Here is a 144,179-nt window from a genome sequence, read left to right on the forward strand (position 1 = left end):
TTGGGCTACTTGTGCGGACTCTAGCACGGTAGATTTCCTCGAGATTGATGCCAGACTGAGACGCATAAAACTTCTCGACCAATGCCATCCCGGAGCAGTTTCCATATTAAAAACTAGAATTCATTCTTCAGAGAACACATGGGATTTGCATACATTTGGCAGCTGAATTTGACTTGACTTCATTTCCCATCTCCCCACGAGGCTCTTTGTGCGTGTGTGTTTGGTTGAGGAGGTTTTGACTTAAAACTGAAAATATTCTAAGTGACAAGTAAGTAGCCCCTTCTCAAATAAGACCTGCAATAACATGCCTGGATTACATTAAGGAATGCTGGAGGGGATCCCAAAAACCAGTGTTTGAACAGTCAACCTGACAGATTCCGGAGAGACCATTGAAAGGGCTCCAGTTACCGAGCTGACTTAAAGCTAATCAGCGTAATCCGCATGACAGTACATTGTCTGATGGCAGGAACGGGCTGCACCCGCACGGCAGGAACAGGAAGCTGGGCAACCTAGGCAGGCGGTGCCCCAGCTAGCCGAGGAAGAAAGCAACCTCTCGAAAGCCCTGCCTCTGCCGTGAAGGGCCCTACGAGGGCCGAGCGGACTAAGATTTATGGGAGGGAGAATGAGGGTACAAAACGGAGAGGGAAATCGAGCCGGAGATCCATTAGCTCACCTCCAGGTTCCAAGCGGTCTCGGTGTGGGTTTCGGGGCGAGAGAATAAGAAGGGTCTAGCAAAGTGTTTGAACAAACATCTGAACGAAGAATGGGCTTTTCCAGACGATCCATTTCACTGTTCTCCCGTGTACAACCTGAAAAACCAAAGGAGGAAATTGCTATGCCTTTGGGTTGGAGTCCTAAGCCTTCCTTCCTGTGGCTTTTGAGCTTGTCCAATTCTAACAGCTCATTGGAACCCTCTTTAGGTGGCTAAGCAGAAGCACTAAGGCTAGGGAGAAACATGGGAATTAGAGCTGGAAGAGATTTTCAAGATAATCTTGTCCAGGAATTTTTTACCCAGGGCCCAGGGACTTGCATTTCCCCCCAATATTTTGATAACCAGATTGCCATGTAACTTGTTTCCTTTGTAAAACTATCTATTTTATTTTATTACTTAAAAATCTTATTCTGAGAAGAGTTCCAAAGGCTTCAACAGAAAACCCAGTTTCCATGATACAAAAAAGATTAAGAATCCTTGATCAATTTCCTTATTTTTATCCTGAGAAAACTTGCCCAGGATTACAAAGGGATAATAGCCAAACCAGGATTTAAATCCAGTCTTCCAAGTCCAGATCCAGTCCTTATTCCTCACTACCATACAAGGTATTGGTTTGCTAGTTTTCTCCAGAATGAATCTGTCTAGACCTTGGTCCCTTCCCAAATTTGTTCTGAACTAAATGCTTAGCTGCTTGCTGTCTCTTCTCCTCTCTTCCCTTTCTTCTTCTTTTATGGAAATGATAACTCTCTTTTCCATTCTTTCTCCTTTCTACTCAGGAACATCCTTCTGATGTTTAAAATCCAGAGTTTTTGTTGGGTTTTGTTTCCAAACTAAAACCTATGTTTGGGAATTGTTCATGGAAATTATTTGTTCAGAAAAATGGGTCCATGCATCTACTCTGTCTCTGTTTTCTTTCAGGTCACTGTGACCATCAAAATGGAAGGAAAAGTCTTGGGACAGATAACACAATATATGCTGTGCTTGTATATATTTGTATCCTCGAGAGCACCAGAACATTGATCGTATTAAAGAGGAAGAGAGCAAAAAGTAGAAGACGGAGAGATTGAGAATTAGAAAGAAAATCTGGGTTTTCTCCATGATTTGGCTTTGGCTTTCATGTTTGCATGATACCAGATGGCAAACAATCTGCATTAGCTTAAGTAGCAAGATGGCCCTGCTGGCTATCAGTTTAGGCCCCAGTTAGATTACTCTTCCTTATCTCTTGTTCAAAGCCCTACTTCAAAGGAATACTTTCAGCTATTCAAGTGTGCAGCTGGAGTCCTGTAATGCCATGGAGAAACTCAAGGGTAGGGAAAACATGGAAGCATTCTTTCTTGCGGTGAAAGTTGAGTTGTTGCAAATTAAAGAGAAGAAAAGAGGGAGTGGTGGTGGCTGGCAGACAGAATACCAGAGTCCTGGGTGCTGTGGAGCTAATGAGTAAGTAGGGAATGAGAAATCCCTGGAGAAGATTGGGGATTTAAATAAAAATATGAGCTAAAGGTGGTGCTGTACTCTTGAAGCCAATAACTTCCTTTTTAGATGAACTGAACCCATAGCTATCTTTGGCAAAATGACAGACCTCACTGTAGCAAAAGTTCATTTTGCCCCAGTAAATCTTAGTGATCAGTTGATCAATCAACAAGTGATTATTAAGTATCTACTATGTGCCAGAAACTGTTCCAGGCATTGGGGTAGCAAAGACAATGAAACAAGCCTTCCAATTCTAATGTAATCCATTATGACACAGTCCCTACTAGAATGGTAAGCTTATAGTCATGGTCATCCATTCTGACCAGTTTTGTTTGCTCTATTGATATCCGTTTTGTTGGCTGCATGTAGACAATGTTTGGAAAATACACAATGCCAAAACATTTAGTCAGTTCAATGTAGTATTCAACAAATCCAGTGTAATAGAACTAGAGACTTGCTAGCAGTGCTCTAGATTTTCACTGGTCTAAATCCTGACTTTCATACTAATGTTAGGCAAATCTAAGTTTCTGTTTCTTCATCTCTAAAATGAGAGTGATTTAGTAGATGAGTCTCAATGTCCCGTCTAGGTTTAAATCCTGTGATACTAACAGTGTTCTTTAACCTTTTTTTGTATGTGTGTGATATTTCCCTCTGGCAACACAATAATGCCTATGGACTCTTGTGAAAATGATGTTTTTAAATGCATAAAATAAAGTACTATACATACAATTACAAAGGAAGCCATCATAATGAAATATAATTATCAAAATTTAAGAAAAAAAATTTCATAGACCCCTGGTTAAAGAAAAAAAATCTTAATAATAACTTTAAAGTTCATAAGAAATTTTTCTCCCAACAACCTTGTGAGTTAGGTCCCAGAGAAACCATTATCCCCTGATGAGGAAACTAAGTCCCAGAAAGATTAAAGTGACTTGCTCATGGTCACAGATCTAGCTGGGTCTTCCCAACTTCCTATATAACTACCACTCACTGTGTATCCACTGAGAATACAAATAGAAAAGTGAGAAAGTCCCTGATCTCAAGGAATTCACTCTCTAAATAGCAAAGACAACATATATCCAGGAGCTCAGCTTTGGTGAGAATGGAAAGGCCTGGTGGTCTTAGATCATTGTTGTTGTTAAGTTGTATCCAACTCTTCATGATCCCATTTGGGATTTCCTACAAAAAAAAAAAAAAAGACTGGAGTGGTTTACCATTTCCTTCTCTAAATCCTTTTACTGAGGAAACTGAGGCAATCAGGGTTCTGTGACTTGCCAAGGATCACAGAAGGCCATATTTGAACTCAGAAATATGAGTTCTTCCTGATTCCAAGCCCAGATCTTCATCTACTGCACCACGTAGCTGCCTGACTAATCTTAGGTTAGCTCTATCTATAATGCCATGCTGCTTCTTATATGCCATGAAAATGAAAGAAACAAAAACAAATAATATAACAAGCTATCTGGGAACAGGTAAATGTCCACCATAAAGTAGAAAAATAAGCATAATCATAATCATATAATGAACATATTAATATTATGTTAAGGGATAGCATAAAACAAGAGCTAGATAATTAGAAAGACCTAGATTCAAGTTATATCTTTAAAACCTAATAGTACTGGCCCTGGGCAAGTCTTCCCTGGACTTTAGGCAACTCTTGCACTATAGGTTACAGAGCAAGAGATGGTTTCCTATACCTAAGTACATTAGTTTCCTCACTGTAAACTATGTCTGTGAAATCACAAATTCATTAAAAAAAACCAAACTCCACCAATATGTTAGGTTCTAGGGAGCTAGGTTCCTAGGGTCTCACAGGGTTCAGCTTGGGCCATACCATCTAAATTTGAAACAGCAGAAAAAGGAAATTCCATTTTTCAACAAAGTATTATAATTTATCCCAATATAGCTACGCTTTGGTAGACTAATTAAATGACCCATGGGAAGATCTATGACTTCAAGGCTCTATATTTTCTAGCGCCCTGACAACCAGGAAGTTCTCTTTAGAAAAATGCCCATCTGTTTGAAGTAGTTTCTTTCATTCCTGCCTTAGCCTCATGTTGTGTTCTTCTCAGACCGGTGTCTTTGACAGTCAAGTGATATATTATTTTCCAACACACTCTCTTGATGTATCTGATAACCTTTGCCCAGTAATACACACAGCTTGAGGATGATGTCATCATACAAAATGTTTACTTTGTAGGTCAGTTTCTAAGAATCCATTCTTTACTCCCACACCCCTTTTTAAAACTCGTCTAATATTTCAAGCAACAGAAGTCATCGGCTACGCAGCAGGCAGATACCAAAGGAAGGGAGGAGACTTCTCCCAGAGTCAACCAGAAGAATTTCCCTAAAGTCAGGTAACATTTCAGGAAATTCCAACAAAACCCAATAGTTTATTTCAATTTTTAAAATCCAATTGATAAATTAAGATATATGAAGGCTGAGACAAAGAAGTTATTGGACGAAAAATTGTTCATTGAGTATGAAGGAAGGAAGGAAGGAAGGAAGGAAGGAAGGAAGGAAGGAAGGAAGGAAGGAAGGAAGGAAGGAAGGAAAAAAAGGCCTTTATTTAGCATTACCCACTGAAGTGAAAACAGAAAAATAAGATAGTCACTGCTTTCAAGGAGTTCACACTCCCACAGATGGAGGAGGAAGGTAGAACAGTATAGGAGGGTTCAGTTGTAAGGAGGATAGAAAAGCTTTGGTGGTTCTCAGGGTACTTTGACAGGTTGGATGGCAAAGCCTAAAGGTCTAGGCAACAAAATGGCAAAGCAAATGATCAGCTCAGGAGTGTCAAGCTTTTGATTTCAAAGAATTACCACCTTTCTCTTTATCATGAACTGTAAAGGAGCCTTCTATCCCATCAAGATTTTGATGAATTGGGTGATACAACACATTTCATAATCTTTCTTTTTTCCTCCCTCAGAATGATGCAATTTTTCCATCTCAGAGTGGGTAAAGGGGCATAAAATAAAAGGGGACTTTACAGTTTTCACAGTTAATTCACACTGCATAGTCAGTCATTGGATAAGTTGGGTCAAAATGCACTTAGTGCTTGAGTTACACAAGTTAACTTCATTTTTATTAAAGAAAATTGACAATTATCTTGGAAAGCTTCTGATTCATTTTGTGCTGGGTGCAGACATCTTATTTTAGAAGCAAGTTGCCTTTTCCTACATGTGACTCCATTCTGAACTTTGGTCAGGAGAGATATCAGGTTTTAATTGATTCTTCTTCCTAAAGAACAGTTCTAGGGATTCTTAAAATAAGTGATTAATAGGATACTATGACAGACTAAATCTCAATAATTGGGAATCAATTAGCTGAGGAGAGAAGAAAGATATATAATAAATGCCAATTAACACTGGAATGTTGGGAGAATCTAGGCAATTACTAGCATACAAATATATAAACATTTATTTCAACAAGCTAAAGACATAATTCTTAACAGTTCAATTGAATTCAATAAAATTTTCATTCTTATTGTACCTAAAATGTGGAAGGCACTTTCTTAGGTTGGGGGAATATAAAAACAAACATGAAAAATAATCCCAAGGAGGGGAGAATGAAATATAAACATATAAGTTCAATGCAAATCACTTCAAGAAAACCTTGAATGTGTTGGAGTAAGAGCTGATTATGAAATATTCAATATTATTTATACCTTAGGAATCAGCAAACACTACAAATCAAGTCTTGATATATGATTTTGTTGACTGTCAAGACTTAAGAAAGTAATGAAGAAAATATTAAGAATATAGATTAAACTTAAAATATATCCTTCATCCTTTTTTCTCCCCCAGAGACCCAGTCATTAAATATTTACCAGCAAAGCCCTGGAAGAGAACAAATAGTAGCATATAGAATGGATCAGGAGGAGAGGCTGCCCATGGTGGAGAAGGAAGGAAAAAGAGCAGAAGTGTTTGTGAAAAACTTAGTATAGACCAAGTGCTTTTATATTTATGTCACTTGATCTTCACTACAGTCCTAAGAAATAGATTATCCCCATTTTAAAGTTCATGAAAATGATACAAATAGAGGTTAAGGATCACATAGTAAGTGTCTAAAGATAGATTTGGCCTCAGGTCTTCCTGACTCCAGGTCTAGGGCCACTGTACCACCAGTTGTTTCTATCTCCTTAGAAAAGTAGTCTCCAGTTATTTTTAATCACATATTACTATCAGGGTGAATGATGGATGGATGTAAAAAGTTATCCACTGTCATAGAACAAACTAATAGAATATGAATGTAGATTGAAGCATGCTATTCTTCACCTTAATTCACCCATGATTTTTTCTATAGTGAAAGCAATCTTTTACAAACATGAAAAACTAAGAAATATGTATTATATGATAACACATGTACAAATGACTTGTCATCTTGGGGGAGGAGGGAGTAGGAAGAGAATATGGTTGAAAAATGGCAGAAGACAATATGTAACATAGTTTGCTGAGTAGGAAAGTGATATAGTCAGACCTGAGCTTTGGGTTTATCATTTCTGCAATTATATAAAGGATGGTTTAGGGAAGGGAAACATTTAAGACAAAGACAACAATTTGGAGGCTATTACAATAGCCCAGGCAAGTGATGATGAGGTCTAAGATAGAAGCTCTGTCCAAAGGGGGAAGGGGACAGTTGAGATAGACATCAGATTTGGCAATTGGTTGGCTATGTGGGGTGAGAGACAGTGGGACATTGAGGACAACATCATGGTGATGAACCTAGGTGCCTAGAAGCTTAGTGGTTCCCTCAACAGTAAAAGGGAAATCTGGAGTGTGTTAGAGGGAGGGGGAAATAATTTCCCTTAGGAGCTGATGGGCAGCCATGGAGGGTTGGTAATAAGAGAGGATAGAGTTGGGGTAAAGTTGAGTGATAGTAGAGAAAGAAAGTGGTAGAGTTTGGTTTGTGAAGATGAGATATGGCAACTGATTAGTTTGGGAGATGTGAAGAAGAGTAAAGAGTTGGAGTTGATTCCCAGAAAGATGATGGTATTGACAATAAAAATAAGAAAATCTAGAGGAAGGATAGGTTTAAGAGGAAAGATGATTTTCCACTGGACATGTTGAGTTTAAGGGGGGGAAATAAGATCTGGGTAGGAATATCAAACAGGTATTTGATTCTGGGAAACTAGAGCTCAGGGAAGAGATAAAAGCTTTATATTATAGATCTGAGAGCTGTGTGATAAGATGATTATTGAACCCAAGGGGGCTGGTGAGATGAAAAAGATATCAGTCTATTGATCCACACAGGAAAAAAAGGTAGATGAGCAAATGCAAATTATAAGCTGATTAGCCCACTGAATCAATTCAACACTATTTATAGTTTGGACAAGATCTAGAAATGGACAAGAACCTGGGCTTAGAGTTGAATAGAAAAAGGAGATTATTCTGGATTACATTTGGAAATCATATATTACTTTCATATATATATATATATATATAAATTGTACACTGTAGTTGTTTTATCCATTTTGTTTAATTTCTCCTTATTGCAATAATTCATGTCTTTAATATAATTATTTTCCCAATGATACTTTATGGCTAATTATGATGGAACACCAGGATCCTAAAAGAATCAAGGGAGCAAGTAATTTAAAGTTCAATTGAAAGCCATGTGATGGGTTAAGTAGGATATAACATATTACAATGGTGATGACTTCTACTATCACCATTAGTAATGTGCTCTTTAATGACATATCATCACAATTAGTAATGGCGGCAATCATGTGGCCATAAAATATATCAGTGACATATATAACTAGAAAAAACAGTGAGCTATTCATATAATGAAAGTGAGAGGTTACAGAGAGCCTAAGTGGTGTGTTGGTATCTGTGAACTATTTAGAAGACAAGAAATCCTCTTATGGTGGATACCTCTGTTATTCTTCCTCTAATGTAGGATTTATGGAAGGACATAGAAAAAAATCACACAGGATATAATTGGAATGGATGGGTTACAATCGTTATAATCTGCACTAGTAGAAAGACTACAAATGTGCATCGATCCACAGAATTATCAGAATATTATTCTGACAGAAGCCAGTTGGGAAAGAGAAAGAGTATTACACCAAAATATTCTGAATATAAATATTATATATATATTTATCATACATGAATATAATAAAGAGGCAGAATAATAGAGCAGGTCCAGAATTAGGGGTTCAAATAATTTCTCCAATGCTTACTCACTACATTATATATATATATATGTATATATATATTTAAAATACTTACCTACTGTCTTAGAACCAATACTATGTGTTGATTCTAAAGCAGAAGAGTGGTAAGAGCTAGGAAATGGGGGTTAAGTGACTTCCCTAGGGTCGCACAGCCAGGAAGTCTGGCCATATGTTCTTAAGCACCCCCACCTAGACCTCAGTTTCCTAATCTGTAAAATGAAAAGTTAGAACCAGATGGCTGAAGTATCATTCAATAACTATAAAATTGCTTCAGATAGTTAAAAGGAAGATTTGTAATAATCTAATGTGTACATTTTTTTTGTAAAAACAACTGAATTTGAAATCTGGCTCTATCTAGTTGAAACTCTCTGATCATAACATGGCCAGCGTAGCCAGATGTCTTTTCAATGGAAAACCACTTCATTGAACCACAACTACCATCAATCATAAAGATGGTCAACAGCTCCTGCTGGTCATCCTTGGAATTTAGTTTAGTTGCCACCAAATGACACACATCTAAAAGTAATATTTCTTCAGTCTCCTTAGACCTTTCAATACTCAATGAAGATATTTTACAGTACTGATATACTCCATTTTAGGAAAATCAATATGCAAAAATTCAAACTTTACAAAATAGATCATTTAAAGGGTGGGAAGTGATATTACCAAAAAAATGCTTTTTTTGTTTTGTTTTGTTTTTTGAACCACATGCTCACTTAGGGGACTGAAAATACAATTTAATTTGCAAAGTACCAATTATAAATAGCATGTCTGAAGTATACTGTATAAAGCAATAAACATTTCTAATAAAAGTCCTTCATGAATACTCTAGGCCCACAAATTCTGCATGAAATACAGAAGCATAAAGAAGAGCAGCCCAGTAGCTTCTAAATGCTAGATCCTAAAGACATTGAACCCCTTACTATCTCCCTAGACATTCTCAGTAAAACTGCTGATTCTTACATTAAAAAAATCAAGTATTTAAACTCACTTTATTTTTATGAATATATAAAATACTAACTCTGACATATAAACAAATTGCTTAACAGTAAAAGTTCAAGTGTAGTATCCTACTTTTTTATCTAGAGAGAATTTCATTTTCAAGTATCCAAGAATATTAGAACCATTCCAAGTATTTCAAGAGAGCTTTTGGTCCATGCCACCCAACCTCAATAGCTAACAGTTGCTGCCACCTATAGGCCCAATCTGAAGGAAAGGAAGGAAGATCTGAGCCTTCCACCAAAGACTTGCTGATCTCAAAGCCTGGCTCAAGCTATTCAGAAAGATTTCTTTTCAGAGAAAAAGAAATAGTTAATATTCATAACTATAGTCATTGAATCAAGGTATGACATAATTATTGGATGAATTTTATCCATCTCAGTCTCATAAATCACAAATGATGCAAAACTTAAAACCTTTCCATTCCTAAAACCATCTTAATGAGACCTAGTTAATCAAAACAACCAAACTTTCTGTTACATCTAATTCTAAAAGAGTCAAAAAGATATGGGGAGCATCAATATAAGAGCTATAGAAATATCATCTCCTGAGTCTATGATTTTATATCACAAAGAAGAATGTCCACTTTATCCTTTTGAATTCATTAGATGTTCTGCATTTCAAAAAAAGTAGGAAATAGAAGTATAATCCTGGGTTCTCAAACATATTATTAACAAAATATGAAATTCAGTTGTCTCAACAGTCAAAAAAAACCCCTGGGTTATAGGATGTGAAGTACCACTATCACTTTATGCCCTTGGACAAGTCTTTGACACTTCGGAAGCCTTGGTTTCTTCATTTGTAAAGAGAGGAGGTGGGCTAGATAATCTCTAAAATTCCTTTTAGCTGTTAGTTTATTCTGAGCTATCCTTCATAGTATCCTTAACTCTCCACACTTCTATATTTGAACTAGACATGTGTCTGGGAAGGACAGGAAAACAGGTCAAAGGTGAGTGGTCACCCAGTGTTTTCCTAGCACACCCATTCCCTCCCCCCAAGGCATTTTGTAGACACAAAGATCAGTCAGCTCATTTTTTTCTGGTCTCTCGCTTTTCCTACAGTCCTGTCCAGCTCCCCCTATTGCCTCGGTGAGCCCTTGATCTATAGGAGATTCTCAAGCAAACTTATAATAGTTTTGAAAAGTTTGGAGTTAGATAAACAGTCCAAGTTCTACTCTAGATGTTTATTCAAAGATCATCTTGGAGTATTCACACCATCTGACCTTTAAAAATGCCCTTTGGAATAATTAAACAAAAAACTAAATTGTCCGTGTATTTTTCTTAATTCTTAGCTTCTTGCAAGAGCAAAACTAGAAAAACTAAAAGAAAAGGCCTTTTATAAGGCTAAAAGAGAAAAAAAGAATTTGGAACTGATTCTTACTTTAAGCCATTGTAATGCTGAAAAACTAAGTCCAAGTCTTTTACTTTCTCCAAGCCTCAATTTCCTCATCCATAAAATGGATAACATTTGAAGACTCATCCCATAGAATGGTTATGAAACGTATCCCTTATAAAACCCAAGTACTATAAAAGGATATTTTATCATTTGTCTTCTCTCTCACCCCTGCTATATTTCTATGTTATCTGCCCTTCATTTCCCTTTCTAAGAAACTTAGATTGCAGTGATTGAAGGTGTCCTTCTTGGCTCTTAATACTCTTTGAAAACTTATTCTTCATTAAGTATGCTAAGGATGCAGCTAACTAACAATGCTAAAAATAAGAATCCTACCTTTAACTAATAATAAAGACTTGAATTTTCACAAGAACATCTCACCTTTCCTAGTCATTTGGCAGGATTCCATCGTTCCCCCTTTCTCCCCTCCTTCCTGTTCCACTATTCTCAATCCCAAAGCAGAAACAGCCTAAAAGTCCATGAAAAGGGAAAAATAATGAAAACAAATGTTAACTAAACTTTCATAAACCTTGAAAAATGAGCTGTTCTGGTTCATTTCAAGTTTTTGGCAAAGACTCAGGATAAAAGCTCACACATCCAGTGAGAAGTCAGGCAGGTTGTAAGCAATATAAAATAAAATGAAGAGCTAGATAATTATCCAGATAATTAAGAGAAAATCAGGCATTTCTGACTTACTGAGAAATTAACGGAAAAGCAAGGAATTCTCAGGGATATGTGATTTTGTCATTGCCTTTAATCTGAGTTACCAAAGTAAATCAACCAGAGACTTCATGCATACTAGTGCTACAGAAGTGAACAGTAGAATCAACATAACTCTTTCCCCCCTCCCATCGAATGTTTCATATCCTAGTTTTGGATTGTGGTTATATAACCTATAATTCAGAGACCCACAAATACTCTGGACCCACTTGATTTGTTCCCATCCTGGGAGTTTGGCCCCAAAGGGTCAGTTTCTCTGACTTTGGCTTATTGCCCTCACCTTGATTAAATACAGAAAGATTTCCAAAATAAGACTTAGGTATAGTTCACACCTAGGGTGCCCCAAAATGCAGTTGGCAGGGTTACCTCTAGCAAAAATCCTGAAATATATAATATGAGTGAGTAGCAGGCATAAGGCAGAAGTATATTCTTCCTCTGCCACAAATATGTTTAAAATCAAGAGAATTCATCAGCACTTTTGATGATCAAAGAGAGAAAACATAAAATATACTAAATATTTTAGCATATTCTAAAACTTTACCCCCCCCAGAAAAGAAATACTATTTGTGAAACTACTAAACATACATTTCTCATTTATTTGAAACTATCACTAACACTTTATGAGGTCTTAATCTCTTAGTTAGACAAGGTATGGTTATTGTTAGTCATTATACTATAGGATGGCCATTATAGATGGTCATCATCTTCCCAAGAAGTATATTGCTAAGGAAATTCTCTTCTTTCTGGTTAGTTAACACCTGACTCAGAAAATTTTGAACTTAAAAGGTAGCCACCAAGACTGAAAAATATCCATTTCTCAGAACCACTTAGGAATGGAAACATAAAGACAGCAGAAGGCAACCAGAGACTTGAGGTCTCATTTCAGATTTACCTCAACAAATACATGCTCCCATTTCCGAGGCTTGCACTGCAATCTACCATTGCTGCTGAACCAGAGGCCATTAAATTCCTTTTTCTACCCACATTTGAAGTCCAAGGGAGAGAAATTTGTACAAACGGAGAAGAATCTAAAGGTCAGAGGCAGAGTAATTTCTAAAGCTTATTCTATGAGAGAAAAGGAAGGTTCCCCCACAAGAACCTGATAGTTCTTTTTCACCTTCCACAAAATCTCCCTTGTTGCTAGAAATCAATCAAGAGTTACTGTGTCTTCAGCAAATCTATGTCACTCAAAACAATCAGAACAAAAGTATATGTTCACCTTCATTAGAGGTGCTCCAAGCCAGAAAATCCAGATTTTCCCTGATGATACCTATTCCAGGTATTTATAGATTAATATATAGTTGCTCAGACCCCTCCAGAATCATTACCTTGTCATGGTCAAAGGGCTTGTATAGTTCAATGAAACTAGTCGCTATGCCAAGTAGGGTAACTAAAGACAGGTAGGTTATAGTAGAGTTCAGACCAAAGATGATCCACTAGAGAAGGAAATGATGAACCACTCTAGTATCTTTGCTATGAAAAAAATAGGCAGTGTTAAAATGATAAAAGATATGACATCATAAGATGAGCCCATCAAGTCAACATATTATTAGGGAATAATGGAGGAAACTAAAAGTAGTTTCTAAAAGAATGAAGAGGTTCTGCCAAATCCAAAAGGAAGTTCACATAGTGGATGTGTCCAGTGTTGAAAGGAAAGGATAACACTACAAGATCAGTACTGTATAGGAACCCAGAATGTAAGCTCTGTGAACCAAGGTAAGCTTGAGGTGGCCAAACAGAAGATGGAAAGTTTAAACATCAAAATCTTGAGTGTCAGTGAACTTAAATGAATAAAAATGATTTTAATTAATTTAGATTACCATTATATATACAGTCAATAAAGAAGTGAGGAAAGCAGTACTGGGGTATAATCTCAAAGATGACAGAATTCATATCTGTTCAAATACAAGGCAATCTACTCAAAATCACATAATTCAAGTCTATGCTCCAATCACTGATGCTGAAGAAGCCCAAGATCTTCAGTTTTGTGAAGACTACATTTTCTAGAAATAACACCAACAGGGAATTAGACTGCTAAAGTGAAAACTCAAATTTTATTTGGAATAATATGCAAGTTTGGCCTGGTATTACAACATGAAATAGGTAGAGAGTAATAGAGTTTTGTCAAAAATAACCTGCTGGTCATAGCAAACATTTTTTTCAACAACCCAAAAGGCAACTCATGGACATTACCAGATGGCCAATATCAAAATCAGATTGATTTTATACTTTGCCATCAAAGGTAGAAAAGCTCTATATAGTCAGGTAAAACAGCACCTGGGGCTGATTGAGGCTCAGATTATGAGCTTCATTTTGCAAAATTTAGACTTATATCTGACTTAGGGAAAACAATTAAAATATATATATATATATGTGTGTGTGTATATATATAAAACCTAAATAACATCTTTTATGAATATTAAGTGGAGGTGATGAATAAATTAAAATGATTAGATCTGATAGATAGAATGCTTGAAGAACTTAGGGTAAAAGGTTCACAATATTGTATAGGAGGCAACAACAAAAAACATCTTAAGGAATAAGAAGATCAAGAAAACAAAATGACTGGCTGATGACTGTGTGAGGGAAGCTGAGGGAAGGAGAAATGGAAAAATATATACTCAAATAAAGGCAGAATTCCAAAAAGTAGTGAGGAGAGAGAACGAGGTTTTCTTAAATGAGCAAAGGAAAGAAAAAGAAGAAAACAATAGAATGGGAAAGACAAGCAATAACTCCAAGAAAATTAGAGATAGTAAGGGAACATTCAAGAAAAACTGGGTATTACAAAAGACAAAAAGGTAGATACTCAACAGAGGTAGAAGAGATTAAGATGACTTGGCAAGAAGAACCATTCACAAAAGATGTTAACATCACTGATAACCAGGAGAGTGTGGTTACTGATCTAGACCAACATACATCCTGGAGAATTAAGTCAAGTAGACTTTAGGAAGCATTGTTAATAAGGCAAGAAGAGGCGACAGAATTCCAGCTAAGCCATTTAAAATCCTAAAAGATAATGCTTTTAAAGTACTGCATTCAATATGTCAGCAAATTTGGAGAACTCAACAGTAGCCACTGGATGGGAAAATATGGGAAAATATCCCTTTATGCCCCAAACCTGAAGAAGGGCATGTCAAAGAATGTTCAAATTGCTGAACAATTTCACAAATTTCATACACCAACAAGGCTATATTTAAGATTCTACAAGGTAGACTTCAGCAATATGATAACTGAGAATTACCAGATTTACAGGCTGGTTTTTGAAGAGGCAGAGGAACTAGAAACCAAATTGCCAACATTTGCCAGATTATAAAGAAAGCAAGGGAATTCCAGAAATCATCTCCTTTATTAACTATCTTAAAACCTTTAGTGTGGAACACAACAAAAAGTGGCAAGTTCTCAAAAAGATTGGAGTACCATATCATCTACTTGTCTCCTAGGGATCCTATATGTGGGTCAAGGACCAACAGTAAGAACTGAAGGTAGAACAACTGATTGGTTTAAACTTGGGAAAGAAGTACAGCATGACTATATATTGTCACTTTATTTATCTAACTTTTATGAAGAGTACATCATGTGAAATGCCAGGCTAGAAAAATCAAAACCTGGATTCAGGCTGCCAAGAAAAATACCAACAATCTCAGATATGCTGATTACCAATCTGATGGCAGAAAGTGAAGAATTAAGAAAGTAGAGAGTATAAAAGTTGGCTTGAAGCTTAATATTTTAAAAAATGAAGATCAAGGCAGCTCATGATCCCATTTCTTCTGGTAATTGGTGGGAGAAGAAAGAAAAGCATTGCCAAGTGGTATAGTCTTGGGCTTAAAGCTCAAGGCAGATATTGACTGCAATCATAAAATTAAAAGGCACTTGCTCCTTGAAAGGAAGGCTATAGCAAATCTGTACAGCATACTAAAAGCAGAGACATTACTTTGCCAACAAAGGTCCATATAGTCAAAGTCATGTTTTTTCCAGGAGCAATTTATGGCTGTGAGAGTTGGACTATGAAGAAAGATGAGCACTGCAGAACTGATATTTTCAAATTATGGTGCTGGAGAAGACTTTTTAGTGTTCCTTGGACAGCAAGGAAATCAAATCAGTCCATATTTAAAGAAATTAATTCAGACTATTCATTGAAAAGACAAATACCAAAACTGAAGCTTTGACATGTTGACTATATAATGAAAAGGCAGAACTCATTGGGAAAACTCTAATGTTGGGAAATACTGAAATCAAAAGGAAAAGGGAATGGCAGAGGATGGGTGAATAGAGTCCTGGAAGCAACAAACATGAACTTGGACAGACTTCAGGAGACAGTGAAAGATAGAAGAGGCTGCTATTCTATGTGTCATGATGAGTTGGCCATGACTGAATGACTGAACAAGAAATTGCCTAGTCACAGACTGAAAGCTCTAAGCAGGTGAGAACTATGTTGTTGTTTTTTTTAATTTGGATGTCTTGTTGCACCAGCACAGTGACTCACATATGTAGGGAGCAATACTAACCAACATTTTATTTAAGTACATATTTTCTAAATAAGTAAATAGAACCTTTAGATTGTATTTTAGCCATAAAGGCAAATTACGAAAAGGAAAACATTTTCTGAACTAAGATTGACTAACAATTCTATATAAACTCTATCATGAATGAATCTTCCCAGAAAAAAAAATATGGCCCCATTAATGTTTGATTTCTCTTATGTTACAACTGAACAGTGAGTGGTGTTTATTTTGGGCAATACATAATATTTGAAAGGTGCTTGAGTTACAAAGAGGATAAGTAACTTTGTTCATGACTATATAGTTAATATGTGTCAGAGGCAGAACTTATACTCAGGCTATCTGACTCCAAGGTCTGTCTTCTATCTATTATGCCAGCACAGCTTCTTGCTTGCATTTCCTGTGAACCAGGAAAGTATATTACGTAGTAAGTCTTTCCTGTTTCTAGTTCTTAGGATTCTGACAAGTGGTAGGACTTACAGAATTATTTCAGGCCATGAAGAAGATGGAAACAGCAACATCTCAGGGAAAATTAAGGCTTTGGGACAACCATTCTTTTATATAGCAAGCATCAGGCATACAACCAAGACAATTAGCTGTCAAAGTCTTGGAATCATAATGGGACAGAACTGAAAAGACTTTGTGATCATCTTGGACAAGAAAAAAATTGTTAATAAACAAATAACATTCTTTTCACCTTCCTTTGCATCTCCAAAAATGCTAAAAGTACAAAAAAACGGTTCCAGTATCAAGGTTTAATTTAATTTAATCTTTTAATCCAGTACCAAGGTTAATCTCCTTGGTACTGGAAAGGACAAAATAAAAATACCTATTATACAGTTAATATCCAAAGTAAGTAAAGTGATAATAAGAGAGTAATTAACTGTCCCTGAATTCAAGTCACCTGTCCAGATGGGTCCTGAAAAGAACTAATGGACATGATTGCTAAACCAGTGATTTCTGAAATTGTGGAGAATATAGAGGGATCACAGGACTGGAAAGAGCAAATGTTATACTGGTTTTCAAAAATAAAAAGGTGAAGGGGAGAGGATGGAATTTGCAAACAATGGGTTGATGAGCTTGATTTGCATTCCTGTGGAAATTGAAGATGTTTTATTAAAAGCATCATTAGGGAACATTTTTAAAAAGGAAATGGTAATGTCAAAGAAACAGCATGGCTTCATCTAGAACAAGTCATGCGAAACTAACCCGATTTATACTGCCAAAGATAGGAGGCATAACTAACACATTGAATGACAAAGTCAAGATCTACAAAGATTGTGACAGATTAGAAAACTGAACAGAATCTAACAAGGTGGAGTTTAATAGAGATAAATGTAAACATCTTACATTCCAGTTTAACAAATTGGTTTCAAAAATATGAGGTGGGGGGTGTGATATTCACCCCAGAAAGCAGTTAGTTGGACAAAGAACTGGATTATTCTGTGGACTGCAAGATTGATGTGAGTTAGTGTGATATGGAAGCCCCAAAAGCTAAGGTGAGGCAGCTAGGTGGTACAGTGGAGAAAGCACTGCCCTTGGTATCAGGAAGACTCATTTCCATGAGTTCAAATCTGGCCTTAGACACTTACTACCTGTGTTGTCCTGTACAAGTCACTTAGCCCTGTTGAAAACCCAAAATGGGGTCACAAAGAATTGAAAAACTGAGAAACAACAAAAGCTAAGGTAATTTGGAACTGAACTAATTGTGAGTATAAGCTTTTGAGTATAAGCAGCTAATGATCCTGCTGTACTTTGCTTTGGTCAAACCACATCTAGAATACTGAGGTCACTTCTGGGCATCAGATTTTAGGAAAAACATCCAGAGGAAGTTAGCCAGAGGAGGGGAGTGCCTCAAGTACATGCCATATAAAAATCAGTCAAGTAATTATAGATGTTTACTTTGGAGAAGGGATGACTTAGGGGGTATGTGATAGCTATCTTCAATACTAAAAAGACATTTGAAGGTAGAAAAGGAATTAGATTAGTTTCATTTGTCTCCAAAATGTAGAACCAGGAGCAATGAGTAGAGGTTGCCAAGAGGCAGGTTTATTTGTGATATCAAGGAAACTTCTTAATGGTTAGAATTACCCAAAGGTAGAATGGGATTCCTTAAGAGGCAGTGGTTTCTCAAGGTGTTCAAGAAAAAGCTAGATAGTAGAACTATAGTTCTAAATCAGGAAGGGGGAATCAGAGAGGTCATATAGTTCAAGCTCTTTATTTTACAGAAGGGGAAACTGCAATCTTGGGAGTTTGAACAATTTGTCCAAAATTGAAGAGGTTGTAAATATCAAATATTTGAACTCAAGTCCTCTATTATTAGGTCTGTGGGGAAAATGGCAAAAACACATTTGTTGGGAAATCTATTGCCACTTTTCTCAAATTTGTTCAACACCCTATAGGAATGAAGCACTAGTGAACTAATAAGCATCTCACCAGAGACTGTTTTATTTACATTGAAATGAGGTATCATTTCAGGGAAAGTTCTATCACTTTGTAACTTGAAGATGGCCATTCCTATCTTAACATCTCTCCTCTCCTACTTTCTGCCTTTCTCACACTTGTTCTGCCCCAAATTTGCCTAGAGTCAGTAATAAAAATAGTCATCATCACTCTGAGTTAGAGTTTTGAACACAAACAGGTATCGCCAATCTCCCTCAACTAGTTGAATGACAACAGAGCTGCAAGGAGATGTCCTAAGTGCTTGCAAACTTTCCTTGGCTTCACATTCGGACACCTGCCAGTGCCTGTTAACTGTACTGGGAGCCCAGATGCTGTCTGAAGAGCTGTCAGCTGTGCCTCAGAAGGTCAGGGCAGGGTGAGGACCCTGGTTAGCCCCTCTGAACTTACACACACCAGTAGTTATTTAGGGTGAGAGTAGGGGAACTGGAACAGCTGACAGATGCTCATAGTTATAACCTAAGCCTGGTGCATTTCTTACCACTCTCTCATCCCTCTACCATCTCACTTCCTAAACTAACTTAAGGAATTTTGTTGGTCCCCCCCCAATTGATAAATGAGTAAAAGATCTGAACAGATAATTTTCAGATGAAAAAACCAAAGCCATACATATACAGGTATATTTTTTTAATGCTCTAAATTAATACTGATTAGAGAAATGCAAATCATAACAACTCTGAGATATTGCCCCACACCCATCATTCTGGATAAAATGAGGAAATGGCAAAGTGACAGATGTTGGAAGGGATGTGGAAAAATAATGTCCTATTGGTGGAACTATGAACTGATCCAACCATTATGGAAAGCAATTTGGTATTGCAATTTGGAATACCGTGTATACCCTTAGACAGGACCATTACTGGGTCTGTTTCCCAAGAAGACCAGGGAAAAAGGAAAAGAACTGATTATATTCCAAAATGTGTATAGCAGTTCTTTTTATGGTGGCAAAGAATTGGAAACTGAAAGTGTTGCCCATCAATTGAGGAATGACTGAATAAGTTGTGGTATGTGATTGAGATGGAATACTACTGCGCCATAAAAAATCATAAAGACTGATTTTGTAAAAACTTGGAAAAAACTACAAAAGATAATGTACGGTAAGATGAGTAGACCCAGGAAAGCATACACAGTCACAGAATTTAAACTCTGAAAAACTATTAAAGGTCATTTCAACTTTGAGCAATAATGCTTTGAATTGGTGACCACAATTATTACTTATACTTTTCATATATTTTAGTCAAACCATTAATTTAATTCTTTACAAAGAGTAAGAATATTCCTTTTCTTTGTTTACCCACAATGAGGGTAATGCTATTTATAATATGGAAGGGATTAAGCCAACCCAGGACTGAATAAGAATCCCCATTATAACTTACCTAATTGTAAAGACAACAAACTCAACAATACAGAGATAAAAGTATGGACATTGTTAGAGGACCTGGGTTCAAACCTCCGAAATTTACTACCTCTGTGATTTTTGACAAGTTATTAAAACTCTTAGGCCTCATTTTCCTCATCCATGAAATAACAGAGTTGGACTACATGATGTCTGAGGTTCTTCTCAACCTTAGATTTATGATTCTCTGGCAACAAATCCTACATTATCTGGTACATTAGCAAAAGTTATGGATAAAAGAAATATGGCAGAATAGAAAGAATGCTGGATTTAGAATCAGAAGACTCGGTTCAAATCTCATTTCTGATGCTTATGAACCTCTGGTTCACAAAGCTGAAGCCCTCTGGACTTTAGATTCCGTATTGCTAAAATATGGAGGTTGGCCAAAATACCATTTAACTACTCTTTTGCCCAAAGCACTAAAATGCTACGAACTCTCTTAGAACTGCTGCTGTTGATCTATACAAGGTGTGCTATAAAGGTAAAATAAATAACAAAGGGAACTTCTTTGTTCAATGAATTGAAATAGTACTCCACCTCATCTCTCAGAGCAAAGGGGAAAAAACTTTCCTGCTCCATCACAGTGGTGTTGACTCCTTTAGTGGTCAATATGAGAGAAAGTCTGAGGAGGGGTAGTTTCAAGGCACAAGAGATATTGTAGATGTGGATATGTTCTCTCCAATTATCATACCTCTCCCTTACTCCATTCTGAGGTTCTTAAGCTGGGTCACTGAAGTCAGATGACTGAAAAAGAGGAAAAAATAGAAATATAAGCCATCTTATAGGAGATTCTTTACCACAAAATAGTTCTGGCAGGCACCATGGTGGCTCTTATCAAAAGCAGACTTATGAGAGTTATGCTGTGAGCTAAACTTATACATACAGTTGTCCTCCATTTACAATGGTGAATGGGTGCCTATGACATTTTTCCCGTATTTCTGACCTACTCCCAACTCCACCTTAAACACACCAACATTCTGAACCACAACTAAAATGACAATTCCATGGTGGACTTCCATAACTGATGATAGACTCAAGTGAGATCATCTATTCAAGTAGCCTACATCATCTCTAATTCCTTGCCTCATATTCCATCTGCTTGCCTTTGACCTTGGTTATCTCCCATAGCTCCTACTCTAGCCGGCCATCTGTTTTCTTTGTTGATTCTTGGAAGTAATGTCATATTTTTAGATTCAGAGATGGGTAGTCATTCCACATTCCATGAGTGTATGGTTTGGAGGATAATTGGGCAATCAGTAGAGAATCAAAAGTCTTCATGACTTTCAAGTGCAGTTTTAATTCAATAGTTGTACATCTCTTTAATTTATACATCAATAGATTTTTAATTTTTCTCTTAGTTACACGTAGAAAAAATTTTTGACAAACATTTTCTGGTATTTTAGAATTCAGATTGAGATTCCTCTCCCAGTTCAAATCCTTCCTTATATACCTGAGCTTCAACTCTCCTGGCACAAGGCACCTCCTGACAGGCTCAGTTCATTCTCTGTTCTAATCAGGTAACTGTTTATCATCTTGTTTTCCATATCGCTGTGCAAATTATCATTACAAGATGAGTGTTTTGAAGGGTTAGCAGGAGGAAAAATAATCTTTCTATGTTGGGTTGAAAACATGCAGAATGGTTGTCTACTAAAACTATCAATTCACTTTAAAGTTTATGATGAATCACTTTTATATATCATGCTCTCCAATTACCTGTGTTTTATTAATATAAGTATTCATTATGGTGTTGAGTTTACTGGCTCAACAAAGAGAAAGTACAAATCCGAAATCTTTTGAATTGAACATACAGAAAAGATTATTTATTACTTTTATGTATTTACTATGACTCCATCTCTCTTACTATTTTTGGTCTGCTTTGGGTGCCAAGTTGTCTTATATAGCAGATATTTTGGTTTTAATCTCAAAATTTTAAAATGAAACTGTCAGTCCCTAAAAATAAATTTCTTTGCCCCATATAAATTTAACAAGGTGGCACTACTTTGACCACACTAAAATTCCCTCAGCTGCCTAACTAAACCTAACCAGAGTTCCTATTGAGATATTAAAATAAAGGAAAATTGAAAGGTGAACAGGTCCAGCTGAATAGATTGGGGTCTCACGTATGTTGTCCTCAAACAGGGTCCACAGGAATCCAGTTGATTACAGCCAATAAAATCCAATTAGGAGAGAGAGTAAGGACATTGACACACGTGTCCACCACTTTGTGTCTCACCTATAACTCGACCAAACTCCAATCAAAGATCTCTAGATGGTTGTTGATTTCTCCAAAGCAGGATATACAGAGAAAACAGCTAACCCCATCCAAGGGAAAGTCCAGGGAGTAACTGACACTTTGCCAGACACCCACCAAAGTTCTGGAATCTTTTTTCCCCCTCTAGTTGTCAATCACCTTCACTTTGCTAATCTAATTTCCTATAACAATGCCTACTTGTAAGAATGGGATTTGTGCAAGGTGGATGGGACAGGAGGAGCCAGAGAAGGAGTGGCTGACAGTTGGTGACAGTTAAGACCAGAGGGGATTCTGGGAAAGATTCCAGAGGATGAAGGGGAAAAAAAGGACTTCTTGCAGAGGTCTGAGAGAGGGAAGAGGAGAACATCTCAGCCCAATTCCAGTCCTGTGGCTTCCTGAGGATCTTTCTTTGGACATTGATACCCTGAATTCCCTGGTCAAAGGCATCCCATTGCTTCTCACCCAGCAATACTTTAACCATAGATTGAAGTAAGTTTTGGGGACTCCATTTTTGGAGGGATCTCTTAGACTCCTTCACCTATTACCCAACCTTGCTGAAAGACCTTTTCCAGTTTGACTTGCAATTATAGAAAAGGAGAGAAATAGGAAATAGAAATAGAAACTGAAGGAGAAGAGGCAATGGGAGACTCTTAGGAGTGGGAACCCCAAAGGTTCCCACCCAAGTGATGGACCCCATAGAAATAGAGAAGAGGGCACCCCAAAATCCCTCGGTCCTTCACCCCTTTCCCCAATCTCTGTATTGATATTAATGAAAGCCATTCATTAGTCAGATAGCATTCCAGAGTACCTGAGAGACAAGAGAGAGGGGAACCACAGCTTGGTCTGGCTACCTCCATCTTGAAGCCAGACCACTCACTGTAAAGTTGGCTGACCTCGGGGGAGATTTGTGTGAACCCCACCCTCATTCAGAATCAGATTGGGGTCCCCTATACCTCATCTTATAGGGAAGCCTTGCCCCCAACTCCTGTGGGGTGGCACAAGCATCCAGGTCACTGAGTTTCGTGGTGACACCCCCTCAAAGTCTCCTCAGAGTATATTCAGTTGTAGGGGAGAGCTAGAAGAGAGTCTCACCGCACATAGATTCTCTCTATCTCCCCCTCTATCATAACATTAACAACTAGCTCCGTTTATTCTTACAATTTTGGCAGAGCCAGATTAGGTAAAGTACCTAAATAATTCTGAAAAAAAAGCCTCTGTTTGAAACAGACAGCAGCCATTTTTCTCCTATCTACAGCATAGCAAAGGGGACAAACTTAGCAAAGAAAATTTAAAGGCACAGTACCATAGAAATTTTATATTCAAACTGGTAATGGATCCATCAATGGGGAAAATAATTTGTACCATGATGGGAATACAACTTTTTGACTATGATTTATAATTTCTGGATTGTAGTGATCTCAGGCTATATAATGGGAATCCTAGAAATACATGATTCCTGCCAATGGCTAAAGCTAGAAATAGGTTGGGTCTTTGCTTTCATACCAACCACAATTGCAGTTATGATCTCATGCCTCCACTTCTATTGGTCCTTAAAGAATTTAGTACACAAATTGTCAGGACACAAGGAAGATAGCACTGTATTGATAATGACATATAAGGGAAAGGAAATAGCAAAGTTACTTGAAGAGAATGCTCAATTGAAAGAGGGGAAAGGGATCACAGCAGGAGACAAAATAGAAATAACAATGCAAACAACTGAGGCACATACAGACACAACAAAGAAAATAGAGGAAGGGGCAATAGCACCAGCAGTACCAATATTACCAATTAGTGATCACACAATTTTGCAGCCTGATTCTGGATTTCTCCATATAAAAAGACATAAGCCATTCACTACTTCAGGTCTAGATACCCTGAAACAATGAATGCCTGCCTTTTATTTAAATCCCTTCAAGGTCATAAAAGAATTTAAGAGAGCATTAAGACTTTTTGATCCCACATTTTCAGACATTGAAATTCTTCTTTCTGAATTATTTATACCAGCAGAGACAGCACAATTTATTGAAGAGACCCATAGAAACACAAACTTAACATCTTGGCCACAATATTATGAAGATCTAGAATTAAATAGTCATCAAAACTTAGTATACCTAAGAAGAGCTAGGGAAGATCTTGTAGAAGCTATGAAATCCTTTGCTAAGCATCCTGATTCCTGGGGAAAATTCAAAAAATTAAGACATGAAATAAATGAGCACCCCTCAACATATTTAGATAGGCTTGTTGAAGCTGGGGAAACAATTTTGGGGTTCTAAGGCTTAAATGAACCCAACTTGCAGCACATAAGGAAACAGTTTATTAAGGGCAGTTCCCTACCAATTAGAACATATTTTAATTTTCATTGTCCAGGATGGGAATCATTAAGTTTGGAAGACCTATGTAAAACTGCTGCATATGTTCACTTGGGAAATCAGGAAGCCAAAGAATGCAAAGAATCCATTAGAAAAAAAAGATGATATAAAAGATTTAAAGGAGCAATTAAAAGAGGCTAAATCTACCATCAAACAAAAAGAATTAGAGGAAATCAAAAACCTAGCAGCCCTGAACACATATAAAGTAAGGCCTCAGTGCCAACAACTCAGACAAACTAGCAATAACTTTAATAATAATATAAGGTGTTTTCTTTGAGGGAAATTAGGGCATATAGTGAAAAATTGTCACCTCAAAGCCCAACTTAACAGCAACAACAACAAAAGAAGCAATTACAATAATACATACACAAAATCTAGATACAACACTCACAAGAGAGAAAACAAATGTGATCATAATTGTGCATCATCTAGTCAGCATGCTCCTGACCTGCAGACTATGCAAAAATACATAGATCAGGGTGAAAAACCACTTTATTCCCCAGTACTGATGGGAAAACAAGATACCTTATGATGCCAGGAAACAGCCCAAACACATAAGGGAAAGCCCAATGGGTGTGACAATGGGAAAAGACATAAAAACCATAATATCAGAGATTTTGGCATGTAAGTACACTATGGACATGGAAAAGCAAAGATTAAATCTAGAGATCAAATAGAAGAAGAGAACCAAATGATTAGGGATGCAATAGAAATCAAAAACAGAATTTATGGGATAAAAGACAATGATTCAGAGAGAAAGGACGAAAATACAAATGCATGTACACCAGACTTTAAACCAAACATAATGACTATAGCACTAACTAATGATAAGGAAATTGCATCATGTGAAATACCGGTAACAACAGATTTAAACTTAAAATCCTCAACACTTAATGACAAGAAGGTTCCAGATATACAAGAACATAGCATAAAGATAGAACATACACGAAAAGATCAACTAATGACAAATCTAAATGCAACAGTTCAAGAGATAAGCTTAAATGGGCGTTCTGAGCAGTTTCACACACAGACAGACAATGATATGAAAGAAACTGCAAAACAACTTACAATCAAGACCATTGGGAAGGAAAGAACATTATCCTTAAGCACTGACACGAGCAAACCTCCAAGAGTCTTGGCACATGAAAAGGTTAACAGAGAAAAGAATTGCATTGACATATTAGGACATTCAAACTTAAACCCAACAGTAAAAGACTTTAAGCCAAAAACATCTCTGAGAAAAACCTTGATTCAAAAACATCAAAACTTACAAGCTTCTGTTACTTCAGGAATGCCTCCACCTAGAGAGAACTCTAAATGCTTAAGAGATAACCAAATAGAGGAATCACTCACACAGAACAATGAATCAATCCATAAAATAATACAGCCAAGCCAGGGTAACAATCAAGATAACAACATGTTAATGCCATACAGAAACAACAATGTAGAGGAAGCAAATGCATTGCAAGACCAAAATGCATTGCAATCTGAGGGTCTAAAGCCAGAACAAAGAGTGGTCACCTTACAACAGGAAGTGGAACTGGGGTATACAGAGATAGAGGCTCCAAAGATTCAAGTGAATCAAAAAACAGAAACAGCTGAACCCATGAGCCAAGTTAACCAAGAAACAGAAAGCAAAGAACCACACATGACTAGCATGCTACCAGAAAATGACTTAGCAGATATGGACATAGAAGTAATTTTAGCATTAAATGTAATTAATACCAAGCCATCACAACCATATACAGACTCTGATGACATGAATTCTGATGATGAAGAGGAAATGAAAAGACTATATCGAGAAGCAAATGTACCAGTAATCACAGTACCAGACATAGGTATTAAGGAAAGACGTGAGTGGCTATGCTTCATACATGTACTGGATGACTAATCAATCAAAAGTACAGAACACCTAAAGTAAAGTCTAAATACAGAAGGATTACAAGCAAAATGTGGAGTAGACTATAGCAATGAAAACATTATATATACATGGAATCAAAGCAATATTGGATTGCTAGTTCCACAATAGAGAACATTATCCATCCAAAAGGAAAGCATATGTAAGTGGATATTGATCCACAAAACCTAGCAAAATCATTGCAAAACACAAAATCATTGAAAAACATCTGAAAGTACATAAAACATACACATACAAACAATCGATTGACATTACTGACAAAGCATCACAATCCACACTGTTCCTGTATCCAGACCAGAGAGCCTGTCTGACAACATGTATGATGACAGACAACACGTGATAGAGAAACAGAGAAGGGGAAAAGCATCAAGAGAAGAAAAGAAAATCGAGAAAATCACCAAGAAGAAAAATGCAAGAGGACTTGAAAAGACATTGTGAAAAAACTTTTGAACTTTGAACTTTGCAAAAATGGACAACTACACAAAGAAGAAGACAGAAGGAAACGATTTCTGTAAGACTGGTACGGTGATAGCACAAAAAACGCAAATTAACCTCACACTTTAGGGATAATGCAACCACAGTACATAGCATCAAGATACAAGAGAAATTTACAGGCAACTTGAAGAAAATTGACAACTTTGAAAACAAGAGTGAGTGTTTTGCATGCACAGTACATAAAGAGAACACAAAACACAACACAAAACTGATATTTAGTCGAGACCTTGTGTAAATAAGGGAGTGTCTTAAGATTGTGAAAATGCAAAATGTGTATATATATATATGCATATATATATATGTGTTTACGTATATATATATGTATATATTATAAATAGATGCAAGTTCCATAAGATTTTAACCACATAAGAAAATCAAGTCATTTTCTTGTCTGGTTAACATTGATATGCAGAACTAATGCTTGTGCAAATGTATAGTAGTGTAAATAATGTAAATTTTATATATATATGTAATACAGGTTGGAAAAGTAGAGTAGAATTGTAAATAATAGTACCTAACCATGTAGGTACTAAAGTATACTAACAATTTAGCAGATTATTAAAACAATAGACATAGGGAAAGTGAAGAAAGGGTTAGGGAAGTTTAAAAAAAAATTTTTAGTGAGCTAGTGCAGGGAAAACATAAGAATAAAATATTTAATTGTTGTTGGATAGAGATCTAAGAATACTAACATGCTAAAAGAGATTCTCAATATAAAAACTAACATTGCATTTAAAACATAGGTAGTTTAAACATAATTTGATAACAGCTAAGAATAATAAGATAGTTGTATTGAATTACTTGATAGATACATATTAAAAGTAGAAACAAATTAAAACTCTGTTAAAATCATAGATGGAATCTTTTTTTCCTTTGGCTGTCAATCACCTTCACTTTGCTAATCTAATTTCCTATAACAATGCCTACTACATTCTGGACATGTTTCAGGCAGTGGATATGCAAAGAAAAAAAATGAACCAATCCCCCTACAGTGAGCAATCTATAGGGAGAAGCAACATGTACTTAAATACATGTTTATACAAAACAGGATTACAGAAAATAAATATAGAAAAAATACAAGGTAATTGGGGAGGGTAAATGCACAAAGAGCAAGTAATATCAAGAAAAGTCTCACATTGGTAGAGCATTTTACTTTGGGGCACACTGGGAACTTTCTTCAAGGAGTCTAAAATTCCCTCTGACCTCAATTCCTCATCTATAAAAATAAAGAGTTTAGATTATATGACCTCTATGATCTTTTCCAGCTCAAAATTTATGATCTCCACCCTAACAAGACCTTTAGTATCCAACCATCACCTTATTTAGAGACTGATAATGCCACAGATCCCATTCTCTGGTGGTACTACCATATTATCGGTATCATTATCACTGTGAGCTTTGTAGGGTTCCCTCTTGATTTTATTGTTATTTAGTCGTATTCAGACTAACTCCTTGTGACTTCATTTTGGATTTTCTTGGCAGAGATACTGTAGTGATTTGTTATTTCCTTCTCCAGCTTATTTACAGATGAGGAAACTGAAAAAAAGAAGGTTAGGTGACTTGCCCAGGATCACACAGTGAGCAAGTATCTAAGGCAGGAGTTCAATTCAGATCTTCCTAATTTTAGATCGGGAGCTTGATCCACTGTGCCTCCTAGTTACACTCTTGATTTTGTAATGTCTCTAACATTCTCTACTATGTGTTAAGGGCTCTGACCTTACCTGTTTTTATCATTTTTCTCATTTATTTCTATTTTATTGAGGAGAGTATTTCAAACCTAAATCAATATTAATTTATTAATTGCCACCTATCTCATCTTTAACAGTTTTTTCTCTTTTATGTAATTAATCAATATAGCAAGGGAAGAAAATAACTTGAGTCAAAGTAGAGTAGGACTGCAGACAGAGTCCAGATGGGTTAAGGATAAATACACCTGGAGATAAGTGTAAGGAGATTATCATTTTTGTTGCTTGTCAGGAATGTAGTACAAAAATCACCAGCCCTAAACGGGTCTCTTCTCAATCTTGCTCCTGAGCTAATTTACATGCCAATCAGTGGGCATGATAGGATTGAAGCAGATCCTTTCACCAATGCCCTAGCTAGGGTATTGGTATTTTTGCTAAATGGAGTCTCTGAGATGATTTGAAGAAAAAGTCAGTGTTCCAGGGACAAGATATGAATTAAAAGGAATTCTAGATAGCTAGGTGGCACGGTGGATAGAGCAAGTGGGCTAGAGTCAGGAAAATTCACTTATTAACTGTGTAATTCTGGGAAACTCACTTAACCCTGTTTGCATCAGTTTCCTCATCTGAAAATAAAACGGAGAAAGAAATGGCAAACCAGTCCTGTATCTTTGCCAAGAAAAGCCCAAATGGGGTCACAAAGAGTTAAACACAACTGAAAATGACACAACAAAAGGAAATTTGGACCCTGATTCAGATTAGCATTTAGACTGAGGTACCCAAGAAAAAGAATTGAAAAGATGGACTTAAAATTATTTTTTTCCAGATTGCATTTTGATATAATTTTTTATACTCACTTTCTGACATTTTATAATCCATGTTCTCTCACTCTCTCACACCCTTCTCCCCTCCCCCAGGAAGATGTTATTATATAATACATATTTCCATGTTCATCATTTTATGAAACATGATACATATTGCTTTCAGCAGAGGAAAATTAATGGAAGAAACAAAATGAAGAATGGTATATTTCAAACTGCATTCAGATGCCATCTGTTCATTTTATGATGTTGGATATCCTTTTTTATCATGAGTCCCTAGAAGTTGTCCTGGATCCTTGCCTTGTTGAAAATAGTTAAGTCATTTGCAGTTGATCATCATATTATTGTTGTTACCATGTATAACGTTCTCTTAGTTCTTCACTTTGCATCACTTCACATAATCTTTTCAGATTTTGGGGGGATCATCCTAGTTGTCATTTCTTATGGAACAATGCTATTTCATTACAATCATATACCATAACTTGTTTAGCTATTCCCCAGCTGATGGACATTCTTCAGTTTCCAGTCCTTTGCCAACACACAAAGAACTGCTATAAATATTTTTGTACAAATAAGTTCATTTCTCCTATATTTAATCTCTTTAGGATACAGACCCAGTAGCAGTAGACTTTAAAATAGATATAGCTTTTTCTGTTAAGCTGACTAGATGTGATTGTCTCGGAATTATTCCTAATCATATTGTTACTTTGTTTTCGTATCATGAAAGAGCTTTCAACTATCAAGTTAAAGGGCTAGCAGATAAAAGATTCCTCCCCTGGAAGATAGTAGCCAAAAAGGGAATGGTAAAAAAAAAATTCTGCCATAGCAGCAGCATCAGTGGTACCCATCAAAGATTAGATGCCCAAGCAGTATAATCATCCAATGAGGATCAGAACCAACAGCAAAAAAACAAAACAAACAAACAGAAAACTCCAAAAGCAACAGAAGCATTTAGCAAAGAAAAACACAGCAGACAGAACAGAAAGGCAGAGAACCCCAACTCAATAGAAAATGTCATTCAACCAATGACATCACTGGAGAACCCTGGGAACCCTGAAGTGTGAGAAGTGTGAATAACCTCAGATAGATGCCCCAGACACATGTATCTTGCCCTTATATGCTTGTCCTTCCATCCATGCGAGACATGTTCCCTACATGGGACATTTTTTCCCTTCTTCCTCAATGGTGATGTGGTGTTATTATTTTTTCCCTCTTCCCCAATGGTAATGAAGTATTATTATTGTTTGTTCTTTGTTTTGAGGATCAACAGCATCACAAAGTTTTGACTTGAGCTTAAATTGGATTTAAATGAGGCAAAGCTGCCCAAAGTCATCAGCTTCATTCTTTCTCCCAGAGTCAACAAAGTCCAGTGGCAAGACAAAAATCAGGATGACTAGCCACAGCCTGGGATGCAGTAGATGACTGTAGCATCTTCAGTATTTGACCAAGCTCTAAGCACTCTACTTGACCTGCTTTAGCCATTTTCATAGCTGTTGGAACAAATTGTTCTTATCTGTTCATTCCATCAGAAGAAGTCTTCACATGCTTGGGGCCACTAAGTCACTGATGGGTTTGCCTGTCAGCTACCCTCAACCTGGTTTAGGTTATCTACTGGGACAGTTTCACCTTTATGTGGCTGCTGTGCATGTACATAGTACTCCTTTGCTGGAAACTATAAAGAACAATTCACAGACATCAAAGAGAATCTTTGCCCTTTAAGAATTTGAAAGACGATGTCATCATAGACAGATGTAAGCATAGATGTGCAGATGTGCATACAACTTCCATTGGAAATTGATCATTAAAGACAGAAATTGATCATTAAAGACATCTCCAGATTAATATTGTTATTCGACCTTAGTCTCCAGTAAACTGAAATGTAAGCCCAGCATCTATTATTTTAAATATATGGTGATGCTTTCCCCAAAATATACTTTTTTAGTGAAATTCTTATTCAAATGGAAAAATTAACTTAAAGCCCCATAGAGCACATCATAGGTTTGTTCCACATAAAACAGCCAAGTAGGAGGCATTAGTTTAATTCCTATGCTAATTATAATCTCATAGCATTGTTACTTGGGATCAAACTCTTGATTAAGATTTGTTTAAATAAATATGAAGAAATCAAAAGTGTTTGTAGCACATTTGGAATTCCTGGGACATGCCAATCAGGGATCCTCATCACCTCAGTGAATCTGGCTAAGCAAAATCTCTTCTTAGAAGGGAAATACATATGTAAAGGCAGTGGCCAACAATTAAGTTCCAAAGGAGGGTGAAAAGATAAGAGTAAGAACCAAGAAAAATTATTAAATGGAACAGGCCAAGGAGTACTCCAAAGGAAGGAAGAAAGAGAGAAAGAGATTCTAAAAGTAGCTAGCATTTACATGGTACTTTTAGGTCTGCAAAGCATTTTACAAATATTATTTCATTTTATACTCACAACAAGTAGGTGCTATTATTATCCCCATTGTAGGTGAGGAAACTGATGCAGACAGTGATTCAGTGACTTGCTGGTACAATATCATTTATGTCACTTAACTAGATTGTTTAATAAAGGTGTTCAATAAATGCTGAATGAATAAATGGTTGGATCAGTAAATGAATGAATGAAAGGAGTGAAGCTAAAATCATGCAATGTTAAAACAAGCACACAATTCATCATGGCCTAAGATTTAGAGTTGACAGTGATATGTGAGCTCACCTAATCCAATCTGGCAATTCTTAAAAATGGAAACTGAGGCAAGGATACTTTCCCAAGTATGACAAGAGAATAGATGAACAGAAATAGGAAGTTGCAAAGTCAGAGTTCATATCTAAGGTTTCTAAATTGCATGCCTTTCACTATTCAGTTTGGGGTAGGGGTAGCAGCAAGACCAAGAGGTGATCATCAGTCAAACTGGTTTTATGGTTAAATGGACAAAATCTACCTCCAAACTAATTACTGGTGGAGGAGGAAGAGATAAAGAGGAGGGAGAGAGGGAAATTGTAAGAGAGATGAATTATGGCTATGTGTAAGGAAGAGAGGACTTGGCCATCAGAACAACATTAAGCCAGAACAGAAAACCACATTGTGCAATAATTCATTTTCTTTAATACCAGCTGCTTACTTCTTCAAGACAATGTCACTGTTTTTTTTTAAAGAATGTTTCCTGATGCCATATAAAATATTTTACTAGACAAAGAGTTGGGGAAACAGGAAGCAAAGTTTACTGTTTTTCCAACACTGGAAAATCCTTATATTATGAACAAGCATTTATCTTTGCCATTTGCTAAATTCCGTAGTTGAATATATCTCAAATAATTCTTCTATTCAAAATCCATGACTGTAAAATGGAAATAAAATAATTTCAAAAGTTTTTAAAGATCACATAAGAAGTATTTATGAGCAGTGAAATGTGTGTTTTTTTGTTTTTCAAAAAAAATAACTTCAAGATTTTGTTCTTAGCTTTGGCTCTAAATTGATCAAATTGTGTGAAGTAAGATTTGCTATTTCTCTAAAGCATTAGACAAAACCTTACATTGGAAATCTCTCAAAGTTCACAAGTTTGTTCGGCGCCAATCCAGCTTACATGTATTATTGGATGTCAGTAAAAGTGTGATAAATGGACACCTAAATGAATGGCATCCAGCTATAAGGAGGCTACCATTAACCTGACTCAGACCCCAAAGTGACTTACCTGTGTTGTTTCCAAGCTGTTTACATTAAGAAAATTGAAGTAATTTTGCTCTTTCATGTCAATTACTAGTACTTTTGCATACTTTATAAAAATTCCAGGGGAAAAAAATGTACTTGGCATTTTTTCATACTAAGTTAATGAGGACTTTATGTAAATTAGCTTTCCTTCGTATTTTCACAAAGCAAATGTATGAAACAAACATTTGACTTGTTCTATGGTTTAAGAAAAGTTATGTTAACTTTATAGATTGTTGCAGTGTCTATGTGGTCATATGCTGAAGAATTAATTTAGCTTTTAAGTTCAGGCAGAACTCTAAATGAGCTCTAAAGTTACCGAAGTCATGAGCATATAAAACATAACACCAGGAAAATCTTGGTGTTGTATACCAAATTTTATCTGCAGGGAAAAAAATTCGCAGAGATGGGGAGGTACATTGATCTATATGTATTACAGTTTTTAATCTAGTACTAGCATTCCAAGAGAGATGTCCAAGTTCTGATACTAAATAAGAGGTCAGAAATTTCTTTCCAAAACTGTAAGAGAAACTACTGCCTTCCTACAAATTCATTCTGGAGAGAAATCACTGAATACATAATGAATATAAAATGTCATTCCCCCAAGGGCAGTGACTGTCTCACTTTTATATTGATGTATTCCACATTTTGCCCAACAGTCCTTGGCACATGTTTATTGAACACTTAAATACTTAATTGTTTGTTAATTGGCTGATCTATAATATCAAAAGGACAACATCAGAATTTCCAGATTTCAAATAAAGGGAAGAAAGGACCTGTAATTGGTACCAAGAAATATTATTCAAATCCTTGCTTTAATACTGAATCCAAAGGAATCTTCTTTGTCCTCATTCTTGACATATCTGCTGCATTTAACTATATTAACAACCTTCTGCTCCTGGATATTCCCTCTTGCCATGGTTTTACTGATAATGCTCTCTCCTGGTTCCCCTCCTATCTTTCTGACAGCTTTTCTGTTTCCTTTGTTGGAATCATCCTATGTGTAAATGAACTTCTGGGTTTTCTTCTTTCTATACACTTTCAATTGATAACTAAATCCTCCCAACTTTCTGATCTATCGAGGGTACTACCAGATTTCCTGTAATGCATGTCCATAATCTTATTATCATGTCTATCTCTTAGGTGCCAGGACTTATTGGTTCTATCTCCAAATCTCTCATCTACATCCTCTTTTCTCCACTCATACACAGGGTTGTGACAAGGACCAAATAAGGCAGTATATGTGCAATGCAACATAAGTTTCAACTACTTTTACCATCTCATTATAAAAAAAGAAAGAAACAATGAATTTATAGTCCAAGGACATGGATTCAAATCCCATCTTTGTGAATTCAACAAACATTGTTGAAAGCCTAGTATATATAAGGCATTGGGGATATAACTATAAAAAAATGACAAAATATCTGCCCTCAAAGAGCTTATATTTTATTTTCTGTTTGCTTTGTTTCTTAACTGTGTGACTATGGGAAACCTCTGAACTTTAATTTGGTTTTTTTAATTGAAGGGATTAGACCAAATTATTTTTATGAGGCCCCTTCTAGTTCTAAACAATTTATCTTATACATTAGAACTGAAAAAATAGTTCATTGGGGAACTGGTCAGTGAGAACCTAGTCAGAGCAAATTAATATTCCCTGCCTACTTTGGGCCTTTATGGACCTTTTGGGAATCATCTTCTAACCATAATAGACTAAGGGGCTAGTGATATATGATGATGAATTTTGTGAAAATTTGTCTATGAGATGGTATATTAAAGAAAGTTAAAAAGTCTGACTACTCTCCCATTTACTAAGATCCATAATTCCATCTTAAAGTATAATTCATTTGGCAGAGTGGAATGTGTTGGTAGGCATCTTGAGGAGAATAGTTTCATTTCCAGATTTATATCCCCAGCATAGTGTTTAAAATATTGTTGTTCGGCCATTCAGTCATAATCTATTTTTCATGATCTCATGGACCATTGCACACATGGCCCTTCTATACTCCACCATCTCTTGAAGTTTGACAAAGTTCATATTTAATGTTTCCATGACCCTCTGCCACTTCCTTTTCTTCTTTTGCTTTCAATCTTTTCCAACATTAGAGACTTTTCCAACAAGTCCTATCTTCTCATTACATGGCCAAAGAATTTAAGCTCCAGCTTCAGGGTTTGTCCTTTCACTGAATAGTCTGAATTAAATTTTTTAAGTGGCATTAACTAATTTGATCTCCTTACTGTTCAAGGGACTCTCAAAAGTCTCCAGCACTCACCTCTACCACACACTAGTTGGTGACTTTGGGCGAGTAGCTTGATAAACTCTGTAGTTCATATTTTTGCCCCCTGTGATAGGAAAAACAATACTTATATTACATATCTCACAAGAATATTGTGACAATGAAAATGAGATAAAGAATTAAAGAAAGTGTTCATTGTAAAATGCAACATAAATATAAACTATTGTTATTTACACTCTAGCTGAGTTTGGGAACAGTTCTTTAGATTTGGTATTGCTAGGTATAGGAAAAGAAAGCCAGAGGGTATAGAATGCCTGGCAGGAAGAAAGATGCGCCTCCCAGGAGATAAAGGGCATCAAAAGAGGAGGATGGATTATTGGAGACAAACTTTGCCTACTTCAAATTTTGCCTAGGGCTGGTCTCGCCTGTAATCATCACCTGAAATAGTACACAGAGGGTTTCAGGTGACAGCTGGTTTCAGTTGGGAATCTGGGATGGAGGAAGAGAGATGGAATTTTTTTTGTTCTTCTGGAGTACATGAAGGTGAATTGTTATACTCCCTCCTCTGCTTCCCACCTCCTGCCTGTACAGGGAAAAAAATATGTTATAGGCTCCAATTAGCCTTCAAAACAGATGTCTTTTAAAATCCAATATTTTATAGCAGAGAAGATGGCAGTTAAACTTTTTAAAAAGCAACAAGATTTGCTATTCTTAATCTAAGTAAATCAGTAGGGAATATTTTTAAGATAAGGAAATTAATTAAGTCAGAATTTATTCTGGATTGGCTTCAACAGGGCCCTCTAAAAGTTAAAAGATAACACTAAAAGGAGCAGAAGAAAACAATTAATTTTAAGTGATATAATTTTTGTTGATACTTTTTGTTTTTATATCACTTTTATTTCTAAATATATCCCTTCCCCTTCTCTACCTAGTAAATTTTTCTTTTAATAAAAATTTTAAAAGAAAGAGGAAATAAGCATTTTATAAAACTAACCAAGACACCCCAAAATAATACAATATTACTTCACCATCAGCAATAATAAATATGAAGGATATGGAGGAGTATAGGAAGACTTATATGAACTGATGCAAAAAGAAGTAAAGCCAACAATGTAAAGAAATATAATAATTACAACATTGCATATGGAACATCAATAGCCCTAAATAATGGCTAATTATAGTGGCCAACTTTGACCTTAAGAGCTTCCTTAAGAAGAGGGGAAAAAATGAAACTCTTTTCTTTGCAGAGAGAGGTTCAGACTCAGCAGATGTGTTAGTTTTGCTGAACTACTCCCTCACATCCATCTTTCCTTCTTTGTATTCTGTTAGATATATTTGGAATTGACAATAAGTTAAAAACAAAAGAGATCACTAATTTTTTTAAATCAACCACCATATCAACTGAGTCCTCTAAGTATGTATTATTCTCTTTTTGGAATGAAGGAATAAAAGCATATTTTCTTATTTCAACTCTTCTCTGAGACCAAGTTTGATAACTATAATTATACTATGAAACCCATTAATTTTAGAAACAACACCTGATGTTCTTATTGCATATATCTTGGCTTTCTGAGACAATGTTTGCATTTCCCATTTACGATCCCATTAATAGTTTTAATATCCTCAGGAGAACTGTAAATGAAGCCATTCTTTTGTAAGATGTGAAAGCTAAGATATATAGTAATTAGATCACATTAAAGAACATTAAGACTAGAAGAAAACTTAGAGGACATAGGATTATGAAATCCTAGAGTTAAAGTTGGCAGGGACCTTAGATATTATCTAGTCTTCATTTTACAAATGAGGAAATTGAGGCATGAGGAGAAGGGAAGAGTTTTACCCAAGGTATCATAGATAGAAAACATCATAGTTGCAACATAATGCAGATCTAGTACTTTTATTTTACTAACAAAGAAGTCAAAGACAGAAGGATGAAGGAATTTACTTGTTAATTTTAAAAATAAATGTTGTTGATATCTCTTGTTTTTACATCACCCTTATTTCCCAATGTATCTCTCTCCAATCTATCCCTTCCCCCTTTTTTTTTCTACTCCTCCTCTCAGGGATCCCAAACCAAAAAACCAGCAAATCCTTTCCCAAGGGTTTTTGGTGTTGAGAGGAAAATAGTTTCCCCAAGAAAGGAGAAGCTCCTTTAAAACTCTTCTGTTGCAACTCTCAACTTGTCTCCTTTGAAATTTAATCTACTCTGTTCTTCAATAACCACCCAATTCAAAGATCTTCCACCTAGTATTCCCTTTGCTCCTTCTCTTCAACTTAGCAACTCTACCTCTTTGGCTCTCTTCCATCCCCTCCTGGGGTCTCATTCAGAATGATATTTTTAACTGATTGGCTCACAGCTCAGTGTTTCTTATTGCTTCTTGAAAGGTGAGATCAGAGTAAAGGCAATTTTCATGGACTGGGAGGAGACCAGTCCAAAGCTAGATTAACTCAATAGAAAACAGTGTACGAGCTTTGTGTGTGGCATGTCTGTATATTCTAAAAACAAAGTCTATGAAAATTGTCAAAAGAGTGCATCAAGGGCATAAGAAACTCATTCTTTCTAAAATGTAAGGAAAAAATAAAATCTCCATCCCTGCTACCTCAAAAAATCTCCTAGTCAATGAGCAATTATTAAATGTTCACTATGTCAATACTATTATGAGTACTGTGGATATAAAGGTTTTACCTTTTAATATCCCTGTTTTCAACGACATTTTCACATTTTAATCAGGAGATACTGCAAGTAACTATGTACGTGTAAAATATATTAAGTATAAATGGAAGGCATTGGGGATGGGGAGAACTAGGAAAATGAGCAGGTAGAAGGTGAGATTTGAGCTGTCTAGAAGGAAGATAGGGAATCTTGGGGCCATAGGTAAGGAGAAAAAGAGTTCCAATGACAGGCAACAACCAGTGCAAACATAGAATCTGGAAATGGAGTCCTCTGTGCTAAAAACAGCAAGGAGAATATTATATAGCTGGATTGTAGAATATATTTAAATGTAAGAAGACTGGAAAGGTAGAAGAGGTCTAAACAAACAAACAAGAACAACAAAATGTGTGTGTGTGTGTATATATATATGTATATATATACATATATATTATACATAAATATTATATCCTGGAGATCTCTAATCACCAAAATAAATAGTTAGGCACTTGACTTTAAAAGGAAATTTATGTTATTGGTAAATTCTGAATCTCAGACTGATTTCTCCAGTCCAATTATTTTTCAGAGATCACAAAAGCTTGAATCAAACTTGAAAGTCATAAAGTCTGAAATCCTCATTTAAACCACACTCCATAAAGGTGAAGTCATTTGTCCAAAGTCATATCCTTAGTAAGTATCTAAGGCAGAATTTAAATGTGGGTCTTCTTAGTTCGAATTTAGCTCTCTCTAAACTATGCCATCCTGGCCCCCATTCCAATACTATTTTCACACAAAGTACAGAAACACTACAAAATCTCACAGAAACTAACAGTGATGGGAAAGAGATTGGCCTAATGTACACATTAGAAAAACAAATCATATGACAAATGAATGCTGCCTGAATTATGACATACAGTTGGATGGCAATTCCATTGAGTTAATCCATCAATGTATTTATCTTGGATAGATGGTGTGAATAGGTAATAAGATAGAAATGAATTGAATAAAATGAGCAGATTGAGGCTAGTGACATTTGAGAAACTCTATATTATTATCCTGAGGTCAGGGGTAGGGAAGGGAGGTTAGTAAAGTCTAATTAGGCAATTATTAATTAATAATTAATTATTAAAAATATTAACCCTCCAGGATGTCACTGCAAGGACAAACCCCCTCATTTGGAACATTCAACAGAATAAATGTTTATCTCATATATGCTTGTGATTATATGCTAAGATTCTAGAAGGGCTCATGTTGACTGCCTGTCATTATAACATGACTATGTATATAACACTATTGATCTATGCTATAATTTCTGATGTTTATAATGCTATTGAAATATGTTCAAATGTTTGTGTTTTCCATGTAATTTTTTTCAAGAACTAATTTTTTTAAATCAGCAGAAATTGTGGTGGGATTTGGAAAAGATCACTCTGATTTGTTGCTTGAGAAATGGGACAAAGATAACCAATCATTGCAACCTTCTCCAACTAGTCTGGCCATTGCTGTTTGCATAAAACAAAGAAGCAGAATAGGGAGATATTAAAATAATTATCTCAAAAGAGTTATTATTTTTTAGGTCCTTTTCTATTTGAAAAAAAAAAGAGATCCCTGGGGATATTTGGGAGGGAGGGGAGTGATGAGAAGGGAAGAGAATAATTAACAAGAATGAAACTTATCTCTGAATATAATTTTAGATGACAATTGAAACTGAGGGGCTCTGGAGAAATAATAAAAATATTTAATAGGAGAGTTAAGAGAATAGTCAGATAATTTCCAATAAGCATAGTTCCATTACCTTTTAGAACAGTCAGATTAAGGAGAGAAGCTCCCAAATCATTGATTGAGAAGGCTAATATATGTAATAAAAATTTTGTGGAAATACTTGTTTGGATTTGTATACATATGGTATAATAAAAAAAAGTCTATCATCTACTTTAAATTCAGTCCTTGGCTGGGAAAGAGGCTAACCCAATTCATATTTAATTTAATTTTTATCTTTTGTTTTAACTTTCTGGGAACATTCTGAGAATAAGTCAATCTCTAGATTTTTTTTGAAGTCAGGAAGTCTCAAATTTGAATCCTGCCTAAGACACAAACTAACTTTGACCCTGGCAAGTCATTTAATCTTTTCTACTTCAATTCCCTTACCTGTAAAATGGGAATAGTATTAATACCTATCTCACAAGTTTCTATGAGGATCAAATGAATTAATATTTTAAAGTCTTCATCTTTTTGCTACTTCTAACCTTGCCATTCTTCTTATTCTTTACTTCTCTACATGAATACTCTGTGATCCAGTGATACTGGCCTCCTTGCTATTTCTTAAACATGACATACTATCTCCTGACTCAGAGCATTTTCTCTGGCTATTCTCCATGTCTTGCACTATGCCCCTTCTTATTTGTTACCTCTAAACTTCCACCTTCTACTAGAAGCCTTCCCCAGTCCTTCTTAATTTCATTGCCTTCTTCCTAAGATTCCCCTCAATTTATCCAGTATATAGCTTGTTCATACATAGTTGCTCATATATTGTCTCCAAAATTAAACTGTTAGCTTCTTGAGAGATGGCACATTTTTAAATTTATTTTTGTTTGTTTTTACCTTTCATTAATATCCCCTATGCTTAGAATAGTGTCATATACATAGTTGGCATTTAATAAATGCTCTCTCTCTGTGTCTCTCTCTCTATCTCTCTCTGTCTCTCTTCCTCTCTCTCTCTCTCTCTCGTTCTCTCTTTACATATATATATATATATATATATATATATATATATATATATGGTCTTTTGTAAAACTTAAAGAAGCATATAATGTAATAGCTAATGCTATTATACTAGGCAGAAACTTTTAAATGTTTCTCCCAGGAAAACTATAGACAACTAGTAAATCTGCCTTTGAAAAAACAGCTAATGAATTCTAAGAATGGTTTGAGATTTTGATGGGGAGGGAAAGAGAAAAGAACCCACCTGTGTATGGAACTCTTCACTAATGGATCACAATCATTGCCAGAGGACAAGGCGATTGACTTGTTCAAGATCATGAAGTTAGCACCCAACAGCAAGCAGGACTTGGAACCAGGTTTCCTGATTTCCTAGTCTGGTCTTCAATGAGTAAACCACTTTCCAGAAACATTCTGAAAGAATATGTTGACATTAAGCATATTCAAACATTTCCATTGAATAGCCCACATGAGATTCTCACTTGATTAAAAGAACAGTTACAATAAGCACCTTCATCTAGCAGGAAACTTCCTCCAAATGTAGCCTCACACTCTAAAACTGGAGAAAATCCTGTGTTTTGTAAATAGTGTCTCTAAAGTCTCTTCTGAAAGTGCTTTCTTCCTGATTCCCTCAATAAGGTTACTATGTGACTCTAAAAAATTCCACTACTCTAGGAAAACTGCTGTTTCCCCTTATGTCCAGATTTAGCAGGTTTTTCAAAGCCCTTCTTATTAAGAAAAGTTGCGGCTGGAAACATGGATAAGTAGCTGCGGTGATTCCAGAAAGCTATAAATAATTGTGGGTAGGGTATTTTAAAAATTATCCTCTCCTTTATTGTCTCCCAGGGCCCACCTACAATTGGGTATAGGCCTCCCAAAGTGAAGTGGATGGTCCTAAATGATCATAGGTGGGTTTTAAAAAATAAATACAAAATTAGTTTCACACCTACTTAGACAGCTTAGAATTTTAATGTGTGAAGTCTGCCAGGGCTGTACAGACAAATAAGGCTTTGCATTCAAGCTTCCTACAACCAATCAGAAGGCAGGGCTGAGCACTACCCATTTTACAATCAGGGAACTGATACACACCACATTCTGGACTTTACTCAGAAATGAATGAAGCATCACTTGACCTAGTTTTACCATTCACACATCAGAATTTTAAATTTTTTTAAGAAGGTGTTAAACACAACATGAAGGACCTGATTTATGCCCAGCAAATCCAGGAAAAGTCAAAGTTAATCCTCAGAACTGCTGGTGTCTAGGTTGTTTTTATAGGATGTCTTCTATAAAAGACCATGTTCTGTTCAGAAATATCTGTGATATCTCAGCTCAGAGACAGCATGCCTGATTTTTTTTCTCAGAAAAAATTATATTCATGTAATTTTTAATGTTTTCTGTCATTTATTATATTTCTTATCTTTAGTGGATAAATGTTAGTTTTCAGAGTCTCTAAAAAAAAAAAAAAGGAAGAAAATTTGACAGGACCAGCCTAAAGATGGCAGCCCTCCCAATGACTCTTGGAATTGTGATCCGTGGGTTTCAGGGGGATGAGACCAATTAGAGAATGCCTATTTGTCAACTTCTTCACCCTGACTGCTCTTTTATAGAACCAGAAGTGAAGAAAAGGTTGAACATGATTTTTTTCTAATTGGAGGCTAGGAATAAAATATACTAGAATTCTTGTTTCCTGCCCACCTCAATGTAATCTCCCTGTCCTCTCTTTCTATAAATCATTGAATGTCAGAGGTAAGAAGTACCTCTAACCCATACTTAACCAAAATTCTCCTCTACAATATGAATATATGAATCAATGAATTTCTAAAAAGTCATTTCTTAAGTACTTACTATATGCCACACAATGTGTTAAGAACTAGTGAAATAAAAATAAAAGCAAAGACATTCTTTACTTGTATAGTTTATATTCTAATGGGGAAACAACCCACATAGGAGAGTAGGGCCATGGAGGCAAATTTTGAGCTGGGAAGTTACAAGCCAATAAGGCCATAGAGGTCCCTATCCAGGTCAAATTGTAGAGTTGATTTGATAATAGTTCAGGCATGATTCAAGAACTAAAAGTGAGGAGGGGAAAGGAAGGGAACTCTCCCAGAGGCTAAAGAGTTGGTGCTAAGTTCTAGAGGAAGCAGTTGGAGAGGAAGGAGTATAATGAAACTTAACTGCAATGTCTATAAGTGGTCATCCAACAGTCATTAAAAGCCTTTTATTGGTAAAGCAGATCATTATATTTTGAGTAACCAGTTTCTAAGTTTTCTTCTGATATTACAGAAAAATCTGACTGTGATTTCTACACATTGATCCTAATTTTACACTCTGGAGGCAAGCAATACAAGAAGATGACAATCCATCAAAAACTTAGAGAGCTATCACTTTTCCCCTCTTCATTTCCTTTAACTAAGCTAACTATGCCCAGTTCCTTTAACCAATTCTCAGAATTTCTCAGGATTCACAGGAACCAGTTCTCTTCTCAAAGCTCTCCAAATTCTCAATGTCCATCCTAAAATGTGGCAATCAGAACAGAAATCATACTCTACATGTGATCCAAGGGCAGAGTAAAATCAAACTAGGGTCTTCTTTATTCTAGTGATGTGATTCAATGCAGATGAGGAAATGAAGTTTAGTGAGCCTTTCACCTAATATTATGTACTATGGATCATGTTAGATAGCAAATATCCTGCTCAACCTTCAAAGTTCAATTTAAATACTTCCTCCCCTCTGAAATCTTCCTGGGTGGACCCAGTTTCCCACTCACACCCTTTAGCTTCTATGACATATATTATCTGAGCCTCTTATTTAGCATTTAAAATTTATATCTCCATGATATTGTTTATCTTTTTTGTCTGTTTTATTTGAAAATTTTTTATCAGTCTTTGTTTTTGTTATCACTTTCATTTCTAAATATATTCCTTCCCCTTCCCTATCCATCCCTTGAAAGAAAAAAACAGTCAAGAAACCAATCAACACATTCACCAAATTGGATTAATAATATATGTCTCTTCTACCCATATTTCCCCAACTTTTCAAAGAACAATATTGTTTATCTTTTCATGTATTTATGTGATATCTTTCTCAAAGACAAAAAAGAAAAGCAGACCTTTTTCTTTGTATTACTCAGTGTTTAGAACAGTGCCTTCCATAAAGTGACCACTTAATAAATACATATGAGATGGGTTGTTCCAGCTCTTATAATATGTTACCTTGGGAAATTCATTTGACCACTCTCTCATTTTCTGCACTTAGAAAATGGAGCTATTAGTATTTACTCCAAACTACCACCATAAGCTATTGTAAATTTGTTTAGCACTTCACGTTATACATCCTTTTGAGCCTATGTAGGGTAAGGGTTGCACTCTCCCAATCTGATAGGGGCAAATTTAATGTCAGAGAGGTGATGTGATATGACTTTGCAGCTTGTGGGTAATACATCTGGGATGTAAAACAAGTTTTCTGATTCTGTGATTGGCATTCCCCCCCCACCCTGCATTATACATGCTCTACATGAGCTTGTGGGGAAAAAAAAAAAGCTTTATCATAAGCATCTCAAATTCAACATGACTGAAATTTTCTTCCCTTCCTCCCCATTAAAAAAAAAAACAAACAAACAAAACAAAAACAAAACAAAAACTCTCCTGCCATCTAACTTTCCATATTTCTCTCAAGAGTACCTTCCAACCACCAATTCGATCAACAATCTTCAGCTTCTTCCTCCCCCTCCCACAACACAACCAATTAGGTGGTTGGACTTCTCAATTCTACTTCCACCTTCTCAAAGATCTGAACTCTTCTATTTCCTCATAGGTTCAGCACCCTAGTGCAGAAACTCAACACTTCTAATCTTGGCTATTGCCATCACTTTCTTTTTCTTTTTTTCTTTAGAATATTTTTCCATGGTTCCATGATTCATGATTTCTACCCTTCCTTTCCTCCCCCTCCCGGAGCTGACAAGCAGTACCACTGGGTTATATGTGTATCATTGTTCAAAACCTATTTTCATGTTATTCATACTTGCAGAGAGTGATCTTTTAACATCAAAACCCTAATCATATCTCCATTGAACCATGTGATCAATCATATATTTTTCTGCTGTGTTTCTGTTCCCACAGTGCTTTCTCTGAATGTGGATAGTGTTCTTTTTCATAAGTTACTCTGGATTGTCCTGGGTCATTGCATTGCTGCCAGTAGAGAAGTCTATTATATTCGATTGTGCCATAATGTATCAGTCTCTGTGTACAATGTTCTCCTGGTTCTGCTCCATTCACTTTGCATCAATTCCTGGAGGTCTTTTCAGTTCACATGGAATTCTTCCAATTCATTATTCCTTTTAGCACAATAGTATTCTATCACCGTCAGAGACCACAATTTGTTCAGCCATTCCCCAATTGATGGGTACTCTTCCATTTTCCAATTTTTTGCCACCACAAAGAGCATGGCTATAAATATTTTTGTACAAGTCTTTTTCCTTATTATCTCTTTGGGGTACATACCAAGTGGTATGGTTGGATCAAAGCACAATTGCCATCACTTTCTAAAAGTTGTCCTTAATTCTAATCTTTCCCTCCTGCAATCAATCCTCCTATAACACAGGTCTATCTATGTACTACTATTATCATGCTCAAGAACATACAATGGCTCCCCATTTTCTCTCATATAAAATAAAAACTTCTCAGCCTGGCATTTAAAATCTTTTGCAATGTGACTTCAGTCTACCTTTTTAATATTTTTCCACATTCTTCTCTTCCATATATTCCATTTTCCAGATAAATCTTATTTCCCAAATGTGGCATTCCATCTTCCTCTTTTGTGCCTTTGCACAGCCTGCCCCTCATGCTTAATACACTCCCTTCTCACTGCTGCCTCAGAATCTGTGAAAGCAAAAGGAATACTGACTATAATAATTAGCTGGATTTGCTCAAGTCTCTATCTTTTCTAGGGATTTCTGATCTCTAACAATAATACTTTGTGACTATAAGCTAAGCTTGAGAAATGAGTTCTACCAGCTGAATTCTAACTGGACTTTTCCAACTGAACCTGAATGGGGAACAGCTTTAGTAACTTCTCCAGATAAATAATTGTTATCTTGACTAAGAAGGAGCTCAGATTTCCTAGATAAAACAACTAACATCAGCCTGTTTCCCCCCGAGTCTCCAGGCTCACTCCAGGAATTTACTGTCACACCCTTCCCCAGAGCTATGGTGGTCTTGAAGCAATAAAAAATTAGATAGCCCTGAGCCTTGTGGATGCCTTCTCCTTAGGAAAAGAAGTTTCCACATGCATGCCATTCTGCAGAGAAGAACATAATAAACAGAATGCCTATGCCTCTCCCTCTAGTTCTTGGTGTCTCTCTCACTAAGCTTGACTCAGGTCCATGGGGCCAGTCACTCAGGAAGGGAGTGGATTGACAAATCCATAGATTCTTTCAATTCTTTGTTTAGGTTGCATCTCCTAAGGAAAGCCTCACCTAACCCCTTAAGTTGTGAGTGTTTCCTCCTTCCTCAATTTTTTTTTTGTATTTACTCTTATACATGTTATATCCCATTGTAGAATATAATTTTCTTGAGAGCAAAGTCTACATTTCATTTTGACTTCATATTTCCAGCACGGAGCAAGCATATAATATTGTTGCTATACAGTCATTTTTCAATCATGTCTAACTGTTCATGACCTTATCTGGAGTTTTCTGGGTAAAGATCCTGCCATTTCCTTCTTCATCTCATTTTACAAATGAGGAAACTGAGGCTAACAGGGTGAAGTGATTTGCCCAGGGACAGATGACTAAATTAGTAAGTATCTGAGACCAGATTTGAACTCCAGAAGATCAGTTTCCTGATTACAGGCCTGGCACTCTATCCACTCCACCACCTAGCTGTCCCAGGCATATAAAAGACACTCCAAAAGTACTGAATTGAATTGAGCCAAGTAAATATTGTTATAAGGGATGTAGAAGGAATAGTAGAATAGTACTGCCTGGTTGGGCAGTAGAGATCTTCCATGCAAAAAGTATGCCCCATTATTACTCTCCCCACTCCCTATTTGCGTTAATTTGGGCTTTTAATAATTGTTTTTCAAAGAAAGTCAATAGGAGGAAACAAACAGGTATATGAAAAACTGGTAAGTGGCTTCGTAGGGGGCTCTAAGTGATGATGGCAAACCAATTTGCTTCTCTTTTCAGCTAAATGTTCACCTTCTCAGAGACTTTTTTATTTTGCTATTATTCTCAGGTATTCATTGCTTTATAGTTTATAAAACATTTCCTTACTGTAGCCTTGGAACTCAGTAACCTAAGTATTGCTATGTAAGGAGATAGTGATAGAAGGCATCTTAGTACTGAGAAGTGAAGGGAAGGGGAAGAAGACGTAAAACTTGGTAACTAGCTTCAATTTTTTCAGGAAAATAAGGGGCAATCGATGTTTTAGCTGAGAAAGTGGAGGCAGGGATAGTAATGGAGGTGGGAGGAGGGAACAAACATTTATTAAGCACCTACTACATGCTGACTTTATGCTAAGCACTTTATAATTATCTTATTTGATCCTTACAATAACCCTGGGTGGTAGGGTGCTATTATTACACCTCTTTTTAGATGAGAAAACAAGCCAAACAGTTGAAGTTACTTACCTTTGGGACACAGCTAGTAAATATCTGAAGCTGGATTTGAATTTAGGTCTTCCTCTCTCCAGTGCCCTATCTTCTGTGCCACCTAGCTGCCTCTTACAGTCTATGGTCTAGGAAAAGCATTTGACACATACTGGAGTACTTGAACATATATATTGTTAAATAAATTGTAAACAATGTTAAGTTTATGGTCTTGCACGTAATCTTTTTTAGGCATTTGATTATTTAAATGTTTTGGTGGTGGTGGTGGTGGTTACTAAAGTATATATTTTTAAAAATCTGAAATCTTATCTGAGCATAATCTATTGACTTTCCACTTCTATCCCTCTGCTTTCCTTTTGTCCACACTATGACTTCCAATCTTTAGACCCCTCGGGTTTGTCCAAGGACATCATGCCCTGCACTAGCCACTCTCCCCTCTTTTCTCCATATTGATCCTTTGGTGAACCAGTTAAATACTACACTGTCTACTTCTCTGTCCCTGACCCCCTTATCATATCACCGATTTACACCCTACAAAACCTCAGCCTTGGATCACTCCCATTATCCACTGACTTAGCTCCTACATGTGCTGCTGGAGTGGAGAAAATCATGTGATGGTTCTGACTGGGTCTATTAAAAATTTATGTTATACAGCCTCAGTTGGGCTCTCACTGCTACTAGGCAAAACCTCTATACCTCCCTTATTTACTCACTATCCCACTCTTCACAAGGGCTCTTCCAAATCTTTTCTTTCCTCTTCCAATCTACCATTGCTCCCTTCCCCAACCCTACCTCCTCCACTTTCGCTGAGATATTTTGCAGAGATACTTAATAAATGCTTACTGAATGGCTCATTGCATAGCAATAAAATACCTTTCAATTAGCTGTAGAATCAGAACTAAGTGTATATTCAAAAGGTTTAAACAGGCAAAATCTCCCTCTTTACCAGTAGCAAATAAGGAAAGAACTCCTGTAAGCCTCCAGGTGGGAGAAGAAAATGCAGCAGCAGAAATGGCAGCACCTGCCTCCTTTCCCCTGGGCTCTCTTATCTCCCCACTTACCTCTCATGTGGCCAGGGAGTGCCTTGTGTTTCTATTCCCTTTGTATTTATTCTTTCCTGGTTTTAAGTGAACAAGTAACAGAGATGGAATGGACCAAGATCTTGTAGGTTTGTTTTTTTATTTGAGTATTCATTTTTATTCATGGATAGTCACACATATGTATCTGTGCACATATATGTATACTTAGATATGTATGAATATAGGCAGGTCAAGAAAGCCATCAAACTTTAACCTCAGCAACCAGGTCTGGTATCTGAAGGATCCAGACCAAGTGAATGAACAGCTTTGAGAAACTATCTGCTTGACCTATCTCAGAAAGAAATAAATCTGACATCTGGGTGCTACAAGGAGAGATTAGATATCATCTATGCCCAAAGGGAATTTGAGAGGGTGAATGTTTTGTGGCAATTAAATTTAATTTGTGACCATTTTCTGCTGAGATGTTGGTGGTAGAAGAATATACTCTGAGAGAAATTCTGCCTCAGTTCTTGCTATCCATTCTTGATACATATCTTTTTTGTAAAAATCCAATTGATGTTCTTTCTTTAAATAATATTAAGAAAATATTAACTGGGCATAAATATTAGAGGAACATACTGGATGGGGGCTCATGAGTGACATTACTAGACAAACATGAAGGTCATAAAGAATTATGTAGTACTGAAGTTGAAGTAGCCAACCTCTGGCCTGATGTTCTAAGTGTGGGTTAAGAGAATGAATCCAGAGCCAAATGCTACATATATGTGTACATGTGTGTATAATTTTGTTAATGTAGATTATAGTGGCATGTGAAAAGTTATGTAATATCATATATAATATACATATATGTGTGTATTTCCCACTAAGTGGGAAATAAATAGAAAACTTACCTTGAATCCTAGAAAACATGAATTCAGATCCTATCTCTGACACATACTGGCTATGTAATTCTAAGCAAGTCATTTATTGTCTCTGTTCTAGTCAACTCTAAGACATAAACCAAACACAAAGTGATAATCTGTGCTGGACACAGGACATTTTTCACCTGGAAATTCCATATACAATTGAAATCTCAGGTTTAGTCATTAGTATGTTTACATATACAAATATATATATATACCCATATATAACAATGTGTAGATGTATACATACATGTGTGTTTATGTATGGTATGTTGAGAAAATTTGACATATACATATATATCCACATGAATTATCTAAAAATGACTTATGAGAGCATTGATAGATATCTCCGGAATCTTGCCTTCCCCCTCTCCAAAGGAGACTATGATTCCTCATTCAAAGAGAGTAATGGAAGAGTCACAAAGTTGGGCACTTAGTTTTCCAATCCCTGAGAAAGCACTGGACTATAATCATTATCTAATTGCTCCCCTTTAGGTTATTAGTTAAAGATTTGTGGTTCTTTTAACTTCCAAGTTGCTAGCCTTTAGCTCATACTCACTAGTTTGATTCCTTCCCACTAAATGATAGTTACACAAAAGACCACCACAAATAGTGAAGAGCAAGAGCTCATTAACCAAATAAATACAAACATAAAATGGAGAAGTTATATAGAACAGAATATACAAATAAAGACACAAAACTGAATGAACTCTTTAGATGAGAGCAAGACAAGATTTCAGCTCAACCATGAGAAAGGTTTCCATTTTTACCCAAGGGAAAACTCCTTGAAGTCTCCAGGGAGGCAATGCTAGAAATCAGGGACATGTTGAAAAGCTGACTTCTCTTACATGTCTGAAGTTTGCAAGGTCTTCTCATACTTTCCATGCGTCTGGAGTTAATCCCAAAGAGAATCTGGCACCATGTGTATCCTCTTAAAAAATGCTTCTCAAAGTTGTGGCTCAAAGATTCTCTGAAACGTATTCTACCATTCACACAGACACCCAGAATTCTATCAGCACCCTTTCTTCCTTCTTATACACAGCAGACTTGACCTGAAGTCCAGATTAAACATATGTGTGCACACATAAATGTACATAGATACATGTATATGGACACATGTCATATGCATGCATACATAAGTACACATAAATACATATGGATATAGATAGATAAAGTGAATAACCATTGATAAAGATAATCGAATAAAGAACAAGATATGGCATACTATATTCGCATTTAACATGGTAGAACCAAGCTAATTAGCAAATGGCAAAGAAAAATGCTTTAGTTCTATCTTCCTTCTCTAGACTCAGCCTTTTTATTAGACATTGCCACATTTCTCTCCAAAATATCTACATTTTCACCAGCAATGTAATATAGAGCTACTGTTTCCCAATGGCCATGTCCACAATGTCTTTTAGAATCTCAGGGCTGTCTTGATTTCCATTTTTCAGATATTTAGGGAATTTTAACATCTTTTCATATGATCATTAACAGTTTCTATTTCCTGAGAGTTTGTGAAGAGTCTGGCACTAGGCTTTCCAGAACAGAGTGCAAAATGTCCAGAAGCAAAGAGTACCTGAAATCCACGTACATTTTCAGGGGGAAATAGATCCCAGAGGTTCACTGTGAGGCAGAGTTTATTGGATAGAAAAGTGGAGAAGTAGAACCAGGTCTGCCTGTGGGACCAAGCAGAATAATTCCTCTTCTTACAACTTTCAAGTGGATGATAGCATAAGTCATATTCTTTATATATCTTTTTTCTTTAAACCAACTCACTTCCTTCAACTGATTCTTAGGTTATATGGTCTAAAAAATCCTTTCCCTATGCGGGTTATCATTCTCTAGGTATTCTCTTAATAGTATGTATTTCTGATACCATGTGGTCAGAGCCTAGAAATTAAGTCTATGGGGCTCTCCAGAGACTCTGTCAACATCTCAACTCTTCAAACCATCTCACTGTCAATCCTGGAACCTCTAATGGGTTTCTACCAACACAACTTTCCCCTAATTTTGATATACTCCATAGTACTCTACACTCCTGCCTTTGACTAACATCATGCCAACATCCTAGACAATTCAAAAAGGTACATTTTCCAACAGACTTCAAATGAATCAGATAACACGTCAAGGACACAGTAGCAGGTGGAAATATGTTGCAGAAATAATTGAGTTTAAACCTGGTCCTTAGCACGAATTATAGATCATTCAGCTGTTTCTTCTTTCAACTAATGACTTATATGCTTGTCTAGAAATTAAGTCATTCCTAGTTTCATTTCCATGAATTTGGCTAGATACTTGTCTCTTAGCCCTCTGCAATCTGCTCCTCTAGTCCTCAATTATACATATAGAAGTTGGGATTAAGGACGTTCTTCCCACCTATAGTCCACCAGCTTGGTCATCTTTATGATAATTCAATACTTCTTTCCTCTGCCTCTCCTCAACCCATAAATGTTGACAAAGAAACTATTCTCTACCTTTGTCCTTCAGTTACACACCTGGACAAATCTCTTAACACTTTGCCTCAGTTTCCTCATCTGTAATATGAGCTTCAGAAGGAAATGGGAACCACTCCAGTATATTTGTAAATGGGATGACAAAGAGTCTGATGTGACTGAAAAAGACTGAAAAACTGAATATATCTGGATTTTATGTATTTTTCCTCTGGCCATTTTGTGTTCTGGTCTGGCTAATCTGTCAATGATCTCTACCCAAGGCCTCAAACATTTCCCCTTGCACCAACCTTGAACAGGGAATTCAATAATAACATGGTTTCAGTCTTGGGTCATGGTACACTGAGAAGTCTCAGCCTATATGCTTCTGCTTTCCTAGTAAAAAGCCTGCTGTCGCCATGAAGGACATTCTATTGTTCCACTTGTGGTCCCTATCCTTGAATTAGGCTTAGTAGCATGGGAGAGGCTAGGTTGTGAGCTGCCAGGAAAGCAGGGCATCAAAAGAAGGATTACTACAAAGGGGGACCTACTTATGGGAATATTTTGCCCAGGTCCAAGCCTATCTATCCTACTTTATGCTAGCTCTAGGGTTCATAGAAACTAGATTTCTACACATTTTAGACAAAGGCTGTGTGAGAAAATATTGTTGCCTAAAGTTTTTCCTTGAAATTTTAAAATAAATATGCACGAAAAAGTACTAAATGCAACAATTTTGTTGGAGGAGGAAATTGTTCTTAATTTCTTCACTTTGGCTCCAAAATTTCCCAATACGGCCTTTATCCTGGGGCTTTAGCAAATCCCCTCCCCTATACCATCATTTGTGGGTTCTATCATGGGTTCTACACTCAAATGGGTCAAGAAAACATTTCTTTATACTTCCTGATGCACTTGAATAACCAAATAGGTTTTAGGGTACATTTTCAGTGCCCTAGGATCAAAATATGATATATACTTCAATTTAGCAACTCAGGGTACTACACAGCATAGAGAATAGGAGATAACAGGGTAACAGAACATTTGTTTTGCAGAAATTTGGATCTCTCGAAGCCCAGCCTGCTGTAGCTGTAGAACCCTGGGAAACAACAGCAGCGAGAGAATGCTTCACTAGGAGACAGAATGAGCAGACAGATCATTTGATGGTGAGGTACAACCAGGAAGACCAGAAAGTTTCGCAAATAGAAGTAATCAGACTAAATCGAAAGACTGTTTTTAAGTATACAGAATATAATGAAAAGTATTGTTGCTCCCTCAGGGATATTTTCAACTCTACACTGAAAGCTACAGGCTCTGTTCAGTCATTTTTGAATATAAAAGCCAACAAACTAAAAAAAAAAGATTTCTGACTTTATTTTTATTATATCTAGTATAATCATGAAACATGTATATATGATATATTATATTAGAGTATAATCATGCAAAATATAAATAAGCTTAATTTGCTCAGAACAAATCTCTCTTTACTCATTCTGTAAGTCCAGAGAAACATTAGAAGTGGAGGGGAACACTCGAATATGATTTTACAGGATGGGGAGCAGGTCCTGAGTGAATAGATATAGCTGAGGAAAGCAGGCTCCCCCAGCCCCCCTTTTTCACTAGCTCCATTTTAAAGCAATAGCCACCACTGAACACTTTATAAAAAATAAGTTTTCTGGGGAGCTGCTCCTCTAAATATGAAGTAATCATGCAGTTTTAGAAGTCAGGGATCCAATGAGAATCCCAATCGACTGTTTCTCTTGGTATCAAAGTGGAGACAGATTGTATCCTGGAGGTGCTGGGTTTGGTCTGTGAGGGGGAGAGTTCAGGTTGGCACTCAATTGCACAGAACAGCTCTGTGACTGTTTTGGAGAAAGCCTTCTGTTCTCATAAGTGTTAGAGAACCAAGAGCCCAGCCACATGGATAGGACGGGGAGGGGTTTGGAAAAGAAAATGTGAAGACAAATGGGGATATTTAAAAGCAGAAGAAAAAAAAAGTTCTGTTCCCAGAACAGCATTCTTTAACTTAGTCTGGCCATAAATTTTCTCTCTCGTTGATTTCCTGCCTTGGAAAGAATCCACTAATGAAAAAAGTACAGGCTGGAAGTGCAACTGTGATTTTTCATTTAGAAAAATGGTAAATCTGGTACCATTCATATCTGCGCAATGCGAGAGGAGGATTTCAGAGCCTTGCTTTGTTTTGTTTTGTTTTGTTTTGTTTTCTAAATGGCTTGAACAACCTATTAAAAGGATATAAAAATAAGTCCAAAATCTTTGTTAAGGTCAAGGAAATGTTCTTTCCTGCCCCTCTTTCCCTTGCTTTTTTTTTTTTCAGCAGTGTAGCTTGAAGCCTCTCAGACTTCAGACTTATTCAAAGAAAGTAGATTCAGTCTAAAGCCTTCAAGAAATAACTCTGAAAATGTTGCTGATGGTACGTGTAGCTGATATGCTTGTTCAAATGGTGGGCAATATAGCCCAGAGTAGTTTAGAGAATCTATTCAGCTTCTTACCAATTGGTTGTTGTCGTGTCCAGTTGTTTTTTATTCACAGCCAGCTCTTCATGACTCCACTTGGGATTTTCTTGACAGAGATACCGGAGGGATTTACCATTTCCTTTCTCCAGCTCATTTTACAGATGAGGAAACTGAGACAAATTAGATTAAGTGATTTACTCAGAGTTTCACGTACAGGAAGTGTCAATCGGGCACTCTATCCACTATGTCACCGAGCCGACCTACCACTTGGCAGAGATGTTTGAATGATCAATAGGGCTGCTATGATAAATCAGTTATAAAGCTGGGCAGAAAACAAACAAACAAACAAAAGTTATTTCATCCTGCCACTGTTTGTTTGGGCTGGCTATAGGAGTATACAATTGAGAAGCCTCAGAGTAGGATTTAGTAGTAAAGAGCAAAAAATATCTCAAATTGTTAATATAATTCCAGAAACCACTTCTAAAGGCATCAATTCATAAATATCAGAGAAAATCTACAGGAAAAGTCTTGAATTTGTATTCCTAGCACTTACTTGGCACATAGTAAACACTTAATAAATGTTTTTCATTCATTCATTCATTCTTTATGCAGACAGAAAGATAACAACTCCTGTTATTTTATAACAAATATGGTTTTTGAAAAAAAGCCCTTGATCTTTGTTTTAATGGAATCAAATTTTAATAAAAATAATTTGAGTTTCTTTAGTGAAAATATCTGTAGGCAGCAAATTAATTTGAAAAATGAAGAATCCTTTTACAAAAAAAGTAATTACTTCTAAAAATTATTATTTCATATGCAGATTTAGAGTCTTGGGACAGAAGCTGAGAGACGTTGAGCTCATGTGGCCAGATGTTTTCAGGAGAAGCCAGAGGTTGGGAAGCAGAGTAATCCAGACAAAACCAGTTTGTAGTTTGTAGGAGCCTGAAGGCTATACTTAACCAAAAATTAGGAAGCTGAGAAGTCAATCCAGAGGCCAGGAAGTCTACATTTACCACACTCATCAGAAATAAGCCAAGAGTTCGGGAATACAGTTAGGTAAGGTTTAAAGAAGCAATTAAGTCTCAGGGGTCAGAAAAGGCAGAGAGACCAGAATCTAGGTGGAAGACAGGAAGGATGAGTCAGTTTTTTAAAAGTGTGAGAACTTGTTAAAGGACCTAGAACATTCTTTATATTCAATCAGCAGCCATGAAAGGTCACAGAACATAGTTCTGCTTTGGAAAATTGCATATTCCTGTCAGGCCTTCCTAGATCCCACGAAAGAAGGTGCTTATAACCAGGACAAAGTTGTACTTTGTGCAAAATGGCCAACCTGTACTAAATCCTGAGACTTTGCTTATATTCTCCTGGCTCAGATTATTTTCTACTTGTTCCCTTCTATCTGACTTGAATGCATGATGCCAAGTACTGTGATTTCTTTTCCTTTTTCATCTTTTAAAAACTAAATTTTCATTTACATCTCTTACCTTAACATTTATTCTTCATTAACATTATATTCTGTAGATATGAAAGTACTTGTAACAGAGTATTTATTTTTATAGAACATTGGATAATAGATAATTTATAATATTTATTCTGGGGGGGTTTTGTAACCTGTTTTTAGTAAAAGTTTGTTTAATTGAAAAATTACCTTTAATATATGTTAAAGGTAATTTTAAAATATATACATATATTTTAAAGGTAATTATATATTTATATATATATATATATATATATATATATAAACCTCCCCTTCCCATTGAGCCACCCCTTGTATCAAAGAATCTTAAAAAAAAAAAGAGAGGAGAAAAAAAGCAGTCCACCAAAACTAATGAATATATCAACCTACCCTGAAATAAAACATCATGACTTATACTTGTAGTCCTTCATTTCTGCAAAGAAAGGCAGGAAGTGCATCTTCTCCACTCTTCCCTAGGACTACACTTTGTAACTAAAACTACAAAGTGTTCTAATTAAGTTTGTATCTTTATTCTGTTTTCATTGTAGTTTTTAGACTTCGTATTTTTCTGATTCTCCTTATTTCATTCTCAATCAATGCACAGGCTTTCCTATAGTTCTTTGAATTTGTTTTCATCACCTCTTAAAGAGCAATTATTTTCTACTAGCTTAATAGACTGAAATTGTTTTTAGCTATTGCTCAATCAGCAGACATACTTGTTTCCATATCTTAGTTACCACAAAAAGCAGTATCTAGGGGGCAGCTACCTGGTTCAGTAGATAAAAGAGTCAGATCTGGAGGTGGGAGGTCCTTGGTTCAGATTTCATCTCAGACACTTTGTAGCTATGTGACTCTGGGCAAGTCACTTAACCCCCATTGCCTAGCCTTTCTGCCTTAGAATCAATACATGATACTGGTACTGAGGCAGAAGGTAAGGGCTTAAAAGGGAAAAAAAAGCAATATCTACCTTTTGCAAAATAATTTAGGGATGAATTATATGAATATTCATTTCTATTTTCTACTTTGGTACTGTGAAAGTAAGCACATTGTATATACTTTGCATGCAAGTGTCCTAAAATTAGAAATTATTCTGAATTTTCTAACACAAAGGATTGAATTAATTCAGAACATTCAAGGAAAGAAAGTCCCATATGATTGAGAAGAAAGCTTATGGGTGAAAGGAGAGCCTTAGAAAAGACTCTTCTGTATCCAGATAGATGCTAGACGTTGTGCTTCTTATACAAGAGGAGAAGGATTGGTAGAGATTTACTATAAATTTCATGCCTATAACACACCAATTCTCTGAGGGGAAAAACTCAGGAAGCAAAGCTTGTGTGTATCAAGTACTGCCATTGAAGGGCTTTATTTCCACTTAGCAATTGCCATTTGCTGGGACCCTTTCTGCCACTGAATGGTAACATCATTTCTTATGGCATAAATAGATTCATAGAGCCTCAGTCAAGAAGGCACCTTTTGATTTTGAATAGTCCCTGTGCTCTCCCTCAAGACCTTCCTGTCTGAGAGTACCTCAGACACCGAATAATAATGATGCTAGCAGTAGAAATAGCTCACACATATATAGCACTTTCAGGCTTACAAAGCACACTAACAGCTGTCATTAATAGATAATAATAACTAGCATCTATCTAGTGCTTTAAGGTTGGCAAAACACTCTTAGATATTTTGACTCATTTGATCCTCCTCATGTACATAATCTCATTTGATGCTTACATAATTAAATATGATTATATTTGATCCTTACATAACCCTGAACTAATTATCTCCATTTTATAGATAAGGAAACTGAGGCTTGGGTTAAGTGACTTGCCTAGGTTGACACTACTAGTAAATATCTGAGGAAGGACTCAAACCAAAGAACATAAATATGTGGTGATCCTTTAATAAAGCTTGACTCAGTCTCTATGGCAGAGGCATATGGTACACATGTAGATGGTTTGGATAAGCCAACTCCAAAGTGAGAAATGAGATTCACATTGCTCTGACACTCTTCTGCTGTTATTTGATGTGCTGTTTTCCATCTTCCAGCCATTCAGAGGATATGAAGGACTCAGGGTGTTGACCAGAACATTTTTAGAGGCCACGACACAAGAAAGAAGCCACAAATTGGGTAGATTGCATGGGCTCAAGTAGTTGTTGCCAGTCTCCTCAATAAGACTCTGAGGCCCTTTTACCAACATAACCTCCATTTTTGACTAAAACAAAAACTCTGTGGACTTCAAACACATAGCAAAAAGTTTGAAGACCAAGACAAGATAAGCTACAAATATTGTGGCACTTCAATATTTAAACTGAATACAGTGAGCTATGACATACAAATTAATGGAAGGGGAACAAATATGGAAGTACCAAAAGCATGATTATTCCAATGCTGTCTTTCATTAGCATAGACAGTAAGATTATCATAGATTAAAGGTGACCAAGGACCTTAATGGAAGAGAGAACGTCTCAAGATATACAAGAAGCAAAAGGGGAAAACTCAAGGTAAGAGAAATGTAGATGGTTGTAGAACTGAATAAGAAAGATGACCTTGGTGCAGATAGCCACAACATAGACTGTACATATGCACAACTGGCCAAGGAATACAATCCATAAAGGTAAATGTATCTAAGAGAAACAGAGGAAATACTTTCATTTTACTTTCTATGGTGTCAATTTTATTATAGAGTCATAAGACTAGAAAGTTGGAAAAGATCTAAGAGGTCATCCAGTGAAAGCATAACCACAACATCAATTCAATCTACAATATCCCTAACAAAGGTCATTAAGAATTTTCTTGAAGAGATTCATCTTGGAAAACATGTTACTTCACAGGATAGTACATTTCATTTAAAGTAGAAAGCTTTAATCATTAAAAAGTCTATTTGGATTGAAATCTGCCTCTCTAATTTCTTCCTGTTGTTTCTAGTTCTGCCCACTAGGACTTAGATCAAATCCATTCCCTCTTCCTCTTGATTTCCCTTCAAATACTTAAGAGCAGCACTTGTGGGCTCCTTAAATCTTTTTTCCTCTACTCTAAATATCCCTAATTTCTTTAACTGATTCTTACACAATATGATTTCAAGTCTCATCACCACACTTGTCAATGTCTTCCCTCAAATGTGATGCCCAGAAACAAGCATAATATTCCAGATGTTGTCTGACTGAAAAAGAGAACGAGATTATAATTTTCTATCCTCTAGATGCTATCTCTTAATGTTCTATTTCCCTAGTCAATCAACAATTCAGTTTAATTCACCAAACATTTACTTAGTGATTCCTGCCAGGCAGCATGCTAGATACTAGGGATACAAAGACAAAATTACAGAAATAATAAAAAAATAATAATCTCTATCTTACAGAAATAAAAAAATAATAATAATCTCTATCTTCAAGAAATTACAGAAATAAAAAATAATAATCTCTATCTACTCTATTGAGAAGAGTAAACACAAAGTATATACAAAGTACTTGGGAAAGGGGGAAATTTGCACCTGGTGGGATCAGGATAATCCTCATGTAGAAAAGAAATGGTCCTTTATCCGAGGATCCTTGAAAGAAGCTGGGAATGCTATAAGATACATGTGAGGAGGGAATGCATCCCTGGCATAGGAGACAACCTCTTCAAAGGCATGGCAATGGGATATTGAATGTTGTGTAAAGGAAACAGCATAACTATTAGTTACAAATGAGTTGATCATTATTATATATAACAATTAAATGGAATGCAGAGTGGGTGAAGAGAATAATGTGATAAAATCTGAAAATGTAGGATGAAATAGCTTTGAATGTCAAACAAAGAAATTTGTATTTATTCTGGAGGCAAAAGAGAGTTATGAGCTTTTTAAGCATGGAAGAGATGCAGTCAGACCTATACTTTAAGAAAATTTCAAGGCAAGTATGTGGTGCAGTGAAGAGATTGCTGGGCCATGGAATCAGGAAGACCCAAGTTTAAATCCAACTTCAGTTGCTTACTAGCCACATGACTTCGAGGGAACTATTTAGCCTCTGTTTGTCTCAGTTTCCCCAACTGTGAAATGGAGATAATAACAGCACCTCCTTCCCAGTTTTTATGAGGATCAAATGAAATACAGTAGGACCTCATTTTAGGAGACCACTACTTTCCAAGTATTCCAAGACCCTTTGTGTGAGTAGAAAATTGCACATAATAGCAAACTCCATTATTTAATAAGTATTTTTATATGATCATATGTAGGCATTTTATGACTTTTCTTAGACCTATCAGAGCTACCAACATCACTATTCTTGTACTTTGGAGGCCATTATTAAAAACTAAATAGAACTAATAAAATACGGACAAGCACTGCTCAAACAAAAAGACTTAAAAGTGAGAACTCTGGGCAAAGACTGATGAGGGAGCTAATGACTGGCACAAAACAATTTAATGACTCACATTAATGCTTTTCTGAGTAAGAATAAGCATGATTGGGCAGACTGCTGTGAGATTTTAAGCTGCTTGGGGAAATGGCTTAGATTTAGCATGTAATTAAAATGTTTTATATTATGTATCTTTCTACCTTTGTTTTTTTCCCAACTGCCCGTCTCATATGCCTGAATTTGCATGTGTTGAATTCACCAAAAATGAGATCCTAATGTATTTGCAATGTGCTTAGCCCATTGCCTGGCATACTATACAAATGCTATATACTATATATAGCCCAGTGCCTGGTACTATATAAATGCTATCTATTATTGTTGTTGTTGTTGTTACGTGACTGGCAGCTATATAGATAATAGATTGGGAAAGGAGAAGTTTGAGATAAGGAGAACAAGTAGGATGGTATTGCAATGATTCGGGCAAAAGGTGATTAGGATCCAAATGAGGGTGGTGATTGTGAATTGAGAGAAAGGGACAGATGTGAGAGATGTTGCAGTGATAAAAATGACAAGACCTGACAAGTGATTGGATATACAAGCTGAAAGGGAGGAGAGAGTCAAGGATGACTGAGAGGCCATGACCATGGTTGACTGAAGGATGCTGATGGCTTCCATCACAATAGGGAAGTTAGGAAGATGGATGGGTTTCAGAGGAAAGAGAGTGTCTGTTAAAGTACCTATAGTGTTCTTGGCTTAGGAATCCAGGGGCAGGTTGAGACATGGTCTTTTCTCTTAAGGAACTTACAATCTATTTGAGAAATCAGATTTAGGTGTGTGAGACAATAGGAATAAAATAGTATAGACAATTTATAAACAAGTGCTTGATTAGATGATGGATAATAGAAGCACTGCAAAATTCAAAGGAAGGAAAACCCCTGGTGGGCTGGAGTAGCCACTGAAAACTCCATGTAAGAGATGAAACTTAACTAGAACTTGAAGAATGGTAAGAATTTTCTGGGGTTTTTTTAAAGAGGAAATTCTAGACAGTAGGCAAAGTAGAATAATAATAAACTCATTTGTAACTAATAATCTTAGTAGCTACCTCAAACAGAAACAAAGCTCTGCTAGTTAGACATTGCTTAGATAACTACAAATGAACATTATCTGTGTTATATTTTAATTTCTGAGTCAGCTAAGTGGCTCAGTGAATAGAGGACAGAGCCTGGAGTTAGGGAAACCTGAGTTTAAAATCTGGCCTCAGATACTCACTCATTGTGCAACCCTGGGAAAATCATTTACCCTTTGTTTGTCTTAATCCATTGGAGAAGTAAATGGCAAACCACTCCAGTATTTTTGCCCACAAAGCCCCAAATGGAATCACAAAGAGTCAGACAAGTGAATGACAACAACGGTATTTTTTATTTTGTTTAACATTTCTCTATTACATTTTAATCTGATCCGAACCATACTTCGAACCCACATTTGGTTCAACCTTAAGAGAGCTATCTGAGATTAAGAGAAGTTAAATGACTTGAGATGGTCACCCAAGTAATAAGTACTAAAAAATCAATTCTTCTAAGTCCATTGTCACATTACCCCATATGATGATAACTCACGCAATACAGAGTACCATATAAATACACAGGTCATGTAACATGATTCAACGTTCACCCAACTGTAACAGGACCAAGCCTGTTACATTTTGGGAAGTCTCATCTTGGCCATAAACTCAAGTCCCTACCAACTGTGGTCTGTTCTTGTTGGTTTTTGGTGGTCCCAATATCTTGCACTCTAGTTTTATTTAGCCACATTACATTGGCTTTTTATAAAGAAATAATTACTTCAAAGATATAGCAAGAACAAACTTAAATTTTTCTCCAACATTTTGTACTATAGCTCTCCTATTCCACCTCTGTGTGGGGAGAAGGAGTAGATTGGGCTCACAACTTGGTTCAGTTCCCACATTAGCCCTGTCAAGTTTAAGACCAAAGCTGGCAATGCTGGGCTCCAATATAAATCTGCAATCCTCAAGGTATCACTGCCAGGCTCACTGCAATGTCTTGCTTGGAATCTTGGACTTACAGAAACAGGTAGCTTTTTTAACAAGTGTGCCATGTTAAACTCACATATTCCAGTTAACCTCACCATAATCCCATTAGCTAAGCAGAGTAAGAACTACCATCTTTCTTTTAAGATGAGGGAATTGAAGGTCAAAGATGTCAAGTGACTTTTCCATGGTCATTAAAGATTCAAATAGCATGGCCCATCTTCTGGCTCAAATTTAGTAGAATGAACATTGGGTGTGAAATTTGAAGACTTTGATTTGAATCTTGGCTCTGTTTTTTCATATGTATGTTTCTTCAGGTAAATCACTTCCTTTTCTTCTCTGCAAATGAGGGAGGGATGGAGGAAATTAACTCTAAGGTCTTTTTTTTTCAGCTCTAGTTCTTCTGACTCTCCAACAGTTTTCATTTTTACTCTACCATTGCAGAAAGAGGGGAAATGATCAGGGTATAGTAAGGAGACCAACCTGACTGTAAAATATGGGTCACACTGGGGACTAGTGAAGAATAAGGACGAATAATTAAGGTGAAATGGGCAAGGGCCTTAAATTCTGGGCAGAAAAGGCTAGGGCTCTTTCATCCTCTCTTACTTCTTATGACAAGTATCATTCATCCTTTAGCAAAATTTCCCTTCTGATCTCCACTGCACTTATTTCCATTTCACTTCACCTTATTCCAGTATCCAAGCACAAAATGCTCTGGTGTACCTTGCCTACAACAGATGGCTCTTGACTTGAGGAATGCCTGTAAAAAAGACCCTTATAAAGTGATACAGTATAGATAAACTGCCTCCTTGATAAAAGGAACAATGACCTCCTGGGCCGCTTAGTCGGATAAATATTATGATGGAATTTATTTGAAAGTTAGCAATTACTGGATTTCTATTATCTCAAATCCATGATACTGTAAGTAAGATTCAGGGAGGGAATTTTAGTTGCTTAAAGAAATCATCATTATGAAAGTCATTTGACTAAGCTATTTTGAGAGCTCATCTTCCTTACAAAACACATTAGGTGAATTACAAGCATTCTAATACATATCCTTTTGCTTTTGTAGTGATCTGGGAAGATACCTTGTGGGTATTTGTGGAGCCCTTATAATCCAGAGGGATAATTAATTATAAAAATACAGTCTTATTAACCACATTGCTGCCACTTTTGCGGTTTTATATGTTTCAAGGGCTTTAATAATATCTGAGGTAATTGGCTAATATCTGGCTAGAAGGAGTCTTTTTTTCTCCTCTTCTGCTACAAGTAGAGTTCAATTGAAATACACACACACACACACACACACACACACACACACACACACACGCAAAGAATTTCCCCTTTAAGGAATAACAAGAATGTTCCTGTCTTGTTTTAACAAGTGGATGATCTGTCCTAACCTCAGATAGCTTTGCACATTATGAAAAGAAGACTATTATTCTTAACTTCTTGCACTGTGAGAAAGACTGAAGACGTCAGAGCCTCTCCTAAATTTTTCCTTTATCCATATAAGTCCCCATCATGAATTAATTTCTTTCATCAAATATGTAAGCCCCTTAAATAGCAGGACCGTCCACCCCCCTCCCCCTGTGAAGCACGCTGGCAAGCAGTTAATCATTAATTTTGCATGGTTCATATCTGCTGTCTGTTGGACTGTATATACTTTGATAGAGTTCCTTCCATTCGTATTAAGGGTCAATGTTGGATCTTTATCTAAACTATTATCAACAGTCCAGACAGAGTATTACAACCTCCCTTTTACAAGCCCGACTGGTAGAGTTCACAAAGGCTTAAAACTTAATAAATATAGTGGTTTTTATGGTAAGTGAACAGCTGCAGGGGCAGACTCGGTCTCCCACACCCTGACTGAGTATGCATAGATACTATAAACAGGTGCACCTCAAGACTGAAACTGTTGTGTTTTTTTTAGAACTCATGACACTAATTTCTTTGTCAGCATCTAGTTTTACAATTAAGTATGTGTTAGAAGGACATAAAGGAATTCAGACATATGGTCAACTGAAATGCCAAAGGCGTGGATTTTTTTAAAATTTTAAATAAAGATACATTTTTAAATGGAAGTGGCAGCGATGACCATAGCTGGGTAATGGAGTGCCTTTTATAATACTGCTGCTAAGCGTAATATTTCATATAAACATCTATGGCTGGCCATCAGCAAAAGAAAAATGATTTTTAGACGGCAGACAAACAGTTCTAAAATGAATGCCTCTGTCTTCTCTCCCTTTCTTGGACGCAGGTGGGGGTTCTGTTTTCTACAAATCTGGGAAGGGTTGAAGCGTGGCTTTGTGGGGGTGGAGGGGAGGCACATTTGAATTTGATCCTGTTCAAATAATCCCTTCCAGCATCACTCTAGGGTGGGACATGGAGGCTGGAAAGAGTGAGCTAGTGACTCTGAGCCCATCCAGCGGGAGCAACACCTACTGGGCGAGCACTGCCAAGAGGACTCCTGAAGGGAGTGCCCAATAAATGTCAACTCTGTGTTGATATTTCGACTTTAAAGCAACTTGCAAAAGTTTACTTGAAAATTAAAACCTTATTCATAAAGGAGGTTGGGGGTGAGGGGAGGTATTTTGTTTCCAGAAGTCATCAAGACTGAGTTCTAACAAAATCAGAGACATGAAGTAGTTAGTTCCCCTTTTCTCTACTATGCCAGATTCCCTCTCATTGGTTAGGAAGTATCTCAGTCACTGCAAATACCAGCTGCTTGGGTGGGAGGTGGGAAATGAGGATGGGAGCCTCTCTTGGGCAACGAGAGTGATGAGAAGAAAAATCACCTCCCTCCCCTCCAGGGATGGGGCAGCTATCAAGAATTGCTGGGTCTTGAATGTTGCTGGTCTGTGTAGTTTCCCAAGGCAGCTTTTAAACCAGAAAGAGCAAAATGAGAGATCCCCAAAGACTTGTTTCATAGTCATCATTTGGGCTTGTCTGACTCCCTTACTTGGCATTTGGGCTTTTGCCTACGGAGCTCCAGAGCGGTACATAACTTCTCTGCCACTCTAAAGGGAAGAAATGGTAGTCAACTGTGGCATAAGTTATATTTTCCTAACACCCCTTCACACACACAAGAGACATAAAATGGTAACACTAGTTATCAAAACTGAGACTAGGGATGGGGAAAGAATACAGCTGCCTAGGGCATACTACCCAATGGAGTGGAACAAAGAGCACTTTTAGCATTATTTCTTAGATGTTTATTTAGTGAGCAGTCACATACATTAGGTCCAGTTTTCAAACTTTGCTGGAACATATGCTATCAGGAGTTTGAGATGCTGTGGTGCCAAGAGGAAAAGAGAAAATATATGCCATAACCCTTCCTTCAGAAGCTTTCTTCCCTCCAGGTCTCCTGAAGAGGTAGGGGGAAAACTATTAATAATGAAAATGCTAACAATAATAGTTTTTCTATAAAATTTTAAGGTTTCTAAATATATATAAAATAGAATATTAGCTATTCTAATTTTATATATTTTAATTCTTAATTACATTTGTCCATGAGAATTATTTCTTTAGAGTAGATATGAAAGATATTATTTCTAATTCACAGAAGAGGAAACTGAGGTAGGGGATGAATTGCTTGAATCACATATGTTATTAGAGGTGGTATCTGAGTTCAGATCTAAGGGGCAGCAAGTCATTGCCATTCCACAGGGGACATTTAAGATTATCAGAAAGGAGATGGGGTGCTAAGGGGTACTATTTTAAGGACCTAGATGCCAGCCTAGGGTCTGTGAACATAGAAGTATGAAAGGAGAAGCTATAATTGCAGTGACAATGTGTCCCAGATATGTATTAATTTGGAAAGGAAGGGGTGATTAGGAAAAGTAGTGGTTGAAAGAATATTCCAGGTATGGACTGACAATGGACTTCAAGTAAAATGCTTAAGGATGAGGTTTGAATCAGAAACAGTATATTGGTACTGCTATGAAAAATAGATCAGTTGAACATATTAGCTACAGTATAGAAGTAAATATATCTAGTAATATATAATATATATAATATATAATAAAATATATCTAGAATCATAGATGATTCAAAAATATAAAACCTCCATTTCTGTGTTAAGAACTCATTCTTGGAAAAAATGTTAGGAAAAATGGGCAACAGTATTAAAGAAATTGGATTTAGACCAACACCCCAAACTTTACATTAAGGCAAGCTCCAAATGATTATATGACCTAGATATAAAAGGTCACACTATAAACAAATTAGAGAAACATGGAAAATATTACCTAGCAGGTCTATGCGTAGAAGAAAAGCTCATAAAGAAACAAGGGACAGAGAGATTCACAGAAGATAAAATCAATAACTTTGAATCACACACAAAACTAAAATCGTTTTGCACAAATGCAACAAAGCTAAGACTTTTGAGTCTTTTTGTGTTATTTTTAATATATTTATATTTTATTATATTAGTTTTCTTACATTTTGAGATGTATGTTATCTTCCTTCCTTTTTTCTTCCTTCCTTCCTTCCTTTTTTTCTTCCTTCCTTCCTTCCTCCCTTCTCCCCTCTCCAAGATGACAGACAATATGATGTAAGTTATACATGTGCTATCATGCAATACATGTTTCCATGTTCACTATATTGTGAAAGAAGACACATATCACTTATGTAAGAAAAAATTCAGAAAGGAAATAAGATGAAAAATGGTTTGCTTCAATCTACATTTAGAATCCATCAATTACTTCCAGGGTGGTAAATAGACTTTTTCTTCATGAGTCCTTTGGAGTTCTTTTGGATCTTTTCATTACTGATATACTTATAACATTCACAGTTATTATAACTGTACATTATTGTTTTTGTTAGTGTAAAACATTCTCCTGGTTCTGCTCCATTCATTTTATATCATAATCATATAAGTCTTTTCAGATTTTTTTGGTGATTGTCCTTTCCATTATTTCTTACGGCATAATAGTGTTCCATTGTAATCATTTACTACAACTTGTTTAGCCATCCCCCAGCTAATGGACATCCCTTCTTTTTCCAATCCTTTATAACCACAAAAAGAGCTGATATAAATATCTTTGTACAAATAGGTCTTTTCCCTCTGTCTTTGATCTTTGGGGAATGCAAACTTAGTGGTGGAATTTCTGGATCAAAGGGTATGTACAGTTTTATGGCTATTTGGGTATGGCTCCTCATTGCTCTCTAGAACGGTTTTTATCAATTAACAACTCTACCAACAGTGTATTAGAGTGTCAATTTTCCCACATTCTCTCCAAAATTTAACATTTACTTTTCTGTCATATTATCCAATTTGATAAGTTTTAGGTGGTATCTCAGAATTGTTTTAAATTACATTTCTCTAATCAATAGTGATTTAAAGCATTTTAAAAATATAACTAAAGATAACTTTAATTTCTTCATGTGAGAACTGCTTGTTCATATCCTTTGGCCATTTATCAAATGGGGAATGACTTGTATTCTTCTAAATTTGACTTGGTTCTCCATATACTTGAAGAATGAGACCCTTGTCAGAGATATTTGCTATAATTTTTTCTCCAGTTTATTGTTTCCCTTCAAACCTTGCATTGGTTTTGTTTATGTAAAACCTTCTTGATTTAATGAAGTCAAAGTTATCTCTTTTACAACTGGTAATATTCTCAGTGTTTTATTTGTTCACAAATTCTTTCTTTATCCATAGATCTGACAGGTATACTATTTCCCCCCTAATTTGTTTAAAGCATCACCCTTTATATCCATTTTGACTTTATCTTGGTATATGGTGTGATGTGATGGTCTACATCTAGTTTCTGTTGTGTTTTTTTCCAGTTTTCTCAGCAGTTTTTGTTGAATAGGGAGTTCTTCTTCCAAAAACTTGGATCTTTGGCTTTGTCACATACTAGATTATTAATCATTTACTACTGTGTATTGGGTGTCTAATCTAGTCTATTGAACTACTACTGTATTTCTTTGACAGTACCAGATCATTTTAATGACTTCCAGTTATAATCCAGTTTGAGATCTGATGCGGCTTAGTCTCCTTTGCTTCATATTTTTTCATTACTTCCCTTAATTATTCTTAACCAAATTTTGTTTTTCCAGTAAATTTTTTCTAGCTCTATGAAATAATTTTTGGGTAGTTGGATTGGTATGGTACTGAATAGGTAAATTAATTTATGTTGAATTGTCATTTTTATTATATTGATTCAGCCTACCCATGAACAATTAATGTTTCTCTAATGGTTTAGATCTGACTTTATTTGTGTAAAGAGAAATAATTGTGTAAAGTTAAAAGGGAAATAATTTACTGGTAGAAAATCTTTGTAACATGTTTCTAGAAGCTACAGGAGAGGTGTGAACTAGAAAAGAGAAACACAAGGTTCCTCAATCAGACCCAAGCCAAAGATAGTGGAGAACACTTAAAGTTTAAGGGTCTGTCCAGGGAGCTCAGGAACAGCCGTGATAGCAGGTTGCCCTTCCTGATATAGAGCAGGACCAGTTTCCTGGACCTACTGAACCATGTGTATAGTCTTTGACCTTTGTTGGGAAGTGATGGATGAACTGTATTGGTGGCCAAGTACAGGTATTTGGCTTTATGATCAGCTAGGGCTAGTCAGCCTATGTCCAACCTTTACTCTTCCCACACCAACTATGCCCTAACTATTGATGCAATTAGCTACTTGATGCCAGAGAAAAGTAAAGGATATAAAGTTGGAAATACAGTTTTTGATCAAAGATTATCTTTCTTCAGATAACATTTCACATCATAAAAATTTTCTCCTACATGTTCCATTGTTATACTAGAAAGTCTGGAAACCTCTGCTAAACTTCATCCAAAGCTATCCAGCTTTTTTCTCACCTTAGGAAAGAAAAAAAAAATATCTTCCTTTACATCTGAAGAGTTAACTGTTGTCTTCTGTTGACTTTAAGAAATGTAAGGAAGAAAGTGGCTTTCACTTCTCTGAGAGTTAATCACTGCTTATTGTGAGGAATATTGTGATGGTTGCTTTGTCATCATGGCTTGTAGACTAAATGTGCATTAGTGAGTACATTTTTAATAGATGCTAAACAGTATTCATTGGGCCAATTTTTTTATTGTGACCTAAAAGATAGAATCTTTGCCTCCTATGTATTTCTTCATCTAGTAGTAGAATCTCTTTTTCTTCCACCATTCATTCATAAAAGAAAATCTCCAAAAGATGGTCTTTTGTGGTGACTCTTCTTCCAAAGATGACTTTAGAAGTACACTGAGATTATGAACTAAGCGTTCTGTGCCTATCAGAGAGAAATATCTCTTATCTTTAATATGATGGGCTGGGTGAAAGATAATATACTTTTCTTCCTCATGGAACTCATTTGAATGCTGACCCCCTACTAACATCGTTCAGTTCAGTTATGAACAGTGTCAAAATATCTCCTTCTTACCCCAGAGTAATATGCAGGGATTTTAGTCAAAATTTTAGTCAAAGTCAAAAATAGGCATTTGTACTGCATTTTATCAGAGTTCAGGGGAGCCAGATGAAGAGAAAAGGGGTCAATCCCACCAGACAAGACACAAACTGCTGCTTGTACAGTCTGAATTTGCTTAGTGTTGGCATGACTCAACTAGAACAATGGCATAGCCCTGATTTTTATCTTAGGGCCCTTCTAGGTTACATTGCTTTGCTACAACCACCAGAGGCAATTCCATTTTTCCTATACACAACCTAGTCCCTTTTTCAGTTTGGTTGTTCTCCAGGTTATTCAGAGTGATATTGCTCCTATTCATGCCATATACTCAGTAAATACCACCCATATTGGTCTTTGTAAGATATTGGATGATTTCAAACAGAAAAGTGATGGACCAATTTTTTCTTACAGATAATCCAGTTTGTGATTGGATGGGGATTGGAATTACTGAAAGGATCAGCATGGTGAAAAATGGGTCCTACATTCTGACTCCACAGTCCTGTGAAAAGTTAAGACAAGTGATTTGTCTGGTGATTTGGAAACATTGCTGTTCTAAACATTTTGAAGAACCAGCCCAAGACTGAAGGGAAAATACTTACATTACTTCTGAATATAATTCTTCTATTTGGGGAGCAGGAAAATTCAGAGTCAGGGAACTTCTGTGGAGAAGAGAATATCTTTAATTGCCAATGAACTTTTCCCTGAAAAATAACAAGGAGCTCTCTCATTTAATGAGGGAGAGGGATGGAAAGACTTGAAATGGTTTCTCCAATGGAATGATGTGAACAGTTTTCTAGCCAAAATATTGTTAAGAATTTATAAACTTTTTGTATTAAAATAATTTTTGAAGTTTCTTCTCAAAATTATATGTGATCTGCAACTGTAGCAAACTTAGCTACTCTCAGCAATACAATTCTGAGGGTCTTATGACAAAGAATGCTATCCATCTCCAGAGCAAGAATTGTTACAGAATGCAGATCAAAAAGCATGCAATTTTTCATTTAAGTTTATTTGGGTTTTTGTTTTTGGATTTTGCTTTTATATGATTATTCACTTATAAAAATGAACATTATGAAAATATGTTTTACATGATAATACATGTATAGCCCAGATTAAATTGATTGTCAGCTCTGGGAGGGGGCAGAAAAGGGAGGGAGACCAGCAACATGGATTATCTAACTTCAGAAAACTTACATGAAAATTTGTTATTATGTGTAATTGGTAAAAATAAAATATCTTTACAATAAAAAAATATGTGTGATCTGAAATGCAAAGAGCAATCCCCCACATAGCCAGGGAAACAAACACTGCAGAAGACTTAGATGGAGTCTGAGCTCTGCCACTGAGACTCAATGACCCCTGGACTAGAACTTTTCATCTGCACCTGGCTATCTGACTTTCTAATTTCTGCATCCTCCATCCATTGATGACATCTAGTTTATTGATTTATAATAATTTCTTTTATTCCTATGGCATTTTACTTTTTTCTTTTTATTGTATTTTCTTTTCCAGATTACATGCCAATAACAATTTTAAATTATATTTTCTGACATTTCACAATGCATGTCCTTTCCGTCCCTTTTCTCCCTCCCCCTCCCCAAGACAACAAACAACTTGACATGACACACATCATTATATAAAACATACTTCCATATTCACCCTATGGTAAAAGAAAACACATCAATCACGCTAAAGAAAAATTCATGGGAGAAATAAAGTGAAAAATGCTATTCTTCAATCTCATCTGTTCCTTCTATGGTAGTGAATAGCCTTTTTGATCATGATGAATACCTTGGATACTTGCATTACTGTTAATAGTTGTCATTCACAGTTGATCATTGTATATTAATGCTCTTACTGTGTACAATGTTATCCTGGTTCTTCTCCCTTCATTTTGCATGATTTAATTTAGTATTTTCAGTTTTCATTGTGATTGTCCTTTCCATTATTTTTATGTCACAAAATATTCAATTACAGTCATATACTATAACTTGTTTAGCCATTTCCCAATTAATGGACATCCCTTCAGTTTCCAATATTTTACCACCATAAAAAAGAACCTCTATAAATACCTTTTTTCAAGTAGGTACAAATTCCCCTATTTTTTTTCTCTTTGAAATATAGACCTTGTAGTGGTATTGCTGGATCGAAGGGTATGCACAGTTTTGTGGCCCTCTGGGCATGATTCCACATTGCTCTCCAGAATGGTTATATTAGTTAATAGCTGTATCAACAGTGTATTAGTGTTCCAATTTTCCCACATCCCCTCTAGTAGTTATAATTTTCAATTTTTTTCCTATTAGCCAAACTGATAGGTGTAAAGTGGTATCTCAGAGTTGTTTTAATTTGCATTTATCGATAATGGTGGAGCATTTTTTCATATATCTAAAGATGGTTTTAAATTCTTCATTTGAGAACTGCCTGTTCATATCTTTTGACCATTTATCAATTGAAGGATGACTTGTCTATGGCACTTTAAATTTTACACAATATTCCCCTTACTACAACTCTATGAGAGAAATTGAGAGAATATTTTCTCCATTTTATAGTTGAGGAAATAGCGTTAGAAAAGGCTAGGTGATTTGCCAAAGATCTCAGAAGTGGTCAATCACATCTGAAAAAGCAAGTCTTTTTTCTTTACTCCTCCGCCAATAGGCTTACTCCATCCTAACGCCTCATAACCCTAATTCCAGTGAGCTCCTTAATTGAGTTAGTACATGGAATACGGACCAAGAATAGAAGAGTTTGGCCAGTTGAGAAGAAGAAAGGATTGCATGAATTAAGCATCAGGATATTGAGAGGTTCCTATGGAATGAAGTTAGACCCCTATCATCTTTCTGGATTTGATGATTTTAGGGATAGGAGAGAATATGTACCAGCTAATATTGGTTCTGGTTTGATGGAGCTAACATCCCTTATTAATTATCCTTAGCTGTCTTGTATTTAATTTCTGTTGTCATATACTTAAATAATTGAAATAAGTATTCAAGCATTATTTTTTTTTAATTTTAAACCCTTAACTTCTGTGTATTGATTTATAGGTGGAAGATTGGCAAGGGTAGGCAATGGGGGTCAAGTGACTTGCCCAGGGTCACACAGCTAGGAAGTGTCTGAGGCTGGATTTGAACCTAGGACCTCCTGTCTCTAGGCCTGGCTCTCAATCCACTGAGCTACCCAGCTGCCCCCATATTCAAGCATTATTAAAGATTTCAAGGGTCCTCAGTGAAGGCACATCCTATTAGCATTACAGTTCCTTAGATGGCAGGCATACAGCTTATACTTTGGACCTATTTTATGACTTATCTAACATTAGCCTTCAAACCCAAAGTGGTTCTTTGCTACAAGGAGGCATCGGAATTAGCATTTCCATGGAAGGAGTTTGCTTTGTTGGTGTTGGGATGTGTGTGTGTGTGTGTGTGTGTGTGTGTGTGTGTGTGTGTTTTTAAAGACTGTGGCTGATCTATTATAATCTTTGAATAAATGTAATTAATTTTTTCATGTTTTAATAGGAATGGATGAAAAAATTATGTTGCAATATATTTTTTCAGTTTCTAATATAAAAGTCTCATTAACTTATTCAGATTTATAAGAATAAAAACCATTTCTCATTTATAAGTGGTCTAGCATATGAACAGGCAGTTTTCAAAGAAAGTACAGGCTATGCAGCCATATTTTTTAAATCCTCCACATCACTATCAATTAGAGAAATGCAAATAAAGTAATTCTGAGATTCTATCTCACACCCCTTAGATTATCAAAGATGACAAAAAAAGAGAGGATGTGAGGGAAAAGGCACATTAGTAAATTGTCTGGTGGAACTGTAAATGGGTACAATTCATTCCAGAAATAAAATTGGATTCATATACAAAAAAATTAATAAATAGTGCATATCTTTTGATCTGCCCCATACCACTGCCAAGGCTATATCCAAAAGAGATCAAAGAAATAGAAAAAGAATCTATGTTTACAAAAAAACATTCAGAGTAGCTCCTTTTGTGGTGACAAAAAAAAACTGTCATCTTAGATATCTATCAAATGAGTAATGGCAAAATAAGTTTATTTAAATGAATTGATAAAATACTATTGTATTATAAGAAAGATGGAATCGATGGTTACAAGGAAATATGGAAAAATTTATGTGAATCAATACATAGTAAAGTAAGAAACAGGAACAAATATATATGTAAATATACATAACATCTATGTTATAAAATTGAATAATTTTGAAGACATAAACTAAAGATGAATGAAATGAGCAGAACCAGTAGGACAATTTATTGTGACAATAGCATTGCAAAAAAAAAAGGTTTGAAAGTGATAAGAACTGTATCAGTGCCATGAGCATCCATGAGTCCATAGAACCCATGATGAAATATGCTATCCAAAGTTGTTGCATTTAGACTATAAAATAAGATATATCCATGTGCACATCTGTGCATATATACATAAATTTGTTTTGATGGACTATTCAAACCTTTTATAAGGAATTTATTTTTCTTTTCTCACTTTTTCAGTCAGGTGATGGGCAGAAAGGAGAGAAAATGGATTCTTATTTTTAATTTTTTTCATTAAAAAGCAACCATTTTAGAGAGCAATCTGGAATTGTGCCCAGAGAATTGTAAAATTATCTATGCCCTTAGATCTAGAAATATCACTGCTGAGTCTGTTTCCCAAGGTGATTAGGGAAAAAAGAAAAGAACCCACATTTTCCAAAATATTTATTGCTGCTCTCTTTGTGGTGGCAAGGAACTAGAAATCAAGGATATATGTCCATCAATTGGGGAATGACCGAGCCAGTAGTGGCATATGATTGTTTTTGGATGTTTCTGCAACATAAGAAATGGTGAACAGGTTAATTTTTTTAAACCTACTTGAAATTATGAAAAGTAAAATCAGTAGAACCAAAAGATCATTATTTACAGTTATTGAATTATATTTGAAAAATAACTAGGGAATGTCCACATCCAGAGAAAGAACTGATAAATAACAACATGAAAGACATAATTTACACACCCATATTTTTTTCTGTCAAGTGATGTCTTTTTAGTGTGGAAAAGAGAGCAATGTCTAGAAATTTTAATATAGCTAACAAACAAATAAATACAATTTTAAAATCAATTTTTAAAAAGTGAGATTGGTGGATGCTGGATGTGGATGCTATTTGAACTTTCAGATGTAGTCACTGTATTATAAATATGCTCAGTTATTTTACTTTGTTACAAGAGATCTTATGAAGTTGGAGCAATCTGTAAATGTAATGTAAAAAACAAAGTTCATCAATAAAACTCAAAAAAAAAAAAAACAGTATGTTTTAGAAGAGTTAACATGGATGAATACAGAGACTAAAGGCTTAAGTCCTGAAAGTACATGTAGGAATGGCCAAACAGGGTGTTCTGGATGGGCATCTAACTCAGAACAGTCTTCTGATAATATGTTACATATTGGAACAAAATGAGACACTCTTAAGTCATTCAACATTTCAAAAAAGGGCATTTACTCAAACTTCACAGAAAGATAATCAACAATGACATGCATTGAGAACACCTCCAGTGGATTCAGCTGATTGTGATTTCATTAGCCATCAGAATCCCTAGAGCTCCTCAGAGTCTTTGGTATTCAGACAATCAGGAAGTGATGACTATAGCCTGAGTTTAGTCTCTGGAGTCAGTTAAGTCTTCAGGATGGTTTAATTACCTTCTAAGGAAAATGTAGCCTCACTTAAATGAGAGCAGGGATTGGCATATTGCTCCTATCTCACGAGAGTGGGTGAGTGTAGAAGAAGTAAGTCATTAATGTCATAGGGCTTCCTTTTGAGTCCATTCCCTTCCACTATTTTGTGATGTGACCACAGGAATTGGGATTTGAATATGGTTTCCAGTTGCCCAAACCCAGAGTACAAATGGATAGAGCCAGCAGCAATAAAAATTCATAAGATTAGGTTTCATCTATATATTACCATATATCTTAATCAATAGCTTCCGAGTTCATCTCTAGGTTTATATGTTGAAATGAAGGTGTCATGAGAAGAGAAATGAGCAAACTAACATACAAATCCTTCCTCTGCCAATTATCTGAGCTCCAGAAGCACTATTCCCTTAAAGTTCTATGCAATGTTTCTATATAATTAAAGGTAATTTAATTCTGATTACTTAGGCTGCGGCAGGAATACAAAGAGTAATAAAATGAATAAGCAATATGCATTTTGAAAACAAACCCTCAGTTTTTCTGTTGTTGTTTGGCCAATATAGATTCTTTTCCACCATTGCTTATTGTGATTGAAACTCTGGGAATGTGAAAATGAGGACAAGTTCTGTGTGTTCTAATCGAAATTTGAAATCTGACTTATTTAATGGGCAAGTCAGCTTACTTTCTTATGCTCCTGTCATGCACTAATCCAACTGAGCCCACTGCTGATAGCTGGGGTTGGGAGAATAATAGTAGGGGCCAGAGAAATGCATAAAGTATTCATATCAAGGTATGGTCAGGTAATTAATTCAAAATGTTGGAGAAGAGAAGATGGGTGGAAAGTACCCAGGAAATAGAAAAGCAGGCTTGTTTAACAAACCCATGATCCTTTACCAGGAGTTAGCCCATATAGCACTAAGAGGGGGGAAATATTAGTATAAAGTGCCAAGAAAGGATCAGACCAAGAGTGTCAACCAATTAACCACATGGGGTCCAGGAAATGTGGGCAATTCAGAAGTTTGGAATGAATTCCAAGGAATGTATGAGCAATATAGTAATGCTTTATTTGCTCAAGGACTACTGGGAGGACTCTACTTTTCAATCCTGCCTTAACCAGGCAGGATGGATGAATCCCCCACTGACACTGACAACCTCAGTTTTTGGAGTTATAAAATGGAGTGAATGGTTTTCTACCTGTGATTACCATAAAGAATAATGAATGTACTTTTTATATATAGAAAGAAACTCTATATCCAATGAGAAAAATGTCCAACATTAAAACACCGGGATATTTTCTTGAGGAATGTCATACAGGCTCTTACCTGAGATCTTAAATCAAGGATTGAAAGATTATTTTTTTCTTTTTCTTTTTTTTAGACACCAATAGTTAAGGATATTATGACAACTAAAAATTTATGTGAGGAACAGGGTTTGAAAAAACCCAGGAAAAAGGTGTAGAGGAAGAGCAAAGGAGATATATTCATCACATCCAAGTCATAGTCAGTTAGTCAGCAAGCATTTATTAAGCTCCAACTATGTGCCAATCATCAGAATATCTTTTTCTAGTATTTTGAGGAAAAGGGCATGGGTGGGGAGTGTAAAACAAGGAACAGTGTGGAACAACCAGGACTATCTGAGGAAGCAGGAGCAAATAAGCACAGGAATTCAGTGGGTTTTAGAGAGTCAGGATGATGCTATATGCTCACTGGATACTTAGAATGATAAGGGTTTTGTTTTTTGCTGGGTTTTGTTTTATGCTGGCTTTGCAGGATGCAGGATGCATCATCAGTTAATTTTCAGCTGGACACTGACTGATACTACAAAAATATCATTGTTGAACAAAACTGACAAAAAAAATGAACTCTAATCACTTTAATCATGAAATGGATATTATGTAATATGCTATTTCAAGAAAATGCACAAATCATTTGGATACTGATAAAATATATAAATGTAGGTAGAAATCGGAAAGATCATTTATGTTATTGTGTGATATCATGTTATACAAATGAGAATAAGGTCAGCCTATAAATCACTATTTGCTGAAGAGGATGAAGAGAAATTCTATGAAAACCTTAAAAGACCTTCCAAATTAAGTTAACAAATATTTTGATTCTCAATGAATTCAGCATAAAGGCAAAGATGGGCAAAAGTGATGAAAATCGTGCTTAAAAATGTGACTCAGGACTAAGAAAAGAAAAAAAAAGACAAAGGCTTATAAACTATATAGAAGACTTCTGTCCAAACATCACAAATACTTTCTTCCATAAATGAATTGTGAGGTATTAGACTTGGTGAGTAACAAATAATACCTCAAAATAATGAAATTGATAATATTTTAAAAGAAAGGAAGTGACTCATTAGTGATGCATGGGAGTTATTGAATCAACTGTCTGTGTACAATCAGTATTGTTACCAACTTGTTAGAACAAAGACCAAAATTAGTACCAAACTCAAAGAAAGGATATAAATTAGAAAAATTATGATATTCAATTTTAAGATCTTTATCTGAGGGGCAGCCAAGTGGCTCAGTAGAGACCCAGGCCTGGAGACAGGAAGTTCTGGGTTCAAATATGGCCTCAGGCACTTTCTAGTTATGTGACCTTGGGCAAGTGACTCAATCCCAATTGCCTAGCTCTTACTGCTCTTCTATTGCAATTGATTCTTAATAATTCTAATATGGAAGGCAAAGGGTTTTTTTAAGACTTCTATCTGGCCTAATTAAATAACTTATGGATAATAAAAGAAGAAAAGATAGTGGCACTGATTACAATAATTTTATTTTTAATATTTTAATTTTTCAATTACATGTAAAAGCATTTAAAAAAATTTTTTTCAAATGTTGAGTTCCGGATCCTCTCCTTCCCTCTCATTCCTTCATCTCCTCTCTGATATAGCAAGCAATTGATATGTTATACATTATAGTAATTTTGAACAAGAGTTTGACCAATATAAACCAATTACCATAGCAAACACGACAAAAAAAAACAAGAGTGCTTTAATCAGCAAATGCAACTTACTTGCCGAGCAGAGATAGATAGATAAATAGATAGATAGACAGACAGACAGACAGACAGACAGACAGACAGACAGACAGATAGATAGATAGATAGATAGATAGACAGACAGTTAGATAGACAAATAGGTAGGTAGATGGATTGATGAATAGATAGATAGATAGATAGATAGATAGATAGATAGATAGATAGATAGATAGATAGATAGATAGATAGACAGACAGACAAATAGGTAGGTAGATGGATCGATGAATAGATGGATACATAGATAGATAGGCAGACAGACAGACAGACAGATAGATAGATAGATAGATAGATAGATAGATAGATGGATTGATGAATGGATAGATAGATAGATAGATAGATAGATAGATAGATAGATAGATAGATAGATAAATGGATGGATGGATGGATGGATGGCAGATAGATAGATAAAGACAGATAGATATTGACATACATATATATGCATATGTAGTATATACTTACATACATGCACACATATATGCATATATATCAGCCAAAGGCAACACCAATTCAGAATATGAACTTGTTTGCAAAATTGAATTGAAAATTATGGCAGGAGATTATAAGCACTGTTGCCTCAAAGAACAGAAAAGCAGTGAAGGGTATAATCCAGTTTAAAGAAAGGTTGGGGAAAGACCCAGCTAAGCAAACCATTCCAAAGGCTTACACTTATGGAGAACTGATTAAAGCGTGAAAAATACTTTAATATATTATTTCAACTGATTCTTACAACAAGGAAGATGTTATAAATTTCTCCTCATTTTAAAGATTAGGAAAATGAGATTGAAGGGAGTTGTCACTTGCCTCAGGTCACAGAGTAAAACCCAAGGTCTGAGATGAGCACAGGTCTTCCTGACTCCAAGACTAGTATGTACTCTCTCTACTGTACCACATTGGAAGGATGATAGCAAACAGACAGAAGAAAAATATTTTATAGCAAACTCTTTGCCATCAAGGAAGTGGATTGATTATGCTTGGACTTAACATAACAGTGCTTATAGAGGAAGTAGAATGAACACTAAAAATAAAGTCAGGAAAAGCAGCTATTTTAGACCAAGTCTACATAGAGAAGACTTGTGCTGAAGCACGACAGTTGTGAATCTGTTTCAGCCATTGATTCACAAGATATCCAAAGCAGGAGTCATGGAGAAAAACAAGATCTCAACCCTTATTAATAACAAAAAAACAAAATAGAAAGAACATCAGCATTTCTTTTTTCATCTATATAAATTTTTAAGAGAATAATATATGCAGATGCATGAAAAGTATCTTTTATAAGGGAAAAATTTCACAAATGATATTCCACAGTAGACTGCATCTTTATCACCAAAACTTAACTTTTTTTTTTCATGGTATTGAAACTCATTTATTCCCTATACAAAACATGAAAAACAAGAGGCCTTTCCCAAGAAGGCAGACTGTTAGAGATAGGATGGTTGCTGGGGTGGGCACATCAATGGTCAGTAAACAATGGAATATTATTTAAAATAACTTTCATTTCAAAATTTTAAATTGTAGTAAACATACAAAAATGTACTAAGCAAACTAAGTAGAAAGTAATACATTCTTCGAATGAGACTGGGTAAAGTGTCATACGAGAAAGAATGAGATAGAGAGAGGGGGAAAAGGAAGAAGGATTTAATACAAAACTATCTATTACAATGCAGAAAAAGAGTATAAAATCTTCCTTCTTTGAACTCAAAGGAGTCCTAGCTGGTGAGGAGACAGGTGCCAGAAAGAGCAGAGGTTTTTGCATCCCAAATCAAGAAACTCAAACCTTGTCTTTCCTAGAGCTGAACAACTTATTACCCAATGCACGCTGCACCCTCCTCCCTCTCCTCAGTCAGAATTCATTGAAGTTTCTAAAAATTATGTTTAAAAACTCATGACTACCCTGCATAGAGGGCCTGAGCTCTGTGTGTGCTAGAGCTAAATTTGGAAAATGGAAACAAGATTGCAGGATGAGGGATGAACAAACAGGTTTTTTTTTTAACAAATTAAACAAATTTTATAGATTATAGAAAATTTCATTGTGTTTTTGTTTGTTGATTAAAAGATGTTTGGATTTGGTAGAACAAAATGCTTTCTGAAAAATAAGGTGTCTTCCAATAAGATGTCTACCATTCTTTAATAATTAATAATAGGAGAGAAATAAAACAGGGGAATATATTTTTGCCAAGATGTTGGCCGCTGTCATTGAAGAGATTAATCACAGAGTTCAGATTAAAGGGGATTTCCTAGAGATGGTTTTTCTAAATGTTCTTACTAGTAGACTACATTATGCTGGTTTCATCAAGCTCCTTAATATTTCAGAATCTTCTTGATTGAATCTATTACCAATCAAAAGAGTTTGCCCTAGATGGCCAAATGAGGTCCATGATGCAAAAAAAAAAAAAAAAAAATTAAGAGCCCCTGCAATAGAGTATCATCTTCCTAAGTATGAAATGAAAAAGATTTCACTTAAGCACCTAGAGCAGTGATGGGCAAACTTTTTAAAGAGGGGGCCAAAGGAAAGGAAATGCTCATCTGTCAGTCTGATTCTAAGGCAACTCTTTTGAAGTTTCATTGTATTGTATCCTACTCATTGTATTCGTCAGATTAGGAATAATGTCGCTTCTGGATAGAACACTTCATGGAGCAATAGTTTGCCCATCACTGACCTAGAGGAGAACTATCAAGCAGAAGCATATTATTTTCTTTAGCTTATGACCTTCTTTTCTTAAAAACATGAAGCTAATTCTAAGCTCCTTTTCTTATGACTTTGTCTTAAATTAATGCTTCAACAAAGAAGTCTTAAATGACATTTATTCTAGATGAATGTTCACTTGCCTGTCACTTATAAGAAAAGTTATAATTTTAAAATAGAATCAAACCCTGACAATAATGATAAACCAAAGAAGAGAACAATCCTTAATTTGCCACCATAAATAATGAATTCAAGAAATGCCTTTCCATATGACTGAGCCATGCTTTGATTTTCTTTCTAGTAGTTCAAACTTACTCTCAGTCTTCTGGATCAAAATGAATATTAATTTCAGTATAGTCACAAAACCATCAATATGAGAGTAAGGAAGGTCCTCAGAGCCCATCTGTTTCAAGTTATAGATGAAGAAAAATCCCTTCTACAACATAAATAACAAATGGTCATCTCTCCTTTGCTCTGATAAATGGTATCTTGCAAACAGTACGAGTCCTGAGCTTGTTGGATGAAAAAATAAAGTATTAAGCTAAATGGGATATGACATAGCCACAGTAAATGCCTTATTTTGCATAACTAGCCCTGAGCTTAGTTGAGAGTTTTCTTTTAAATGGCCTTCTATTGATTTCTCATATCCCAAAGTGATTTGAACTCCTGAGTTCAAAGTGATTTGCTCCTCTCACAGGAGTTCTTTTTATAGAAGCTCTTCTTTTAACACTTTTCTAACACTGACTTCTTTCCCAATTTCTTCATTTTGTTTTCATATACGCATACTTATACCTCAAATTTCCCCTTCAACCCTTTTACTTTATAGTGTGAACCCCTGCAAGTTTGAAAAATGTAGTAACAGACTACATAAAATGGAAATGTATCTATAGAAAAAAAAATCAGTGCAGGTTGAATAGAGAAAGAATCAATTAGAGAAGTATCTTTAACCCAAATATTTCTGATTAGGGTCTTATATCCAGGATAGAGGGGGTATAAGCACAAATATTTAAGAGCAAGAGCAATTCCACATCGAATTACAGATCAAAGGATCTGAACAAACAATTCTCAAAAGAAGAATCACAAATAATTAACCAACATATAGGAAATTGCTCCAAATTACTAAGAAGACTTCAAATCAAAACAACTGCAAAATATTATCTCACAATTGTTAGTCATTCAACTAGCAATTATTGAGTTCCTACTATCAAGTTGGTAAACATCATAGATGAAAACAACATTCATAAGTGTTAGAGAAGCTCTGGAAAGACAGGTGAACTCATATAATGTTGGCAGAGGTGTGATTAGGTCCAACCATTCTGGAAAGTACTTTGGAATTATGCTGAAAAAAGATTAGTAAAATTTCCCTTTAACCCAGAGATCCACCTACTGGTCTTGTAAGACAAAGAGATCCAAGACACAAGAAAAAGTCCCACGTACACCAAAATGCTCAGAGAAGTGATTTTGTGGGAGTTAAGAACTAAAATCAAAGTGGAAATGGATAAAGAATTTTTGGTACATTTATATAATGGATTATTCTTGTAGCATTGGGGAAAAACATAACAGTGACTATAAAGAATTCAAGGAAGCATGGGAAGAAATAAAGAGAGTGATGTAAGCCAATTAAAACAATATGTACAAAGGCTATTAAAAACAATAACAACAGCAAACACTGAATCCTGTGCAATAATAATAACCAATAAAGGCCCCAGAAAAGAGTTGAGAAAAAGCACCACTTTCCCTTCTTTGCAGATACTGGAAGCAGAGTACAAAAAACTGAAGATGCTGTCAGAATGTTTATATTTTAGTTAGTTTCCCCAAACTATATTCTTTTCCTTTTTTCTTTTTTGTTAAAAAAGAGGACTCTCCCTGTAGGGGAAGGGGAAGAATACATTCAAAAATGAAAGTGATATGAAAGTAGCATATATTAATGGTAGTTAAAAGTAAAATTAATAACTTAAAATTCTACATAAGCAGGAAGACATCTTTAATGCTACCTGATCATGGCTCGTGCCCGTCTTCTCTCCATCAACTTTGCCACTGTAGTGGTTTTGAAAAAGAATATTCCTACATAACAAAATACACTGAATTAGAAAAAAGTTTGATGTATGCTTTTAATTTAGCAGCATATGCTGGAGATAAAATTGGCCTTTAAGCTATGAATAACTGCCTCCAGTCTGACCTCTGACTCAAACTGGCTGTGATACCCTGGAAAAGTCATTTAAACTCTCAATGTTCTAAGCAAGACTCTAGCATCACAGAGATGGTGCCAATGTACATTGCTAGAAATTTTCCTCACCTGAGAGTTGTCTATACCAATGAAACTACAAGTGCAATTGCTATCTTAATCCCTTCTGTTTTCTCCATTTTTTATTAACATGGTAAATAGATATGAGAGCTTTTTCAAAATAATTTTAAAAAAACAGTATGTCAGCTTTTTGGAAAACATTAATTCTTAATTCTTCATTATGCTTCCCTTAGAGGTCCTCTCTAGTTTATATTTTAGATTGTTCCACTTTAAATTGTACTTATATAATAAATTTCCTCTTATTCTGGAAACTAACCTCATAAAATAATTATAAAAATCTTTTTATTTTGGGCTATTATAAAAGGAAAAATCCAGGCCAGCTTCAAAGAAAAGTAAATATTAAAATAATTTATAATGTCTTATAATTTCAAGGCAGAAAAACATTTCTGGATGAATACATACATTGTAGGATCTCGGGGATTCTCCTCTTCCCACATGGTACACCTGTGGCACACCATGCTCCAACTTCATGGTACTCTTTGGGTCAGCATCCATTCATAATCAGGGTTAATAAGACAACTCTACCAAAGTACAGCAGAAGAGGGAACTTGAAACTGAAAACTAATGCACAGACAATAGTAATGCATCTAGGATAAGAAAAGAATTAAATGCAAAAAACTGTGTCAATTTTTTTAATGAAGGTCTGATATCCAAGATACATAAGCAATAAATTATAAGGCAGTCATTCTCAATAAATAAATGGTCAAAGGATATCAATAAATAGTTCTCAAAAGAATTTCAAAGTATTTATAACCACAAGAAAAAATGCTCCAAATAACTAATGATAGAAATGAAAATCAAAACAACCTTGAGGTTTCATCTCACACTATAAAAATTGGCAAATATGACCAAAAAATTAGAAATAGTCAATATAGAAGGAGTTGTGAAAAGATAAACACATATACATCTTTGGTGGAGCTATGTAATGATATAACCATTTTTGCAAAGCAATTTGGAATTGTGCAAATAAAGTAATTAAAGTGTACATGTCCTTTGAACCAGAGACTCATTTGCTGAGCTTATACCCAAGGAAGTCATTGATAAGAAACAAATCCCTTTATACTCCAAAACATTTTATAACAACATTTATATATCCCTTTTTGGTAATGAAAAATTGGAAATGAAGGAGATTCTCATCAATTAGGGAATTGCTAAACAAATTGTAGTACATAAATGTAATGGAAAATTACTGTAGTGTAAAAAAATTATGTATATGAAGAATATAGAAAAAATCAGTATGGAAAGATCAATAGGAAGTGATGCAGAATGAATTAAGCTGAGCAAAATAAGTAAATAAATAATATATATAGTAACTACAACAATGTAAATAGAAAGGACTATAAACCAAAACAATCAAAACTCCAGAGAAAGAACTAATAAATAGAAATAACTAAGACATAGCTCTCTCTCTCTCTCTCTCTCTCTCTCTCTCTCTCTCTCTNCCCAAGGAAGTCATTGATAAGAAACAAATCCCTTTATACTCCAAAACATTTTATAACAACATTTATATATCCCTTTTTGGTAATGAAAAATTGGAAATGAAGGAGATTCTCATCAATTAGGGAATTGCTAAACAAATTGTAGTACATAAATGTAATGGAAAATTACTGTAGTGTAAAAAAATTATGTATATGAAGAATATAGAAAAAATCAGTATGGAAAGATCAATAGGAAGTGATGCAGAATGAATTAAGCTGAGCAAAATAAGTAAATAAATAATATATATAGTAACTACAACAATGTAAATAGAAAGGACTATAAACCAAAACAATCAAAACTCCAGAGAAAGAACTAATAAATAGAAATAACTAAGACATAGCTCTCTCTCTCTCTCTCTCTATATATATATATATATATATATATGTAAATTTTTCCAAATGATGCCTTCTTTAGTGGAGGGGGAGAAAGGCATGGAGAGAGTTAGATGAGTATTTTAATATAACAAAGAAGCAAATAAATAAATAATTTTTAAAAAGAAAATGTAAAAAATTATAAATATCAAGTAACACCAAAACGAAAAGATGTCAGAATATGCCCATGATCTACTCCTCTGTGGAGGTTAGAGATCCACAGCTATTCTACATTGCATATCTTCTCAGACTTTTTCAATGCATGTATGGATCTGTTGTGCTGATTTTTTTTCTCTCCAGAAAATACTATTTGCAATATTGAATGTTTCTCTGGAAGAAATAGGGGGAGAGATAAATCTAGTATACTATGGTGATATAAGAAATAGGAATATCATTTAAGGCCTATTTAAGGCCTACTTATATATAAACTATATTTGACTTATATATATAAGCTATATATACTTATATATAGTTTATATATAAATAGTTTACAAAAAATAGTCTTTCCACCTAAGGATGGATTCTTATTTTGTATTATGAAATACTAATGGGGAAACCACAGTTGGAATATTAATCAGGCAACTGCTACATCAGGCCCATGGGTGTTACACTTAAACGAATGTAATACCCAAATGATGCAACTCCAGGAGTTCTGATAAAATTCTTATAAACTAGGTATTTTTTATTCTCATACCATTATATATATATGACATCATTCCATACCCACAAATGTTCTAAAGGAGCAGCCCCAATATCCCATCATCTTTCTTTCCTAATCTCTGCAACTATTAGTGCCCTACCTCTCTACCAAATTACTTTATATTTAGCTATTTATTATCTGTGTATATATTCTCTTTATATATATTCGCTCGTCAATTAGGATGTAAGCTTCTATAACTAGGTGTTGTTTCATTTGTTGTATTTTTATCTCTAGCACTTAGCACAGTATATTATATGTAGTAAGTTCAGAATAAATGAATGCTTTGTTGTTATTGTTATTATTTATTTTATAATATTATCTTATAACATTTTATAATACCATTTATATTTCCATTTTATATTTATGTTTTAATATTATTTATTTTCTATTATTATGATTAATTGATCTTATCACTAGTGGGAGGAAAATCATCATCTTTGGATCTTTGTAATATTTATTCCCTTCTTTTACTTCATTTTTCCAAATGTAACTGCTTTATTTTAAATTTTTGGATGGATGGATGGATAATTACAAGTATTAAAATGAATAAAACAAAAGAAGAAAATAACTGTGCTTAAAGGATATAGAGTAGTCATTTGTCAAGAACAAAGCATAACTAATGGACAGCTCATTTTCTTCATGTCCAAGCAATATCAAGAAAACTAAAAGAAAACTTCCAGAATGCTGAGTGGACTTTCATTGGAGAGTTAATGGAAGAACATGGCTACAAGATTAGGCATGGATGGGTTAGGATCTGCATCATTGTAACATGTATCATAGATCCATTAAAATATTGATTAAGTAAATAATGAAAGTCCAAACTAGTTTATAACAATAAGGTTAAAAATAGCCAATAGATGAGAATAATATAAACCTTTTTCTTTCCCTTCTCATCCTCCACCAACAGTGGAAAGCAGAGAACAAGAGTGGGGATTGGGGAGGGACCATAAAAGAGAGGCATAGCAAGGCATCACACTCCCCAGAAAACAAAAGGAAAATGAATTATTTCTATGTAGAAGTAATGATTGGTAGCATCCTTCTTGATGAAAAAGATATAATAGGCATATATGTAAAAATAATCAATCATTTAAAAAACAAAAATGAAATAAAGTCCTATGGGGGGATTCCCATCAATGTGGTAAACAAAAATTGCCACAATAAAGTCAAACTGGTATTTGACTTAATTTTGCATTTTTCTGTGATTGCTATTGTGCTATCTTGAAAGACACAGATTGGAAATAAGTTTGGTCCTCCCTTTTGAAAGAAGAAAGTGGAATACAAAGAAAATGATCTCATTTGTATCCCCTTTGTAGCAGTGTAGAGGAATATATTTAGTTGCAACAGTATCATCACAAATAATTGAACACACTCCCCCCCCCAAAAAAAAAAAAACTTGGGAGGCATAATCTCTCTCCTCTTTTGCAAAGGCTCAGTCTCAAGGGAGAACAAGACAGTTAGGTCCATGGAGTATTATTTAGTTACCTTAGACCACTAACCAGGTTCAAAGTCCAAAAACTCCCCTGAAGCTGGCATCCCAGGCACTGTGGCTTCCCAAGGCTTCCATGCAAGACTGACTGGCCGTACTACTTCCATGTGCAGGAACAAACAACTTCCAGCCCCACTTCTCAGAGTGAGATTAAAAGGAGAACAGGAAAGGAAAGGGCAAATTCTCAGCAGTTCAGATCACCATCTCCCTCCTGGTTGCAGTAGTTCAGACAGCTGAAATAATGGCTGAAAAGAGATGGACTAACTCAGTCTTAGCAGTTTTAAAGATGTAGGCAGCCAAACAGAGGAGATTATCCCCACTCGCATGGTAGGGGACATAGTGGGCTCCACATTAGACAAACTTTGCAAGCTCAAAAGCCACATTTCTTGTGTTTCAGATTTAGGAACTGGACCTTTGACTTTTTTGGTATAAGGAACTCCCCAGATGTGAAGACTGCCTTTAGTAATGCAGGTCAGCACCTTCTTTGAAATTTATATTCTGAGAATTGCCCAAAGCAGTGAGAGAGATTCAGTGACTTGTCCAGATCACTCAAACCCAGGCAGGGGACTAGAATCTAGGTCATGTCCTACTTTTAAAAATTAAGTTTCCTCTAAAGGCATTATTTAGTTCAGTCCTGTCAATTCATTGTTAAGATCTCCTGTTATAGAGAACTCCCTCCAAAGAGGCACCTCATCTGTAGATTAAAGTCTTAGAGAGTTATGCTAGACTTTGAGAATTGAAATGACTTGCCTAGGACCACACAGCTAGTCTGTGTCAGAGGAAGAATGGAGACACTTTCTGCTCCATGGTCAGACTTCTATTAACCATACAATGCCAGTTCCCTTTTATATTAATGTTGTTATTGTTTTGTTATTCAATTATATCCAACTATCCATGATCCCACAGCCAATGCTGTCCAAGGGGTTTTCTTGGCAAAGATAATGGAGGGATTTTCCATTTCCTTCTCCAGTGGATTAAGGCAAACAAGAAGTTAAGTGACTTGCTCAGGATCACATAGTTTCTAAAACTGGATTTTAATAGTCTCTATCTACTGACCCACATAGCTTTCTTCTAGGTAAAGAGATTTATATTAATACATTTATAAATTTATATTTCTCACCTTCAATTTGAATCTATGACTTTTCATGTAAACATTCATTAAGTATATTTTTTAAATCTAATCTCACTTAGTGGTTCATTTACATGGCTAATATTACAGTGATTTAATATATTATATTGTTAACATTCTTTTGATGAAGCAAAGAGTAATGCATAGCTAAATGAAAACCACTAGACTGACTAAAGAAATTTCCAAACTTTAATGAAATTATCTCAAACTTGTACCAATGAGTTAAAGGAATATCCATTTTCAATAGATGTTTATAATTAAAGTGACCCCATTTCCTCAGATGAAGATAATTCTCACAACAGCTGAAGCCTCCAAAGTGGCAGCACCACCATGGTCAACAGGGAGGGGGGAAATCCAAATCTTTATGAAAGAGAGATCATATTTCAGAGTCAGCTTTCATTCACATACATTTATTATTAATTTTCCCCAAACTTTGTGGTAAGACTGTCTGGCTACCACATGAGGAAGAGTAAAGGGGGTGCAGAGGGTGGAGCTGAATGCATTTCACAGGGAACTATCAAACAATCTCCCATAGAAAAGTTCCCATTAGTATATATCCGACAAGATGAAGAAAGTTAAAAAAAAAAAAAAGGCAATGATCGTGAGTTCCTAATCCTCATTTGAGGAGCCAAGCCAAGAATGACTGAGAGATTTAACTAGGAACACTAAATGAATACACCAGGAACAGGGACCATTTGAAATGAATTTGAACAGCTGTCTGTAGAGTCTAGACCATAAAAGATACTGTATTTCAATAACAAAATACTAACAGTTAAGTACTTCCAGGGCCCAGGATAGGTTTGCATTGGGAGTTCATTGCTTTGCAAGCTGCTAGATTCCCCCAGAGCTTTTGAAACACCTGTTTCAAGGAAACGCTTTCTGAGCCTGAATGGCAAAAAGTTTCAAAACAAGTCACAGGGTCACTGATGTCCTAAATTCTCAAGCTAATAGGTAGGAGAGGGTGGAATGTTATCTTTGAGTGAAAGAGATGGAAGTGTAGTCCCATAAAGGACAGATGGTAAAACATTCACCAAGAAGACTTTAAAAAAAATATTAACCACCGGACGACACCCCTATGCAAGTTATTTGCAAAATCCAGATTGAGTTCACTTTTAAATCTCAAATCACAGAATGAATAAAAATCAGCCACTTGTTTTTATTTCTTAGGAATGATGCTGTACATATGGGAGAATGTTGACTTCCACTTGCCTCAGTGACTACATTTTAGAAGTCCCTCAATAAAGGACCCAAAGGATACAGTCCTTTTTTTGTTGATTGACTTGCTGGGAAAGGTGTAGAGAGAGTCAATAGCTGAGTCAGTAAGACAACAAGACGGTTGTGTGTTCCTGGGCAAGTCTCTTGGGCTCTTGATACTCTCATGCAACTCTCTGAGAGTATAAGCAGCAGCACCATAGATGAGTTGCTTTTGATGATGAACTTACTCTTACTCTGATGAAATCACATCTGGACCCACAGGGAGACTTGGGAAGGCAAACACATTCTAAATTTAGGGGATAACTGGCTGTGTTTAAGGTGGAAGGGGATGGAAGGTTATAAAGGAATCTGGGCATGCATCTGTAATGAAGGCTCGTGGTTTCAAACCTGACATGACATTGTTCCTTGTGACTAGAAGAAGACCTAAGAACTGCAAAGATCTCTTTTGAACATAGGCAGCATTGGTCAGCTTCTTATTTGAAAACTAAGCTCAGCCCTGGCCTCCCCAATTATAAAGGTCATGAAGAATTTGGAAAAGTGTTCAAAACTGAGCAATGAAGAGAAAGTAAAAGGATGGAAAGGGAGGTCTAGAAGCAAAAGTCAAGGAACTGGCATTGCTCCATTTAGTTCCTTCAAAGACTGGGCAAAGACTAGGTCTTCAACTTACTTTACATGTCCTTATGATCTCTTTGGGTTATAAACCCAGTAATGGTATGGCTGGATCAAAGGGCAGACAGTCTTTTAAAGCCCTTTGAGCATAGTTCCAAATGGTCATGCAGAATGGTTGTATCAATTCACAACTCCGCCAGCAATGCATTAATGTCCCAATTTTGTCACATCCCCTCCAACATTGACCACTTTCCTTTGCTGTCATGTTAGCCAATCTGCTAGGCGTGAGGTGGTACCTCAGAGTTGTTTTGATTTAGATTTCTCTAATTATAAGATATTTAGAACACTTTCTCATGTGCTTATTGAAAGTTTTGATTTCTTTATCTGAAAATTGCCTATTCATGTCCCTTGACCATTTATCAATTGGGGAATGGCTTGATTCTTTGTACAATTGATTTAACTCATATATTTGAGTAATTAAACCTTTGTCAGAGTTTTTTTGTTATAAAGATTTTTTCCCAAGTTGTTGATTCCCTTCTAATTTTGATTGCATTGGTTTTGTTTCTACAAAATCTTTTTAATTTAATGTAATCAAAATTATTAATTTTACATTTTGTAATTTTTTCTAACTCTTGCTTGGTTTTAAAATCTTTCCTTTCCCAGAATTCTGACAAGTATACTACTCTGTGTTTGCCTAGTTTTCTTATAGTTTTCTTCTTTATATTTGTCATTCACCCATTCTGAATTTATCTTGGTGTAGGGTGTGAGATGTTGATCTAAACCTAATCTCTTCCATATTGTTTTCCAATTTTCCCAGCAGTTTTTGTCAAATAGTGGATTTTTGTCCCAAAAGCTGGGCTCTTTGGGTTTATCATAGAATGTCTTGCTGAAGTCATTTACCCCAAGTCTATTCCACTGATCCTCCCTTCTGTCTCTTAGGCAGTGCCATATCATTTTGATGACCGCTGCTTTATAGTACAGTTTAATATTTTGTACTGCTAGGCCCCCTTCCTTCATGGTTTTTTTTCCCTTATTTCCCTTGATATTCTTGATCTTTTGTTCTTCCAAATGAATTTTGTTAAAATTTCTTCTAATTCAGTAAAAAAGTTTCTTGGTAGTTTGATAGGTATGGCACTAAATAAGTAGATTGATTTGGGTAGAATGGTCATTTTTATTATGTTAGCTCATCCTACCCATGAGCAATTAATGTTTTTCTACATCTCCTCCTCACCTTAAACACTGAAAGTTCAATGAATGATCACTAATTGGCTATTCAGCTTGAGTAAGGAGAGCACAAAATAACTTTGTTAGCAATATTCAGGTATGTTGAAAAAGTAATTCTTCAAAATGAATGGCAGCCAACTATTCTGTTGCTCCACAAAGGTCAGGAGAAATATAAATAAAAGAATTAAGCATAAGATACTTCAGTTAATTTGAAGAATCTCTTGACAATGGAAATTGTAAAATACCAAGTTTGCCATGAAATGTGAAATCTCATCTAGAGATATTTAGAAAGAGAAAACATTTCTGTAGAAAATAGGCTAAGTAAAGCAAAGGTAATAGATTGAATGACCTTTCATGGTATCCTCTAGTGCTATGATTCTATAATTATTAATATCATCATCATCATCATCAATTATTAGAGTCCATATTAAAGGTGGAAACAACAACAATAATTGTACTGTCTTTTCCTTCAAAGGAGGTTGTAGAAATTAACTATTCTTGTAGAGCCACAGATTTGATTTGATTTTTCAGTTATCTAACATTTTATACTTCCTCTTATCACCTCCCTTCTAAACTAAATAAATAAACAAGACCCTCAAGAAAAACAAGCCTAGTCAAACAAAACAAATTCCCAACTTGATCATGTCCAAAAGTTACGTATCTCATTCTGTATATTAATCTATTTATTTCATTACCTCTTTGTCAGGAAGTGGGCAGCATTCTAAACTTTGGAATCATGGTTAAGCAGTTCTTAAGTTTTTCGGAATCAAATATTTTTAAATTTTTGATCCTGTGGTAAATTGTTCTCCTGGTTCTGCTCACTTTGTTGTTGTTGTTATTCAGTGATGTCCAACTCATGATCTTGTGGACCATATTGTCCATGGAGTTTTCTTGGCGAAGATATTTGAGTGGTTTGCTATTTCCTTCTCCAATGGATTAAAGCACAGAGGTTAAGTGACTTGCTCGTAGTCACAAAACTATAAGTATCTGGATTTGAATTCAGGTCCTTCTGACTCCAGGCCCAGCATTGTATCCACTATACCATCAAGCTGCCTCTTAAGCAAACATTAAGTGACTTGCCCAAGGTCACACAGAAAGCAAATTGTCCAGGGCCAGATTTGAATTTAGGTCTTCCTGAATCCAAGCAGAACATTCTATCCACTGAGCCATCTAGTTGCCTCAAATTTGCTCACTTTACTCTGTACTTACTCTTTAGCTATCTCACAAATTCTACATCTGTCTCTAAATAAGACTAAATTTTTTCCACTGAAGTCACTGATGTAAGGAAACACAAAACTAAAGTCAAAGAATTTCTGATTTTATTATCATTTAACTCTTTTACCTTCAGTGTTCCTCATAGACATAACATTAGTTCCCCCAATGACTACTTTCAAATTTTCCTTTGCATTTAGTAAACTAAGCTAAGACAAACCATGCATACCTCACTTTAGAAAATAGAAATGGTCCCTTTAAAAATTACTTAGAAAAAGCTTTGTAAGTCAAAGTCATTTTTACCTTCATCCCTATTTGGTATTGGAAATATGTTTCCACAAGGAGGAACAAGTGATCCCAGAATACAAAATTAACCAAAATGAAACTGAACAAAGCTTCATAGTAGTTTATTCTGGAAATGCAAACATACATGATTTTTCAATGTAATCATCACCTCACTCAACACTTTTATTCCAGTAACTGGCAAGCTTTCTGATCACATTAGGAAATATTTTTTGGTAGAGAGAATAGAAAATTATGCAATGTATTTTGTATCTGTATCATTCTTAAACTTGTGACTCCATGATATATCTGAAAGTGATCCAGACATGATGAAAACATTGATAATAACTATTTCTGTGGTATTCATACCTTCTTTGGTAAATTTCACTTGGTTTAGCCCTTCTCGACAATTCAAACTGAATTATATTTAACTTTTGAACAGCATTACAACATGCGAGGTCATTCTTAAAATTGTCAGCGATGTTACCTACTTTGTATCACTGAAAGAACTAGCGTTACATCTGAGGTATGCGATTATATTGCATTATACTGACATATAACAATGAAGGCTTTCAGTAATCAGGTACTGAAATATATATATCATGTATATGAATTTTAATTTATACATAAAGTAAAACTGACACTTGAGAATGCAGCAAACCTTTCAAAATCACTTAAAGAAAACAACATTCTAACGAAATGTCATAATGCTATAAATTGAAACTTAAAATATTACATGACAAACTATATTACCTTAGATGCTGAGCCAGAGTCAAGAAGAGGTACCAACTCTATGCATAGCCTAGACGTTTAACTTTAGTGTGTTAATCCATTTCTTTTCCAATATTAATGACTCCTAAGATCTTAGCTACTCTATATATTTGCCATTCTTTTTTAAGACTCCTCCAATCTCACGTAAATCTCATTCTAAAAACACCTACATTTACTTTGAAAATCTTTCATTTCTCTAGTTCCTTGCCCCTGTCTAGGTGACCTAGGAACATCAAGATCTGGAACTCTCTCATGAGGAACCACAAGTTTCCTTCATGAGTCCTTAGGATCACAACACTCAAAACAGAAAACAGTTTTACTAACAAATTAATGGACTTCCACCCAAGGTGCTGAAACAGGGGCTCTTCACTAGAAGTTCCCCTGGAAGCTGATGGCCAGCCACTCCTTGTAAGATCCACACTCTGTCCATAGCCTCATCTTCTCTAGATAAACACCTAAAACAATAAATATAGAATTCTATATAATTGATTTCCTGTAAGTGGGGCACACCTGTATATAGTATAGTCATTTTCCTCATGGCAATTGCAATGTGAAAAAAAGTACAGGGGTGAGGGGGAGCAATAGTTAAAGTTAGAGGGCCAAAATTTGAACACCAGCTCTACTCTTTATTGCATGTATTACTAGGAACAGATAAGACAGCTTCTTTGCACCTTAAGTTTCCTCCTCTGAAAAACAAGGAGGTTGGACCAGATGGTCTACAGAAGTCTAACTCAAAAATCTGTGATTCTATGAATATTTTTCTTTCAGCAATACTATGATAGTCAGAAACCCATTAATGCAACATCGAATCATAAAATATCCATGAGAGATGGGACCTATGGGATCATCTTATCTGAGCCCTTCATTTTACAGGAAATGAAGCCCCAGAGAGTTAGCATGATTTGCCCAATGCCATGATTAAAAGGACAATTGCTACATAATAATTTCTTTTCATTCATGTGGTAATGGTTTTTTTTAATCATTGGCATTAAGATCCAGAATTGGCTGAAGACCCATAGACCAATGATGTTATCTAACCTCCATAGGACCTGCCACAGCTAATACATGCTGCATCATGTGAAGCTTCATCTTTATCACCTATAAGTCAACAGCACTGAACCTGTTTTATCCCTCTTTGGCAACAAGGCATTCATATAACGAAGGGTGAAGCCTTCCCATCTTTGCCCTCTTTAATTTCCCCTCACAACAATACTACCTGCCTTCAGAATGGTGCTGAAGACTTCCCACTGAGAAGTTCAGTAATATAAACAAGTGTAACCCCAAATGATCTTCTATAGACAAACTTTCTGCTTCTTCTCTAATATGTCCAAGTTAGCTGGGATGATGGACTTTGAACCTGATCACCAATATAGAAGAGTGCCAACCATTATCTCTGAACCTTGCCTTGTGTTCTTTCCCCCTTTTCCTCAGCCACCGTCCCCTGTATCCTGGTTCTGAGGTAACACTCTCCTAGACTAGCCTTCATCTGAAGAGAATGAGGACAAGGGTTGGACTCTAGGGAAAATGGTATTTCTTTCCCCAGAGCAATCATTTGCTGATTGCTATGCCAACATTCCTGATTATGTATCTCCTCATCCCCTACAGGCTTCCCAGAATTCCAACCCTTTAGCTAAGTTTTATTGCTTCCTTTCCCGTCTCTTGTATTGGGGAGTTCTGAGATGCCTTGTTAACAGTTCCTGTTCCTTTCCAAAGTCTGGTTTTATACTTATTTGGCTAGAAGGGGGTTTTCCCTTGGCCCTGTACCATTCCCTCCTACATAAGATAAGACACTTCCCTAATATAAGCCAATCTGTGTCCCTAACTGCCTATATTCAAACTCACCTCCACAAATCAGTTCAATTTAACAAATATTTATTTGGTGACATCTAGGAGGAAGGGGAATGTATTAAAAAAACAATCCATTAAATTCAACCTTTATTAAGAAAGTACATGTCAGGCACTGTATTAGGTAAAAAGATACAAAGACAAAAAAGGAAGTGTCCTACCCTCAAGGAGCTTACATTCTACTGATGGGAAAGAACCACATATAGATAAGTAAATAAATATAAGGTCATTTCAGGAGGAAGAAAGTACTAAACAGCAACAGAAAATCAAGGAAAGCCTCATGGAGAAGGTGATAACTAAAGTGAGCCTCAACTAGCCTTCATTACTGATTCTACTTGATTCTGACAGCTCCATTTTTCCTGATAGTCCCAAAGAATATATTTTTGGTTTCTCTCTTTGAATATCACTATATGTTCCAGTCTACCTCTCTATTCCCTTCATTCACTGAACCAGTGGGCCTTTTGGACAAAGAACCAAAAGTATTTCCATAAGCCACTTCCAACATCTTATAATGAATGTGATTGGGACAGCTGTTTAGTAAATAGATGAAGCCATAAAACTAATTTGTCTTCCTTATTTGTCTATTCCAATGAGACAAGACAGGCATAGGGAGCAAAATAAAACTGCAACAATAAGGGGAAAACCCAGAGAACTCAGGAGCTTAACTAAATTGGACACTAACTTGGAAGACTTTCAGTTAGCTATAAGTTTAAAAAATGAAATCCAGAGTTGCTACCCAGTTTCCCTGAGAAAATAAAAGTTTTGCCAATTCAAGCATAAATCCATGTGGTAGTGATCAATGGAGATGCTGTTTCCAGATTACCATTTAAAGAAAAAATAGATCAGTGCTAAATTAATGGCATTCATTTTAAATGATCTACTTCTTTGCTTGAAACTTCAATTCCCTATACATTTCTTTTTAAGAAAAGTATTCTAGACTTTTGGAAAGAGAAAGAAAGGAAGAATCCTTTAACACCCAATCATTCCCCAGCTCCCAGGCTGTTGATGGGGTGAGGAGGGTTGTAGGGAGAGAAAGGAACTGTTTTATAAGAGCAGGGTTGTTATACAACTGGGCTTGTGCCTTCTGCAGCCCAGGTAGCAAGTTTCTGCCATGTTCAGTGTGGAGCAAGAAGATACTTGCAATAAAATTTTAAAGATTCTCAACTGAAAACAACAAATATGCATAGATTATCAATTATGTTCAGAGCATGGCAGAGAATTTCTTGCCATGTAAAATGAAGATTTTTCTGACATTTCTATGGGTGACTTGCCCCCAAGAGACGCTCATAGACCAAGGTTCTTTCATTCAATCAGGAAAAGTGCTGGCTGGAATGAAGTCTGGGAACAAGAGGCACAGGTCCTCTTCTTTCCCTCTGTTCTCCAGGTGGCAAATAATTTGAAGCTGAAGGGAAAAATAGAATCATTTGTAGACCATGAAGCAGTTACTCTTAATACCAGTTGTAGAGATGAGAAAATTCACTTTCATATTAATGGTTCGAAGATATTATCCACACTTCTGTTGAGCACTGAAACAATGACGGGAAGGGTGCTTGTTTTGTAGGATTCAAACACCAATGGATTTTTTTATTCACTGGATATTATAATAATTTGTTGATCAAAATTAATTATAGCATCTATCCATTCCTGCAGACTGTATTTTCATGAACATGCATTTCTTGTTTTCTCCCTGTGATCACTGTCCAGCTTCTAACTTAGCAAAACCCTCTGGAGATGGTTTGCCTTTTTACTACTGAATGCATAAACAAAAGTCCGTTAGTTAGAGACATGATAAGTTAATAGTCAGACATTAGCTGCTTCGTGGGAAATAGCTTGCTCATATAAACCAGGGCTTCTTGGCTAGATTTAGCATTGCATGGTTAAGTAGCTCAAATCAGTTACAGCTGACACATCTTCCCCCTGCATATGTTCACTGGTAAAAAACATATGCATGTTATCAATTTGTGATCTCAGCGCTACAGTCAGTTACCAATTGTGTGCTGGACAGCACCATGTCTGACTGCCAGCCACCTCAGAATAGAATATTCATGTCAATAGATACCAGGTCAATGGGGAAAAGAGCAAAAACTAGATTATGGTCAAATTCACTATCTAAGAATTTGAGCTTGAGAAAACTGACCCAATCAACAAGTTCAATGTTATGCTTCTTTTGAAAATACATGTTGGATATTTAGTCTCAGCAGTTTAAACAAAGCTGGCTAAGCTCACAATCCAATAGAAAAAATTAAGAAAATATTAATTATGGTCAGTCATTAATCAATGTAGGAAATTCCAACTATTTTGGTACATTTCAAAACATACCTGTGTTGCCTTCATTTTGGGGGAAGATTTGTTTGAAACTTCACAGAAGTACATAGAAGTAAAGATTTCCTTACATATTCTCCCTTATAGTTTGAATATGGTTTTAAGGACTGGATGAAGTGCTAGATCCCACTTCCTCCCATTTCATCAGCAAAGATTCCTGGCACTAATTGAGATGCAAGAATGGAAAATGAAGCATGGGTTCCCACTGGTTCCTTTAAGTTCATTTAAACTAGGTCTTCTTTCACCTCAGGTTCTGGCAGTCTTTGGTCCTTGCCTGTATTCTCTTGATGATGCTTTATCTGTGGCTTAACATTTAAGATCTTTATTTTTATTAAGTTCTAGGAGAATATAAAACAACTCAGAAGAAAAAATTGAAACCCTCCTCTTTTGTCTCTTCTTTAGTCCCCAATTAATTCAACAAACATTTAGTGTCTAGATTGGATGTGATCAATAATAGCATGTGGGATGTTTGTCTTTTAATCAAGTACTTTGGATCTTGTATTAAAAAATCTGTCACAAAATGAACTGAAGACAAGATCTGCCAGCTCAGCATCAGGCTTTACAGATCATAGACTCAGGGTTGGAGATCTGAATCAGTTCCAACTCAGAATATGCATACTCTAAATAGCCTATTCATTTTCAACATGGGGAAACTGAGGTCTTAAGTGGTTAAGTGAGTTGTCCAAACTAAAATTAAGAAATATCAGTGATGGAATTTGAACACACATTATCTGAGCCTCCACTCAATGACCTCTCTTTATTATAAGATTTTCTTTTTTATATTCTGTGAACTGCAGGACACATTCCCTTCATTCTAGTCAGGTATATCTATTTTTCAGTCTTCATTTATGTTCCTTCCTCTATGTTTTATGCTTTCCCCAAGCTCTCCTTCATGCTCATTCACCATTCCATGGTCTATCAGTGTTTTAAAGTCACTTTCAGGTACCCTCTTATACAGATATTTGCTATTCTTTTTAATCAATCAAGTGCTCTCTGAGCACTTCAGACCAGCATGATCTAGGAGTTTAATATAATCAATATTTATAATACAAAATGCATTTATGAAGCCTCTAATAAGTGAATGGCACTAGGCCAAACACTGAGGGAAGTATAAAGATAAGGCATGTGGCCACTGATATTAAGGAACTTATAGCTTTGTAGATGAAGCAGGACATGCACATAAATTACTTTAATTCATTCTAAAATATAAGTGCTTGCATGAGAAATAGTGCTAGAATGGTGAGAGCCCTGGATTCAGATAACCTAGAACTATGATGTTTTTAAACACTTACCTTTAAGGTTTAATAATCAATACTAAGTCCGTTCTAAGACAGAAGAGCAGTAAAAGCTAAACAATTGGGATTAAGTGACTTGACCAGGGTCTCACAGCTAAGAAATGTCTAAGATCACATTTGAACTCAGGACCTCACATGTCCAAGCCTGGTGTTCTATCCATTGAGTGACCTAATTTTCTCTCTAATTCTTTTGAGAGACAGTATATTGTAGTAGTTAAGGCAAAGGGCTTGCAGTCAATAAGATTGAGGTTCAAATCTTGCCCCAGAAACTTATTAACTAGTTTGACTAGACCATGAGCTAGTCAGAGGAGGAAGAGAACACATCTAGCTGAAGCTGATTAAAATTCACAAAGCATTAAGATGTATTGTAACTTTCCCCACAAATACAAAGCACCATGGTTCAGGTCATCACAGGATCCACCAAGAAGCACTAGACAATGCTAATGCACAAATTAACCTTCCTTTTCTTACATTACTAGAGTGAAAACCTACTAAGGGAAAGAGATCAATTTATCTTCTTCATGAAGACCAGAAGATTTTGATGATAAATATAACACAATTTTGTGGTTTAGTTTGTCTTTATACTCATGGTCTCTTTATGCCTTCATTTATGCTGTGCTTTCAACCAAAAAGAGTTCAGGGATCTACTTCTCTAATTTGTCTTAGGAAAAATGATGAAATAAGATCAGAGAAGTTATAGCTAGATGCAACCTTAGCCATTATCTGCCCAAAACTCTCATTTTGTAGATGAAGAAACTGAGGTCCAAAATGGCAAAAAGACATGACCAAGGTCATACCAGAGAGACAGTAAGAAGCAGTGCTAAAATCTGAATGTAGGATCTGAAAGTCCAATTCCAGTGCCCTGTCAACTGCACTACACTGATAGTCAAAAAATTAGGTCTGGTATCTTCCCATTTCCTTTTCTTCCCCTCTCCCCAAAAGCCCCCTGTCCACATCGTTCCCTTTAGCATCATGATTTAACACTGAACTTCAGTCAGATTCATTCTCTCTCTCTCTCTCTCTCTCTCTCTCTCTCTCTCTCTCTCTCTCTCTCTCTCTCTCTCTCTCTTCTTCTCCCTCATGCTCCCTCATAATATAATTTAGTATTGAAGATTTTCTAATTCATACCCTGTGGAATTCAGGACATTTACTTTTCACTATAGTCAAGTAAACTTATTTTCAGTCTATTTTCATTAATGTTCCTTCCTCTCAAGATATTTTGTTGATTCCTCAAGTTCTCTTTCAAGCTCATTCCCTCTCCATCATTCTATGACCTATCCATGTGTTAAAAGTAATTTCAAGGACCCTATTATACAGATATTTGCTATTCTTTTTAATCAATCAAGTATTCCCTGAGCACCTGTGCCCAGTATAATGTGAGAGTTTAATGTAATTTATGTTAGATTAAACAAAATTCAAGCCTTGCTCTAAAGTTAAAGGCATCAATGGAAAAATTTAGCAAGTAGTTTACACTGAGGTATTCATGACTGATAATGTCTTAGTGTTTTCTAGATTGTTGGGGGTAGAGGGGAAGAGTTTTCCAAGGCTCCTTAAAACCAGAATGCTGAGACTATCACCTATTCTGCTTACTGCTAATGTTCTCCTGGTGACTATTACCATATACACCATAATGTGAAATTAGTGGGGGAACAATCAATCCCAGAAAGTTACAAAGCCACATCGGTGGAGAATAGAAATGCATCAATTAAGGAATGCACATTCAAACAAATAAACAAACAAAAAAGTGCAGTGTAGCGCAGTGCAGTGCTCCCTTCTGAAAGAATCAAAAAATCTCGGAAGTGAAAGGGACCTTTAAAGTTATCTACTTCAGTCATTACACAAAGGATGAATTCTTTTTACTTTGTCTCAATGGCAATGTGAAAACTCATTCTCTATCAAGATAACCCATCCTATTTTTAACATTGTAATAAAGAAACTCTTCCTTACAGTAGTTCAAAGTCTATATGTGATAACTTCCATATGTTTATTGGTCCTATTTTGGTCCTTTGGGAATGAAACTGAATAAATTTAATCCCTCTAGCATATGACAATCCTTTCAAATAGTTGAAGACATTGAAAATTACCTTTCTGCAAGTCTTCCCTTCTTTGGACCATATCCTCAAGTCAAGTCCTCAGGTCAATAAGCACAATTTCAGAGGGAAGGCATTAGTATTAAGGGAAACTAGGAAATTCCTATTCAAAAGATGGGATTCAAGCTGAGATTTGAATTAACCATGGAATTCAAGAGGTGGAGAAAAAAGAAAGGATTACATTCATTTCTCAACCTGTTTTATTACTAAATTCTGTCTACATCCAACAAGTTTCCTGGTTTATATATTGGTTCATACTATTGTAGGGTAGAAGTAGAGTTATAATATCTGAATAAATTTGTCATAAATAAATTCCCTAAACTAAATTGACAGCCCCACCCTTGTCATTATCCCCCCATTCTTGGAAGTTCTCTCACTCACTTATTTTCCCACCATATTCCTTTCAAAGTTGAAAGTTTTCTATTTTAAAATCTTTCATATCCGTATAAGTTCCCATCTTGCCATATGATACAGAGACATGGCAAGATAACTTCTAGAATCGCCATAACTGCAGAACTCACTTTATAAGTAATGTTTCTCCTTTTACATCAGATAATCATTTGTAGAACATTTTGCCACAAACATGAGTGTTATGTATTTTCTTTATTCTTTGAAAATGTGCTGCCAAAACTCTGGCAATTCCATGGGGTTCTTTAGTTGCTAACCACAGCATATGGTGTACGTTATCCGCTAACTGGCAAGTGCTTTTTTTTTCTACCCCATCCTTTTTGATCTGTCTCCACATTGCCCTATACAGAATAATAATGATTACAATTCAATATAATATCTAATTGTACTAGTCAATACGATGCCTTCATTTTTCTACAAAGGACATGCTATCAGGTCACTCTGACTATGGTAAATAAAAAGTGACATCAAAACTCATGAGATGAGAAGATTAAAAAATATAGTGAGGATAGAACCAAATACAATTTAAGCCCTTTAACATCTCCCATTAAAAATTCAATACAGGACATTTGGTTAGTGGAATCTTTTTAATTATTCCCAGTATTCAGTCATATTTTTTACTCAATTATTTCATATTCCATTTTATTTCACAATAAAGTGTATTAAAATGGCTTCCCACAATATAATCAAAATGGAGAATACTGATAATTAGCAGCCAAATTTTCATCATGAAGTGAATGAGTTCAGACTATTATATAACCAGAATTAATTGTTTAAGTACTATAGTTTGCTGTTCAATTTATGGATGCTTTACATGCTTTTTGACATTGTTTTTCCTGTTTCTATGGTGGACCTACAAACATCATTGGTTTATGTTACACTTTTAGTGACTGATGATATAGAGTAGTAGAGTCAAGCCTTTTACCTGACTAGTTGTGATCTCTTTTCAGGGAATCTGTTGCTTTAGTGAAGCAAAAACTAAGAATCATCTAGCTCAACCATTCTTTCTTTCCACTAGGGGAGGTGTAGGGAGGAGGGGATATCATCACAGAATCCATGATGCAGTTCTTTCTTTTAATAAGAAAACGCTGAATTGTTGTCTTATTTTTTTCCTTAACTATCCAAAGAGGTTCAACAGGCAAAGTGCTAGGCTTGGTGTTAGGAGGACCTGGGTTTGTAGTCTGCCTCTCAAGTTTATTGTCTCAGGTATCTTTCTAAAATTCATCTATGTGCTTCTGCCCTTGTTACCTAAATAAATTATTAGTTTGCGAATTATATTACATTAAAAGTATACATGTTATATTATATATTGATAAACCAATTCACAAGCCTTTTAAAGGTCTTTCCTGAGCCTTTAAGAGTCTACATACCACACTATTTTAAGTGTCTGATTGAATAAATAAATCATATGATGAAGCATATTTTCTGTAGTACTGTTCTTTCTAAAATCTCTATGGAAATATTGTTTCAGCTTCCAGTGGTTTATATACAAAAATGTTGGACTTTTTTTATAGTTCACCATTCATCAAAGTTTAAATTTACCAATCACCACATTCTCCATTTAAGTTCAGCAAACAGTAAAAACATAGCAGGAGGGGAGGTATGGAAGAGAGACAAAGAAAAGAAATAAGATAAAAGAACAATAGCTGAAAATAAAAATTTAAAAACTCAGAATAAACATCAGTCCCACTAAAATGTGTTCATTGTCACAATTTTGCTTCTACTTGCTTAACCACTTTTGTTTCTTTCTTTGGCAATTAAGTGATTTAGCAGCAACATTGACTTAAGACCTTAATGCAGTGGGATCTTGCCTCATACACATCTGGCAGGTAGGTCTCATATGCACTGTCATCATATTTTCACTTAATAACTGACTTATTAATAAGATAAAGATGTGAGTGAATGTTTATTAACAAACAGACTACCTACTAAAACATTTCTGTCCCAACTAAGCAACTATCTACATGCTGATCTGAACCCATTGAAAGAAAAAAATCATAAGCCCCGAACTTCAAAGAAAATTGATGAGCCACAAGTAATTGGTGTTGATCATACCTATTTATTATGAGTCCCTTTCCTTTCCTAATGGAAAAGAGCCTTCACTTCCCGAAATTCTCATTAGTAGCCTTTAGTATCACTATTTAATTTTGTATTAATTCTGAAATGTGCCACTTGTACTTTTTCCTATCTTCACAGCAGAAATCTTCAAGAACTTTAAAGAGGTAAGAGGTAGTCTATCTCACTGAGAAATTTAAATAGTCTTCACCATAAAAATAGCCATCAAGACAAAATTAATTATTCTAGCTTACTACTGTTTTTCTTGATCAATAGCCTTTTGGTCTCCCAGGCTTGAAATTTAGGAATCGTCTTTTATTGTTGCCTTTTTTCATTGTCCTTCACATCCAGTCAGTCAGTGCTGCCCATTCTTTTTTTAGTTTCTCATACTTGTTCTTTCCTTTCCATTCCTACATTTGATATCCTAATACACACTTTCATTCACCTCATATCTGACTTCTTGTAACAGTCTCCCAACTACTTTTCTTTGTCTTCATCTTGCCCTGAACATCTAAACTGGCATAACATCAGTCACTTAAAGCATTGTACTAAGTTCTGAGAATGCAAATATGTCAAAACAAAATAAAAGAAACACATTTTTTTTAAATCTTCCTCTACCTTGAAGGTAGTCACATTCTATTGGGGAAAAAAACATGTTAGTAAAGAGGTATGTACAAGTGAATTTAGATTTAATATCAGAGAGAATTAATAATATACAAATCTTCCTAAAGCACCATTTTCTTTACTGGCCACTGGTTCTCCTTCATAGGCTACAGTACAAATTCCTTATTTGGTCAATCCTTAGCTATACTGATCAATGGTTACTTCATCAGAGTCATTGACTGCAAAGTAATAGCTTTTACTCATGGACATTATTGAAAGAGTTCATGGTGAGGCAATCAAGTACTTTGTGTAATGGATAACTGTGGAATCCTCCCCAAATGATCACAGAGCCATCCAGAATTGGAGATATGGATCAATGTACTCTAAAGTACCCCCAGGCATTCAGAGACTCTGAATTAGCTATACTGGCACACTTTCCCCTTGCTCTTTGCATAGCTATGGAAGCCTCCCAGTTTGAGCTGGGATGCGCATAATTTTAAATAAGGGGAAAGTGTAAAGGAGGTGAACAAATTAAAGAGTTCTCCTATCAATATTATAAAATCTCATGGTATGAGCCATTTTGGGAGGTAGCTGATGAGACACAGGGAACTCCTATTGACTGGCTGACTATGCCAATTACCACTTTATTCTTACCCTATAAAAACAAGCTCATCCATACTCTTGGGCAGAAAAACCCTTGAGTTTTTATCCTTCACCTCCTCTTGAACTTTCTTATAGGTCTTAGGACATAGACCTGCCTGCAGAGTTTAAGACATTCTGTGAGTTTTCACTCTTATCCTTTCTAGGGACAGACTCTAGAGCTTATTAGTATTGGGAATTCTTTAGGGAGGAAATGCCCTCTATGGGATGAAGTTCAATTACTTCTCTACAATTTATAATCTTAGAAATTTGTCTAGATCACTAAATGGTTAAATGACTCACTTTTGGTCATACAGCATGTATGTGTCAAAGGTACAATTTGAACCTGGGCCATCCTAACTCAATTGCCTCTTATTATCAGTATTATTATTATTATTATTATTATGAATAAATATGCATCACTACAGCTAAGTCAATTTTCTCTTCTCTAAAATGAAAAGTTAACTAGATGATCTCTAGGTATCTTTCTTTTTCTTTCTTTCTTTTTTCTTCTTCCCTTCCTTCCTTCATTCCTTTCTTTCTTCCTTCCTTCCTTCCTTCATTCATTCCTTTTTCCTTCCTCCTTTCCTTCATTCATTCATTCCTTTTTCCTTCCTCCTTTCCTTCTTTCTTTCCTTCCTTTCTTCCTTCCTTTCTTTCCTTCCTTACTTTCTTTCCTTCCTTTCTTTCTTTCTTTCTTTCCTTCTTTCCTTCTTTCTTCCTTTCTTTCCTTCCTCTTTCTTTTTCTTCTTTATGCCATAAGGTGTAAAGTGTAGGCAAGTGGGGTTAAGTGACTAGACCAGGACCACACAGCTGGAAAGTGTCGTAAGGCCAAATTTGAACCCAGAGCCTCCCTTCTTTAGATCTGGTTCTTTATCCACTGATGCATGCCTAGATTTCTTTCAAGCAATAGATCCTACAATGCCCATTGTTAACTATTTGTATGCAAATCCTCATATTAGACTGTGGGGAAAAATGAAAGTCCATTCTTGGAAGACTTACAACCCAACCAGGAAGATAGAACACACAAATAAATATGAATGAAGAACACATGAGTAATATGTTGTCTCCCCATAAGATTGTGAGCTCATTGAGAGCAAGGACTCTCTTGATTTCCTTTGTATGCCCAGTGCTTAGCTCAATGCCTAGCACGCAGTAGGCACTTAATAAATTCTTGCTTACTGATGTATAAATCTGTTCAAGTTAATATAATACAAACTGAGGCTCCCTCCCTGTGTGTTCATCTATGGACATTAAGCCCCTCAGCTCTGAACCACACACAAGTTCTTTTTCCTATGCTATGGTTCAGTTCTTTTCCCACATATAAAAAGGGATTTAGTGGAAAAAGTACCTCTTGCCCACCCGTTATAAAACAAGAAATGGAAGTATGAATTGGCCTACTGTCCCCTGGAAATACTATACTCATTAATGGTAATCCAAACTTTGGAGAATTTTCCTTTTACTCCCCAACTCAAAAATGACTTTTGAAAGTCATTTGAATTTTTCCCAGGTTTCAATCTGAGTTCATAGAGCAAGTTAGAGACTCAGGATTTTGTAGGTTCCCTTACTTTGTTTTGAAAAGCAGATTTTTTTCTACATGTGTCTGAACATGCACTGACAAAATCTGCTTGATTTAACTGTACTATTAAAAAACCTTATTGAGGCTGGAAAATTCAAGCTCAGGTATTGGAGTGTTGCCACCTTAACCCCTAGGTTGACAGGATAGTGATGGGCTTAGTCTTATGAACTTTTAGAGATAAATGGGGACTCCAGGGTCTAACCCAGCAGTGAGCAGGAACCCACTCCACAAACCCATAACAAGTTGTAAGACAGTTGAAAATAGCTTCAAAGAATAAAGAAGTTATGTTTCTATTGTAATATACCCTGGTCAACTGCATGGTTGAATTGTGACCAGTTTCTGTCCAGGCACCACAATAGAGGAAGGCCACTGATAAACTGGAGAACCTCCCAGGGAAGGCAGCCAGAAGGCTTAAGGACTTAAACCATACTGTGGGAGATGTGGAGAAGGGACTATTCAATTTTGGGGGAGGATGAGAGAGGAGGTGGTAAGACAAGAGTTGCTTTCGGGCGTTTGAAGGAAAGTCATATGGGAAGAAGCATTAGACTTACTCCTTTGGGTTCCAGAAAATAGAATGAAGAACAATTGGAAGACTTTGCTATATCAACTTGGATAATTCACTTAACGTCTCACAGTTTCAGTTTCTGTATCTGTAAAATAAGATGGGATTTGATAGCCTTCAAGTTCCCTTCCAGCTCTTTAACTATGATTGTATGATTTTTGGTCACCCATTCTCAGCAACTGCTAATAGATGTTTAACGACTAGCTCTCCAAAAACTTGGACCTCTTTTAAATTCATTCTCCATTATTAACATTTCCCCCATCACTTTCATAAGTCTACCAAGAAACAAAATAATAAATCAAGCCCTGATTTATAGCATTCATCAATTTCTGGGTCTGTAAGTGCTGACACCAAAAATTTAATAATCAGCTCTTATAAACCAGTTTGAGTGGACTATGGTATGCTTCTCCAACTGACTCCTGTTGAAGATCTCTAATAAGAAAAGCAGACTATTTCATTTTAGGGATAAATCTAATTGTCAACTAGTATTTATCTTTATATCTAGCCAAAATATGCTTCTCTCCAACATCCACCCATTGCTCTTCATTGTGTCTCCTAGGGCTAGGAAAAACAAGTCTAACCTGTTCTCTTTCTTCAGATACTTAAAGATAGTCATCATGTCTTCCTACCCATAACCTCCTCACCCAGGGGTTTGCTGGAGCTAGCTCATACTAGTTCAAGCGGATTGTTAAATTTTGAATATGTACACTTATGCCACAGAAACTGGCAGATGCTACAAATTCTGGCTTGATTTATTGTTTTGTTGATTGTATAGACTTAAAGTGGTGGAGAAAATGTTAATGATGCAGATTAAACTTAAGAGTATGTTAGGTCATACATTTTTCCCCTTAAAAGTCTGTTGTTAAACATTTACCAGCACACTTCTGTCCCTGTACCTCCACCTAAGTCTTCTCTCCTCTAGGCTAAACATTTCCATTTCATTTAATGAGCCCTTAAATAGAATGGAGTCAAATTTCATCATCATTCTGATTATCCTTGCTCTGGATGCAAAACAATTTATCAGCATCCTTCCTAAAATATAGTGCTGAGAATTGCACACAGTATTCCCTATGTGGCCTAACTAAGGTAGTTTCCTCAGTTTTTGTGCTAAGCTTCTACTTATTCAGCATAAGGTTGAATTTGTATTTTCAACTGTCATTTCACTGTGTTGACTCAAATTTAGCTTGTAGTTTGCTACAAAAAAATAAAATAAACTGCCATCTAGCCTTGAGACTTGCTTTTTAAAAACTAAAATAGAGGATTTTACATTTATCTCTATTAAATTTCATCTTATTCAATATCATTTATATTATATGCATGAAATATTTTCTAAGATGCCAATACCATTATCTAGCATGTTAGTTAGCATCATCATCATAAGAAATAACTCATACTTGTGTACTATTAATTTTTTTAGATTTGCAAAAGTTTACCCCCAACAACATTATGATAGTACATTGTTATTCCCTTTTTATAAATAACCGCACTGAAGCACAGACAAGTTAAATGACTTGTTCAAGGTCATGTATCTAATAAGTATCAGAGCTAGTATATTTTCTGCCACTATTTGTCAAATTTTGATTTGATACGAGTGAAAACAAATCCAATGCTTCTAACTGTAAAAAAGTGTTAAATCATAATTAGCAGCACAAGCTTTTCAATTGCCATGTGCACTGTGAGAGCTCTGCTTATTGAACAGTCAGAAACAGCTACGGGGAGATTCACTTTCAGCCAATTGATGAATTCATTATGAATCACTCGTTTTTATATCATTTGATTTTCTTTTTGTTAATGTTGAGTTCCAAGCTTTTTTCGCTGTCTCCCTCCCAACCTCATGCTAGAGAAGACCAACATTTGACATATATATATATATACATATATATATGTAAAACTATACAATATACACTACACATATCAGTTCTTTCTCTTGAAGTAGATAGTATCTTTCTTCACATGTCCTTTGTAGCCAATTCAAATAGTCATATAATTCGGAATAGCTTAGTCATTCACACTGACTCTTCAGACAGATTGCTTTTACCATGTTCTCCTAGTTCTGCTCCACTTCACTCTTCTTTATTTCATGCAAGACTTTCCATGTTTTTCTAAAATAAACCTGCTCATCATTTCTTACAGCAGACTAGTATTCCATTATAATGAATCAATCATTCACTAAAGTACCTACTCAGATAAGGATGAATCCGTGGTAAAAAACCAAAAACCAAAACAGAACAAAAAACCCTGAGATTTGCAGGCATGTCTGGAATCACTGCTTAATAAATACTGTGAATCAGAAAGCTCTGTCAACATTTCTAAAACAAGTTATTTTCTTCATCAGCAGTAAGGCTGCCAGATTTAGATTCTAACACAATGTTCCCTAATGAGTTGCATCAAGAAGTAGAAATGTCTCTAAAGAAAACAAAACAAAAAAGAAAAGAAAAAGAAAAAAAAAAGAACAGGTAGACAGGATTGAGTACACAGTAGAGCCAAGCTAAAAATGACATAACTTTAAGGACATTAAGGGACTGAATGTCAAAATATCTAAAAGAGGGGAGTCCATGGATGCTTGGGAAAAATCATCTCAACAAAAACTAACTTATATGTCTACATTTTTATGCCTAGAATATTTTTCTGAGAATCCTTTCATAAACATTGGAGGCTTCTTGATAAAGGTATTTTTTTTTTGGCAAATTGTTAAGCTATGTAGTACAGTGGATGGATTGTTGTACTTGGAATCAAAAGGATCCGGTTTCAAATCTGACCTCAGATACTTCCTGGCTATGTGACTGCAGTCAAATTATTTAATCTCTGGCTCAGTTTCCTCATCTATAAAATGGGAAGAGTAATAATCGCGTCTACCTTCCAGGGTTGTTGTGAGGATAAACTACATTACAAACTTTAAAGCACTATTTAAATAAATAACTAGCCTATAAAAATAAAGCCAGCTGATACTATGATGCAGCTAAAACTAGAAGAGAAATAGGAAATTGGGATGATAACCTTGTAGCAGATATCTCTAATATAGGACTCATTTCTAAGATAATGTAGTGAATGGAATCAAATTTACAGAAATAAAAGTCATTCTCCAATTGATAAATAATCAGTGGACTGAAATGAAAAATCCAAAATAACAATAACTATATTAAAATGCTGTAAGTCATTAACAATTAGAGAAATAGAAATTAAGGCAACTCTAAAGTATTACCTCACACCCATCAAATTGATTAAGATGCCAAAAAAATAAAAAGGAGGGTGATAACTGCTAGAGAGACTGTAAGAAAATGGGTACATTAATGGACTGTTGGTAGACCTGTGAACTGGTCCAGTCATTCTGGAAAGCTATTTGAAATTATTCCCAAATTGCTGTTAAACAGCGAATACCCTTTGACCTGATGATAATGCTACTAGGTCTACCCTCAAAGAGAACAAAGAAACAGGAAAAGGACCCGTATAAATCACAAATATTTGTAATGGCTCTTTTTATGGTGGCAAATAATTAGACATTGAAGGGGCATCTGTCAATTAGGGAATGACTAGATAAGTTATAATATATATAAATGGGATAGAATACTATTTTGTTGTAAGTAATAATGAAGGGAAAGGCTTACTGGAAAGCTGGGAAAGATTAGACTTGCCATTTATTGGACTAGGAGAATCCAGGACATTTTGGAACTCAATGTATTATCTCCCACCTTCACATATTTGTTAAAACTACAATGCACTCTTTATCTCTACAATGCAGACTCACTGCATTTCTTAAAGTCTCAGTTTAGGTACCCTCTACCTAATCTTACCTTAACGCCTTCCCTGATCCCTCTAGCTGTTCCTTGTGCTCAGTTCCTCAAATTCCCTTGTGTTACACATACCTGTATCTTCATATATTATATATGCCAGTTAGATATACCATTATCTCCAGTATACCCACTAGGAAAATACAAGTTTTTTTTTTTAAAACAAGGGCCTATTTCATTTTTGCCATGGTGTCATCAATGCCCAGCACAGTTCTTTGCATATAGCAAACATTTATTAAATGTTTATTGAATTAAAATGAAATGAAATTCACTTTCATGTACTCATCACATCAAACTAGAGAATATCCTATTGCTTTTGAATCATAGAATCCCATGATGGACCAAACACAAGATAATAGTGCAAAACCCAATTTCTACAGATGAGAAAACTAGGACCATAAAGGTGAACAGGGCCAATGGCACATAGTGAGCTGAGGACTCTATTGTTTGTATTTATATACCTTTCTAACACAGCTCTCAGTACACTGGAAGAACTCAAATATTTTCTTTGTTTCTTCTTTCCTTCCTTTCTTTTTCTTGCTTTCTTCTCTTTCTTTCTTCCTATCTACCTAGTATGTGGTAGAAATAGCTTTTTGAGGGTAATATTCTTTCTGTCATATCAGTTAAGAAGTAATAACCCCCATTAATTGTGATAGACACAAGCCACTCACTAGGATTAATCTATCGATCAAAAAGCATTAATTAAGCACCTCCTATTTTCAAGCATTGTGCTGCATTCAGGGGACATTTGAAGACCATTAAAACAGTTCTTGCTCTCAAGGGGTTTACACACTATGTTTATCTTTATTAACATGGAGGAAAAAGACCAGGGAATGGAAATGGAACAAGGGCTTACTGAAAGAAGGGACCTGAGAAATAATCTTCAAAGTACTAGGCTATGTTTCTGCAAGGGGTCAACCCTGATTGTCACAATGTCAGATCAATAAAATCTTGGAAAAAGAAGAAATCTCTGAAATCATCTCTTTAAGGGAAAATTTTAGTAAATGTGCAATAGGGAGCTAGGCCTATAAAAACACACCCAGAAAAAAAAAAACTTTCTTTGAATCATCTATAATATCAGCATTGTCATACTATAGCATAGAGAACTCCCAGTTATCCATGTGTAAATGATTCATGTGGCAGCTAATCTATGTGTATGCTCATTTCCTCCCAGCTGTACCAGGTTCTCCTCCCTCTTTTGACTCAGAATAGCCCAGGGCAAATATTCCCTCCCCAGTATATATTGTACCACCTCAGCCATTAAATCCTGAACTAACTTCCAATCTCCTTACTGGTCCCTGAACCACCTTGTACCTTCTTACTCAGTAGAGTTTTAAAACTTCATTCTTGCTGCAAGAATTAATAAATGAACTTATCAGTAAACTAGCCATTGTTCTTAAAGGCTCATATCCCTAGATCCTCCCTATCATTTACTGAAATCTGTTTTCAAAATATTATTTATTCTCAGGCTCAAAGTCTGTTTCATAGAATATAAATTACATGTGGGCTCTAGTATTTCTCTCACCTTATTAAGGAGAGTTAGGTGCATTCAAATCAAAGAGAAGATGCCCTTAGAATCATATTTTCCCCTACAAACTTAAGCTTTCTTCATTTCTTACTGGTTTTACTTTACATAAAAATAAGATCCCACTTCTCTCTCCCCTCCATACCACAATCCATACTCACTTTCTTCATTCTTCTTTGTCAGATAAGCTATTTTTTGGGTTCTCTAGGTATCTGTCTATAAATTGTATGAGTTACTAATAATTCCACAAGAAGATAAACAAAAGCTAAAGCTACTTTCCAGACTGAAATTTTATAATCAAATCACTTGAATCAAGCAGAGGACCATGTATAATGAAAAGTATTATTGGCTCTTTATCAAAAACAACATTTGTTTCCTTCTGCCTCCTCACAGCCAGTTCCTTAAGCCAAACATTGATCCCGGGAGATTCCTGAAGTTTCCACCTCCCAATTACACACTTTGGAGCATAAGAGAAGGAATCAGCTTTAATTATTTGGTACTAACTTGATAGGTATGGCAAAGTGCCTAAGCTTATCCATTAGACCCTTTCCCATTGCCTTGAGGGGGTATTTTAGCCATTATTTTTCACTCTTTTCTCCTACCTTTTCACTGCTTTAAAACACAAATTGATAGAATACTTAGAATATTATGATAACTCCCCAATATACATAATAATTAATAAATAATTAATAACAATTAATCTTCCCAATTTTCATGTTTTTGATCAGTAAATGTGCTTTGACTTAACAAGGTACATTGTGACATTGTACCCTTACATAGGGCCTCTAGGATGTTTGGCATTATACTTCCAGACATTCATGGGAAAAACATGATCAATATGCCTCTGTTCAATTTTACAACAACATGCATTTATTAAGTAATCAGTATTGTGGTTCTCAAAGAGTATACCACAGGACATCAATGCACTGAAAGTTATGCAGAGGTAACTCCCAAATGCAAAGAGTTTTAGTAGTCTCAGGCCTGGCCTTCTTTCTTAGTGTTAAAGGTCTTAGTAGCAACTTTCTCCACAGAGATTTAGATAGCTTCCTTTTCTGCTGCTACTGAGAATTATGGGAATTAAAGTGAAAAAAGGATGAGTAAATGGGGTAAGGGAAGGAGAGATGGAGGGATTCTGCCTGCCCAAGATCCTTTCTTTCTTGTCAATTTAAACATCTAATATGCTCCAATTCCCCATAATAAAGAATGTCATGAGGAAAAATAAACGTATTTGAAAACCACTTATTTCTATATCCAAGCATTATGCCAGGTGCTAAAGATAGAAAAACAAGACAAAAAAAAATTAGACAATCCTTGATCTTATGAGGCTTCCATTATATTGAGAAGAAGCACATGGTCACAGAAAAGTAAATATAAAAACTACATAAAATAAATACTAAGCAATTTTGACATATAATAAACACTAAAGGAGAGAATAAGGAAAGATGTCTTATAGGAAGTAGCCTCAAGATATTACTTTAATGAGAGATTCTTAAGAGGAAAAAGTGAGAATATTTCATCCTTTGCAAAGGTTCAGAGGTAGGAGATGACATGTGCCAGAAAATGGTATAAATCTATCTTGTTCACTTAAGCTATGGCTTTTCTACTTTTGCCTGGAATTCAAGGTTATTAGTCAAATCAGCAAACATTTATGAAGTACTTACTCTGTGCCTGGTATTGTGTACAGCTATACAAAGAAAAAAGCAGAAACAGTTCCTATTCTCAAGTGCTTACATTAATTGTAAATGGGAAGATAACTTGTAAAGAAATAATTACAATATACAGATAGTAGATAGAAGATAACTGGAAATGGAGAAGGGACTAACAGCCCATGTGAAAAGCAGGAAAGGCTACTTAATTCTCTCTGCCAAGCTGACATTTTGTCTTTGGATCTCCTGAACCCTTGAGATGTCAAAAGAAGAAGGAGGAGGAGGAGGAGAAGGAAGAGGAAAAGGAGAAAGATGAAGAAGGAGGAGAAAGAAGAAGAAGGAGGAGGAGGAAGAAGTAGGAAGAGGAGAAGAAGGAGGAGAAGAAGAAGGAGGAGGAGGAGGAAGAAGGAGAAGGAGAAGGAAGAAAAAGGAGGAGGAGGAGGAGGAGGCTTCCACTCCATTGGGAGGATGACCTTGTTGTGCTTATATGAGGACAAAGATAAAAGTTACATAGAATAGATAGTCATGGGAGGAGATAACAGCTGTATCACTAGAAAGAACATTTAAAATAATGAAATCACAGATCTACTTGAGTATTTCAGAGTTCCTAGAAGAGCTATCTGGTATATAGTAGGTACTTAATAAATATGGATTACTATACTGAAGTAGGGCTGTTGTGCTATAGAAGAAGCGTTTATCAAATCTTTTTTGTTCTTAACCATAAGAGCTATCTCTATTTTTTTTGTAATTCAGAACTAGCCAACCAGATAAACCCTTTGACATGATTAGGCTAATTTCTGCCTCTTTCTCCAGCTTCTGGAATTTAGTCTACTATTTAAGTAAGAGTAAGAAAATTCCTTTTGGTTCTCAGCACTAAGCTTTGTACATTTGTTCTTTGAACTATTCATTCTTTAGGATGTTTATTTACTTTCCAAATAATTTGGGTCTTTCTGTTAAATGTAATTTTTATTGCTCATGGTCTGAAAATGAAGCATTTATTATTTTTGCTTTTCTACATTTGGTTGTGATAGTTTTATGTCCTATTATATAGTCAATTTTGTGAAGGTGCTATGTAACACTGAGAAAAAGGTATATTCCCCAGTCAATTTTCTCAGAGGTCTATCATATTAAACTTATCTAAAGTTCCATTTACCTATTTTGCTTCTTTCTTGTTTATTTTTGGTTGGATTTATCTACTTCTGAGAAGGGGTGGTTGAGATCCCCACTTCTAAAGTTTTATTTTCTATTTCCTCCTATAACTCATGTACCTTCTGCTTTAGGATTTTGAATGCTATAGCATTTGGGGTGTGTGTGTGTGTGTTGATATTGTTTCATTGTCTATAATGCCTTTTATCAAGATATAATTTCCTTCCTTATCTCTCTTAAATTGACCAATTTTTACTTTCACTTTGTCTGAGATCATGATTGCTATCCCTGCTTTTTTAACTACAGCTGAATCATGATACATTCTACTCCTACCCCTTACTTTTACTTCATGTGTCTCCCTGCTCTAAATGTGTTTCTTATAAATAATGTGTTGTGGTATTTTCATGTTTAATCCATCCTACTATCCTTTTCCATATTATGGGTGAGTTCATCCCATTCACATTAACAGTTATGTGTTTCTCTCTATCTAATTTTTCCCATTTACCCTTCTTTCTCACTTTTCAGTCTTTTCCTATTCACAAATGTTTTGCTTCTGATCACTGTCTCTCCCAATTTACTCTCCTTTTAGTTCAGATTCCTCTTGTCCTACTCATGCCTACTTTCCTATAAGGTAAAGTAGGTTTCTATAGCTAACCAAGTATAGGTGTTATTTCCACTTTGAACTAATTATAATGAGAGTAAAGTTCAAGCATTGCTTGTCATTCTCCCATCATTTCTTTCACTGTATGATTCTTATTAGCTGCTTCATGTGAGATAATTTACCCTTTTCTATCTTTCCTTTTTTCTTCTCTTCATGAGTTGCTCTTTCCTCTCTCTAGATGCTTTTTATATTGATCTATCCCATTAAGCTTACTCCCTTTCTTCTTTCTATGTATACTTTTTCTTACTGCCCTAAGTGATAAAGTTCTTTAGAAACTTAAGTACTTTAGGTATCTTAAGTACTTTAAGTCCCTTAACTAAATCAAATATCACAGATATCTTATGCATCTCAATTATCACCATTCCAGATACAAATATACTCCATTCAAACTCATTGAAACTTAATTATCAATTTTCTATTTACCTTTTTATGCCTCTCTTGAATGTCAAATTTGCTCATCAATTTTTTTCAACTCTCCCTTGCCATGAATGCCTAGAAGTCCTCTATTTCATTAAACATTATTTCCCACCCCCTGAGAGGATTATTCTCAATTCACAGGATATATGATTCTTAATTGTAATCCTAGATCCTTTGCCTTTCAGAATATCATATTCCATGCCTTCCAGTTCTTTAATGTCAAAACTGCCAGGTCTTATACAAAACTGACTGTGTCTCCATGATATTTTAATTGTTTACTTCTGGTTGCTTACAGTACTTTTTCCTTTTCCTGGGAGATTTTTTTTCATTTAGCAATAATAGTGCTGGGATGTTACATTTTAGGGTCTCTATTAGGAAGTGATTGGTAGATTCTTTCAATTTCTATTTTTCCATCTTTGAGGATATCAAGGCATTTTCTCTGATTATTTCTTAGAATATGGTGTCCAGGATCTTTATAAATCATAGCTTTAAGGTATTCTAATGATTCTTAAATTGTCTCTTCTGGATCTATTTTCCAGGTATGTTGTTTTTTTCCAGTGAGATATTTCAGATTTTCCTCCATTTTTTTCATTCTTTTTATTTTGTCTTATTGTTTCCTGATGTCTCATATAGCCATTAGTTTCCATTTTCTCAATTCAAATGTTTAGAAAGTTACTTTCTTCCTTGATTTTTTTGTGCTTTCTTTTACATTTGGCTAATTCTACTCTTTACAGAGCTCATTTCTTCAGTGTTTTTATTTGTTTGTTTGTTTGTTTTGGCTTCTATTTCTAATTGGCCCATTTTAGTATTTGGGAAGTTATTTTCTTCACTGGGTTTTGGGCCTCCATGTATTTCCATTTGACCCATTCTATTTTTAAAGGTTGTTTTCTTCCATGAATTTGTTTTTTTCATGTTACTGAATCTTTCTATCATTTCTTTTTGTATCTGAATTTTTAAAATTTCTTTTCAAGTTCTTCCAAGAGCTTTTTGAGGATCTGACATCCTTTCATGCTTCTCTTTGGGGCTTCATATTTTTCCTTTTAGCTATTACTGTCCTCTTCTTTGTATTTGGATCTTCCCTGTCACTAAAGTAATTTCTTAAGGTTTAACTTTTTTCTTTGTCTTTTGCTCACTTTTCTAGTTATTTTTTCCTCATTACCTTCACTGTCTGTTGAGGTCCTGCTTTTCTTCTGGAGGAGAGCAGTCACTATTCAAAACTTGTAGTGTAACTTTCTCTGGTGCTTAGGGTTGGCCTGACTATCTTCGGGTCCCATAGTGTAACTTGAGAAGATGGCCCAGCTGGCTTCTTGTGGGGTGACTTGCAACTGCTTTATCTAGCTAGATTCTGCTCTCCTTGCTACTGGTTCCCCTGTTGTCTTTTGGACTAGACTGTTCATCCACTTTGCCACTTTGTTGTCTGAGACTCATGGACTGGTCCCCTACTGTGTTGTTTTGTTGTCCCAGGCTACTTGGCAACTGCCATTTCCTTGCCTAAGCAAGTTGTGCTGTCATAAGACTAAGCCCAAAATCTTCTCCAATGGAAGCAAATTTGGTGGAGGGATGATAAGATTTTTAAAAAACACAAGCTGTGTTAATCATCATTATTTCACATTGCCAACTCCACAATCAGGCCACTACCTATTTTTTATTTATTTTTAAACTCTTACTTTCCATCTTAGAATCAATATTGTATATGGGTTCTGAGGCAGAAGAGTAGTAAGGGCTAGGCAATGGGGGTTAAGTGACTTGCCCAGAGTCACACAGCTAGGAAGTGTCTGAGGCCAGATTAGAACCTAGGACTTCCCATTTCTAGGCCTGGTTTTTAATTCACTGAGCTACCCAGATGCCCCCTACTACCTATTTTTTAAAGCTGTATCTCTCATTTCTTTCACACATGAATTCTCTGCTTAATACAAGCTTTGGGCCTCTTTTTTCTTTTAATCCCGTCACTACATATCCAAACATATCTTTCATTAGTTAGTTGTACATACTTATAAATACTAAAATACAAGACAAGCATACTGGATTTAAGCTTTTAAAGAGCAGTGACCATGTGAGAGACAGACAGACAGATAAGTAGATGATAGGTAGATAGGTAGATGAGAGAGAGAGAGAGGGAGGGAGGGGTAGGGAGGTAGATAGATAGATAGATAGATAGATAGATAGATAGATAGATAGATAGATAGATAGATAGATAAGTAGATAGATAGGTAGGTAGGTAGGTAGGTAGGTAGGTAGGTAGGTAGGTAGACATACAAATAATCTTTTTTATTCTGCATAGCACCTAGCAAAGTTCCTCGAACATTGTTGGAGAAAAGGGGGTAGAGGAAGGCCTGAACTTGTGATTTCATCAATGAAGAAAACTCCTCATGAGTAAATTTTCTTTACTAAAGTAGATTGTCAACTACTATGGAATTTGTCATCTCTGGAGAATTGCCTGGGGGAACTAAATTAAACTACTTGTTCAGCATCCTACATCAGAGAGAGGACCTGAAACTGGGTCTTTTTGATGCCAATAGCAGCCCTCTAATCACACTACACTACATTGTTTGTTAACAAAGATAAGAAACATCAAAAAGGTCTCTCTTGTTCTGTCAGATATTGGAGGACTCAGATAAATAGAAATAAATGGATTTTTCCCAGCTGGATATGGCAGAGAAAGCTTATAATAATTTCTCATAGTTTTCCATAATTTTGTACTTTTAAAAATATTTATTACATGAATAAATAGATGGTTGTATATTGTTTTATTTTTAAAGAAATTTAAATTCTGATAACCCACATTCCAAGTTGTTATCTCCACTGTAAAACTCTATGGATGACCCAAAGGAAATATTTTTTACTAATATTATATTATCAAAGAGAAGAAAAAGTAAGGAAGTGAGTCTAGGCCAGTTGCTGCCATTTTTATAAGACACAGTAATAGTCATTTCTCTTTGGGTACTCAACTTATCAGGGGACAAGAAATAAAGCCTTGATTAGGGAACTTCTAAATGGCTATTTCATCAACTATGAGACATAAATGTTCAACTGAAACCCCAGTGACATTGATTTGATAGAATTTGCTGACAAACTGAATGGAGAAAAAAAAAGAGCTTGCATTCCAGGTCCTCCTATCTACTGACACTTCATTGAGGAAAAAAGATAAGAACCAAGGAAATTATTGTAAGCCCTTTTCTATTCTCTATAGTCAGGAGGATGTTTACTTCCACTTACATCAGTGGCTACATATCAGAAGTCCCTCCGTATCTGACCTAAAGCAAATAGCCCTTTTTTATGATCTTTGTCACTTCATCTCAGATCTGCATGTAGTCTCCATTGAGTCTGAGGACTAGAAGGATATAAATGGTCCTTAACCAACAGGTGAGCTCCAGTGCCCAGGAAAGAAAGATAGCATGATTCCCTAAACAAACATACTTTTACCAAGTGGCCCCCCATTAACAGCTGGAGAGTAAATGAAGCTTGTCAGAAAATAGCAACTGGCTAATGTTAAAACGGCTTGAATAAAGAATATAGACTGGAAGAATTTTCTTTCTAAGTCCAAACAGACAACATTGCCCATTTATTACAAACGACAAGGAAGGAGAAGACTCAGTAACATTTTGGGGTCCACTGAGCCATGGAAAACAACTTCTTGGTTGTAGACTGAATACAATTGCAAAAAGTGTGTTTTCAAGAACTTTCTTTCTTGAAATGGTACTTTGAGAGAAATTTAATTTATGTCTCTTTTTCAAATACTCATCTAATCCAAATGTGGTTTCGTAATAACTATTTGATTTCTGAGAAGTGTTAGAAACTTCTCCTCAAAACTACCAACACTCCCACACACTAAAAAAAAAAAAAAAAAAAAAGGAAACAACTGGTATTTTGCCAAGTCAAAATGAACCTTGATTTGTTATAAATCTAGAATTTATGAAGACCATCCTTAATATTCTGCCCAGAACCATATGATTTCCTCATCACAAGTTGATTAATAGTTATTTTATTATCTTTAGAAAGGATGATTTAAAAGAATGAACTTAAGTATATATCTTTGGTCTGTTCTAAAGGAGGTCTAACTGACTCAAAATGGGGCCCCCCAAATCGACCTCAAGTTCAAGGTACTATGTAAATCCACATTCATTCAAAAATAAAGCTGATAAACCTCCACCAATGTATTGGCTTTTACTAGTCAGCCGGAAAATACAATTATTTCAAAGCAAAGGTATATGATTAAAAAGAAGACTAAGAAAAGTCTCAACTAAACATTTTCCCCATAGACTTAAGGAACATCCGCCCAAAAATATACTCAATAATTGGGAACATACATTAAGAAAGCATATACATTGGGAAGACATGGTTAAAGCGCATGTAGGAAGGGTATATATGCTCAGAAGGAACATATATGTCCAGCAATCACACATGAAGGATATGCACAGAAACTATTCTCCTAAACAGTTTACTCATTTTCAGATTATCCTCTTTCCATACATCTTTTGCACACTTCCTAAATTGATATTTCTAAAAGCAAACCTGACTATACCATTTCCCTACTCAAGAAGTTCCAATGACCTCTTATGGGCCCTAGGAAAAAAATATAAACTTCTCTTTTCATAGTCCTACACAATCAAGCACACAACTTGCCTTTACAGACTTATTAGACTTCCTTACATATTCTATTTGGGCCAAATTAACTTGCTTGCTATTAAAAGTAAATATTAGATCTCCTGCCTCCTGGTCTTTGTTCAGGCTTTCCCCTCATGTCTGGAATGTTCTCTCTCCTAACCTCGGTCTCAGTTATCTTTTAGGCTTAGCTTGGCCACTATCTTCTCCAAGAGATCTTTTCTGATGCTCCCCAGTTATTAGTGATGTCAAACTCCAACAGAAAGGCTCCTTCTAGGTCAATTGTTGACTTAGAAAGTCACAAATTTACATTATCCTTGTTGTATTTTTATTTTATTTAGTTAAACATTTTTCAATTACATTTTAATCTGGTTCTCACAAGTTTGATACCTCTGCTCTTTACCAATCCCCATTTACTTCATTTGTATTTTGTATTTATATATGACTGTACATGTTATATCCTACTATTAGAATATAAGCTCTTTGATAGTAAAAACAAAACAAAACAAAACAAAAAACTCTTGTTTTAGTCTGGAGGCAGCCTAGCAGTGCAATGGATATAGTGGAGCCTGGAGTCAGGAAGCCCTGACTTAAAATCCAGTCTCAGGCATATACTAGATGTGTAATCCTAAGCTATTACTTAACCTCTGTCTGAATTTTTCCACCTGTAAAGTGGGGATAATTACAACAACGGCCCTTCCAGGGTTGTTGTGAGGATAAAAGGAGATAATATTTGTAGAGTTGCTTTGATCATTTTGGCTACTGGGTGGAGTTTGGATTGGAAAAGGAAGAGACTGAAAGCAGGTGAACTAATAAGGAATCCATTAAAATATACCTGGTGAGAAGTCATGAAGGCCTAAAACAAAGCAATAGCCATGTGAGTAGAGATAATGAGAATTAAATGAGAAGCAATAGAGATAGTAAGACTTTAAATCTGGGGAAAAGGAAGAATGAGTACTTGTGTATGACTCCAAGGTTATGGACCTGGTTAACTAGAAAGATGGCTGTGCCTTGAATAGAAATAGAGAATTTTGAAGAAGAGCTGTGAGAAAAATAATGACTTTTTTTAATATATATTTTTAAACCATTAACTTTTGTGTATTAGTTCCTTGGTGGAAGAGTGGTAAGGGTAGGCAATGGGGGTCAAGTGACTTGCCCAGGGTCACACAGCTGGGAAGTGTCTGAGGCTAGATTTGAACCTAGGACCTCCCATCTCTAGGCCTGGCTCTCAATCCACTGAGCTACCCAGCTGCCCCCAATGACTTTTTTTTTAATTCTAAATGGATAGCAGGAGAAGGAGATGTCTAATGAGCAGGTAATGATTTGGAACTGTGGCTCAGAAGAAATTTGATCTGTATTTAGAAATTATTTAATCCTTGAACCCATGGGAAAGAAACTATGACCAAGGGAAAATGTGTTGTGAAAGGCAAAAAGACCTATGACATTCTCTGACTCTTCAAAGTGAGGAGATAGGGCATAAACTCTAATCCAGAGACTAAGAAGGAGCAGTCAGAGAGGAAAAAGAAGAGCCAAAATATATCACAAAAGCCCCAGGAGGAGAGGTTATCTAGGAGGAAAGAGTGATCAACAATGTCAAAATCATGGAAAGGTCAATAAAGATGAATTCTAAGAAAGGGCTGCCTGTTTTAGTCATTAAGAAATCATTGGAGAGAACAGTTTCCTTTGAGTGGTATAGTCAGAAACCAGATTGCAGGGTTGAAGAAGAGAGTGGGAGGTGAGGTAATGTAGGCAGCAAATGCAGTTGGCTTTTTTCTCCTAGAGGTTTGGCTGTGTGAGGAAAGAGAGATATAAGATGAAAGTGTGAGTAGGTGACAGAATCAAGTGAAGGTTTTTTAAAGCTGAAGAAACCTGAACAGATTTTTAAAGCAAGAAAGAAGGGAACAGATAAGGGGAAATCAAATATTGGAGAGAGTTGATGATCCTAGGGGTTAAGGTAGAGGAGATGGGATGGGAGAGGAGGAGATCAAGGACACAAGTAGTCTTCCTTTGACTTTTCATGAAAGAAAGCGCCATTTCTTTTATCAGATTGGCTCAGAGAAAAAGAAAATGGCAAATAATGTGGAGGGGACTGCAAGTGAGTGAAGAATAAGGTATGAGAAGGAATTCATATCATGTGGCTTCTATTTACTCAGTAAAGTAGAAGACTGGATCCTTTGCTGAAAAACAACCATTCTGTAATAGCAAGATAAAGGAAAGCAAAAATAGCTTCTCCACAGCTAGTCTGGTGAGTATAACAGAGATACAGTCAAGGGAGTAAGGAAAAAAGGCTTGACGTGTAACAGTGATGGACCAGTTGAGATTAGGTAAGATAAATTTGTTGTGATTCTATTCCCCATGGTTGTCTGCCTTACTTTGGTAGCATTCAGTAACATTCCAGTACAAGCAGAGAAGGTAATACAAGTTGGGCTTTGGCAAGGCATGAATGGTGATAGGACCAGCAAACCAAGGGATTCTACAGTAGAAGAAAATGTGTGAGGGAGCTTGTTAACTCATAACTATGAAAGGAGAGCAATGATGCCAGAGGAACATAAGTGAACAGGGAAGGCTGGGAACGGGTAGAGTGACTGAAGGTGAAGGTGCATAATATGGAAGGTTATGAGAAAGTAGCAAATTATGATGTGGAGTATATTAATGTTATCTGTTAATATTGAGCCACTGTCACTAAGAAGTAGGTTAATGCCTTCTTTTTTAGGACCAGATCGATCATATCAAAGCTGTAGGGAATTCATGGTGAGAACACTCCTTTCCAACACATATCAGTAATTTCTCTGCAATCTTTATTCTTAGAGAGTATCTAGGGCACTAAGAAGTTAAATGATTTGTCTAGAACCCAAACCCACAAAAAAAGTGTGCTGGAGGTAAAACTTATACTATACTCTGTACATATAGTCTCTTGTACTCCCTGAACTCTGAGACCAGCTCACTACTCCTCACTGCCTTTCATCACTTCCTAGATATTCTTTGGCATCCAAACTAAGCTTTTTTTTAATCCTTTTTTTTGTTATGTTTACCATTTTTTACAAGCATTAGCCTTCTAAATCTAGCCTATTATTACAGATCTATGCCATCTTTTTGTATTCATTCCTGATTATTTGTATTTTGTATTAATTCTTGACTTCCATCTGCTATACAAGCTCTCCAAGAGGATAAGCTCAAGAGATATCTGCGCTTGGTGCTTTCCCTTCTCCTCTCACTCACTCCTTATTCCTTTGCAATCTGGCTTCCATCCCCATCATTCAACTGAAATTTCTCTCTCCATGTTACTGGTAATCTTTTAATCATCAATTATCATCTCTACTAAGATGACTCCTTAATACTACAGATCCAATTCTAGGCTCCTATGCTCCAGTCCTACATCATGAACTTCCTTTTAGACATTTAAGACTGAATGTCCCTTGGACATCTGAAAGTCAAGATACCCCAAACAGACTCATCTTTTCCCTAAAGTCCATCCTCCTTGTAGACTTCCCTATTATGATCACCTGAAACAGAACCAAAACACTACCATTTTTCTAGTCACCCAGGTTCAAAATGCTATCACCATTCTCAATTCCTCATGGACACTCACTCTATCTATCCAATAATTTTCAAGTTTTGGCATTTCTATCTTTAAAACATCTTTCAAATGTGTCCCTTTCTCTCTAGGAACAAAGCTATCATCACTCACTCCATTTCGATCCCTTATCACTCCTGGACTATTGAAAAAGTTTTCTAATTTTCCTTCCTCCCCAAAGCCTCTCCCTACTGCAATCTGTACTAAACAAGTCTGCCAAAGAGATTTCCCTAAAACTCAAGTCTAACCATGTGACCCTCCTACTCAATTTAACTCCAATAGATACATATTCTCTTTAAGATTCAATGTAAACCTATTTGTAACTTAAAGCTCCTTACAATATAACCTCTTCCTACCTTTTGCAGTTTACTTAGATTTTATTATCCCAGCCACTCTTTTGGACAGCTTGGTGACCCAATGGGTAGAGAACTAGATCTGAAGTCAGGAAATCTGAGTCCAAATATGGCCACCAACACTTCCTAGCTATATGACCCTGGGCAAGTCAATCAATTGCTCTTGGTTTCAGTTTCCTCATCTGTAAATGGATAATTAGAGTTGTTGTGGGAATAAAATGAGATGATATGTGCAAAGTCCTTTGTAAACTTAAAACACTATCTAAATACTAGCTATTATTATGGTCCAACCATACTGTGCTACTTGCTATTAATCAAACACAATGCTGCATCATCCCCTATATCTATACTTTTTCACTGTCCTTTTCCTATCCCTGAAATATTCTTTCTTCTTAAATCCTTGCTTCTTTCACAAATCACCTCAAGTCACACTTTTGGCAAGAGACATTTCCTAGTCTATTCAGAAGCTACTCCCTTCCCATCTAAGGTTACTTTGGGTCTGCTTTGTATATGATATATGTATATATATATATATGCATATGCATGTACATATATATTTATTTATATGTGCAAATGTCTCCCATGATTGAATTAAGTTCCTTCAGAACAGGGACTATTTGATTTTGTTTTTGTATGTCCTTAGCCTGGAACATGTGATTAAGAAATGCTTATTGATTAACTGAGTGATTTAGATACCAGTCTCTAGAGATGTTTGATGCTTTCTTCTTCATAAGTGTGGTTGTTCTTAAATCCTCATAATTTAATTCTCTAGAGCTTCCTATACTTTTTGAGGCACCTTTCATTTTAGAGGCTCAGACTATATAATCATATCTTCTTTTATCTCAACTTTTAAAAATACATCTTCCTAAAATGTAGCATATCTAAATTCCCTCTTTGACTCTCATAAACTTTGAACCTGTACCACCTCCTTGCAATGGAAGTATTAATACTAAGCATATTATTAAAATCACTTTTTATGACACACATCTGAGACAAAGAAAGACAACTTAGAAATGACTTGCTCAACAGGTGAATTCTTCAAGTTGGCATGTCTTGACGGGTAAATGCATTTACTGTGACCACTATTGTTTCTCAAACTCCTTAAAGACTGATTTTTTAAAATTAAATTCTAATGCCCAAAGGCTTATGGGAAAAAACATGTAAATGAAAATAAACACCACAGAATGGCAGAGTTTAAATTAATTCCCAAGTTTACTAACTTGCATTCCAATGAAATATTTTAAGGTAATGCCAAATTATCAATGGTAAATTCTCTAAGTAAGTTAATAAGACATCATAGCATAACTAGACCAGTCACAGTTGTGGGAGGGCTTTGTGAAGCGGACACAGCCTCAGAAATATCCTTTAAAGAGAAGTCTTGGTTTCACAATGAACAGACTATGAAGACTGTGAATCACATTAAGTTGGTGATGTGGTAGTTTACAAAGTAATTATAGCACTTACCTATCCATCTGAACTTAGAAATAGATGATTCTTAAATCTATAAATCCTGCCCTACCTTCTTTCCTAAGGCCCATTCTCAGATTACCACCTATCTCTTGAAGATTTCATTGGATGTCTGATTGACATCTTAAACTCAACATGTCTAAAACAAAACCCATTCATTATCTTTTCTCCAAATCCCTTCCTCTTTCAACTTTCCCTATTTCTATCAAGGGTACCATTATCTTCCCATCCACTGAAGCTCATAATCAAAATGCCATCCTTGACTTCTCATTCTCACTCATCCCATGGATCTAATCTTTTGCCAGTCTTAACATTTCTATCTTCATAATGTCTCTCTATTTATACTACTGCCACCCCACCTCATCACCTTGTTTCTGGACAATTACAATGACCTTGGGGTTGGATACCCTGCCTCAAGTCTCCCCTCACTCCGATCCGTCCTGCTAAACTAAGCTTCCTAAATAACAGTTCTGACTATGTTGCCTTCCTACTTGATAACATCTATTACTTTCAGGATCAAATTAAAACTTCTCTTTGGAGCTTTTAAAACCTTTCACAACCTTTCCCCTTATTACCTTTACAGTTTTCTCATACTTTATTACTCTCTACTTATTCCACAATCCAGTAGCTCCATTCTTTCTCTTTGTTCCCATGGCCCTATTTTTCAGTAGTGCCTTTTCATTGTCCTATGAGGAATGCTCTCCCTCCTTCTCACCTGTACCTCCTGGCTTCCCTGGCCTGCTTCAAGACTTAGCTCAAATCTCATTTTCTGCAAGAAGACCTTCCTTTTCTCCCTAGCCCCAGTGCCTTCCCTCTGAGATTACCTTACATTTATAGTGTATGTATTTTCTATGTAGTAGTTTTCATATTGTCTCTTCCATTACTTCATGTTTTCAGGATTTAAAGGAATGAAGATTGATTTGTGGTATACACTTAATAAATCTTATTGACTGACTGATTCCAGTCTCCTTTCTTAGAACATATAGCTGATTTATGGAAAGGGATTCTCTCTAAAATGAATTCCAAGCGATTTAACTCAGAATATTCTAGGTTTAAAGTAATGCCTAGTATGGAATTCCTCAATTTTTCAACACTACTTCCTCCTCTTTTTCTTTCTTACCCCCAATCTAGAGAAAACAACTCCATCAATTAATTCTTAGTAGAGCATGTACTTTGGATTATTTCTAGGAATGGAGACAGATTTGTGCTAAGTTATCCTCATTCTCTTAACTAGTCCTTCTTCAAACCAAAAGAATTCATTTTCCGGAGAGTTGGCCTTAGAAAGATAATCATTGACTACTGAGCAAAGAGTAATGCTAACTAGCCCACAAAAGGAAAAGACCTTTGACTTTACTTTCCTTCTAACCATCCAAAGCTAACAAGCTGGTCCAGTAAGATACAAAGGAGATATAGAAAAGAATTCAAGGAAAGATATGTAAAATACAACTAGAGACCCAGCTTGCATAAAATTCTTTAGATCTTTTTATGGTTTTCTCAGTAGTCTGAGATCAAGCTCTTATCAATCAATACTTATTTTGGAAGTCACTGGATCTATATCAGGTCTCCTCTCCTAACACTAGATTTCAGCCTTCAAGGAAAAGTTGGTTTGTTATCAATGTACCAATAACAACAGAAACCTCTCAATACCCACCAGTGTTAGAAATAAGCTAGAATAAGTAACCTGTTTAGCTGCTGCGTAGAAAGGGATAATTCTTCACTGGCATTTGGATGCATAAGTGATTTCATCAACTGCAAAGTTTCCTTCAATGTAAATGGTGTTTCTGTTTCGAAGAGCTCAGTTTATTGTACATTTTAAGTCTTTTGTTTCGATAGCATCTTTATGCCACTAATCTCAATCCATTTCATCATTATGACTTCAATTTAGCAAAAAGATGAATTTAGGATTACACAGGTAATGCAGGAATCGAAATTATAAGTCCATCTCATTTTATGGATACTAAGGTCAAGTACACACTGTGCTAGATAATGGGATTATAAAGAATAAAACAAAATAGTACTTGCCCTCAAAAAACATATATTCTACTTGGAGGTAGTAGACAAAATTCCACATTATTCTGTGTGACTTCAAGTTTTTTCACTTGTTTGATGCTCAATTTCCTCATCTATAAAATGGAGGTTTTAGACTTATTTACTTCTGAACTCCCTTCTGACTCTAAATCTACCCTCTCAATGTCCTATATAAATGGATAAATAGAAACAAAGTAATTTGAAAAAAATACCATATGTTTCTTAGTTTTTCTCCTGAGAGCTGTAGAATGTTTCCTGTGTATGAGAGAACTCTCTTCTATATTCGCTCTAAGGTTCTGTATTCCTATATTTGAAAAGTCTCAATTTCTCCATTTGAATTTACATCCTCTATATAGCCAAGAGCTCTGCCATTTAGCAGACTGATTCTTTAAGATATACAAATGAAGAACAATACATAGAAGATTCTCTGCTTCATTGAGAAATCTGTATAATCACCTCCAGGGATCATGAGGTGAGAAAGTATGCAGCTTAAAATCTGAAGATTTGACATTGCTTCTGCACCTGAGGGCTACAGCATATCTTACATAGAATGATTCTATGAATATGAGTACACAGAGATAGAGAGCATCTAGATCAAGCCCCTCATTTTAAAGAAGGAGAAAACTTAAGACCAAAGAGATGAGTTGACTTGCCCAAGGTCACACAGCTATTAAATATTGGAACCCACATTCAAACCCAAATCTTTTTATTCCATATCTAGTGCTCCTCTCTTTTCCCAATTACATTTGCATTTTCTCTCTGTTATGGTTATTATTGGGCCTGGATTAATTAAGGGTGTTGAATCCTAAATGGGACACCAAGATGTGGTAGTGAACCCAAAGATCGATGCCAAAGAAGCTGATGTTAAAGAAGAATGTGAAAAATCTGCTTATTCCAAACTCAAGATAATTACAGTATCCCAGAGCTAACAGCCAAAGTAGGAATCAGCTGAGAAAGGAATTCAGCTAGCTCTGCCCAACTGAAGCCCTGTGAATTTGATAATGACTTTGTTCTGACTGCGGATTTGATCACAAGTTGAAGGAATATCAATAAATCCTTCCTTAAGCTGACACAGGATATAATCAACTAAAGCCCACTAGATCTTTGAAGACTCTCAGGCAGGTTGTATTCTTGAAGATGATTTAATAATCTAATGGAGCTAGGGAAAGGAGCTGGGTAATGGCTGGAAAAGTGGGAATTGGAAATCCCTAAATACTTCTAGATGAATATATTATTGATAAATCTTCACTTGTATATTACTGATCAAAATTATTGATTATTCACAGCCTGGCTGAGGCTGGACAGGCCACAGCCCAGAGTCAAGGTTATCCTGCTGAATGATACGTATTTTGATGATCTTCTTGGTATTGTAATTCAGGAAACAGGGATTGATAAAACACAGTTGAAGCTGGTTGCTCGTTGCTGAATGAATAGAGCATAAGCTATGCCTACCCAAACCACCCTTCACCCAAAATATCTCAGATGGGTTCAAATTCCTTCCTTTAATACCCAAGCCTAACTGCTTTTGGCTCATGCCAGGCTCATGCCAAGCTCAGTCCATTCTACATTTTAAGCAGGTAACTGTCCATCATCTTGACTCAACATGGCTGCCAAATACTTTCTTACACTTCCTCTCTATTTACACAAGTATTTCAAGATCCAGAGCATGTTTCCTTTCCTTTCATTTTCTAAGTTCCTATAGTATGAATTTACTGACAAGTGTTTCTTAAGAACCTCTTATCGAATGTGCCAGGCATAGAGAACACAAAATGAAAGAAAACAAAATAGTCGCTGTCCTATAGAGGCTTAAATTTAACTGGGGATCTGGAATAAGAGGAAGAATTACATTATGTTGATAGCTAAGTTAATACTATACATATATATATATATATATATATATGTGTGTGTGTGTGTGTGTGTGTGTGTGTGTGTGTATGTATGTAAAATAAATACAAATACAAATATGAGTATATAGAGATATTTTGGGAGGAAGTAGCTGTTGGATGATTGGCTGGTACCAAACTGATGACACATATAATACATGAGAATCAACAATGCCTAAGACCTGAGAAAGTTGTCTATTCACTAGTGAATTATTTCCCATGGACAGAGAAGAAATTGTATTGCATAAGGTCCAATCAGAAATACTATTGCTATGGAGATTTTTAGTGCAAATATCCAAAAAGAATTCATCTTTATTTTACCTCTGATGATGGGGTGGTAATGGGAGAAGAGAAAATCCTGAATGCCTTTGAAGACCTTTGCCCAAAGTCCCTTTCCTTGTTCCCAGAATACACCTAGACATAGAAGATGATTGGGGAAGAATAAACTCTGAAAGAAAAATAGCACAGACACATCTAGGTAGCTCATTGAACTGACATCTAGCCCTAGAGAGGATAGGTCCTGGATTAAAATCTGACCTCAGACATTTCTTAGCTGTGTGACTCTGGGCAAGTCACTTAACTCCCATTGCCTTGTCCTTATCACTCTTCTGCCTTGGCACCAATATACAGAATATTGATTCTAAGATGGAAAATAAAGGTATGAAAACAAAAACAAAAAAAAAGGGCAGAAAAGTTAATTTTAGGACCCACTAAGAGGGAGTGGGTAGATAAAAGGAGGCAGGGTATAGACTGTTGGAAGCAAGGATTATAGGATTTAGAGCTAGTCTTCTGAAAAATCCCTAATCTAATCCACTCATTTTATAAAGGAGGAAACTGCAGTGTAAAAAAATGAAGTCATTTGCCCAAGTCAGAGTAGTAGTAGATCAGAGAATCAGAATTCAAATCCAGGTTTTCTGACACCAACTCTGACTTTGTTTTGACAATATTCCACTGCGTCACTGTAAGCCTCTACTGGGTTCAAGATCAGGCTCTTCACAAATAAAATTGGTCGTCTAAATGGTCCTATCTACTTATCAGTTTCCAAGAATCACATTTCATGACCTGGTCATGGGTCTGGATATTTACTAAGGAAAATAGGTCCTAGAAACTGACAGAATTGACTCAAATAAAAATAAATCTGGGGAATTTGAAAAACTTGGATTGACCAATTGGGTAAAAATGAATTATGGAAGTCTTCCCAAATGGATGAAGATGCCAGGCACATATACAAAGAAAATGTTGATTTACCTACCTCCTTTATTTCATTATCCTTTGCTTCTTCTAAGTACTGTCCTGGTTCCATCACTAAATGCTTCTTTCTATTTAAGCAGTAGCTGAAACTGAACTCTCTCCAAGAAGCTTTACCCAATTAATGAGATTAGCGTTGATTGATTGGCATTCCACATGAAGCCAACCATGAACCCTACATCTCCTATTACACTACATCATTTTTTAAAATATTCATTTCCTCCTGTTATTGTTTTCTATACAGGTCTTTTTGAGAGTATTTTAGTATCATAATGAATTCCTAATATCCCCACTACCACCATTGAACCCTCCTTCAAAATACTTTTAAAAGTCAAGCAAAAATGACTAACAAAGCAACTCTGTCTAACATTATGTGAAGCATTTTTTACCTGTAGTGCCCTACAACTCTCTCTATTAAGAAGATGGGTGTGTATTTCAAGAGAAGGTAGAAGAGAAGGGAATAAACATTTAAATAATGCCTAATTATGTGCCAGACACCATTTTACAGCTATTACTTCATTTGATCTTCACAATAATCCTGTAAGGTAGATGCTAATATCATCCCTTGTATATAGTCAAGAAAATGAAGACAAAGGCAAAATACCTTGCCAAGTTCACATAGCTAATAAGTCTGAGGTCAGTTTTGAACTCAGTTCTTCTTGACTCCAGACCTAGAACTCCATCCACTGTGCCAATAGCTGCCTATTTTCTTGGTGATTGCTATATAATACTCAGTAAAAATGTATATTTCTTTCATAATTTGATTACTGTTCAGACACTGGGTTTCCACATTAGGAAAGAGGAGTAGAAAATTGTCAGTGTTCTTTACCTAATGAAACTATTTTCTATATATTCATGTAATATATTGCATCTCCCTTAGAAAGTAAGATCTTTGAGGAAAAGGATTATTTCATTTTTCTTTGTCTGCCTAGCCAGTAACTCTAACTTGAATTTAATAAATATTCTTGTATGATATTAAGACTTCTTGTGTTCTTCTTTATTCTTAGATTCTTAATCATTTTGGAGTATTAGTGCCATCTATAGCTATATATATATGTGTGTGTGTGCGTGCATATATATGATATCATTATGTATCCTTCAATATTGTTATCTTATATCATTCTTTCTTTTATATCTTTCATGGGAATGTTGTCTCATGAAGACAAAGAGTACTTTGAAGACAGAACCTGACTTGCACTTCTTTTTATTGCCTATAAAATAGTATTGTTAGGCTCCTAGGAAAATGATCTAATAATGACTCTCATACCTACCTCAAGGAGATGAATCTCATAGAGATGACTCTTAAGACCTTGGGGAAGATGGACTGCATTCTGGCCTCCACCTGCTTTAAGGATACAACCACCTCTGATTCATGACTGATTTTTGGACTGAGAAAGAAGTAGAAGGAGTAGAGTTCTATGACTAAGCACCTTTAGAACCAGTTTAGCCAGATTTGTCTTTAGGAAGGCCTGCCCTGTAAAGCCTTAGGCTTCCTTTTCTCTCCATGTTTGTCATGTTCTGAAAGAAGACATGTATCACTTATATAAGAAAAAAACTCATGAAGGGGAAAAAAGTGGAATGGTATGCTTCCATCTATACTTAGACTCTATCAGTTTCTTCTATGGCAGTGGATAATAGCTTTTTTCAGAATGAGTCTCTTGGAGTTGTTCTAGATCCTTACATTGTTGATAATAGTTAAGATAGTCACAGTTGATCATCATAGATTATTGCTGTTACTGTGTTCCTTCCCCTGTGAACCTTCCCCTGGTTCTGCTCACTTCATTTTGCATCACTTCATATAAGTCTTTCTAGGTGTTTTTTTTTAAATAATCATCCTAACTGGAGGAATTCCATGTGAACTGGAATGACCTCCAGGAATTGATGCAGAGTGAAAGGAGCAGATCCAGGAGAACCTTACACACAGAGACATCATGATATACTGTGGTATAATCAAACATAATGGGCTTCTCTACTAGCAGCAATGTAAGGATCCAGAGCAAGGCTGAGGGACTTATAAGAAAGAAAACTAGCCACATTCAGAGGAAGAACTGTAGGAGTAGAAACACAGAAGAAAAAACAACTACTTGAACGCATGAGCTGTTGGGGATATCATTGTTGGGGACACTAAATGATAACTAACTCTAGTCCAACTATCAATAATATGGAATTAGGTCTTAATCAATGATACATGTAAAACCCAGTGGAATTGTGCATCAGCTAAGGGGAGTTAGGGAGGTTTGGGGGAGAGGGAAAGAACATGAGACATGTAACTAGGAGAAAATATTCAAAATTAAAATTTTAAAATTAAAAAACATTAAAAAATAATCATCCTATTCATTGTTTTTCATGTTACAATAGTATTCCATACAATCATATACTAAAGCTCATTCAGTCATTCCCCAGTTGATGGATAAGGCTTCCTTTTAAAAGGCTCCACTTTACAGAAAGTTTGCATACTTCAGATTTTAGAAATATTCCTTTCATTGTATTGAAAACTTTTCTGGGCACAACTCACCCTCCTACTTCTGACCTGGCCCCATTAGTTCCACTCCTTTTCCTTCACACTTTGTATTATTACTTTTGATTATAGAGGCAGCCATGTGACCCAGTGAATAAAGCAGTGGTTCTGAAATCAGAAAGACCTCAGTTCAATTCTAGCCCAAGACTAATTATCTGTGTGACCCTGAGCAAAGTCCTTTATTTCTGATTCAATTTCTTCAACTAAATGGGCATTATAATAGCACCTTCTCCCCAGGATTGTTGTAAGGATAAAATGAGACATTTATAAAATTTTTAGCTCAGTATCTGGCATGTGGTAGATACTATATAAATGCTAGTTATTATTATTTCTCTTCAACCACTGATCTTGTCTGTTCTAGTGGAGGATCTTGTCTGCTCTCTCCATCTTCACCCTGATCTGCCCTTGACTCACCCAGTTATTGATTTTCAGTCCGTCTGGCCAAGCATCTGTCCAGCCTTACTCTAAAGAGGAAGCCATAACATCTGTCTATTAGCCACTGCCTCCCCCTCCCACCTAATGTCCACAGATGGAGCATTAGCATGTGGGAGTAACTTCCCATGATTCACCCTAGTCAATAGCTACTGAGCCCTAACCTCCCAGGAAGACTATCCTAAATTATTGATTTAATTGAAAAAATACACCCCCTAAATTTTTACTGTATCATTATTATTTCATTCACTCTGTTATCCTTTTATCCCTCCTTCCCCACCTGGGCCATTCTCTGTTCATTTTTATTGTCTTTGGATAACATTAGCTATTTATATTTGGCACAGAGTTGAAAGCAAGGTCTGCTTCCTCCTCTGTAACCAATATATTAATATTATCCCACAGGTGATGTAATCAGGATTCTGCTGTTGGCTCTGTCATTAACTCATTGTGTCTCTGAGCAAACTGATTCATTCATTCATCTACACCCTCAGTTTCCTCACATATAAAGTAATGGACTGGATGATCTCTAAAGCTCCTCTCAGGTCTGATGTCCTGATGGGACTTTTCATCTAAATATTGCATTTTGACTCACATCTATCTTAGGCAACAAAAGGACCCCATGCAGAGAAAACTGGACCAGGAGATAAGACCTCAGTTCAAATCCTGGTTCAGATACTTATTGGCTAGGTAACCCTGGGCAAGTAACTTCACCTCTCATCTATAAAATGGATCTATTAATAGCTTGTTCTTCACTGTGCTTTTATGAAAATGAAATTAGGTAATATTTTAAAACATTCTGTGAACATTAAAATATTATAAAACAAGGGACAGGTAGACAGTGGATAGTGCATCAGCCTAGAGTCTGATAGACCTGGGTTCAAATCTGACCTCAGACATTTTCTAGCTACTTTAATCCCAATTGCTTTGATGTTCTTCTGTCTTAGAGTTAATACTAAGACAGAAGGTAAAGGCTTCAAAAAATTATAAAATTCTAGCCATTTTATTATTATATTTTAATAATATTTATAATTATAACTATTATAATATTATTATTATACACTGATAGCTTTAGTTCTGTTTCTTATTTGGTTTCTGGGTTTTGTTCATTGCAGGATAAGAGAGCTCTCTTAACAACATATACAACAAACAAGACATGTATAAATCAGTGGAATTGCTTGTCAGCTCCAAGAGAGTGGTGAGGGAAGAGAGAAGAAGGAGAACATGAATCATGTAACCATGGAAAAATATTCTAAAAAAATTTAAATAATGTGAAAAATAAACTGCCTACTAAAAAAAACATATACAACAGATATCTACCTAAACATATTTGTGTTGCTTTCATGTGACTTTCTTTTTTTTTCCTCCATCATCAACTCACAATCAGGATAAAACTTTAATGTTTAATATTTCTGTAGTTCCCAGACTGGGAGTTTAATAATTCATATGCATACATTATTTAAATTTTTTTAAAATAATTTCTTTTTATAAATATATTTTCTTGATGCTCTTTTTTTTAACCATTGCTGTCATTTTCCAACGATGGGCCCATTATCACTCCCTGAAAAAAAATTCTCTCATAATAAAGAATTGGAAACTTCTCTTCAAAGGTTCCTGAGCAGAATAAAGTCTTTGGTTCTTTTTACTTTTTTAATTTTGTGCAATATTCTGATAGCTGATTTCTCCTAGCCCTATGTATATTTTCTGATTAGAATTATATAGGATTAAGGGGTTGCCATGTTTGGTACTCTTTCTTGTTTAAATCAAAAGTATAGGCCTTGTAATATCTTTTGACAAGTTCCTCCCAAAGGTTTTCCAAATAGTCAATAATTTCATTACCACGGACTATGTAATATATGAAATGTTGAAGCTAATAAAAAGAATCATGGATTTGTAGTTGAAGGATCTGGGTTCAGATTCTGACTCAGCTACTATTATCTTTGTGACCTTGGACAAGTTATTTAATATCTCTAAGGCCACACATCAAAGAATAAAATAATCTGTATTATCAAGGAACTAAAAAATGACAAAGAAAAAACAGCCAAAGCCAATATACCAAAGGTATCTCTCTTTAAAGCAATGATTGGCACTCACACCTCTTTAGTAAAAAGAAAGGAAGTTTCATCATCCGTACTATGGAACTAATATTGGCCATTTCATTGTACCCAAGTTCAGATGCCTTTTGTTATTATTTACACTTTCTTTATTGTTGTCACTGTTTATACTGTATCCTGGTTCTGCTTTCTTGAATATGCATCAGTTAACATCTTTCTATGAAATTATCTTCCTTTACTATGCCACAATTTGTCCAGCTATTTCTCAACCAATGGTCACCTACTTTATTTCCAGTTTTTTTTCTGCCATAAGAAGGCTGCTATGAATAATATTTATGAGAGGATTTTTTTTCTATCTTCTATCACCTTAGGTCAAAGTAGTGACAAAATAGTTCTCCTGCTTCTCACTCAATCTCCATTCCCTTTTTATCTTAGCACTTGAAATTGCTCCTCCTGAATTCCCCCTTCACTTCATCAAATTACATCCTATTTCCTTCACTTTTTTAATTAGCCCTCATGGGTCCACAAAATGCAACCTTTTCTTTTCTCTTTCCTAGAGTTCCTGCAGCTCATTCTTCTTCTAACTCACAAGTAACAGTCCTCTTGGATTTGTCCTCAGAATATCTTCATTATTTTAATTCAATAATGATCATCATTAAGTTTATATCCCAGTTTTAATATTCAGAATGTTTGACATGTCTTTACAAGACTGTGTGATTTTCATCAACAACAGAAGTTACCAAAAGAGAAAACAGGTCAAAAACCTCTATTTTTCACAATAAAAGAAGAAAAATATGAGTCAGAAGATCAAGATTTGGAAGGAGCCTTGGAGATCCAACCCTCTTATTTTACTGATGAGCCAGCAAAGGCCCAGAGTGTTAAAGGGACTTGCCTGAAGTAACACACATAACAGAAAGCAGAGCTGAGGTTCACATCTAGGCTCCCAAGGACCAAATCCATTTTTCAATTCAATAGAACATGCAAGTGTCATCACCCATTCTGGATCTGGAACAGTCCTTCTAAATCACAAAGTCCACGGGTGCCTATCAGCTTTGTTCCTACTAAAGGGCCACCTTACTGGCATCATTTCATTTCTTAAAAGATGTCTATTAAATGGCACCCAGTTCCTTGAAAGACTGAGTGTAGGATGACATTATATAGAGTATTCCCAATTTAACTAATCCAGTAAGGGTCATTAATTTTTTCCTCAAGTTGCAAGAGCAATAATAATAGTTATTATTATACTGTCAATTAGGAGGCATAGTGACCAGATTATTAGACATGGAGTCAAGGGGACTTGAGTTCAAATAAGACCTCAAGCAATTAATAGCTGTGTGACCATAGGTGAGTCACTTAGTCACTCTCTGCCTCAGTTTCTTCCTCTGTAAAATGAGTATAATAGTGCTACCTACTTCCCAAGGTTGTTTTGCAATGATAAAATGAGTTAATATTAGCAACACACTTTGCAAACCTTAAAGTGCTTGGTTACTTTTAGCTGTTATTATAATTAGTATTCACATAGTAACTTAAGGTTTACACAGAGCTCTACCTATATTGTCTCATTTATTCTTCATGGTGCTCTTATTATCCCCATTTTACAGATGAGAAAGCAGATAGCAGAGAAACTAAATGATACATCCAGGGTTACATCAGCATGTGTTAGAGGTAGACCTTGTATCCAGATTCTCTTGAATGTAAAACCAGGACCTTATCCATCAGTCCATCATTCTAGAAACTCCATGACTAATGATTTTTGTCTTGATTAGTTTCTTGTTTTCTTTTTGGTCATAAAACATTATATGAGAGTTTACTCCCTAATAATTTCAAAATCATTTCATTTATTTTCATTTATACTTTATGCCCTCCTTTTTAAAAAAAAGGTTCCTTTCAAGACAAGAGTACTCAGACCACTTAACAGATTTTGTAAATCCAAGGGTGAGAAGAATGGAGGGAAGGGTGAGAGAAAGATCCACGGGTTCCTGCACAAACCTTTCTTTCAGTTTGAATGTACCAAGTATGACAAATAGCCACACTGCAGCCATTCTGTACCTAGCAGGAGCCTAAAGTGTGCTACTTTCTAAGACTGACAGCTCCACAAGTCATGGACGTCAGGTCCTTCTGGTAATTAGCAGATCAGAAATGTCCGTCCACTGGTTGCGACCAACATAAAGCAGCTGTGCTTTGAAAGGAGACCAGAGACAGGAGGCTGGGTCTGAACAATCCCAAACAGGGCAGCCAGCTGCAGCCTGCAGTCATACTTCCCCATCCACCAAAAAAAAATAGTCATTTAATATTTGCCAAAGGCTCCAGCAATTAATCACAGGTTATAAGTGGATCTAAAATGTCTGAAATTGCCTGCTGGAGATTAACTGCATCTATCACATTTCCAGCAGGATGGGCTAAATGGGAAACAAAATCATTTGTGTTTATCAGGGAAAGGGCTTCATTCAAGACAAGAGCAAATTCTCCAGGCTAGACATTTCTATTTTAGTTGGAATTTGGAAAATCCACCAGCCAGCCAAGAGATCCTTGTTTGTAAAAGAGGGATAGGAAAAGTTTTCTGACAACTGACTTTTAAATTCTTGGATGTAGGATCAAAGATTCATAACTCAGTCTGAGACAGGTGTCCCTGTAGCCCCAAGAGCCATCAACATTTTTTAAAAATTCTCTTTCTGTTTCTCCTGTGAGCAACATTATTCAACCCTATTCAACACTCTCCATGCTTCCTAGAATAAAAGATCTCTCATCATGAAGCTGGGATCATTTGGACTCTTGCACAGGGTAATTTGTCTGTACTCTGATGAAATGTGGCCCATGTAACCAACCCTAGATTCCAAATCCACTGAATTATCTTTCAATTTAGTGGCATTCTGACAAAGAGGAAAACATCTATAGAGGAATAGCAAATATCACCCAGTAAGGAGTCTGTCCCCAAATCCCCCGAAGTTAATTGCCCCTGGGGTTGAGACCTGTTGGTAGGAAGGCTAGTCTGCTTTACTCTAGCCCAGCCTGGGCTCATCCTGAGGATTTCCTAGAAAATAAGATCAGTTGTGGATCATCTGGTCACTCTGTAACAAATCTAGGACATGCCTATTTATCATAGCCTGAGACACATTTTGGCCTTCACCTTCCCAAATCCCCAGGACAGGCCCAGAAAATTGTGAATTAATCAAGAACAAGGATAACATTTCTTCTTTTTTTTTATTAAGTCTCATATAATATCCTACAGTTTTGGAGTTGGGCATTCTATTTTGTTGATTAATTCAAAGTGTACCTTCCTATTTTTAATTTGTAAGATGCAAATAAAAATATTGACTATATGAAAATAGTTTTTTAGATGCTTTCTTAAGCAATGGGTTATTGTATTCATAAACAATTTAAAACATTAAATAAAAATGTAATTATCGTACCAAATGCCTAAAATATATGCTAAATGTCAGAAACAAAGTCAGTAGGTGTCATTTTAAAAGGATTCACCTCCTTCTATCCACCAAAATACCTCCACCTAACTGACAAAGTAATACCAAGGAAGCATAGGCTCATTCATCTCATTCCCAGAAATAACTCCACTGGCTCCACATTACCTCTAGCAATAAGGAGGAAAGGAAGGAAATATACACTTATAGAGTGCCTATAATGTGCATGACACTGAGCTATAATAAATGTAAACTTCTCCGCTTGGCATTTAATTTCACTCCTACCTACCTTTTCAACCTTATTAGTTACCCAGCAAGCATTTATTAAGCCCTTACTACATGCCAGGTACTAAGCTAAGAAGTGAAAGATAAACTAGGTACTATGAAAGATAGAAACAGTTCTTGCCCTCAAGAAGTTCACATTCTAATAAGGGAGACAGCATATAAAATACATGTCACATATTGTTGTCCTCATATTCTAGGGATTGTCTATTTGACCTTCTTACTGTTCCTCCTCTACAACACTCCTTTTTCTATCTAGTTTCTCAATGGCTCGTCACAGCCATCTGGTCCAATAACAACATCTCATTAGTCACCATGGGGCCCAGATCAAAAAAACTTGTGGTTTCTGAATGTTAAGCCATGGAGGACTTAAACCTTTCCTACTTGGAACTCCCACTTCACTCTGCTAACTGGTGGTTGCTCAAGTTTGCTACTCCATTTAGGAGCAGCTCCAACCATGCTTCACGTTTTAGCCACCACCACTCTGCCACAGTCTTACGGCATACCCTGCTTCCTTTCCAGTTCTGAGTATTAAAAAACAGCTGCAATTGTTCTTGGAAAAGATGTCAGTCTAGCTCCCTTTGGCTCCACTGCCCAGTCCTGTAATTTTCCAAACCTAGACATCAGTCCCTCACCAGCTCTCTTAATTGTGTTGTCTCTCCTTTTAGAAAGTGAACTCTCTGAAGACAGGTAGTGTCTTTGGTTTTTTATTCATATCTCCAATGTTTGACATAGTTAATAAATGTCTTTTCATTCATTCAAAATGATTCTCAACAATCAAGGCTATACAATTGTTGTGGACTATAAAAAGGTACTCACATTGGCAGATGGCAACAGAAATGAAATTTGTGTGAGTGAAGTAACTCTAGCAGGTATACCAAGGAGATAAACACTGGGAAATCAAATTGCAGAGGGACTGGAGAATTAACCCCATAAAGAAGCTAAACAAAGGTAATTCAGTCTTTCTAAGGAGACAAGGAACAGTAAAAAAAGTAAGGTCCCTGAGATTAGAGAACCTGGGTTCAAATTCCTCTCTTATATTTACTACTGGGATAAGTTTAGAGAAGTCATTTAACATTCTGAGACTCAGTTTCCTCATCTATTATGCAAAAGGATATTGGGCAGATCAGGTAATATGGATGACAAAAAGACAATGTGGACCACTGGATTTGAAGTCAGAGGATCTGAGGATCTGAATTTGAATCACAATTTATTATTACCTTTGTGGTCCTGAGCAAGTCAGATCACTTCTTTGGAGCTTAGTTCCTCATCTATAAAATGAAAGGATGGACCATATGGCCCATCTTATCCCTTCACATTCTAATTCTATGGTCCTATATAGACAGACTGCTCAGTTCACAGAGATGTTCTTTGGGACCACAAATGACTTGACCTGAAAACCTGATGAATGATAACTGAGTACTTGGTGAGTATATCATTCTGAAGATTTTTTCAGATATGTGTTGGACTAAATGGCCACTGAGGTACTTTATAACTCTGAAATTTTTTGATTCTGAGGTTAGACAAACCAATGGATATGTGACAATTTGAGAAATTATTTTCCAAATTCAATATTCGTTTAATAATGTTATATGCCTAAGTCAGAGGATACCATAATCTCTGAAGAACTAAAGTTAAACATCACCCAAGGAAAAATGGAGAGATGTATAATGAATGAATATGATCATGAATATGAAGAGGCAATGAAATATTAGAAAATTTTATTAATAAAATATTGTAAAATAGAAAATATAAAAAAATATAAAAATATAAAATATAAAATAAAAATATTAGAAAAATTAGTATGGAATTGTGTGAGCAGGGAACGGGAGTGGGCTGGTGGTGAAAGTGAGAGATACCAAAATATAAATTAAATAAGACTTCACTAGTAGTTATGTGCCAATGTTTGATGACCAAAAAAAAGGCCCCATACTTATCAAAATATTTTATTACTTTAATAATAATAAATATTTATTGTTATTAAATCATTCTTGTAGTGGCAAAGAACTGAAAACGTAGTAGATGTCCATCAGTTGGGGGATGGCTAAACAAATCATGGTACATGAATATAAGGGATAATATTGTGATATAAGAATCAATGCATGTGATAAATATAGAGAAGTGTAGAAAGACTTATGAGCATTGATGAAAAATAAAGTGATCTGAACCAGGCAAACAATATATACAATGACTACAACAATGTAAATAGAAGCAACGACAAAACAACCTGAATTCTGGGATCATCAAACTTGCTCCAAAAAAGAGATATGAGAAAATATGCCTCTTCCTTCTTTACATAGATGGGGGATATGACATATATGGTCAGACATTTCTAACAAGCTGGTCAGTTTTGCTGAGTAGTTATTATTTGTTTAGTGTAAGAGATGCTGACCTGGGAGGGAGTGGAGAGATACAGTAATAAATGTAGATGACATAAAAAGAAAATATATCAATTTTTATTTCCAAAAATTAAAGGGTTGATTGATGGACAGGCTGTTGGTATTCATAAACTATTAAGGAATATAGAAAAAAGACCACTATTAAGGTATACAGGGAGATATAAAGAAGAGTCTTTCAGGTTGCGAAAGAATGAATGGGGTGGTAATCTGTACCACTGAATAGAAAACCTAAATTGATGAGATCACAGATCAATCAAATTGTTGCCTCATAAAGATGCCTTCAATATTTCTGCATCTTGTGCCCAAATATTGTTGCCATAAAAAAGGAACATTGTCTGCAAATTTAGAGTATTCTATCCTATAGTTTGAGAAAGGGAGAAATGGAAGCTTATTTCTTAACCTGTGATAGGAAACAGGTACTGGTTTCTATTCCACCTTTCCTTCATTCATTCATTCATGCAACAAATCTTTATTGAGCACTTAGACTATGTGCTTTAGCTCTGTCTGGGGAGTTCTGGAAGATATCAATGAAAATATATATATATATATATATAATCTTTCTCAAATGGTCGATGGTTGTATTTCAATGAGTAAATCAGATATACGTGCTGAAAACTTGAATAAGAATGCAGGGCACAGCAATACAGAAAAGGTATGAGTGACATCTTTTCAAAAAGTGACCTAACTTCTCCAAACCTTGATGTTTCTACTTTTAGGATCAGATGATAATACTTAGTGGCAGCTGATGGCAGAGAATATAGAGATCTGGACCTAGAGGCAGGAATTTGTTGTCGAATCATTTCAGACATATCCTACTCTTCATGACCACATTTGAGGCTTTCTTTGCAGAGACACTACAGTGGTTTCCCATTTCCTACTCCAGCTCATTTTACAAATGAGGAAACTGAGGCAAACAGGATTAAACGACTTGCCCAGAGTCACACAACTAGTAAGTGTTTGATACCAGATTTGTACCCAGAAAATGCATTAGGGATACCTGTGTTCAGACATCACCTCAGATACTTACTAACTGTGTGACCCTGGGCAAGTCACTTAAGCTCTATTTACCTCAGTTTCCTCATCCGTAAAGAGAATAATAGTACCTGCCTCCCAGGATTATTGTGAAGACCAAATGAGATAATAATTATAAAGCTCTTAGCATAGTGTCTGGCACATAGCGTATCCAATATAAATGTTAGCTATTATTTTTAGCATGTAGTAGACACTTTATGAATGTTAGCTATTTTTACTAGCTACCTATTATCTTAAAGGCTTTTTAGAATGCCTTTCTGACAAGGACATCTTCCAGAAATTTTTGTTGTCATTAGTTTATATTTACTTATAGGTAGATATGTTTTCATCAATAAAATGTACTCTCCTTGAGAACAAGGACTGTGTTGTTTTTGTCTTTACCCAGAACAAAGCCTTACCCATAATGACCACTTAATAAAGGTTTGGTGAATTGGCTAACTGATTCTCAGTGATTTATATGACATGCGTTGGTCCTGGGGTCATTCTCATTCCCTTGGGAATTATCAGCAGTTTTTCTCAATTCAGTGTTTAATTTTCTTCTATAAAATTACCTAAGAGGTTCCCCATCCCCCTTTCTTCCCAAGAGGAAGAATGATTGCAATGCTCTTTGCAAATATAACTATTAGGACAAAACTTCAAGACAGCAACAACACAGCAACTTGTCGACACTTGCTTAGAAACACAGGTGAGCCACTCTTACTCACTCTGAAAGGAAAGATCCATAACACAGCTCATGATTAGTCTTGTCCTAATTCAGCAAA

The 144,179-nt window shown here is 35.7% G+C and overlaps 1 pseudogene; it reads left to right on the forward strand.

Annotated features, from left to right (window-relative positions):
- The first annotated feature begins 18,639 nt into the window (after nucleotides 1–18,639).
- On the forward strand, nucleotides 18,640–70,040 carry LOC123241838 (annotated as a pseudogene).
- The last annotated feature ends 74,139 nt before the right edge of the window (nucleotides 70,041–144,179 follow it).

The sequence above is a fragment of the Gracilinanus agilis genome, chromosome 3, assembly GCF_016433145.1.
Source record: "Gracilinanus agilis isolate LMUSP501 chromosome 3, AgileGrace, whole genome shotgun sequence".
In the NCBI taxonomy this organism is placed as follows: domain Eukaryota; kingdom Metazoa; phylum Chordata; class Mammalia; order Didelphimorphia; family Didelphidae; genus Gracilinanus; species Gracilinanus agilis.